At 44.9% G+C, this 110,633-nt stretch overlaps 1 protein-coding gene and 15 non-coding genes across 16 annotated transcripts; 12 read left to right on the top strand and 4 right to left on the bottom strand.

Moving 5' to 3' along the window:
- Nucleotides 1-25,796: 25,796 nt before the first annotated feature.
- LOC146173940 (acetylcholinesterase-1-like) lies at nucleotides 25,797-102,014 on the bottom strand. The gene is made up of 4 exons (XM_084585304.1): nucleotides 101,666-102,014; nucleotides 90,790-90,979; nucleotides 27,326-28,336; nucleotides 25,797-26,288 (listed from the first exon to the last, which is right to left on the bottom strand). The coding sequence occupies exons 1-4, from the start codon at nucleotides 102,012-102,014 to the stop codon at nucleotides 26,150-26,152; spliced, it is 1,689 nt and encodes a 562-aa protein (XP_084441430.1). The 3' UTR covers nucleotides 25,797-26,149.
- Nucleotides 33,496-33,569, bottom strand: TRNAS-GGA (transfer RNA serine (anticodon GGA)). The gene has a single exon. It is a non-coding gene; the product is annotated as a tRNA-Ser (tRNA).
- Nucleotides 33,781-33,854, bottom strand: TRNAS-GGA (transfer RNA serine (anticodon GGA)). The gene has a single exon. It is a non-coding gene; the product is annotated as a tRNA-Ser (tRNA).
- Nucleotides 34,066-34,139, bottom strand: TRNAS-GGA (transfer RNA serine (anticodon GGA)). Its single transcript has one exon. It is a non-coding gene; the product is annotated as a tRNA-Ser (tRNA).
- Nucleotides 34,629-34,702, top strand: TRNAS-GGA (transfer RNA serine (anticodon GGA)). The gene has a single exon. It is a non-coding gene; the product is annotated as a tRNA-Ser (tRNA).
- TRNAS-GGA (transfer RNA serine (anticodon GGA)) lies at nucleotides 35,199-35,272 on the top strand. The gene has a single exon. It is a non-coding gene; the product is annotated as a tRNA-Ser (tRNA).
- TRNAS-GGA (transfer RNA serine (anticodon GGA)) lies at nucleotides 35,484-35,557 on the top strand. Its single transcript has one exon. It is a non-coding gene; the product is annotated as a tRNA-Ser (tRNA).
- TRNAS-GGA (transfer RNA serine (anticodon GGA)) lies at nucleotides 35,769-35,842 on the top strand. Its single transcript has one exon. It is a non-coding gene; the product is annotated as a tRNA-Ser (tRNA).
- TRNAS-GGA (transfer RNA serine (anticodon GGA)) lies at nucleotides 36,054-36,127 on the top strand. Its single transcript has one exon. It is a non-coding gene; the product is annotated as a tRNA-Ser (tRNA).
- On the top strand, nucleotides 36,339-36,412 carry TRNAS-GGA (transfer RNA serine (anticodon GGA)). The gene has a single exon. It is a non-coding gene; the product is annotated as a tRNA-Ser (tRNA).
- Nucleotides 36,624-36,697, top strand: TRNAS-GGA (transfer RNA serine (anticodon GGA)). Its single transcript has one exon. It is a non-coding gene; the product is annotated as a tRNA-Ser (tRNA).
- TRNAS-GGA (transfer RNA serine (anticodon GGA)) lies at nucleotides 36,909-36,982 on the top strand. Its single transcript has one exon. It is a non-coding gene; the product is annotated as a tRNA-Ser (tRNA).
- Nucleotides 37,194-37,267, top strand: TRNAS-GGA (transfer RNA serine (anticodon GGA)). Its single transcript has one exon. It is a non-coding gene; the product is annotated as a tRNA-Ser (tRNA).
- TRNAS-GGA (transfer RNA serine (anticodon GGA)) lies at nucleotides 37,479-37,552 on the top strand. The gene has a single exon. It is a non-coding gene; the product is annotated as a tRNA-Ser (tRNA).
- TRNAS-GGA (transfer RNA serine (anticodon GGA)) lies at nucleotides 37,764-37,837 on the top strand. Its single transcript has one exon. It is a non-coding gene; the product is annotated as a tRNA-Ser (tRNA).
- On the top strand, nucleotides 38,049-38,122 carry TRNAS-GGA (transfer RNA serine (anticodon GGA)). The gene has a single exon. It is a non-coding gene; the product is annotated as a tRNA-Ser (tRNA).
- Nucleotides 102,015-110,633: the final 8,619 nt, after the last annotated feature.

The raw sequence follows: 110,633 nt of genomic DNA, 5'->3' as shown, positions 1-110,633 counted from the left end.
CACCGATCATCAGCTTCTTATTGCCAAGATTAAGCTTCGATTGAGGAAAACGCAGAAAACTAGAAGGCCTTTCAGGTATAATCTGGATCAAGTTCCATTAGAATATGCTGTGGAAGTGAGGAATCGATTTCAAGAATTAGATCTAGAAGACAAAGAGCCGGAAGAGATGTGGACTGATGTTCGTGATATAATACAAGAAGTTGCTACTAAGGTAGTTCCAAAGCAAAAGAAATGCAAAAAAGCAAACTGGTTATCTGAAGAGGCTTTGCAAATAAATAGCTGAGGAAAGGAGGATGGCAAAAGTTATGGGGGAAAGAGAAAGATACAAGGTTCTCAATGCGGATTTTCAGAAAATATCAAGGAGAGATAAGAATGCTTTCCTGAACATACAGTGCCAAGCAGTTGAGGACAACAGCCAATTAAGGAACACAAGAGCTCTGTAAAAGACAATCAAAGATATCAAAGGAAGCTTCTATGCTAAGCTGGGCCTGATAAAGGACAAACGAGGCAAGGACCTCACTGAAGCCGCAGAGATAAAGAAGAGGTGGCAGGAATACACAGAAGAACTGTACAAGAAGAACGCGAATGTGCAAAGCCCAACATAAGACGGTTGTGATCACTGACCTCGAGCCGGGCATCCTGAAGAGTGAAGTTGAATGGGCCTTAGCCAGCCTTGCTAAGAACAAAGCTAGCGGAATTGATGGCATTCCAGCTGAGTTGCTTCAAAACCTCAACCATGACGCTGTTAACATTCTGCACACATTATGTTAGAAGATTTGGACAACCCTGCAGTGGCCACAGGATTGGAGGAGGTCAGTTTACATCCCCATTCCAAAGAAGGGCAGTGCCAAAGATTGTTCCAACTACCGCACGATCGCGCCTATTTCTCATGCTAGCAAGGTGATGTTGAAAATCCTCCAAGGTAGGCAGCAGCAGTATGTGGATCGGGAGCTTCCGGACGTGCAAGCTGGGTTTCGCAAGGGGACCAAGTTGCCAACCTTGGCTGGATCATGGAGAAAGCAAGAGATTTCCAGAAACCCATCTACTTCTGATTTATTGAATATACGAAAGCGTTTGACTGCGTAGATCACAGCAGATTGTGGCAAGCTCTCCGAGAGATGGGAGTTCCAATTCACCTCATCTGTCTCCTCAGGAACCTGTATGAAGGGCAAGAGGCCACAGTCAGAACTGGGCATGGTCTTACTGATTGGTTTCCGATTGAGAAAGGAGTGAGGCAAGGCTGCATACTGTCGCCCTGCCTATTTAACCTAAATGCAGAGTGCATCATGAGGAAGGCCGGTCTGGACGAGTCTTCAGCTGGAGAGAAGATTGCTGGAAAACGTATCAACAACCTTAGATATGCGGATGATACCACTTTAATGGCAGAAAGTGAAGCGGAACTCAAAAAACTTCTGATGCGCGTACAAGAAGAGAGTGAGAAGTTTGGGCTTAAACTGAACGTTAAAAAGACAAAGGTCATGGCGTCTTGCGCTATCAAATCCTGGAGCATCAAGGGACAAGAAGTGGAAGCTGTGACAGATTTTCTCTTCTTGGGCTCCAAGATTACCTCGGAAGGAGACTGCAGCCATGAAATTAGGAGACGCCTGCTTCTGGGAAAGAGAGCAATGGTTAGCCTTGACCGCCTAGTAAAGAGCAGAGACATTAGTCTGTCAACCAAGATCTGTATAACTCGTGCTATGGTCTTTCCAGTTGTGATGTATGGATGCGATAGTTTGACTGTGAAAAAGGCTGACCGCCGAAGAATTGACGCGTTTGAATTGTGGTGCTGGCGAAGACTCTTGAGAGTTCCTTGGACTGCCAGAAGATCAAACAAGTCAATATTGTCGACCATAAACCCTGACTGCTCATTGGAGGGTCAAATTCTAAAGTTAAAGCTCAGCTACTTTGGTCATCTGATGAGAAGAGAGGAGTCGCTGGAGAAAGATTTGATGTTGTGAAAAGTTGAGGGTCGCCGGAGAAGGGGTAGGCAGCGAACGCGATGGTTAGATGGCATCCTCGAGGCACTGCAGATGAAGTTATGTGATGTTAGGAAGATAGTGAGAGACCGGAAATCGTGGCATGACATGGTCAATAGGGTCACGAAGAGTCGGACACGACTGAACGACTGAACTGAACTGATTGCATTGATCTCGTGTGCATAGCCTATGTCATCGGGCCATTAGCAACTAGCAGTATTTGTTAAAAATGTTTTGCACTACTGCATAAAAGCTTCGTAAACTATTCAGCGACTTGACGCGTGTACAGTTTGGAGAGAGCCACATGCGCAAGCAGTGTTGGGCATGTTGCCAAAATATTTTCATCATGGAAAATTAGCACAGTTTCATCTAAGGTTAAACTTAGTTTGATGCACGACAGACGTCTAATTCGAAAGCACGTAGAAGAGCCCAGCTCACTCGCCATCATGGCGCGATCTGCATCTGACGCGCCGTAATAATTACGCGGAACGCCTGTGAAAGTAACAATGTCGCGCAGTGTCTATACAGGCAACCATGGCCCGTAGCATTGCCAATCACATCGCCTCGTGGCAATACATGGGCTACACAGGTACCTTCGAATTACAATCTAGTCAACTGAAATTCGAGGTTTCTAATCATATACGTACTCAGCTTGCTCCCGCGACGCCACACGACAGTTTACAAACATTCGAAAGCTTCAGCATTCACTCGTGGTATTGCAACGGCGACGATGCTTCCATCGAGTTTCGCTTCTGTGCGCTCGCTTCTTTTGAGTTTGTACTAAGAGCAAGGGAGCAATGACAGGGGTTACCAAGACCACGCTAGAACGGCCGCAACACCAGCAAGTCTAACAGCCACATGATATTATACCGCGACTTGTTTTTCGGGTCATCGACACTGGGACGGCAGCCCTTCATGACCTTGACAGATTTCGGTGGCTTAACGGAAACTTTTAGATTAGCGAGGCGACGGAATGACGGCAGCTCTTGTATCTACTTTGTTCATATTATTTATACGCGAAGCGAATGACTCTACTAAACAGTTGAGCACTCCACCAGCGATAAAGGAATGCGAAATAACTGCATTTTATTCGACGGCAACCCCTTCTCCGCCACAGGACTATGATCGAGAACGCAGGGCTCGGGTTTTCAGCGATTTCCAGAGCCAATGGGCAAGTTTCAATGAATAAAAATGGTCATCAAGTGCCGTTTTGGCTATAGTGCTCTGAAGGAGACTATTGAATCAGTCAGGACGTGCATACAAATAATGGGAGGTGTCGATCTGACCCTGACTGCCGAGCAGGCGGCCAGCAAAAGTCCTAAACGTCAGTTGCGAATGGTTTGTTTATTGGGGTTTACCCCGCAGCGACTGAGGCCATGAGAGACGCCTTAGTGGAAGGCTTCGAAAATTTCGACCAACTGGGATTTTTAAACGTTCACTGATATCGTACAGCACGCGAGCGTAAAACTTTTCGCCTCCGGCACAGTAGTTGAACGCCCTAACCACTGCGCCTCCCCGTCGGGGCTATTTGCGAACGAAAACTTAAGTCGTTGCCGTAAATGCGAGCTGAGAGGGCACATACTTTTCACTAAAGCGATCTATATCAAATACTGATGACGTTTAAAAAAGCAGGAAAAATCAGCCAGCAGCCCCGGTCGTACGCGACGTCACCAACCCGACAGGAAAGTGTTTTTAAGGTAGGCGATTGCATCAGTTCTCCCTACTGTTTTGTCATACTGCCTAAACAGGCAATGTCACGAATTATTCGAGAGAGAAGACCTAATTTTAACAGTATAGCACAACCTTCGCTTCATGTGAGGTAAAGGAGCACTGGTTCTCTGTACATATCGATGTAAACAAACCTAAAGAGGTGCAATCATCGTCACTGGTGCATTCGTGTGCAAATGTCGCATTCACGCGGAAAACGCCAAACAGTGTAATATTATCTCCATGTACTCATTTAGCAACTACACTAACTCTTCGATAAAAAGCAACAGAAGAAAGCGAGCAACAGATATCGAAATACACAACCACAAAGCCGAAGTGGTGGCGATACCTCGTTGCTATAGTAGCCCGGCCCAGCTGTGGGCGGAAGCAAAGCCATGGCGACCTACTATTGGTAGGCGCTTGTAGTGTTCGCGTTTCGAAGGCGTTCCAAAATCTCGAATGTTTTCGCGGGTAGCTCACCGGACACAAATGACATTTCAATCGAACGCTTTCGAGACATGTCGTGTAGCAGCACAGGTTCGGAATTCGAGTCGAATGTCATTCTACTCGAAGGCATTCGAAACGCTCATGTAGCAGGGGTATAGGTCACTGTAGGTGCTACAAGAGTGACAGAATCATGTTATCCGATAATGACTCCTGTTGCAAAGCATGATGAAGGGCATTTTGTCAGCGTCCGGCGACACAGCTATTAAAGACGCTGGGTGCACGGCCCATCCTTACCTCCCTTTGTGCAGCCTCTTTTCGGCCCGGGTTATATCCATTAGTTGGCCTTTGACTACGGGTGAGCTTTTGCTGCTGGTTAGGCAATTGCACACACAAAGTCAAGCCACGAACGTTATGAAGGCCCTGTAGACTTTGTGAAACAGGTCACTGTTTGTGAGGTTTTGCTGCTTGGTTTGCAAATGTCACATACAAAGTCAAGCCACAAACGTTATGAAGGCCGAGATGTCCAATCTCACTAAAATTTAGAGTTTCAGCAGGCACTGATTAGAAGAATGCGGAAGAAGTAGCGTTACCACGGCGTTTTTGTATATGTTTACTGTTAAACGTTATGGTATTTTTATTTTCGATTTAATTTCTCCATATTTTAATTTACTGCCTTTATTTACTATACTTATGGCTATTTTATTTTTTAGCTTTCTGATTGTCATGGAATAATATTTGATTAGTATTCGTTATTATTTTCTATCCTCATTGATTATCATTTTTACCAACTCTACTAATGCGTTCGTTAGTAATTAGTTTGCAAGAAAGGAAAGGCGCTGTTTCAGTCGGGTAGATTCTACAGGCACGTTCCACCTCATGAAACAATTTATTTGCACTAAAATATCCCAGATGGAACTTCATAGGTGGTCTGTCAAGCAGCACCTCATTACAATTTCCGGACTTCCTTTGCCGCATCTGTTCATTCTTCAATCTCTATATTCTCACGCTGTCCTTGCATGTTTAGCCTTTCATGATCTGCAAGGCGAACACACCGAATATGTGTCGTGCTCCTGCTAGCCTTATAAGGTGGGTCGGTGGTGCTGGATCCAAAGGAGCAGCAGCCTAGAGACGATGTGAAGTTGTTTTCTCGCGATAAATGAGACACACTTGAGCGAAAAAGTTGGATATTTGGGCGTTAGCGGAGCATAAACCTCGGTGTGACGATCACTTTCGTCATTGCTGCTGGATACATGGTAAGTCATTGAATGCCGATGGACGTAGCCAAATACAGCCAAATGCATGCAGGAACTCAGTGCCAGCAAAGTCAATTCCTTGGTGAGGATGCGTGAATAAAGTAAAAGGGCTACTGGGTGCGGTGGTAAGAATCGAAACAACGTAAAACCTAAAAAAAAGTATGTCAAAACAATTTTCATGTCCAAAATGAATGCAGTTTAGATCTTTTTGGAATAACAGCGCGAAGGACGAGGACGAAGATCAGAAGGACACAAACACAGCGCTGTGTTTGTGTCCTTCTGATCTTCGTCCTCGTCCTTCGCGCTGTTATTCCAAAATATATTACTAACTAGACGGCACTTCAAAGCAAGTTTAGATCTCTTGCCTAAAATGACGTATCACACTAAACCACCATTAAACTACCATTTAAACTACTTTTGTACCCGCCGTGGTGATGCAGGGGTTGGGCTGTTCGAATTCCGGATCGAATTCCGACCTCTGCAGCCGCTTTTTGATGAAGGCAGCAAGCAAAGCGCCAATATGCTGTGCAATGACAGTACACGTTCAAGGTCGAATCATAAGTGATCGAAATTTCCAGAGCCCTGCATCATAACGTCTACAAAGCCTAAGTTGTTTAGAGACCTTAACCACTGACACGAAAAAACAACAACAAATCTTGAACTTCCTTTTAGTGATCTCGTGCTGCCATATTGTGCCCTCTGTATAGGTTACCTGTAAGTTTATAGTGAAACATTTTCTGCACGCGGGAAGCGTGTGGGACTGTCCCTGGCTTAGCGTTGCCGAGCTACATTATTCAAGTGTCTCCGCGGAACATCACTTATCTGTGAAGTTTCTGTATAGCTGTGCTTGTCAGGTTAAGAGGCTGTGAGCATACGTTGAAAAATTGTACTTCACAGTATTTGTAAGCGTGATCATGGCAAAGCGTGCCGCGCTAGACAATCAGCGCAGCCTAGTGGGCGCAAGCAGCGAATTTGCGTGTGAAATACGTGCGACTACAGCTGCTAGATGCGCGGAGCACTGCCTACCATCTCCCACTCGCTGTTTGCACGCACAACAGTCACAGATATTTGTTAAGTAGCATTCATAAGCGCGCCTTTCTTTAGCTTTCATCTGTTTTGTTGTAGATACATAACGCAGTTGATTGTCTTGCTAGACGAGCAAACAGACCACATTGATACTCGCGTATTCCTGCACGCGAACTTCCAACCGGCGCTCGCTAGGCGTCGCTAATTGTACAACGAGGCCTGCCCTGTCGTGTTCATGCTCACAAATGTTATTATTGCAGCTGCTTGTGTGTCTTCTCGGACGATGACGCAAGCTCTGTCAGCGCTGGGCCTTCCGGTCCCGTCCAACAAATGGCGACTCGACGTGCCGATACACACCTGCAGGAGTGTCGTCTCACAGCGTCGCTTTTGCACTGAGCTCTGATGATGTGATATTTCTCTCCATGTGACTCATGTGGTATTCTGTAAAGCTTTCCATACGCTGATTTTGCTGCGCGTAGTAGTCACTGCGTCGCGTCGAGTACCAACGTTGGCTCAATGTGCTTAAGCAGTAATCATCATCATTTACATATGGCAACTAATGGTTTACGTAGATATGTTAAAAACTAAAATGTGTCTTATTTTTTAGGCTATTACTGACTCATTTCAGCGTGTAATGAACAGCGAGCGAAACAAATAAATTGCAGACTGCAAGAGAAATTTTTAATTACGGGGAACCAAATATTATTGCAGTTGATGGTTGGTTTGTGGGGTTTAACGTCCCAAAGCGACTCAGGCTATGAGAAACGCATTTATTGCAGTTGAATTCCACTTGACACTTACATCAACATATTCTTTGTAGCACGGAGCCCTGTTTGAATGCCCCATCTAAGAACATATATATAGCTATAGGCTGTAACGCTCCTGTTTCAATTAAATCGCTCCCGTTTCTTTTGAGTGATCGCAGGTTACTTGTTCACAAGTGTCTGTCCCTTTTATAATCTCACGACACCTTTTTTTCGAGATGCTATGCTAAATTTATGCCTTCGCCGTCATTGCAAGAAGACGAGGGCAGACGAATGGAAGCTGGGGTTCTTCTCACAGTTCAAGATTTATAACGCCGTGACTCTTCTGTGTGTAACTATAAGATAAAAAAAAAAACGGCTGTTGGTGGGACACAGCTGATATTGCTATTCCTTTCTTTTTCTCTGTGATATCTCTCAAGGCATGTGATTAATTCTTCTCTTGACATTCGATTTCAAGTCACATTTATTTGGAGAGTTATAACGGCACAAGTAAACTACACCATGCGCTTGCATGACGCGTGACAAAAGCCAAAGCCAACAACGAACGAGGCGAAGCAATGCTAGGACGCGTTAGCTAATGTTTGACCGTGTTCAATTCCGTAACTTTTACGGTCACTTGCCAGTGCTTGCCAAGTTAACTCGGCCGAAATGATGCGGTGCACTCGCCGATTCGCCCGAGCAACGTCACCCTCTATCGTCGTCAGCGTTGCGCTTCGTCTACATTGAAAGCCAAGCTCAAATTTCTCGCGAAGTATACGTCACTGTCACATCAAATTAGTCACCATGTCGGATAACACGAGAACCTGGAGAGTACGATAAGCCACCAGCGGATAGCTACATTTGCAGGGGTATGCTGGTCTCTACAATGCAGCTTTATCGAGGCACATTAAAATTTGATTGGCTTCAAATTGACGTAACATATAATGTCACCGTTTTTCTTCAAAATATGTGGTAGCTTTTAACCATCTGTCATATTTTGTGGTGCTTTCTAGAACCACAAAATTATTTAGACAAATTTTCTTTGCATCCGTTTGTATGAGCCTCGCTGTCGCTTTTCATTGCCATACATTACGCGGTGTTTTAAATATAATCCCACTATCTTTTGAGATTTATTAATTTCACAATGTGTTCTACTATATTCATAGTTGCTCTGCACTGAATGACAACATCATAGGTGTAGAGCGAAATTAGAAATCTGCTTTGAAAATTCACGGTTCCATGTATTATTATTGTCGTTAAGCCTTCATTTAAACTCTAGTCGGCCCAGCATGAGGACAGCAATGCCATTGCACATTACTTAAGTTCAAGATCGGTATTTGCATGTACCACATCAAATGTAGTACTAGAACAAATGCGTCCAGCATATTTATTGAGGCGAAGAATATTAGTTTAGCAAAAGCTACAGTGGGCTGTTTTCAAGCCGTCAGCATAGCACCGTGGCACTGCGGCACAGTGCCACGTGACCGTTGCCTAGCAAATGTCACACGGTGCTTGATTACGGAATGTATGCAACTGTTTCCCCTGCTTTCTTCAAAACGCGTCACGGCAAAAAACTTGACTATTGAATTAGAAAATATGTCGGGGACTGCACTTGGTGAACGAAAATGAGACTTTTATGTCCAGAACAGGGCGAATACGAGCTGCTAGGTAAATGCTGAAAACCAAATAAAAAAGAAAAAACAAAACAATGCTACGGAAGATGGCACAAGAGAAGAACATTAACAAGTGCTGAGTAGCAACCCTATAATTATATACTACCTGTGGAGCAGCATATATAAAATAAATGTCGAAGAGCAAAGGCACGAAAGGCACTTAAAAGAGCCCGATGAAAGAAATTAATTCCATTCCGTTTACATGTGGTATTGAATTAAGTAGATGAAGTATTCCTAACGTGTCAATACTGACATGATGGACCAAAAGAAATTGGAACTTCTGCCCCGAAGGTTTAGTCAGGTGCTCTTCCTTTTGTTTCAGAGGCATAGACATCATTTCCCCTGTCCCTACTTGTTACGTTTCCTCCTGTACACTTCTCTTGCCGATATCTAAGTTAATTGTTTGCTTTAATACCGTTCTGCGTCCTTAAACCTATTTATTCTCTGCCTGTTTCTTTTTATTCCACACTTCTTAATTTCTTCTTTTCCCCACACCTTCCTTGATCTTGGCAACCTACAAGAACATTTTAAGCTACTGGTTACGCTGACTCTATACTTGCCTTTTTTTAATTTACTTTCATATTGGGGCCTGTCTGCCAATTCTTCAGACTTGTAATTTGTGCCTTTTTGTTTTGTTTGTTTAACGGGCTTCTCTTACATTTTTCCTACCTGTGGGTCTGCCTCTCTCCTTTTATTTTCACTCGGTTTTCTGCCTGATATTTACATTCATTTATTTACAATCTTTTATGTGTTGAGAGTTTACATTACATGTACATCGCTCTGGATGGATCCATTATTCATCCATGACCTTCACTTAATTCACTAAGAAAGTGGCCAGTATTGTAAAAATTTGGATGTTAAAGCCCGACATTAACCACGGTCGCTCTAAATCTTCCCAAGAAGTCTATTACAGAGCGCAGAAATCAGAGGTAATGTCCGGGCTTCGATTCACAAGATTTTTCAATAACAGCAGCTTTTGCTGCTACCATGCTCAACCCACCCTATTCCCTTTGTGTACCTACACGAACTTGTTTGCGATTCTTGCTCCTAATCACGCATGGGGAGAGCAATTCAGTCGCGTCTATTTGTGGTACTATTCACTTTATTTTATAACTTTATTTCTCATAATAAAAACGAGGGTATCAATAAACACGAAGTTCGTATTTGGCTTACAGACTAAAAATCGTTCCTTAGTAGCCGCTGCTTGTGTCTGTCGCGTAATTTATCTTGGGCTTAATATGTCACTTGAATTAACATATTTATGGATTTTGCCTTCAAACTACATAATATATAAACGGGGAAGTACAATTCACAACAACAAAAACATACCACGAACCATAATTTACAGAAAAAAACAGAACATTAGACGTAAATATAGTATATTTACAACTTTCATGCAACGTAAAAGATTTGATGAACACAAATATCAGATGTTGGAGAAAAACAGCATATGAAATTACTGGACTGTGCTTAAGTCTCCTTATGAGTGAAAATGGCAAACGCCACTATGAATGACGGTTTTCACTTACTACCTCACCATTCCCATCTCCCCTATCCTCATCATCACAATCACAACTATCATCATTATCAACTAATGCGCAGACATGGTCATTGCTCTTATCACCGTGCTAGACAGAGAATTACGATCTGTTTCCCACCACCCTGGCATGGAGTGCCATAACAGTTCAGGATCAAAAGTTGAATTACATCGAATGAAACCCCAGCCGCATTATCTATGCTTAAATATCGAGCGCCATGCGAGGCAGGCTATTACTTCGACAGGGATGCAAGTCTTGCTCCAATTTGTTTTTCAGAGAGAGTATTAACTGATTCATTGCCATACAAAAACCAGCTGCAGAACCTTCCGACCGGCTCTCGAGGGTAGTGCCTTTGTATTCGTCGCGGAACATTTATAGTCACAAAGCCAGCCTAATACCACGGTCACACGGGCTGTTTCAGTGTCCATATACTCGATAGAGACCGAACTACACGTGGGTCGCCCATTGCAACATCACGGTTTTTCAAATAACATTTGCCTCCATCGACATTCGCTCAATGAAGTTCGTTAAAGACCATTGGAATGCCAAGGAACATGTACAGCAGCACTTCACTCACCACAAAATGAAAAACAACACAGAAGCCTAAAAGAAACAAAACTCATTCTGGAATAAATCTTTAGGCGAGACTAACACGTTCAGCACTAGTTTTCCGGGAGTCAAGATTATGTAAACAATGTAAACGGCCGAGATTTAAACAAATTGACGAGCTCATCTAAGGCACTACGGCTTTCCGCTGGGTTTCGCTGATGTTCGCCTTTGAGAGCGCTTTGCGACAATGTAGATCAAGAGATGTCCCACAAGTGCTTGTAGCAATAGCAACGCGAACGCTGCAAAGACGACCGCAAAGCTGTGGCAGCACAGCCTGCATAAAATCTGTGCGGCAATTCGAATGGTTAGCACGTCATCGTTCCGTCTTTGTTTTTGTATGAAGCCTGTGGACTATGCCGAGCTGTGAGGTAACAGACAACTCTTTTCCGAACTAATTTTGAGATTTAAATAGCACTAAGTGATATATCCGTCCAGTTTGATCCTGCAGAGCTTCATATTTAGTCGATCTTGCTACCTGTAACGCCACCTGTCTGATGGCACGCTCACTAATCAATTGGCAAGGCTGTATCGCATGCAAGCGCGATTCATGACGTGGCGACGTAAAAAACTGTTTTCTAACAATGGAGTAATTTCGTTTTGATATCCACTCTAGCGCAGCAATATAGCTAGGAAGAAAAAGCGAACAGCTTTCTCAGAAACTGCGTAGTTAAATAAAACTTCGTCCTTCGTAAAATTTGTAAAATCTATTTTCTTTAACTACGAACTTTCCGAGAAAGCTGTACAACTTCCCTCTGTATCCGTATATCAGCGCTTGGATGGATCTCAACGACTAATTATTCCTTTATTCCAGATCTAGTCGATCTTGGGGCATTGCCCAATATTCGATCAAAAACCGGTTTTGAGCGGTCGTGGCGGATCAAGCGACGAGAGCGATGCAGTTCCAAAGTTGAAAATGTTTCGCTTTGTCGCTGTCGCTCGCCACTGAGTTCGCTCAATCGCGAAAAGCAAGGCACCCGTGTGCTGTGAGATGTCAGTGCACGTTAAAGAACCGCAGGTGGTTGAAATTTCCGGAGTCCTCCCCTACGGCGTCTCTCATAGCCCGAGTCGCTTTGAGACGTTAAACCCCACAATTCAACTCAACTCAACTCTGAGTTCGCTCAATCATTTGCATGTGAACCGGCCTTTATAAAACTTTGCAGTGTTGCAGTAGTGCATTTCGACGACTATTGAAAATTTGGATGTTCATTGACTTAATGGGCATTCATATTTCGCATATGAGTGATGTATAAAGCTGGCTGATCATGATATCCCTATATGTAATCATCATGTGCTTTTCGAGTTCTGAATGGGGCTTCTTTTTTGAAACATTCTGCGCCAAAGCCAGGCAATAAAGAAGAAAAAAGCCCAGCGAATAGAGTGGTCTTCTCGCTCTGCTGGGGATCGTACGGAAAATTTTTCGATTACCGTGTGAGACAGATTTTTTTCCTAAGTATCTGTTGATGTGGACATTTCGTGCAGATATTTCTGCCGACACCACCCATGAACCATGATAGTCATTCGCCTTAATAAATAAGGTAATGAACACACTCCATGCGCTTAATTGTCGTTTTCAAAACCCATTTAACTGAATTTGATCATTGACGCTAGTTAATCGAGTAACAAAGAAATTTAATAATTTACAATTTCTTAGAAAAAATACGGTTATGCAAATTTTACTGTAAAACAATCGGGGGCAAAAATATTGCTTTAGTGGCAACGGTGCAGAGAAATGAAAGCCGCTGGTTGAACCCATCTTGAGCAAAGTTCAGAATTTTTGCAGAACTTCTTGTGGAACGGACAAGTGTGAATTAGTTTTATGCGGGAGTCTGTTAGGGTGGCATTCAAGAGCTAATGATCGGGCTGCAAATGGCTAAACATTTAAAAGTTAATTACAAATTATTTACAAACACGTCGTAAAAACATGTAAAAAGTGTCTGAAAGAATTAATGGTAGAAAGGGATGTTTTGGCTGTACTCTCTTAGCTTCTGAAAAAGGTAACTAATGTCTAAGTTCGGGAACTATGAGCCAAAAAGACAACAAGCGTCAAGTTTTTTGAGAATCGTTGCAAAACGTAAGCGCCACTTGCATTCATCTGAGACAAAATAGTAGCTGAATTTCTTTGGTCATACGAGGCAACGTTTGATATCAGAATGTTTTCTTAGCTTCAAGCTATTAACAAGTCCAATCGCGAGAAAGATAACTCACCCACAAGTGGGAAATATATCCACGAACTTCCAAGCAGAGGCAATGCTGGAATCTTCGGAATTTCATTAAATGGTTTCGGAACCGCTGCGTACCCTGCTATGAACCGTTCGCCAGTGAACGAGGCGAGTCTCTCGGTGCGTAATACGTTCAGCATGCGTTGCATATTCCGGCGCTTGACTTCGCAGCTGCAGAGTGAGAGCAACGGTGTTGTTTTAGCGACGCTCGGCGTCGTTCGGTACGGGGGATTATTGCGAAGTGCGCAAACGCTACTTTTGAAACGAGCCTGAGCTGGCGAGCAGAGGCCGCTCTATCAGGAAACAGACAGTAATAATCATGGTGTTCTTGTTTCTTGCTTTACGCTACACCTGCAGAGGGATCAAGGGCCTCCTTTATAGCCATGTTTGTGAACCCTTCCTGATTCATATGCTTTTTTACCGTAAATAACAATTCTATTTGCGCCACACGCGAAAAGTTAATGAAATAAATCATGGCAAAGCGTTTTCAAGCTATTAGTATCTATTTGGTGTAATATTCAATGATCACTGACGAGATTTTTATTGAATTATATTTAATAAATATATAATGAATATATATATATATATATATATATATATATATATATATATATATATATATATTTCGTTTTAACTGGCAGCAGTACCCTAACATGCCTTTATGTGGTAACGTAAAGGGCCTGCCGAGCATATCCAAATTATCGCTGCAACGTCCTCAGGGATAGACTGCCAGCGTTTGAGGTAGGCCGAGAAGCGTCCGCTTTTACATGTGGCCTTTCTTTATTTTGTGTTTCTTTTATTGAATGGTCTGTGTACAAAATCATGTGCAGTAAGGGAACTGTACAGTGTGAGCGGTCCACTACTCTTACTACTAGAGAAGAACATGGATTTATAGACTAAAGCTATACTGCTAGAATAAGGAACGCAGGTGAGCGCTATCTTGTTAACAATGGCTCTGCTCACAAGTGAATGTAATCTCACTAAAATGCCAACATGAAATATATCCGCCAAATGCTCTGGTAAATGGCACTTATTCTGAGGCGGTCATTTTGAGGCGCTTATGGGATATAAATGTAAGCTTGTTATCTTAGCAGCATTGCGAGCAGTCATCGCGACCTAACAGCTAAAGCTAGGTCTGTAGCATAAGAGCAAGCTCAAAATAAAATGCCCTAATCACCACAGCCACTAAAAAAGGCTAATTCTGGATCGGTCACTTGACGCACATGTTATAATGAACAAATTCGTTCTGTTCATTAACTTTCTTCAGATAACGAATTTGGTATCTAAAGTGAAATTTTACGAAAGCAACATTAACTGGGGATGAATGCGCTTGATAGAAAAAGAAGGTGTTCAAGCACGCTCAATTTCAGTGATCCCTTTTTAGGGAGTGTTGGTTTGTAGAGTTTAGCTTTGCAAGCTATTTCTATTTCTATTCAAGTGTCCATACACATATGTCAATAGAGAGAATGACTATATATATATATATATATACATATATATATGATACTGCAAACATTTTTTACGCTGTTATTCTGTAGACATGTTTAAATTGTTTCTTTGCAGTTCTCAAAGCAGTCTCTACAGACTTCTGTCAATAGCGTTAAAGACTATCTGTATATATATATATATATATGGGACCACAAACTTTTCTTACCCTATTATTCTGCAGACCGTAACTACATGAAATCAGCACTTAGATTGATTATACAATGCCTCTAGAAGAGAAATGAAGCAGACTGTCGAAATTATTCGGTAGATATGTTTAAGTTGTTTATACCAAAATGCAAGAAGACCAAAGAATGGAAGTTAAGTCTTATGCTTATATAGAAAGACTATACTCCAATTTTACAATGGCAACAACCCAACGCGACGCATGCAACGGAGTACGCTGTAAAGGAAGACTAGAAAGTTTGACCAGCTGGGGCTCTATACCCAGTACTCAGATGACATATTTCACGGAGGCCTAGTTTTTCGCATCCATCAAAAGGCGATCACAGCGGGCATAATTAAACCCAAATCCTTGGGTATAGCGTCGACCACGTCAATACTGAGCCAGGGCGTTAAAGCTTGGTGTTTTGTATTGACGAACAGAGTTCATTCATACTAGTGAAAATCGAGCTCGTTTATTGAAGTGATGTGATAAATCAATGAATTTTCCTTCGGGCGTGACGTGTTTGACGGTCAAAAAGAGAGCCTAAATGCACCGCTTTGATTTTGATGTTGGCGTCCACATTCTCAAGCGCTTCAAAGCTGTCGCTCTGAACTGGTTAGCGTTAGAACTTGAACTCACACGGTCCAGTAGTCGTGTGCAACAATTATTTTTATTCTCGGCAGAACCAACTGGAGATAGTGAAGAGAAAGTATTCAAAACACAGCGTGATATATTAACAGTAAAATAATAAAAGGTGACCAGTGGCGGTGATGGCGTAACCGTCTAAAACGGAGGAAAGCCAAGCTGGTCTGTTTAAGTCGACGCGCATATCAATCCCGCTCGAAGTGGCAAGGTAGGCAGTATTTGGTTTTCGATTGCTGGCGACCAACAGACGGCCGCCACAGTGTGTTCGTTTCATTAGGCGCTCAAACGCTACTGCATTACAAGGTATTTATAATGATACTGCATTAAAAGGTGTTTAATATGCTAATGTGATATATCATAGCAATTTTCATTCAGTTGTGTAGTCTAACAGCAGAGAACACATGGCATGACCAGTAGAAATCGTACAGTATGAGCTATTGGTCAGGAATCAATTTTGTTTTGCTCCCTCTAATGGATTTTGAAGGGCATGTACACCAGCATCTTATACTAATAGCTCATCAAAAAATGTTTCATTGGTTGAGAAGCGTAGAAAAGAAAGAAATTCAGTGACGCCATAAAAATATCATTTTCCTTGCTTTAGGTGCGTTAGAATAAATTCTCTTTGAGTGGCGAAATTTGATTTTGCATACTGTTCAAAATACGTGAGGATCAGGCAGACTAAAATATGCTGAAGAGAGCTGGGGGTGGATGAAACACAGTAAAATGTAATGCATGTGCTGGACACCGGGAACAATAACTGAGCAGAAGCACGAACCAGTAACGGATGTTAAGTGAAGTACAACTCGTAAATAAACCGTAATTAGAAAGCTGGTTAAAAATATCAAAGGACACAATAAGGCGCTTTCAACATTGTGTTTGCTTCCCAGTACATCAAGACTACTAAGGAAAGTAGATAAATAACTTGACACGCAAGAGCACGCATATCATTATGTAGCAAATATTTGCAAAAACATGAAACGCTGGGTCGGATATATATGTGGACAAAACAGGAACACCTGCATGACGTAGCAGCAGGTGTATTGTGTTATTATTCCAAACAATACACTCACTCGCTCTATTTCTGTGGACAACAATGTTAACGCACTTTTTAAAGCGCCGTGTCTAAACTCTGGTACAGTGAATAATTAGAGCAACATAGCAATGGGAGCGACCAGAACAATGTAGCATGCTGTCTCACCAAAAATTAATCATTTAATTATTTCTTTATTTACGCTTCCTGGCATACCAGATCAACCTGAGCTATAAGCGGGACAGACAGCTTGACAAAGACCTAGAAGACACAAAATCACAGCATCACAACATAATTTTTGTTGTACGATGCAAATAAAACTCCAATGTTAGTGATACAACCGTCACTTCTGACAGGCAAGACATACATACATGTCTCTGCTAACTTGGACCAAGGTTTTTAAAAATACGGTTTGCCCTAGCACAGAGAAACAAATTTAGAGGTGTTACGTCGCCTATGCTAACCTACAGTATTTTTTCTTTACAAACAGGCAAATAATTAGTAAACACTAATTAGCTATTTTTCTATTTATTGTCTTGAGAGAAAAAGTGTCAAAGCAAAAGGTGTAGATCTCCGCGAAAAAAGGGATATCTACGACATTTCCATCACGCTACGAATTACGCCGCCCTATTTATTGGCCTTCAAGAAATGCTGTCACGTGAACAGCTGTTATTTAAAATCATTCGCCTTGTGCGTACAACTAGCTTCACCGTAAAACGACCGCCCACGGTCGTTTTCGGCTGGCAAAATACCACATAACGTAAACGCTAGTTGGACAGAAACAACGTAGCTACCTGTTTTTTAAGAAGACCTATAACTTTTGCATTGACATTTTTTCTCTTAAGACAATAATTACGCGATTAGCTCAATAATACTAAGAATAGCTGAGAGGCACTCTGAACACAGTGTTGCTTGTATGTGCCTGGTGGGCAGAACAGGCCCCTGACAACTTAAATGTGTATAAATCACAAAAAGGAGCGCGTACTTAACATTCCATTTTCTTTAGAGCTACTCGAGACAATGTACGCTCGTTTAGAGTTTTTTTTTCATGTCCTTTCAATGCTAAACATGGCTTGGCGTCATGTACATTTCATCTGGCGACATTCAGTCAGTTACAGTCAAGCAGCAATAAGGAGAAAAGTTCGAATGCTCGTTCTGTTCATTGGGCTACGATAACCTCGAGGACAACGTTCAGGACGCTAGCGGCATTTTGCGGTTTTCATCCCTCCATTGAAGAGCCCTCTTTGCTTCCTCAACTCAAGAATGCGTTCAAGTGAGCCATCTAATTTTGAGTCCTCCTCTACAGCTCATTGGCTGAAGAGGCACTTGAAACTGCAACGAGCTGTTTCTGCACTTCTAGTGAAGCGAATTAGCTCTGAATATATTTGAAGTATGTTTACCTACATTGAATGAAGTGCAAATACATATCATCTTGCTGAATTATTTTTAATTACTCTCCTGGGTCAACGTGTGACCTTTTTGGAATTTTCATGTATTGTTTCAATATTACAGTCACTTTGGCACTGTCATGTGCGCAGCCTTTGCAGTGGAGCAGCTAGGCAGCAGCGAATGTTCGTTCCTTGACTGCGACTTTACCGCTACGGATTAGGCGTTCCTACAACCGCCGACATTGGCCTACGACGAATTTGTGGTGAGTTGTGCAGTGAAGCAAGGATTCTGTTCAAGGTCGACGTAAGAATGCATGAAAGTAGTGTTGTGCCTACCTCAAGACAGACACCCCAAGGAAGGCTGCGCTAAGGGTTTCTTAATAAGGCAACTTTAAAGATTTACCGAATGGATGCTAACCGCTCTTTAGGCATTCTCACATAGTGAAAGGACGCTTTACTTTGGTCATCTGATGAGAAGAGATTAGTCGCTGGAGAAAGATTTGATGTTGGGAAAGGTTGAGGGTCGCCGGAGAAGGGGTAGGCAGCGAACGCGATGGTTAGATGGCATTCTCGAGGCATTGCAGATGAAGCTATGTGATGTTAGGAAGATAGTGAGAGACCGGAAAGCGTGGCGTGACATGGTTCATAGGGTCACGAAGAGTCGGACACGACTGAACGCCTGAACTGAACTGAACTGAAAGGACGCTTTAAACGTCACCGCAAGCTTGGGAGACGCCAGACACGGCGAAGGCAGTTTGATCACTTGTCCAAAGAAGCTTGCCTGAGTGTAAAAGATGAATATAACAAAGCATGAAAGTAGCGTCGCACCTAACTTAAGCAAAGAACGCTGAAATACACGCCGTATATGGTAAGGCGTGCTTAAACGCTTTCGTAAGTTCGCGAGCTCCTTTTAAGGCATCCTTAGGGAGGCAAGAATTGTTAGAAAAATTTTCCTTTCTAATGGACACGTATACAAATCAATTAAAGAGAACTGCCCTTCTTTAAGAGACATTTGACAGCATCTTAGTAACTCTATGAAGTTCTTCAATAGTGCCGCAATTCTCAATTTCTAGAGGGCAATAAGAAAGGATTTTAGATATGCAATTGAAATGACTCAAATTTAAACAACCATAATCACTGCGCTAGCACATCATCCGCGCCAATAGCAAATAAAGTGCTCATGATTTAAGATGCGTTCAGTATCATGGTTTTAAATTTCGCGCGAATTCTTGTACGGGTTCACATGGCACCGTTATTTATTTGCATGTACGTACCTCATCTACTTTGCTTGTCGGCAGCTGTATTTTCTGTACTTTTTTCGTGGCTGTTTCTTCTGTTTGCGTTTTGTTGCGAATATGCTTCTACGTAAGTATTAAATTTTTAAACATTGTAAGAGTGCGTCCTCAATCCGTAGCATTTTCTTTTAGGCAGGCAGCAGGTTATTTTTGTATATGAGAGAAAGAAAACACACATTTATGCTACAGCTGCGGGTATTTTAAAGAGAAAGCAGTGCTACCATGCGTTTCGTTGGGTTATCACCCATCGCTAAGCCCTTACTCGCCATGACCCGCTTTCTCTCTCGGCTTGCTCAGCCTACACCGGCTGCAGCTGCAAGCACTCTCGTTCATCGCGTTGAGCCCCTACTGTCGTATCACTCAGCATAGCGCTGTTCTGCCTGTTATTTTTTTTCACCCCGCCGGGGTGATTCAATCATGCTAATGGGCCTCCACAGTATATGGCGTTTACGTATGGCAGGATATCACTGTGATCCTGATGCGCGTCCTGCAGAATTTGTTTTCCGTGAGACTCTCCATTGGTTTATCGAGATTGTGAAGTTTGTCGATGATAATACAGAGTGGTTGCCAAAGGTAGAAGCTTTGATGGATATAAAGGAATTTTATAACGACGAAGCCAGCCCCTGGCAGGCTTATTTTATCAATGTCTTGTGTGTGTTGGTGTTGTCTTGCAAAATTCAGGCAATAAAGAAAAAAAAAGCTGGGGTGGCGCAGTGTTTACGGCGCTCGGCTACTGTTCCCAAGGACGCGGGATCGAATCCCGGACTCGGTGGCCGCTTTTCGATGAAGCTGAAATGTAAGGCGCAAATGTGCTGTGTGATGTCGGTGCATGTTAAAGAACCTCAGGTGGTCGAAATCTCCGGTGTCCTCCACTACGGCGTCTCTCATAGCCTTAGTTGCTTTGGGACTTTAAACCCCACCAACCAAACCAACTTTTTTTTTTTAATTTGCGCTATTTCACCCTGTTGCTTCATTTCCTCTGCTGCTCCGCGCATACAAAATAAAACTGAACCAGAGAACCGCTGTTTCGACATCAGCACACCACGTTGCGCGTTATTAGAGCTCATGCCAGCGTAAAATGTTCAGGTCCAGATAACTTCGGCAGAAAGGTCCGCGCAACAAGGTCGGCATCTCGTTATTGAAAAGAGGTCTGATATAATCTAAACATGTGGCAATATCACAACCAGAACCTTTTTCGTGCCACTTTTCCTGCAATGTGGATGCGAATCAAAGTTCCCGACTACACTACGGAGCTGAATGCTCTTCAAAAAATAATCTTGTCCCGTTCAGTATAATATACCCCTACTTAAGATGTGGTCAGAGATAACAGCGGTGGTGTTTGTTCATGTTCACAGTTATACAAAATACTCGTTATCTTCTGAGCTGTCATTTCATTTCAAACCTTCCGGTTGTGTTTGCGCCTTCTCCAGCAATGAATCCCATTTAGCCTATATGTGTGAGAGGAGTGGTCTCCCACCATTGTCCTCAAAATCTTAATCTCGGTCCAAACTTTCGAGCGCTCTCTTGAAGTTTTCCCAAGAGGTCATTTCGAGTTTGCATATTTAAACATTCAAACTGCACACGCAGGTTCATCCTCAAACACTCAGTTCATTCCGTACATCATGCAGTTTTTCTTGCTCGTGCAGGCTGCACTCACATGTCCAAGCTTCCAACAGTTTAGAGACAATCCAGCGTAGGGTGAATAAAAGTTCACTGAAGGTTTCAAAATACCACTTTAACATATACTTGTGAATTAGTGCCTTAAAATAAAAATTTCATACAGTTCGATTGACCGAACCGGTGAATGTCACTAATGCGAGAAGAGAAAGACGGGAGGTTCACCAAGTACATACCATTTATCTCGTTGTTTACATCACAAATCACTCTCGCAATAGTGTTGAGGTTATGAGTAAAGTACGAGTACACAAGTTTGTCCGAGGTCTTACACGACTTTCAATTTTTCCAAAATGACCCGGTCGGAGACATGACTGGAGAGGATAACGCTTCTCTCATTTATACGCGTTTAAATGCTTCGTCCTGTCCCGCAACCAGCCGTTTAAGAACAGGAGTGAGAGTCTACGTGTCGATGGTATTGATATTCTTCTCATCTTCCAAAGGCATGTACAGTATATTGTAAATGAACGGTTGCGTACTCGCCTGGACCTCATTAACAGACTTCATGCTCGAAATGAACAGGTCAGGCTACTTCATACTCACACTGCACACGCCATTGCTACGTCATCGAGCGCTTCCTTTTTCAGGCCCTGAATAACCGTCGCTCTGCAGACAGCGGCGCGCTCCATGTCATTACGTCGGGAAAGCAAGATGTCTCCGGTAGCTTCAGGGCAACATCCTAGCTAGCAGTGTGTTGATTTGATGGGTCCACACTACTACCCACGGTAGGAAACCGAGGCGACGGGCCACCATCTATCGTCGAGGCGACGAGGCCACCGAAAAGACGGCAGAAACCATAAATATAAAGAAATACGCGGCAACCCGAAACCTGCCGTTTGCAGAGCTGTACTTCTACAAAACCCTCGTTTAACACGTGGTACGGGTGAGTCTTCGTGGTCTACGGGAAGCGTTGTCTCACTCCAGAATCAAGGATCCCGTAAGCTAGAATTCTGATATTAGCTTCCTGTTTCAAGAGAGAAGCCCGAGTGTCCGGCTTCTGGCATGTCATGTGGTCTTGCCACATCACACATTCCGTTTCACAATCCATTCGCGGCCATTTAACCTACCACCTATCTCCTTCCAAAGGAATGCTGGTGATTTACTTAAACGATGGCAAGTGCACACTTTGCATTCTTCAGTCGTCTCGTTAAGTAAATGGGTTAAAATATCAGCATCAGTAGAACTAGCCTCGCTTAAATTACTGTCAGACAATAGCCTCTTTCGTGCACCTTCAGTAAACCCGTTCCGGCTCAATCTGAGGCCAGACGTTATAGCCTCAATGCTCCTATTTTTGCCTCTGACTTAACTTTCGCTTAAATAACTAAAATAGGCTCGCTTCTCTCTGAGATGCCAGCCATTACTTATAGCGACCAACAATTATCTAACATTCGCATAGCATGAAAAGCTCAACGATACAAGTTTAATAATGCACAAAAACAAGACGGAGCATGCACACGTTTTTCTGGCGTTTGTGTAATTGGTAGAGATTTGGAGGCAGGTGCCAGTCAGGGAAGCCGTTTTCTCGTTATGGATTATAGTAAGCTTTTATCCAAAATAATATACTGCCTGCGAGACGCATTGCGCCTATTCTACTTCAATGATTATCATGCAGTTATAATCTAACCAAACACTTTAGTCCATTAATCCATTCGTATCATGCACATCAGGTAGCTATCTTCTTTAAGGCGAAAGCATTACTTGCTTAAGGGTGCCATGTGCATAGTGTGAGATCAGAATTCAGAATCAGAAGTCCACACTGACATTTTAAGAAACTTCTGCCGTTTCAATCGAGAATGCAACCATTATCCTTCTGATCCCAGACAAGCGCGCAGACCACTACTCCACGCCGGACACGTGAAACACACGCAATACCACATGCATAGGGAGCCTGCTGCCTCCATGCCAACGTAGGGGCTCCACTGTTTCTCGTCGGAGGATATGAGAGGGGCTGTGCTGAAAACTCCAGCCTTTCTCTCCCTGGATGCTGAACCTCGCTGACTCGCAATGTGAGATGAACAAACACTGATTTTACACTAGCCCCAAGGATTTCTCCTTATCGATAGTGGTCTTAAGTGCTTCCTAGAAGTTTTTCAACTGCGTAAGGACCAACCTCTCATGTTCGGCGATTTCTGGCGGTCCATCGGCGACTCCAGATTCAAGATGCCAAGTGTATTACTATCGAGGACTTCAGTAACAAATTTCTCAGCCAGAGGGGGTGTTCTCCTTAGAATTATACCACCCTAGCCAAACAAGATGGCATCCACCCGATTTCACATTGTAACACCCAAGATGACGGCCACCCCATGGTTCACCCTAGGTAACGTGGTGCCACTCAAGATCGCAGCCACCACATGGCTCTCCTTGGTTATGTGGTAGCGGTGCCATCCAAGGTGGCACCACTACACGTTGCAGGTGCCGCCCTAGCACGCGAGCGGCCGCCAGGACAGCAGTTACTCCCTATACTGTCATTCCGTTATGCAGGATGTCGATATAACTTGATGGATTTAAAAAGTGGGAACGTAGTAGCTGCTTTAAACCAAAAGCACATTGTCATTTAGTGCTCCTCAGAAAAAAAGTTATGCTTTGCTCAATTAGCGAATTACCGATTACGAATTATACGAAATCTTATTAATGACTTTAGGGCCAAGTACGCTTCTTCATGTTGTAGAGCGGGTTGAGCTACAACCGTCCCAAGTTTTCTACTACCATAACTTTGTGATCATTTTTCCAGCGTTTACGAGAAGCCTGCGACATATGAATATAATGCCATGTGACTGGGATCTCGAGGTACCGCTTTGCAGCGCTGGTAAACGTGTTTTGAATTAACGAAGCGTGCATTATCACCGTCTTGAAATGAGCGGCTGATGAAGACCACTATCAGTATAGTCTCATAACTGCATCAGCATATTCTGCCGGAGCAAAGAAAGGCCAAGACATTATCGGCAATAAATCGATGGGCCGAGACATTACCAAGCCACCACATCGCCGAAAGACATGAAGAAAAGCGCTCAAGTCACCTAATTGAAGGCCGGCTCGGTTTGTTATTTGTATCATGTAGCACCTCGTAAAATGGGCTGGGTATGCGATGATAACCCTTCTCTTTCAGGCGCTTATTCCTGCCACCTACCTCAAGGTACCCCTCTTCATGCTGACCTCCTCGCAATTTAGGGAGCCTTGTCAGGAATGCCTTGCATCGGAACTGGTTCAATATCTATCCTTACTGATTCATATGAAGCTTACAAGGAAATCACTACTCCGGGTTCACAAGATGCAAGAGCTACGGCCATACAGGGCCTCCTTAAACGCCACCAACTCGCGATCAGAACTGTCGCTATTCACTGACCCCAGGTCACACGGACGAATCAGGAGGCAATGCGGCGCCACACGCCGCTGCTGCCTTGGCAGGTTGGATGTCCACATTTACTTCCCCACCCCCCTTGCTTCATCCTTACTCGACCTTGGGCGGCAACTCACCCCTTCTCTCGCCCTTATGCACTATACTCGGTCCAGTCTTCGTAGCCTCAGTCAGCATCGCATGCAGGTGGCCCCACCAGACCCACCTTTTACGAGAAAAACCCACCTCACCCGAAGTCAATAAGTCTTTTTGAATAAGCTCATTAACCATGCGGCTTACACGCCACGTACTATGGCCCGCTGGCGTCAGCATACAGAGAAAATGATTACGTGCCCCCACTGTACGACTCTAACTTGCGGCGGCATATCTCATCTACTCTGGGATTGCCCTGCTTTTTCTACTGGACGCTCCGAGATCAAACCCTACCGCCTGAACTACCGTTCCCTTCTAGAAACTGATACTAACACGCAGATGATATTTGCCAAGTATGGCTCGCTTAGTGGCCTGGTTAGAGCAATGTGATTTTAGTGACGACCTAAACAATGAAGATTCTATTTACTCCCCTTTATCCCCATCCATGGCCATGCGCCTTTCCATTCAATAAAGGACATTCAATCAATCAATCAATCAATCAATGAGCGGCAGCCGCTCACTTGGACACGGTGAACACGTACGTTTCGTTCGTACGGTTATTTTTGGTGGCGCTGAAGTAGTATAACGCACGGGCGTAGTCATGTGACATTTCTGTTTAATTTCGCGCGATTCCTTCAAATTTAACAAAAATTTAAACGTCATAGATATGTTGGTAGAAAGTATTGAATAGGTTGTTTCCAACCTCTTCCACAACTTGACGATACCCAGTAGGTCCCAAAGGGAATAATAAATAATGTGCGCATTTTATTTAGTAAATAACAAATTGAGCCGAACGTAAAGCCACTCTGAGGAGCGCTACATGACGGATAATGATATGCCGCATGTTCACGACACTTAGCTGCCCCAATTTGTTAGTCCTTCGTTGAAGTTATGTGAAACAGCATGTATATATGCCAGGTGGAAGGGTACCAAGACTGGGCCACTTTCAGCGACTATTACTGTCAATGCCGTGGCACTACCGTTTGGTGCAGAGGGTTCAAAGTGAAGGTTGACGATTCGATATGTAAGGAGCACATAATTACTAGTCGATTTAAGACCCAGCGTGTGTGAAGGAAAGGCAACTACGACCTTTTTTTCCTCGATACCTAATGAGGGTAACTTTCGAAGCGGCGTGGCGGCTAAAGTAGTGATCGCCGAGGGACGTCACTTCGTCTTAGAGGAACGCCACTTCGTTGCATTGAGGAAAGGAAAGCAACACGTGAAACGAGCGCGTCGTGACATGCACGGCAATGGACGCATTCCGCATTCAAACATTACAGCTTGCGCTATTGTATTTCAACGCCAATCGGCTATGGCTGCATCTTTGAAATAAGCTTTATTTTTGTATTAGTAGGTAATTCACAACACAAAAGAATTCATAACACAAGTCAATCAGGGCATTGTTACGAACAGTAATTCATTTTAATGCTTCCGCTATTGCATTTCAATGGCTATCGGCTATGGCTACATTTTTATATAACCTTTATTTTTGTATTGGTAGGTAATTCGCAACATAAAAGAATAATACAAGTCAATCATTGTATAGTGATAAACAGTGGTTCAATAAAATGCTTACGCTGTTGCATTTCAGCGCCTATTGGCTATGGCTGTATTTTCTGTATATGCTTTATTTTTTATTAATCCAGTGTAATTCGCAACACAACAGAATTCGTAACATAAGTCAATAAATCAGTCATTATTACCAGTTACTCATAATAATGGTCCTGAAACCATGAGAAACTCGAGACTGTATCGTTCACTGCCTAGTTGACAAGGAATTCCATATGTTTAGTAGAAGCCAAGCTTTTTTAGTTCTTTGCATCGAGCCTCCAGATTCATGCTCGCAGCAGTGTAGGTGTTTCTACTAATGTCGACGACTGACAGAGACTCCGGGAAAAGCGAAGACCATGCAGGTCGAGCAGGTGATCTGAAAAATGGGAGCAATGTAATATATTCGATAGACGTGCAGAAACGTCATTTCGCTTACAAGCTTACAATGACGGTGGGGTTCACCGAGTGACACATTCCACATTTTACTCACTACGTAGTGCCGCGTCTAATAAAATTCAGATTTGTAGAGAACGAGACAAATGGAACGCAGAAAGGTTTAGGCTTAATTCACAATACTACTGATTATATGATTTATTTATTTTTTCTTGATACTGCAATCCCAGTGTTGGGATTTTAGCAGGGTGGGGAATACAAACTAAGCAGTTTAACAAAACAGGCAAAAATAAACAATAATTACACTGCAAGTTGAAGCTCTTCTGCACAATTAGGAATAAAACCAAACATATACAACATAGCAGTGAAATAACAAATTCAATAAAAAGAAACTTGGTGATATGTTGCGAGAACAACGTCAGCGATGGCTGCAGCACTTCATTGTTAGGGAGGTTACTCCAACCGGAAATAGTTCGTGGATGAAATGAGTAAATAAAGCAGTTATTTCGAACGCGAAAAGGAGTTAAAATTAGCTGGTGTCGTTGTCGGGTAGCGTATCTGGACGAAAAAACAAGCAAATCGGTAAGTTGTGATCTGTAGTGTCTGTTAATTATTTGGTACAGAAATGTAAGTCTTGCACAGCGATTTCTCTCAGTTATTGTCGGAAGGCCAGCTTGAATTGCAATGCTCTATGAAATGTATTTATTCACTTGCACAACAATTACGTTTATAAGTCGGTGAATACATCGTTCTTTAGTCAGGAACTACCTGCTCTAGATTGAAATCACTCCCGCTTGCGGCAGATGAAAAAATCGTTTTCTGCATTACATTGTATTATACTTTCTAGTGAGTGCAATATTAATATCACTGCAAGTTTTGTAATAGAATATTACAATGCGTGTGTAAAAGCAGGTGTTCAAGCTGGTCAAGCTGCACAATTTACCGGCGCCGGCTGGCATACTCACTACATCATTAAGAAAGTTAAAGAGGCGAGCTATAACCTCCCAACAATCTGCTCACCTGCCTTTCGCGAAGTTGCTCCATAAATCAATGACTGTCCAGCTGAATGGAATGTCCCTTGCACATCCTTTGCGAGGTTCAAACGGTTGACCGAACACCAAAGGTAACTCGTCGCCGTGGGACATACCAAACCAAGGCCTTCTTTTGTTGCACGCCGATACATAATCAATTTCGTAAAGGAACACGCTATTATTGCGACTCCTATTAGAAGCTACGGAACCGGCCATTTTTAAAACAGTCTCGTAAGTAGGGCAAATAATAGCTTCTTCTCCCCTTAGTTTCGCCAGCGCTTGCCTTAATGGTTCGTAGTCATAGTCTCCTATTTTCCCCATATATATTTGCTGAAACTTGTTTAGGTCAGGGAGAGACATATCCTTGTAGATGACTCCAAGGAAGTAAATCATTTCAGCCTTATTTATTTTTCTGGCAGGAAGAGTTTGAGAGAAAGTGTCTCTAAATTCTTCGTAAAGAAGTATGCTTCCCTCATTAGCCACATGTCCGATCATGACATCTTTGTCTCCTGGAAACGTTGCTTCGCTTGGTTCCAAAGTCAGAAACTCATCTCCGAAAATTGGTTCAAACTTTCCTTTGCCTTCCCGAATGAATATTTGCTCAGCTGCAGTGATTAAGCTGGCATTTACATTTCGGAGGCATGACACGGAGACTGAAGACGTGTTGATGTCGCTGCTGTTGCTGCCACAACCAAACATTTGCGCAAAATCATCTGTGTAGCGAAGCATCAAGGAGCGCTCTTTCGCCGCGCCTTTTTTTGTTGGGGGCCCGCTCTGTATGATGGCTCGCTGAAACAAATTTTGGCTTTCCGGCGATAAGAGGTGAAAACCTGTGATTATGCCACCTGCGTCCCAGCCAAATAACGTCACTTTCCCTGGATCGCCGCCGAAGCTTGCGATGTTCTCCTGTATCCATTGTAGTGCCATCCTTGAATCGAAGAGACCCTGGTTGCCGGGAGCATCTTCTGTGCCGTCGTAGAGGAAACCGTATGATTGTAGCCTGAATATTAGGACAAAGCATAAATGCACTTTTACTATAAATTCATAGGTGGTAATTTCAAACCGGAAATGCTTCATAAAATGCACATGTGAACACCTAAGAGGACATTAGAGTTTTGGTTCATATTGGAAGTAAGATAAAAGTTTTAGGTTAATATATCACATCTGCAAAGCAGATTCAGAAGTTTACTCAATAAATGTTTGCGCTATACGTTTACGTAACAATATGGTGATAAATATTTACAATTTTCTAAATGCACCATAACTTGTTTCAGCAGCCATGGATTCATGAATTATGAGTCTTCGTAGTGATCTCTATTCACTTCCTACCTACGATACAAGCAGGGTTTGTCCTCGGCCTTCATCTTAGAACTGCCAGCAAGACTGCCATCTCTATGATAAGGAGATAACGCATCATCCGTGTTGAATGGTTAACGGCGATCGTTAAAAATGTACTTTTCAAAGCAGTAACACTGTAGTAAAAGATATTTTAGTACTATAAACAGTAGCTCAGTTAGGCTGCAGTGTACATTGCCTATTTTTCACTTCAAGCTGGCGCTATCTCAATATGAAGCCCCCCGCTACAACGTCGTAACTCTAAAACTGACCGCATAATTTCAGCGGATTTCCTTCACTCAGCGTCTACACCGAGAATTTTTTTTCTGGCATGCTCTAATGATTCACGTGACTTTCTTGTGATCCATTTTTTGTCCTAAATAGATGCCCCTCTTTTTTTCCAAAAATAAACCTATAATTTAAAGTGGGTTGTGATCGACCGCCTTTTTAACGACGCTGCAGCATCTCTTGGTGCTGGCGTGAGAGCAAAGATACATGCAAACTATAGATTGTAACTGAGTAATTTTTATCTTAAATATTCGGTAATTGCGAGTCAATATTTTTAGTGGTAATGGCTGCTACTGAGTACTTTTGGTAAGTAACCGTGCTACTAAATAGTATTAGGCACTGAGAACATTGTAGTAGTGAAAGTTAGGGTGGCTGCCTAATATTGCTTATTACTGGACTTCATTTTAATTAGCTGTTGCTGCAATATAAAGTGGGACTTATCTGTTATACATGGTATGGCACAATTTACATAACGTCTTTAAACCTTAGCACTGAACAATCATTCATAGTTTCCATAACCAAGCGCGCCTAGCATGACACCGAAAGGACAATGGTCCGATCCCCCTTCACCGCTATGGTTTTATCAAGAAGAGCGTTATCTTGTTTAAGTGACTTTGTAATGTTCTGTCGCAGAAATTGCAAACCCTGTTATGGACGCCACTGTCTGAAATAGTCCTGACATAGATTGCGCAAACTTGTTCTTATTTCTTGGTCTTTGATATCACAATCCTCGCCGACGTCTCAGCGTTCACCTGTGCCACCTACCCAGAGCAACAGGCCAGCTCGGCTACAAAGCACACTGATTGTCCTACAGATTGATGACGTGAAAACATGATTTAAAATTGGCAGAGTGATAATTAATCGGGGGGTGTATGACATCACAAGACCATATGCACCTCTTGATCAAACAAGGGTTCTCGTAACCGATGAAGTCTCTCGGAATCAATTTGGATGTGAAGTACAATGTTATCGCATAATAAGTAACTCATATCTTGATATTATTAGCCTCAAAAATACTGAGGGTATTTCTATCTATAGAATTATCAGGTGGAAGAATATGCAACAAATCTCTAATCTATGTCCACCTAATCTTTGTAGATACTCGTAATGCACACAAGAGAACCTCCAAGAATCATATAATACTTCGGTGCAACTTTCGATCATTACTTTTGTTCCCATATTAATTTTATGAGTGTGGTATGAATTGCTCACAAAGGTAACATTTTGTTAAGGACATTTTTGAAACGTGTTCTGGCACCCTTTAAGGTACATACTGTCCGTGCTCTTCAGTGAAGAAATGGTCACAAAGGGTAGCAATGTTCCTGCAACTCCAACTATGATAAAAATAGTAACCACCTGTAGGGAATGTTGACGACTACTACCCCTCCAACAACAGCTAAGGCGCCGCCACTGATTATCCCGATATCTCTTTCGATTTCGTAGGCTCCGCCAGGAAGATAAGCCATGACTGCAAGTCGTGATTTTGCGTCCACCGTCGGTGTCCATATATTGAGGTAAAGACAGTCTTCACTTTTTTGCTCATCTGAAACAAGACCGGAGGCTCAATTCATAATCATGTTCAAGCAAAAACACTGGAGGGAGTACAATGAAAGCAAATTGCTTGAACGCGAAAGGAAAAACAGAATCCGCCCAAGGCTTCCTCTGGTTGAAAGCTGTGTCCCTCCAAGTCACTTATATTGGGTGATGCTGTAAATCTAGCCGGGTTAAAAAATCTGACATAGCCTGCCTACGCTAAACCCTCCCTTAAAACGGTCTATGGTCTCTTGACGGAAAGCGCCGTGCTCGTGCAAACAGATTTATACTAGCCAATGAAATGATAACTGCTGTGTCCTTGTAGGAGAGGTTCTATCCCTTTCTTCTTGATTGGCATTGCTCCCGGGGGATGATGACAAAGACTAAGAAGTTAGCAAATCAAAAGTATGTAGTCACATATCACGTGTACAGTGAAAGTGGACAAAATATTTAGAGCTCGAATGACGTGGACACCGCCTGAGTTCTCTATGTCAGAAGATCATGACAAAAACCCCTCAATTCTCGACAAGGTCTCTCCTTAATCAGTCGGCTTGTCGCCGATCGCGGAGCTCCTTTTTGGGCAGGCCTTTTTCTGACGCAGCTGTACCCTGTACACGCATATATAGGCGGTGCCTCCCTTCTTCCAGCTGATCACATGCGATCCAATAGTGCACGAAGCAAGGAAAGTGTACTAAATAGTAAGCGACGCTGATCTCACTAGGGCCGATAAAATACAATTGAAGAAAAAGAAAAACTAATCCTGTGTCTACGCTAGAACACGTGGCCCGGTAAAACACAGGATTAAAAAAATGAAACTAAACCGCGTGCCCGCACAGCCTTCAGCTGATTCAACGCAACAGCACTACAGAAAACACAAACGAAGTCGGATGTCAGCGTCTACCCTCGGCACCTCATCGCAGCGCGGGACAACTGATGCAGAAGTACACACACAAAAACAGAACGACCCCCCTAGCTCCGTTTCTCACGAACGCCGTTGCCCGACCGATAGAGTGGTGCTTTGGCAAGAGTGAAACCATATTCACAACGTCATTTAGACCCTGTCAGCTCAGGCTAACAGGCAAAGGTTTATAGCTTCCTTGCAAAGCGCACTACCCAGGGGATGGCACCAATGCAACTGTAAGCCAGGTGTATGAATTACTTTAAAAAAAGGAGGATAGCGCGGTGCTTACGCTACAAACAATGGGATCCCTGTTTCCGAGCTTTGTTGCGCATTTTGTGGTGCCTTTTTCCGCGCTCTGCACCTTGGAAGTCGTATCATCGACCGGCGGCTATTAATGTACCGTTTTTGTCGAGGGGGTGGGAGGAGTGCACATGCACGAGACCAATCTCGCGAAGTCTGTTTAACCTACGAAAACACACGCTGACAGGACCGACTTCACGGTTCTATCGCGATCATTTGAGGTCTCAACAGCGGGACAAAGGCCACATGTGGTTCCTAGTCCGACGAAAATGTCTACGTCGCCTCCTACCTGATGGTATAAAGCTCGGTGACTCTAGACTTCTGAAACGTTAACGATGTAATATGCTTGTATTTGCATATGAGAGGTAACGTACAGAAAATTAGTAAGCGCTCAGACGACAAGATATGCATCCCGTTAATCGCAACAATAACAACAACAGTCCGGGTGCGTGTTTGTCGGCGTTTAATTTTTTCTTGTGCTCAACGTTTTCCGGTAAATCGTGGTTTTTGAAGGGTCGTGCATTTTCTTTTCCTTCTTCTTACAGTCGCAGCAGCAACAGTATCCGGAGGGATAGGAGTGAGGTGGTGAAGGGTGGGTGGCTGTTCCTCGTCCTACGGTGCTGGGACTGGTAGGTCAACGCCGATTTCGGCGAGGCCACCTCCGTTAACTCGAGCGGACAGATGAGAAAATAAAGAAGAAAGAAAAAGAAAAGGGAGAGAAAGACGCGAGACGAAACAGCCGTCGTCCACCACCTGAGCGGTGGCGGGTGCAAGGGCGGCCTCCAACAGAAATAACATGGGTGGCTGGCTTGCCTTGATCCAAGCGGCGTTTACCTACCAGTCCCAGCCCCGTATGGTGAGTAACAGCCGCCCTTCATCCCCTTAATTACCAGGAAACGCTTTTATATGCAACTATAGGGATCATACATTTACCAACAGGAAACGTCTTTACCAAGTCCTCATTTACGTGCATTTTGTTTTAGCAATGGGCTCGGTAGCTCGGTAGGCATAGCCGAGCAATGTGCTCGGCTATGCCTATTTTATGTAAGAAGTAGTTTGTATATGACACATTCAAGCGGATTTGCTGTATACAGTTACGGTGGCATCTGTTCAAATTATGAGGAATTCGAATAACGCAAGTGGGATCTATTCGGTGTAGAGGTCGGTATTGATGGTTCGGGTCACACCACAGAGAGTGTTGCAATCGCCATGATTCAGTGGCTACAAGTCTTGCTGCATCTCTTCGTGAGAATGGAATTGATATTGTCCTTGAGGAATCGTCTGGTATTACTTCTGCAGTGGCGTCGACGTAGTCCTTACCCGCGATGCCGCAGTGAGCAGGTAACCACTTTAGCACAACGCTGTGACTCAGGTGATAGGCCTCAGTGTGCAGCTTGTTTATTTATGTCAATGACGAGCTCTTCCTGAATTTTCGATAATTTAAGCAATTTTAGTTCATCGCGACAATCAATGAATATAACCCATGCTGCAGGAAAATATATCTAATAGCTTCTCAGATCGGTTAACTCAGTAGCCGTAGCTGAAGTGCTTACGTGACTGACTGTTGTCGAATTGTGGTATGTATTGATGGTATCCACACGCCGATGGATGAAAAAATAGCTGAATCAGAGCCATCAGTATAGATGTGGCAATGTTGACTGTAGCGCGCACAGATGGGTTAAAGGGCGAAGTATTTAATTGCGAGTCCTGGAGTGTAGGCTTTTTTTTTGATGCCAGGTATAGTTGTCCAAATTTGCCATGAAACAAACCTTCTCAGAAACTTCGTAGTTAAAGAAAAATTCGTCCTGATCCGGGAATCGAACCCGGCACCACCGCCTTTCCGGGGCAGTCGCTCTACCGACTGAGCTAACCAGGACGGTCAGCAGATCAGATGGTAGGGCGAGAGCGAATTGATCTATAACTCGAAGTGGGAATGGTGTTGGTCAAATATTTAGGGGAATCCCCCAAGGTGGAGTAGGTTTGTAATAAGGGAGTAATTACTCATTGCATCCACCCAAGCGCAGCCATACGGCTACAAAGGAAAGCTATACAGCCTTCTCAGAAACTTCGTAGTTAAAGAAAAATTCGTCCTGATCCGGGAATCGAACCCGGCACCACCGCCTTTCCGGGGCAGTCGCTCTACCGACTGAGCTAACCAGGACGGTCAGCAGATCAGATGGTAGGGCGAGAGCGAATTGATCTATAACTCGAAGTGGGAATGGTGTTGGTCAAATATTTAGGGGAATCCCCCAAGGTGGAGTAGGTTTGTAATAAGGGAGTAATTACTCATTGCATCCACCCAAGCGCAGCATTACGGCTACAAAGGAAAGCTATACAGCCTTCTCAGAAACTTCGTAGTTAAAGAAAAATTCGTCCTGATCCGGGAATCGAACCCGGCACCACCGCCTTTCCGGGGCAGTCGCTCTACCGACTGAGCTAACCAGGACGGTCAGCAGATCAGATGGTAGGGCGAGAGCGAATTGATCTATAACTCGAAGTGGGAATGGTGTTGGTCAAATATTTAGGGGAATCCCCCAAGGTGGAGTAGGTTTGTAATAAGGGAGTAATTACTCATTGCATCCACCCAAGCGCAGCCATACGGCTACAAAGGAAAGCTATACAGCCTTCTCAGAAACTTCGTAGTTAAAGAAAAATTCGTCCTGATCCGGTAGAGCGACTGCCCCGGAAAGGCGGTGGTGCCGGGTTCGATTCCCGGATCAGGACGAATTTTTCTTTAACTACGAAGTTTCTGAGAAGGCTGTATAGCTTTCCTTTGTAGCCGTATGGCTGCGCTTGGGTGGATGCAATGAGTAATTACTCCCTTATTACAAACCTACTCCACCTTGGGGGATTCCCCTAAATATTTGACCAACACCATTCCCACTTCGAGTTATAGATCAATTCGCTCTCGCCCTACCATCTGATCTGCTGACCGTCCTGGTTAGCTCAGTCGGTAGAGCGACTGCCCCGGAAAGGCGGTGGTGCCGGGTTCGATTCCCGGATCAGGACGAATTTTTCTTTAACTACGAAGTTTCTGAGAAGGCTGTATAGCTTTCCTTTGTAGCCGTATGGCTGCGCTTGGGTGGATGCAATGAGTAATTACTCCCTTATTACAAACCTACTCCACCTTGGGGGATTCCCCTAAATATTTGACCAACACCATTCCCACTTCGAGTTATAGATCAATTCGCTCTCGCCCTACCATCTGATCTGCTGACCGTCCTGGTTAGCTCAGTCGGTAGAGCGACTGCCCCGGAAAGGCGGTGGTGCCGGGTTCGATTCCCGGATCAGAACGAATTTTTCTTTAACTACGAAGTTTCTGAGAAGGCTGTATAGCTTTCCTTTGTAGCCGTATGGCTGCGCTTGGGTGGATGCAATGAGTAATTACTCCCTTATTACAAACCTACTCCACCTTGGGGGATTCCCCTAAATATTTGACCAATACCATTCCCACTTCGAGTTATAGATCAATTCGCTCTCGCCCTACCATCTGATCTGCTGACCGTCCTGGTTAGCTCAGTCGGTAGAGCGACTGCCCCGGAAAGGCGGTGGTGCCGGGTTCGATTCCCGGATCAGGACGAATTTTTCTTTAACTACGAAGTTTCTGAGAAGGCTGTATTGCTTTCCTTTGTAGCCGTATGGCTGCGCTTGGGTGGATGCAATGAGTAATTACTCCCTTATTACAAACCTACTCCACCTTGGGGGATTCCCCTAAATATTTGACCAACACCATTCCCACTTCGAGTTATAGATCAATTCGCTCTCGCCCTACCATCTGATCTGCTGACCGTCCTGGTTAGCTCAGTCGGTAGAGCGACTGCCCCGGAAAGGCGGTGGTGCCGGGTTCGATTCCCGGATCAGGACGAATTTTTCTTTAACTACGAAGTTTCTGAGAAGGCTGTATAGCTTTCCTTTGTAGCCGTATGGCTGCGCTTGGGTGGATGCAATGAGTAATTACTCCCTTATTACAAACCTACTCCACCTTGGGGGATTCCCCTAAATATTTGACCAACACCATTCCCACTTCGAGTTATAGATCAATTCGCTCTCGCCCTACCATCTGATCTGCTGACCGTCCTGGTTAGCTCAGTCGGTAGAGCGACTGCCCCGGAAAGGCGGTGGTGCCGGGTTCGATTCCCGGATCAGGACGAATTTTTCTTTAACTACGAAGTTTCTGAGAAGGCTGTATAGCTTTCCTTTGTAGCCGTATGGCTGCGCTTGGGTGGATGCAATGAGTAATTACTCCCTTATTACAAACCTACTCCACCTTGGGGGATTCCCCTAAATATTTGACCAACACCATTCCCACTTCGAGTTATAGATCAATTCGCTCTCGCCCTACCATCTGATCTGCTGACCGTCCTGGTTAGCTCAGTCGGTAGAGCGACTGCCCCGGAAAGGCGGTGGTGCCGGGTTCGATTCCCGGATCAGGACGAATTTTTCTTTAACTACGAAGTTTCTGAGAAGGCTGTATAGCTTTCCTTTGTAGCCGTATGGCTGCGCTTGGGTGGATGCAATAAGTAATTACTCCCTTATTACAAACCTACTCCACCTTGGGGGATTCCCCTAAATATTTGACCAACACCATTCCCACTTCGAGTTATAGATCAATTCGCTCTCGCCCTACCATCTGATCTGCTGACCGTCCTGGTTAGCTCAGTCGGTAGAGCGACTGCCCCGGAAAGGCGGTGGTGCCGGGTTCGATTCCCGGATCAGGACGAATTTTTCTTTAACTACGAAGTTTCTGAGAAGGCTGTATAGCTTTCCTTTGTAGCCGTATGGCTGCGCTTGGGTGGATGCAATGAGTAATTACTCCCTTATTACAAACCTACTCCACCTTGGGGGATTCCCCTAAATATTTGACCAACACCATTCCCACTTCGAGTTATAGATCAATTCGCTCTCGCCCTACCATCTGATCTGCTGACCGTCCTGGTTAGCTCAGTCGGTAGAGCGACTGCCCCGGAAAGGCGGTGGTGCCGGGTTCGATTCCCGGATCAGGACGAATTTTTCTTTAACTACGAAGTTTCTGAGAAGGCTGTATAGCTTTCCTTTGTAGCCGTATGGCTGCGCTTGGGTGGATGCAATGAGTAATTACTCCCTTATTACAAACCTACTCCACCTTGGGGGATTCCCCTAAATATTTGACCAACACCATTCCCACTTCGAGTTATAGATCAATTCGCTCTCGCCCTACCATCTGATCTGCTGACCGTCCTGGTTAGCTCAGTCGGTAGAGCGACTGCCCCGGAAAGGCGGTGGTGCCGGGTTCGATTCCCGGATCAGGACGAATTTTTCTTTAACTACGAAGTTTCTGAGAAGGCTGTATTGCTTTCCTTTGTAGCCGTATGGCTGCGCTTGGGTGGATGCAATGAGTAATTACTCCCTTATTACAAACCTACTCCACCTTGGGGGATTCCCCTAAATATTTGACCAACACCATTCCCACTTCGAGTTATAGATCAATTCGCTCTCGCCCTACCATCTGATCTGCTGACCGTCCTGGTTAGCTCAGTCGGTAGAGCGACTGCCCCGGAAAGGCGGTGGTGCCGGGTTCGATTCCCGGATCAGGACGAATTTTTCTTTAACTACGAAGTTTCTGAGAAGGCTGTATAGCTTTCCTTTGTAGCCGTATGGCTGCGCTTGGGTGGATGCAATGAGTAATTACTCCCTTATTACAAACCTACTCCACCTTGGGGGATTCCCCTAAATATTTGACCAACACCATTCCCACTTCGAGTTATAGATCAATTCGCTCTCGCCCTACCATCTGATCTGCTGACCGTCCTGGTTAGCTCAGTCGGTAGAGCGACTGCCCCGGAAAGGCGGTGGTGCCGGGTTCGATTCCCGGATCAGGACGAATTTTTCTTTAACTACGAAGTTTCTGAGAAGGCTGTATAGCTTTCCTTTGTAGCCGTATGGCTGCGCTTGGGTGGATGCAATGAGTAATTACTCCCTTATTACAAACCTACTCCACCTTGGGGGATTCCCCTAAATATTTGACCAACACCATTCCCACTTCGAGTTATAGATCAATTCGCTCTCGCCCTACCATCTGATCTGCTGACCGTCCTGGTTAGCTCAGTCGGTAGAGCGACTGCCCCGGAAAGGCGGTGGTGCCGGGTTCGATTCCCGGATCAGGACGAATTTTTCTTTAACTACGAAGTTTCTGAGAAGGCTGTATAGCTTTCCTTTGTAGCCGTATGGCTGCGCTTGGGTGGATGCAATGAGTAATTACTCCCTTATTACAAACCTACTCCACCTTGGGGGATTCCCCTAAATATTTGACCAACACCATTCCCACTTCGAGTTATAGATCAATTCGCTCTCGCCCTACCATCTGATCTGCTGACCGTCCTGGTTAGCTCAGTCGGTAGAGCGACTGCCCCGGAAAGGCGGTGGTGCCGGGTTCGATTCCCGGATCAGGACGAATTTTTCTTTAACTACGAAGTTTCTGAGAAGGCTGTATAGCTTTCCTTTGTAGCCGTATAGCTGCGCTTGGGTGGATGCAATGAGTAATTACTCCCTTATTACAAACCTACTCCACCTTGGGGGATTCCCCTAAATATTTGACCAACACCATTCCCACTTCGGGTTATAGATCAATTCGCTCTCGCCCTACCATCTGATCTGCTGACCGTCCTGGTTAGCTCAGTCGGTAGAGCGACTGCCCCGGAAAGGTGGTGGTGCCGGGCTCGATTCCCGGATCAGGACGAATTTTTCTTTAACTACGAAGTTTCTGAGAAGGCTGTACAGCTTTCCTTTGTAGCCGTATGGCTGCGCTTGGGTGGATGCAATGAGTAATTACTCCCTTATTACAAACCTACTCCACCTTGGGGGATTCCCCTAAATATTTGACCAACCGAAACAAACCTCCATGGCGAAAAGGATGACGGTATTGCGCATTGATATTGCACAGGCAGTATATGGGAGAGTGCTGTCATAATTTCCTCTAGAAATGGGTGGGTAGGTACACGTGCAATATGCAGTTGGGCACGAAGCATCTCCTGCAGTATCAGCACGGTTACAGAGAGATGTCTGCTCTCCGTCAGAGTACCCACTGTGCAGGGGTTCTTTAGAAAACTAAGGCACACTCTCAAAGCGTTGGCCTGCATGACTTCAAGTAGTTTTATTCTTGCCTACGAGAGGCCTTGAAGAAAAGGTAGGCTATATCGCAGAAGGCCACCACAATTTACTCATTAAAGTCATATTAAGGAATCGGTAGAGCAGCCCCTTCTGGGTTTTGAGAGCATGCACAATATAGACACGTATGAGGAGAGTTTAATCTTAAGTTGTTGAGCGCGTGTGACCATAAAAGAGACTTATCAGAGGTCACACCTAGAAATTTTTCATGGCTGACGTACGGTATGGAAGTGCCAGCAACTTTCAGTACGTAACGGGAGAGATCACGTCGTGAAAATGAAATTGCTGTGCACCTTTCTGGAGATATGACAAGACCTCACTTGTTTAAGAGCGATGCAATGCCCCTATTGCTTTTTTTAGTTGAGCATGCATAATGCGCCTGTTTCTTCCGGAGCACCATATGCAGATGTGATCTGCGTAGAGGGAGATTTTAACAGTAGGTAGCAAGAAACAGTCCAAACCAAGAAGAGATATATTTAAGAGGGTTGGACTTTAAATCCCTCCCTGAGAAACGCCACGAGACACATGTCAGTGCTCGTTAAAGAACCCCAGGTGGTCAAAATGTCCGGCGTCCCCCACTACGGCGTCTCTCATAGCCTGAGTCGCTTTAGGAGATTAAACCTTACAAACCAAACCAAACTTTCCGTAGTCCTTAGACATTCCGCTGGCCCGTCACGCTCGCTGGCCACCCCGCGCTCGCTTTCCGCCGGGCAAAAATGCCCCGAGGCTTGCTTCAGATGCCCTTATCTACACTCGTCTTTTCGCCGCTAACATGCCGCCCTCCAGCTTGCTCATGCACTCTCGCGCTGCCCGCTCAAACACCAATACAAATAGAAAAAACCGCGCATGGTTTAAAACACTTAAACGTACTGTGGAGCCCCACACTAGAAGCTCTGTAAAAAGGAACCCCCTTGTTCGGATATGGTAAAGCCAAAGTTAGTGCGGAAACGCGAGTTAGAAATGGCAAATTATGAAGAAATGAAGAAGCAGGAACTTATTCGGGAGCAGGAAGAAAAAGGGCTTTCGCATCACTGCACCTTAAGGGATTCAGATGCACCTCTCAAATTTTTAGATGACTTTGCATGTGGGATGGGATGGCACCGTTGATACGCTTGAGAAGGTAGCGGACGCTACTAGCGGCAGAACAACTACCCGGAGCAATATGCGGCTAATCCGGCAAAGGCCACTAATCCGAGAAAAATTATCTTCCTTGTGGAGTAGCAGCAATGCAACGCTATGCATATCAACACTACGACTCTTGAGCAGATACAGCGCCGCCAGGAAGCCGAGAACGTAGAGGTGATGTGCACAAACCAGCGAACCAGCATGTAGCTCGCCGTTGAACGAGGTTTTATTGCTATGCGACTTTCGCGCAATTTAAGAAAAACAACACAAAGCTAAGCGACAGCAAAGAAAAACGGGGATTATAGCTTGAGTAGGATAGTATGTTTTCACAAGCTTGATGTCGTAAGTAAAACCTCATGTCTTCGTTTTGATCTTCAGGATTGTATACACCATGAGTTTATAAATGCGGAGGAGATCTACTTCAACGTCCAATGTGCAACGCATGAGAGCCCTATATGGGCGCAGCCAACAGGGTAAGAGCAACCCCAAGATTAATCCTTGTAAGGTATACCTCCTCCAATAGCGTTAGGCTTTGATCACAGGGATGAGTTCACGAGACAAACAAGTAAAGCGCACTTTTTCTTGAAGATGACTTACGATAGCCATTACTTACTGTATTGAACAAGCTTGTAATTATGTCGATATTTCTTACCTTCGTCCCCACGGTGAATAACACAGTGAATAGCTCTTAATCGAGGTCAATAAACAGCTAAAAAGAGCGAAATCGGGGTTTAACCAATAGGAGGTTTGTTCTGCCCAAAACCTTTGCGTTACATCACCTCTCATCGAATCGATTCTTAAACAATTTGCATGAAAAATGTAACTTTTTAAGCATGCCAGAAGATCAGGAAAAAATTCGCCAGTACAGACAAATGTCAATGATAAATTAGCTTGCTTATCAAATCATGCAAGCAAGAAGCTCTACACGACGTCACGAAACGAACTCCGTACAACATTTGTTACTATATAATTTAGCCAAACAATCGCTATATGTGCCTTGTTTTGAAATGTTGCGTTTTCATGAAGCTAGAGGAAAGCAAAATCAATAAGAAAGAAAGTAAAAGGACAAATCTATGCTAAAGCATTGAACATTATGGGTACGATCAAGCCACGCCTTAAAAATATGACTCCAAGATCCTTTACCATCAGATTTTTATACCGCGAGCACTTTTATATTTTACAGCGTAAGATATTTTGCTACGAGCCTGCAAAGTCATTCATGTACTCTTCGCCACAGGTGCTACACGCGATCGCTCCATTGGCTCGTCCGCAGCCAAAGCGTCAGGGATGTCAGCCTCGCAACTACATCACCAGCTGTGCAGTGCGCTCATCCTCCGCCTCGCCGCCGGTTCAAAGCGGTTTAAAGCCTTGAAATGACAGCTGCTTAGAGATAGCGTCATACTGAAACGAACAATCCTACTCATGTAGCCCAGCTCAAGCCCTAGAACGCTTACGCTCGTTACCTGAGTTCAGCCGGGTTGGGCCCCACAATTTTTTTTTGTTTTAGTTGATATTTAGAGAAAGGAAGGCGCAGTATTTGACTTCTCAGTGGCGTACACGCTTGTCAGAGGCGAACATGTCATCGGTTCGCATCCCTAATGCAATATTAGACTCAAACATCACTAGACGGTTGATGCTAAATTGGGCACAAAATAGGGAGGCACTAAACATAAAACAGCGCAAAGTCTGGTTTCGTCTAAATTTGATACGAAATCCCATGTTGGATTTTTTCATGTTTTTATCTCAATATCAGTAACGGCGAAGGCGAAGGCGACGTCAATGACGAGAGCATTTTCTCCGAATAGTCTCTATGCTACTCGTGTAATACGTGTCGCTAGGTTGGTAAAGGTTACCTTTTGCTAAAACGGGGCTTAAGCTAAATAAATGAGAGCAAAAGTAACATAGATGACCCGTCGCGCCGGGTAAGGATATTTCCTTAATGGCCTTTAGTTAAAAGTGTTAACTGCTCGCACGTTGGGACTGACTCTCCAGCTTCACATTCAGTGCTATTAGACAGGGACGTATGCGTTGCCATAGATATTGCACAAAGCGAGGCACTGTGCTGCTTACCAGGAAAAATGTCAGGTGCCCCTTATCCATCAACAATAAGTTCCAAAAGCAATGACGCATGTGCAGCAGGAAAAGCGAGTAATTCTAACAGTCTTATCCACCGTTGGTTTAGGGCTGAATTGCTCTGTAGTGCCCTTTAAATAAAGAACCTTAACTACTTCCGTAACGTATAAAATAGAAATAGTGTAATGATTGCTAAGCTTTGTTTGGTAATATTATAATGGAAATGTATGGAAATCAATATTGTTCATTGGTAATACTTCAAATTGTGAGCAATGCTTTACCTTTTTTCGTCAGATCATCGATAACTTTCTTCTAAAAAAAAATAAATTTTTTGACGCCCAGTATTCGCGCCTCCATACATATACGAAACGAGCTTTCTGGCAGCCGGAAATGTTCGAAAGTGTTGCGGTTTCATTTTGACGGTCTTAAGGCACCGTTCTCGCATCAAAATCATGGTGTCATTTATTAAGCCAAGCAAGCCCCCTACCGAATAGCCTTACATTTATGCCCTTGTTAGGCTGACACTGCTATTTGAAATTTTCATTCCAGTGAAAATCTGCAATAGTCTCGCATTTTAAGTGTTTTGTTAAGGTGTGAATAGCCAGCAAACTACCGCTCATCCGTTCTCCTCCCGTCTCTGTGCTACGCAGTTCCTTAGACATGGAGACGTAGCGCGGCGGTTGAATAAGAAAAAGGAGTGTCTCTTGATACGGCAGCTTAAAAAGGTGTACAACACCTGCGAATTTACACCATTCACATGATGTCATCACAGAAGCGAATTGTAGGAGGCGCGAAAGTGCGCCCATAGCCAAACTGTTTACTAAATAGTTGCGGCCAGTCCGCCTTCTTTCATTGACCATTTATCGTTCAACTCTGCAGGATAAAGAAACCTCGGCTTTCCAGTGACGACGGCGTTCAAGCATGGAACCCATAAAATTTGCGGGAAACGCGGTCGAAACAAAGACTACAAAAAAGACGTTAGATATGTGTGTCACGGAAGAGACCGAAATATTCATGACAAGGGCTTAGCCAGGCAGTCATGTGCGCACGACCAAAATTCGGTTGCTACTTTAGAGGTCTGAGTAACTAATTACATCCAAATTTCTCGAAATGCTGTACAAAGAAACTAAGCGCAACTCTATTTTTCTGAGGCCCTTCCTCCAATGTCCTTTCAAGCATAAACAATATTCTGCGGAAATGCCAATCCATGCTAACGCATACTGAATGCCTGAAGCAAATATACCCAGAGGCACCAAGGTAACATACAAACGTATTTGTGATGATGGTGATTGTGGCGAGTGTGCGGGTGGCTCGAAAGGAAGTGAAGTGTGGCCGCGTGCGGGGCGTGCCAGTGCGCGTGAGTTTGTTCCGACAAGCGAACGGGTCGGACGTTCCTGGGCGTCGCTGGCGGCGGAGTTCATCGTCCTGGGCCTGGCGTACAAGGCCGGCTCGCCAGCACCTGCCGGGCACCTGGTCCAGGGTCTGGTACTGCCCAGCTCCATCGTGCCTGGCCGCCACACTTGTGCTGCCGCACTGGTGCCGCACTTTGCAGTACCCGGGCGTGACGCGGTACCCCGCGGTACACCGCAGTACCCCGGACTGTGAAGCAGACGCCGGACACAGACGCCGGAGCGTGACCTGCCGCGCTACCGAGTCCTCGGGCGACTGGCGTGAACGGAGCACCGGCGGACTCGCCTGCACCGGCATCTAGTCCACGAGCGGAAAACCAGAAGTAGGACGGTTTTGTGTTGGGACATATCCTATTAGGATAAGCTAGGCTGTATGCATGTCTGTTGCCAGTTACGTTAATTGGTCAAGAAAAGAAAAGCGTCCGTGTGTCTGTGAACCTGCTCTGCTACCTGCCCAGAGCTCCTGAACGGACCTGGGCCCATATATAACATCACAATTTGGCGAGCCTGCCAGGATCCTAGAAATTAGTAGATTCAAGGAACTAATCATTCAGAGAGAGGGCAGAGAGTCGAGGACGGGTTCACACGCATCGCGACGTTTGAGCAAAGATGGACCTAGAGCGTCTAGCCGCGTTGGGCGCTCAGCTGGGTTTCTCAGGCTCCGAGCTGAGAGACTGGATAGATAAGGAACGCGCGGAGCAAAGGGCCGAACGTGCTGCTGAAAGAGAGCAAAGTCGCATAGCCGCGGAGAGAGAGAAAGAAATCTTGGAATTGAAACTCAGACTCCAAGAAGGAGCGAGGAGCAACACGACAGATGATATCGAGCCCATAGTGTCAGCGCCACAAGTACAGCTTTTCAACCCTCAAAAACTGCTACCCCTATTTGACGAGCGACGAGATGACCTGCATGCCTATTTGCAACGGTTTGAGCGTGTGGCAGTGGGACAGGACTGGCCTCAAGATAAATGGGCGATGGCCGTAAGTATGTGCCTAACTGGGGAAGCCTTGACCGTGATCGGCAGGATGTCAGCTGCAGATTCATTAGATTATCAAAAGGTCAAAAAGGCTCTTCTGCAGCGCTTTAAATTCACGGCTCAAGGTTACCATCAGAAATTTCGAAAAGCTCGATCAGAAGATGGCGAGACGGGAAGGCAGTTAGCCGCCAGGCTTTCGGGTTACTTCGACCATTGGATCGAAATGGCGAGTGTTCCCAAGACATTTGAAGACCTGCGCGATCATGTGATCGGTGAACAGTTCCTGCGGTGTTGCCACCCGAAACTCGTTGTGTTTCTGAAAGAACGGGAGTGCAAGACACTCGACATCATGGCAGACGCAACCGATCGATACTTGGAAGCTCAGAACTATTCGAACATCGGTAAAGTCCCTGACGAAGAGAAACCTCATACCAAGAGTTCCGTCAGCCTGCCGAATAAACCCCAGTTGCGGTGTATGTTATGCAATCGTCCAGGACATCGGGCTTCCGATTGCCGCACGTCCACTAGACCGGTGCTCAAGTGCAACTCGTGTGGAAAGGTCGGACACAAGGCCGAAAACTGCAGGAATCGACACCAAGAGGAAGAACAGAGTGCCGCATGCTCTGCAATTCAGGCTCCCAAACGTGCTGATCATCTTGACTGGCATACGGCCCGGAGCCCATCCGACTCTAGCAGTTGGGCGCAGGTCAGTAAAGACGCACCTCAGAATTCAACAGGAAGAATGCCCATTGTAGAAGGGTTTGTGATGGGGAAACAAGTGTGCGTGCTTCGAGACACTGGTAGTAATGTCGTTATTGTCCGCCGGGGTTTGGTCCCAAAGAACTGCTTCGCAGGGCAGACCGAGAGGATAGTACTTGTCAATGGTACGGTAACCCAGTTACCGGTGGCAAGAGTACCAGTGGACACGCCATATTTCAAAGGCGAGGTGACCGCGCTTTGCATGAAGCGGCCCTTGTATGATCTCGTGCTTGGGAATATACCAGGTGTCAGGGCCCCAGATGATCCCAATCACGACTGGATGACCTCAAGCAGCCTAGAGCTTCATACCTCGCAAGATTCCCGAGAACAGGAGCGACCTGTGAATTTTAGACGATGTGTTGCAGCCTTGGCCAAGACAACAGAAAAGAAAACACCGCTGTGCGTGCCACCCATTCTTCTGTGTGACATGACAAAGGACCAGTTAGCAGAAGAGCAGCAGAAAGATGCATCCTTAAAACGGCTCTTCCTTAAGGTAGATAAGGAATTCCGATCAGGTAAAGGTAATTCGTACCATTTTTGTGAAGAAGAGGATATTCTTTATCGATATTACTGTATGACATCGGGAAGGATCTTCAAGCAGGCTGTTTTTCCACAAAAACTCCGGCAATCAGTCTTACAAATAGCACATGAAAGTATTATGGCCGGACATCAAGGGATCAGACGTACTACTGATCGTATACTTCAGGACTTTTATTGGCCTGACATACATGGAGATGTTAAACGATTCGTTAAGTCATGTGATAAGTGTCAGAGAACAACACCGAAAGGCAAAGTTGGCATTGCCCCTTTAGGCAACATGCCACTGATTACCACTCCTTTCGAACGAGTGGCCGTCGATCTCATAGGACCTTTCTCACCTACGTCTGATAAAGGAAACCGATATGTGCTCACCTTGATTGACTTTGCAACACGGTACACAGACGCCGTCGCCCTTCCAGCTATTGATGCTGTGCATGTTGCTGAAGCGCTCGTTGAGATGTTTTCCCGCATTGGCATACCGAAAGAAATGGTGACCGATCAAGGAGCCACGTTCACCTCAGAGCTCATGAGTGAAGTTGGTCGTCTTCTTTCCATCAAGCTTCTGAAGACATCACCTAACCATGCCATGGCAAATGGTCTTGTGGAGAAGTTCAATGGAACATTGAAAACTATGCTGAAGAGGATGTGCTAAGAAAAACCTAGGTCTTGGGATCGGTATCTGGCACCGTTACTGTTTGCATACCGAGAAGTTCCACAAGCAATCCTTGGGTTTTCTCCTTTTGAGTTGATTTACGGCCGTCATGTGCGAGGACCACTAACAGTACTGAAGGAGCTCTGGACCAATCAGCATATCGATGGAGATACTCGGTCAACGTACACCTACCTCGTCGAGCTCAGAAACCGTTTGGAGGATACGTGCCAGATTGCTCACGAACAACTAGCACGAGCACGTCAGAAACAGAAACTGTATTATAACCGGAAAAGTCGGCCCAGAAAACTGTTACCAGGTGACAAGGTTCTGATTTTGTTACCGACTGAATCCAATAAGCTGCTCATGCAGTGGAAAGGTCCATACGATGTGATAGACCGTAGAAACGATGTGGACTACATCGTGGACCTAGGACATAAAAGGAAAATTTTCCACATTAACATGTTGAAGAAGTACGAAGAACGAAACCCTCCGACTATTCATCCAGTCTCAGCAGCTGCTGAACTCGACTCCACCTCACTGGACATAGAGACACCTGAAGAGGACTCAGTAGAACTACCTTCTGTGAGCTTGCATCGAACGCAGTGCGCAACGGACGTCAAGTTGGCGTCAAGTCTCTCGGAAGTGCAAGCTGAAGAAGTGCGTGGCTTGCTCCAAGAATTCGAGGGGATTTTCTCAGACTTGCCGGGAAAGACCACATTCACAGAGTGCGCTCTCAGATTGACATCTAATGAACCCATACATATTCCGCAGTACCCTATTCCATTTTCTCTACGTGAAAGTGTAGAGAAAGAGGTGCAGGAAATGTTGAGGATGGGGATCATTGAGAAATCGAAATCCCCCTATCATGCTCCAATAGTAGTCGTAAAGAAACCTGACCAGACACTTAGACTCTGCATCGATTTTCGGGAGCTGAACAAAGTATTAATTTCGGACAGCGAGCCAATACCACGCATTGAGGAAGTTCTTACTCTTGTCGGCACGAAGACTTGCTTTTCCAAGTTTGACTTCACAAAAGGGTACTGGCAAGTGCCAATGGCCTACAACAGTCGTGAGAAAACAGCGTTTTCTAGCATGTCAGGACTGTACCATTTTCTATACATGCCGTTTGGAATCAAAACTGCCCCTGCGGTGTTCGCGCGACTCATGAGGACTGTGCTGGGCGATGTGAAGAACGTTTACCACTACTTCGATGATGTTGTCATCGCCACTGACACATGGCAGGAACATATGGAAACGCTGAAAACAGTATTCGCGAGGATCAAGCGGGCACACTTGACCATAAAACCGAGCAAGTGTGAAATAGGAGAACCGTCTATCTGTTTCTTAGGTCACCGTATTGGAAACGGCAGGGTAGAACCCCTCCTAAAGACCTTAGACAAGATATTAGGGGCGAAACGGCCGACAACAAAGAAAGTTATGCAGTCGTTTCTTGGATTGACTGGTTATTACCGGAAGTTTATTCCCCATTATGCCGAAATCACCAAGCCCTTGACAGATCTCATCAGGAAAGGACAGCCTAATGCCATTTCTTGGCAACCAGTGCATGAACATGCGTTCACAGTCCTGAAAGCAAAACTCAGTGAGACTCCTATTTTACAGGCTCCTGATCTCTCGAAAACCTTCGTGCTTCGTGCAGACGCATCCACCATAAGTCTCGGGGCAGTACTCTTGCAAACGGGCAACAATAGTATTTTACATCCAGTTGCCTACGCTAGTCGCAATCTGCTGCCCCGAGAAACACGCTATTCAACGATTGAGCGAGAATGTCTAGCTCTTGTCTGGGCAGTGCAGAAGTTTCATATTTATGTGTATGGCAAACATTTCACCATCCAATCTGATCACCAGCCGCTCCAGTACCTGCAATCCGCGAAGCATATGAACAATCGAGTGTTGCGGTGGAGTTTATTCCTCCAGGAATACAACTTCAGCATAGACTACATAAAAGGGAGCGATAACGTTGGTGCCGATTACATGAGCCGTGTGTGAAAGGTGTAGTAGTGTGTTTTGCTGACTGGAACGGGATTTAGGAAAAAAAAAAACCGAACTCGTGTGTTGCATTGTGGATTGTGAATGGTGTGTGGATTGTGACGAATTTTTGTGTGTTTCTGCTTTGTGGTTATTGTTGTAGTTTGTGCATTTATTTCCCGCCACGTCTCCCCCCTCCCGGCGCCAGAACAGTTGCAAGAAACTGTCTTGGAACGGGGGGAGGTTGTGATGATGGTGATTGTGGCGAGTGCGCGGGTGGCTCGAAAGGAAGTGAAGTGTGGCCGCGTGCGGGGCGTGCCAGTGCGCGTGAGTTTGTTCCGACAAGCGAACGGGTCGGACGTTCCTGGGCGTCGCTGGCGGCGGAGTTCATCGTCCTGGGCCTGGCGTACAAGGCCGGCTCGCCAGCACCTGCCGGGCACCTGGTCCGGGGTCTGGTACTGCCCAGCTCCATCGTGCCTCGCCGCCACACTTGTGCTGCCGCACTGGTGCCGCACTTTGCAGTACCCGGGCGTGACGCGGTACCCCGCGGTACACCGCAGTACCCCGGACTGTGAAGCAGACGCCGGACACAGACGCCGGAGCGTGACCTGCCGCGCTACCGAGTCCTCGGGCGACTGGCGTGAACGGAGCACCGGCGGACTCGCCTGCACCGGCATCTAGTCCACGAGCGGAAAACCAGAAGTAGGACGGTTTTGTGTTGGGACATATCCTATTAGGATAAGCTAGGCTGTATGCATGTCTGTTGCCAGTTACGTTAATTGGTCAAGAAAAGAAAAGCGTCCGTGTGTCTGTGAACCTGCTCTGCTACCTGCCCAGAGCTCCTGAACGGACCTGGGCCCATATATAACATCACAGTATTCTAGATACAAACGTATACATATATTCTAGCACATTCTAAGCCCGACAACAAGCATCCAACACATCCACATCCTTGCGCCCCACCCAGACGTAAGACGTGCCATATTACACGAAACGACACAGTGGTTAAAACTACTGAAAGCGATTTCACTTTTCACATAAAATCATGCTTTATTTGCACATATTGAAACTTTATCGACCTTCTGAATGCTCCTTCTGTCATAAACGATTCTTTGGAGAGACAGGGCTACCAATTAACATAAGGCTTAATGGTCATCTAGCAGACACAACAAAGACTTCCGGAAGCACATTCGCAGTATTTCAAACAGAACGATCATAAATGCGAAGAAATTTAAATTATATATTCTCCAGTCAGGATTTAAATCTTCAAGGGACAGAAAATATAGAGAGGCATTTCTTTTTCATAAATTTAGAACTTTGAAATAAGCAGGAATACATATATCGAAATGAACATTAGAATCCCTTAAATATGTTTCATCTGCACCATAACTAGTCTGGAAAACAATACCATATAGCGTTAGTTGTACAGTTTATTCACAGCACGTGTACTCTATGCACTCTCCACAGCAGCATAAGGTGTGTGTGTGTTTTCAAACGCGTTAATTTCTATCACGTCCTAATTTGGTTGGCCCTTCGACCCTTTTTTTGCAGGAGGCTGTATGTGCAGTTCACTGACCTGTTATTATTCTGTTGTAGCGAGAGCTACCTTAGTTATTTCTCGCCATTTCACCGGGCCTTTACATGCCTGTCTTAAGAGGGACGAAAGAAGAAAACAAAGAGTACAAGACAAAAAAGAAGACGAAGACCATTAGCAGTCTTTTACAGCCCAATGAGAATGGTCAGCGATGAGAGGCAAGGGGTGCTCATACGAGAAGTTATTCCCCTATGGCATAAATAAAGCTGAAACCATAGAGAAAACTGCATTGTGCAAAAGCGATGTGTTTACTAAGAAGTCGAAGCTAAGCTTAACCATGCAGATTGCTCTCGCGTAACTCCAGGTTTAACCACACGCTAAAACACAGCTAATTGTTTTGTCCTTCTTCCCTGCTTGCGGAGCGCATTAGAGAAATGTTCCCTTGCCGATATATTCTTTATCAAGACCCTTTGGAGTGCCTGCCCTCTTTCAAAGGTGTGTCTGAACCGAACACGCTTTAGGTGCTGACTCATCATTCACCCCACATTGTAGTTTTTCCAAGTGCTGCCGCTTCTTATTTTCTTTTTCAGGCCACAGGATCAGTGGTTTGGAGCTGAGAAATAAATGCCGAAGGAGCACTTTTTCACTCGATTTACTCTCTTATATTCCACGCTCTCCCTCCGCCTTCCTACCTTCTCTTCTTCGGAACCAAAAACATATTTAAATCACAACCAGTTGTGATCGTGCGGCCTAGACAAAGACAAGTCCACTTGTCGAAACGTTAATCGGCTCCATTTGCGAACTAAGCCCCCTTCTACTCTCGTTCAGTTCTCTTTCATACCGCGCAGCCATCACATTTCTCTTGTTCTACCCTGCATTTGTAAAAACGTAACTTGCGCGCTGCACCGAGACTCGCAACCTTTAGCAGTCCACTCCAGTAGGCTTTTGGTAGGTATTTAAATTCGCTAAAGAACAGCATGTACTATGCTGTCTCTGACTCCGGCTGCTGCGTTGGCTGAACTCCTAATAATGATTACGCTCAATAGAGGGAAGGCAGCGACGTCAGAGGAGGTTCTGCTGTGAACGCAGTTAAGGAGCTATACTTTTGTGCCTTTCTCAGACCTTTCTTCTTGATTTTTATATTTTTCAATTTAGCAGACTCTGAAAATTTCATCCTCAATAAGCATAGGCCAATTACTGCAATGTCGCACTAGACACCATGGCATTTGAGTGAATGATATCCTTTGCTATTCTGTTTGATGCGAAAGCAATCGTACGCTCAATATCCCCAGCATCGGAACCGCACGAGAGCCTTACTGGCTCTGAGTCTCACCAAAACATTTCAGAATGTACAACATAACTCAATCCTTGACGCCCTCTCCAGCCTAGGCGTAGGAGAACTCACCCACTCATATATCCCAGCTCTTCTCTGCGATCGCACTGCGGAACTCAAACCCGGTCCTGTAGAATCCCATACCTTTTCTCTAGGTAATCGCGATACACCCCAAGTGTCGCTTCTCTTCTCCTTACTATTTGACATCACCCTCTTCCCAATGGCCCGCAAACTAACCAAAATACCCAAGCTCTCCCACAACCTCTTTGCGGATGACAGAACCCTTGGACAACCACGGGAAATGTGGGAAACATAGGAGACACTCTTCAAGCAAGAGAAGACGTAGTGGCAGCGCACGCAGACTGCATCGGCCCTCGCCATACCAAGAAAACAAAATACCTCCATAGACATCACCGTAGATATTCCCAGTAGCCGATGTCAGCAAACTTCGCGTTCAGGGAATATTCGTGCAAAACAATGGAATCACCACCAAAACTATCCTCACACTGACTATCACCAATCAAACTATCTGACTTACCAAACGAATAGCGAGCAAGCACAGAGACATGCGGCCGATCTCCGGTGCCTTGTACAAGCATTCGTCTTGATCCGAATGGTTTATTCCCTCACATATCTCTATCTTACAAAGGAAGAAACGGAAGAAGTGGACGCACTCACTGGTCGAACACAAAACCGCACTTCACCTGCCGAAACCTACTCCTACCACAACATTGATGTACACAACACAATCCAAGTACTAGTGGAAGCTCATCGCACCGCTCAAATCAACAGACATTCCTCCACAGGGCCGGGTAAGTTAATGCTCGCCTCGCTAAAACTCGAACCAATTAGCTCACCCTCCAATAACAGCTGCCTAGATCCCCAACACAGGACAACCTTACCATACAACCGCTATCTAATAGTATGCACCCGGCTCACGACAAGACACGACTAGAAGCTCGAGCCAAGGCGTTACACAAAGCGCACGTGAATGACACTGAAGCGGCCTTCGTAGACGTGTCCAAATACAATCATCCCACTGCATATGCCATTATTGTACTTTCGTATAATTTCCATCCCACAGTTTCCGGATATGTCAAAGCAAAAACATCGTCAGAGGCCTAAGAGGCAGCCATAGCACTAGTCATCTTCTCTTCCAATACCGCACTCATTTTTAGCGATTCTAAACCGGCGATCCAATATTTCGCAAAAGGGCAAATACACCCAGTCGCCCATCAAATCTTAACATCTGGCACAGCAGCCCCCGACGCATCCACATCGTCTGGTTATCAGTCCATGCTGGCAACCCGTCAAATGAAGCAGCCCACTCAACTGCTCGAGCGCACATCAGCCGAGTGGGGCATACCGAAGACTGGAGAAGGACGCGGGACAGATTTCTCACCCATAATAATATAACTCTTCACTATCGAGAACAACGACTCTTCTATTCCCCACCTTATTCTCTCTCTCAACACCACATCAAATAATCTGGCGATAGCTACAAGCCAAAATCTTTCCCTCCCCAGCTTGGCTCGCATTGGTACACACGGGCCGGCACGACCCTACATGCGCTATATGGCGCACGTAGAGCCGCCTTCGATCACATATTTTTATATGCAACAATTTCCAGCCACCACCCCATTGGCGCCTCACGGAACAAAGGGGTTGAGAGATCGCGGTTTCCAACTCAGACCAAGCCATGCAGCTGATGCTGTTTGACAGGGCTGAAGCGGTCGTTGCCAGGCGCGACCTGACAGACACCAGCCGGGATCAGTAATTACCTTAATCCTTGTAATATACCCTGGTTCCCTCAATAAATGTTTTAACCCAACCACATTGACTGTCCTGTTGCTTGCACATAAAAAAACGTTTTGGACCCCGCCGGGGTGGTGGAGTGGTAAAACGCCCGGCTACTAAGCCGGAGTACCCAGTTTCAATAGCCCGTGCTCCCGCCGATGATACGTGTACATACATTTCGTTATGCCCCACGAAAGATGCCTGTCGCCGGCCATCATTAAAGCACTCGTTCTGGCTAAAAACGACGACGGCACGCGTGCAGTCTGCACGCTTGTCTGGCAGTATCCATGCAGAGTCTTTGCATGTCAACTCCGCGAAGAGACCGGCCGCCGTTGTTCAAACCGCAGAAGACGATACCAAAGCTACAGACACGGAGCACTTATAGAAAGCCGTACTCATCAGGAGTGCTTGCTAATTTGCGCTCAATGGAACAGCGATATGAAGGGAAGTGCTTCTGTGGGGATTCCGCCAATGCGGACAGCAGCCTGCCCACCTGCAGGAGGCATGCGCTCTCGAACGACCCGCTCGTTCGGGCTGCTGTCACACACAATTCGGAGAGCTCAAGAAACTGCAGAAGCGATGGCTGAGGAATACATGAGACAAGGTGGAAAGCTATGCAATCGAACACGCGGAGGGAAAGGCAGAGACGGATGAATGCGTAGCCGATGTCCCGGAAAACAGGAGCGGCAGCCGGAAGTCAGCGAACCAAGCGTTAGCCGATGACGTTTCAAGGACGGGGCGGAGTTCCCGAGCTGTTTTCTTTGTTTTTTTCTGGTGTCTCCAAGTGTTGAGATGAGAGGGGGGGGGGGGGGGGGAGAGGCACCATTAGTAATCGGCGATATCTCCGGTGTTAACAAAAGCTAGCTGAAAAATTCTTGCGATGAATTAACTTGTGAGGAAGCGCCTATGTCTCGACGATTTGTCTTCACATCATTTTAGGCATTTCGTAGTCCCTTTAACAAATAAGCAACAATTGCGAGTTTTTTCGCTCGTTACATTCAATTTTTAGGAGGGTTGCACATCCACCAGTTGACGCGGCGCCTTCCACATTGCGCCCAATATATAGGTTAAAAAAAGCGCATCTGGTGCATAGGCTTGGAAATTATGTATCAGGTACATATTGTTTAAAAGTGCCACTTACCCTAAGTTCGACCGAGTAAAACCAAAAATACCGATGCTTTCGCAAGAGACCCCCTTGAACAATGATATGTTCTGCCAAATTCCCCTTTATCGCTGGGAATGGTGCCTGCACGCGTCTCTTAATTCTGAAGGAGATCATTGTAGCGCAGGTGATGTGGAAAACCCATAACTCAAAGCAATGAAATTATGCACCATTTGATGTGTGTTGTACAAATCTTTGTACACGTTTGTCATTACATCCTTCTTTCTGCGTCGTTAAAGGTACATATCAAGCACCTTTGCAGAAAGCCATGTCCAAAAATCGAATATTTTGTGTTTTCGTCTCTTATTCATACTTCTGATGCGCCCATTTTGCCAAACAAGTAGGTTGAACGCGATGTACTTACCGTAGGGCACCCAAAATAGGTCTCTTGGATAGTACACGTCGTCTTGCATGCACAAAGGTGGCGTCTTTGTTGCAACAAGTGTTTTGTCACCCCAGGGCTTCACAGGCTGCGGTTTCTTATACCGCAGCTGACCAATGGGTGGCTGGGCGAAAGGAATCCCGGTGAAAGAGTAAACTTCCATTGCTTGTGCGACGGTGATCCTCGAACCACGTATTTTACCCACAGGTGCATTCACTACTGGAGCATTTCGAGCCCCTCCAAAGATGCCTGAGAGAATATTCGATGCTGTGGAAATTTCGAAGAACAGCCATGTGCAGAGAAATATCATACATAGCCTCTGCACAGAGATGTTGCACATTTTGACTCTGCCTTAGCTCGATGTCAACTGTGGTTAACAAAGATATGATGATAGCTCAGCTGAAACTCTATATCCCCAAACACAGCTCGTACCTGCAGCTGCAGCGGACGTGGAGATTGCTCGGAATGCATTCGCATTAAAAAAAAGATACGCACGTGCAATAATCCCTCTGTCAGCGTTGTGTCCACTTGTCCCGGAATGTAGCACGATTGATCCACTTGCATTTTCGCATGATAGCTTTCGCCTATGTCGGCAAATGCGACTGAAGCCTTGAGTCCCTGTGCTTTGTCGAAGGCTGAGCTGTTGCTCCTGTCATGTTATTTTAGACATCTATTCAGCCTGCATCCGAATACCGTGAAGGATACCGGACAGTTTTCTCCCTTGCTTTCACATCCTGCAGTGGCCTAATGTTTTTTTTTTGTTTTGCTGCACTCAATTTCGCTTTAACAACGCTAGCCTGATTTTAATAAACGATTTCGTATGCATACACCCGCTATAGATTCTATCAAAACACCCCCTTCGGTTGCATTGCACTGCGTAGCGAACCGCAGCACTCGGCAGACGGGTTACAGTGAACAGGGCATCATTATCCCTTAGAATCCTTATCCTTATCCTTAGAGTCAAGTACAGTGAACGTGATTTCCTGGAACGGTTCGGCCTTTGGTATGCGGCGCTAGGGTCAGTTCATGACACGTGCTTGGGGTTTTAGTTATGTTAACGCCAGCGAAACGCCATCGGATATATGCGCAGCGAGTCTTTATGGTTCGGCCCTTAGCCCATTCTTTTGTCGTTAAAAATTTTTTAACATTTCACAGCAGTCATTTCGGATATGTACTTTAAAGGCGTATTTTTTTGCATTTCAAGCAGTTGATTTTGGAATAAATTAGCAGCGTAGGGGTACTTTGTCCACGACGAACAACGGTGCCAATAGTAACACAGTAGTATGCGGGGTATCCCAGAAACTCGTTTAGAAAATATTAAAAGAAACTAATTTCCTAAAAGCAATAATCCAACTGCTACATACCGGTAGATGTAGCCAACCATGGTTTACTGAAGAGAATATTCTATCCTGATTACATCCTGGCTAGACATAACTAATTATCTTCGGAGGTAATTTAGTCACTTGATTACGGGGAATATCGAGTTCTCCCGTGGGCAAGGCGATGCATATACCCGTTGTTTTTGTGCATACAGTTGAAAATTAGTTTAAATAATGCGAACGAAGTACTGCTGAAACAACACGTTATCTGATAACGGGTTGCAACGACTGCCGCAGCAAAGTCTTACTGCCGGTTTTACTGCGTGCCGCGTATTATTCACGGTCTTGTTCTCCATCACCCTTAAAGGAGGGTCATTCGGTTTGCAGCGGCTACTCTTCCTCTGGAGCCGACGGCGAACGAAAATAATGTACATGACTTGGAATGATAGCACACTGAGATCTAACCGCCACACTCATTCTAAGGAACCGTCAGCGTTTCCGCCAAGCTTGCTGTGCGCTCCTTTGCTTGTGTGTGAAAATAGCTACCGATCTTTTATGCCAGGTAGGGTCTCGGAAAATGGATTTTTTATTGAGGTAATCCTAATATCATGGCATTCTTATGGCTTCCAACCCCCTATTGCCTCTATGAAACCAGCTCATACTTAATATGTAAATAAGTTTTCTGTAATAATAAAGTATAATTTAGTCTTTACTGTAAGTCAGTCTAGATGCCTCAGTATTTGTCTCTAAAAATGTTAACATTTCATAGTGCTCGCTCAAACATTTGATATAAAAGAAAGAACTACGCATTTAATGTAACTGCAACGGTAGGCAAGATAGTATGTGATCTCATATTGCGTAACTGTCCCATTTCGATGGTGATGTATCTTATCCTCAGCAGACTAGTTAGATGATTCATTCGAAAGGCATACAAGTCGACCTCGAAGGTTATTATCTGGCCTCTTGATTGACGCTTGGTAAGGGGCATTGGAGACAAAACGTAGGTGTGGGTGACAAGATATTGAAACGAGATATGAAAATATTGTTATGCAACAAAATTAGCTGGCATCACTTTCGCAAGTCGATGCAAGGTGTCGCTCAAGAAATTGGGAGAAATTCCAGAGCGTTTTTCGACTCTAGTGGTAGCGCCTATCAGGCAGTCATCCAGTGGGAAGCCTCATGCCGTTTGAACAGCCTCAAAAACGTAGTTGACGTTTTCCCTTTGCGCGCATATCTGGATACACCACTAGTAGAAGTTGCACAGTCTCAGGAATAGCGAAAACGCACTGTTCTTGAGTAGTCCACTCAAATGAAAGAACTGCACCTGAAAGAAACCTGTCATATCCAGAGAAAGTCATATCCGGGCCTACCTCTAAGGGGACATGTTGAGCATGGCTGGGCGCAGATTTTATGACACTCCTCGAAACGTTTGTGTGTCGAGCATCGGTGCTCTAGCCTGCAATTTAAAGGATTCATTAAATCGCTGACTAGTTGCCGATAAAAATCACTAACAGATGTCAGAAGTAAGAGGTCCGTAGAATAGGCCGCGTAAGAAACTTTAAACGATTTGTAGCACAGGATTTTAATGGGTGAGAACACATCATCTTGACGTCGTTACCCCCAAATGTGTTTATTCGCTTGCCGAACCGCCACACGATTACAGGCGATCAATGTAGACTTATAACCTAAAAGAAATCAGACAGTGCACCTAATTTTAAAGCCTATCGCAATTGGGGCTGTCAATCTCTGTGCTGACTTAAACCTATCTGTCAGTGTACAATTACTTCATAGTTCTAATATACCGAGCGTATGTACACCAGAACAAGTTGCTTTGGTAGCATTGGATGGGTATCTTCAACATTCCGGGAAACTCTGATCCTACTGAAAGCTGCCTCGCCACCCTTTGTGTCTAGAGGAAAAAGACTTACACAGACTTCTAGTGTACCGAGCAAAATGGCGGACAAGTGAACTCCCGTTTCTTCAAAATGTCACTTCATTGAGTGCCATGTGACAGCTCATTGCTGGTGGATTCATACACTGTGGGACAGTGCTCTATGTCAGCTTCTCTATGGTTTTAACATCTCTCTTTGATTTTTAATTCAAAATACAAACAAGACTGTTATATTAGAGCAAGTACGCGATCTTTGCAAAAAGTACGCGATCTTTGTAATAAACAAGCATTGCGCTGTTCATGGGATCCTATCCGCCTCTTTCATACTTACAGTTCTTACGGAACGAAGGTAGTAACCAAATAGGGACAGCGCTATTGGCTGCTACAGCTGGCTGTTGTATTGCAATACGAATCAAGCGAAGTAGCTTGGAGTAAGAGCATTCTGCTGCATCTTTCTTGTGTCATTTGCTGCATTATATGCACTAAGAAGTAAGCAGGTCACACGCGGATCCTTCTGTAGATGCTTACGGATCCTCACTATAGCTAGATTTGCGGGGTGGAGAAGATTTTGCGATGCATTTCATCATCATGGTCATGCAGTCAGACTATACCCACAAAAGGGTGAAGGCCTCTCCATGTTACTCCAATTAACGCTTTTGCCTTATAAGGATGTCTCCCACATAATAAGGGAGCAGCCAAGTGCCATGCAGGGGCTTCGCCCCTACTGTTCGTTCAATGGCAAAAAAATGTCTTTACCACCACCACAAAAACCAATTAACGCTGTTCTGTGCTAACTGTACTCATTCTTTAACTATAATTTTTTAATTAATTCTATATAATTCTATAATTAATTCTTTAACTATAAACGTCTAGAAGACAAAATCAGTTCTTTTTCGCCCTAAAAATAAGCCAGTTAATTCCAATATTGTCCTTCTACTAGGTCTTTCGGTCATAGAGTTGGTACCAGTTATAAAGGCGTTAGGTGTTCTTTTTCAAGAGAATATGCAGTGGAGCGCGCAAGCTGACCTTGTTCACTCCAAACTTTCGCGAACAGTAGGTATTCTTGCACGCTTTCGTTATTTTTTGCCAAAGCACATTGAATTGCTCTTATACAATTCCCTTTTCATGTCCACGCTATCGTATGGTTATTTGGTATGGGGAACAATGGCCTACACAAACCTGTCCAAAATCTATCGACTGCAGAAAAAAGCTGTAAGAATAATTTCTAATGAACCTTATGACGCACACACAGAACCTATATTTCATGACCTTAGATTAGAACCATTACCGAACCTGTTCAACGCAGTTCTGCTAAAACGTTATCATACTTATCGCATAAATAGTGACGCTTTCCTTGAAACACTTGCAACGCTGACTCCAGTTGAAAAACGTATGGCACACGAAGCAGTGAGGTTTGGAAGATTCCCCATACCCGTACCAACTATGGCCGCCAAATATTGATGTACATGCTACAACAAGCTCTTAATTCCTCTGTTAACAAGTCCAGCTAATCTATACAACAGTATATGTCCTCAAATCAAAATATTGTTAACACATGCAGTTCTGTACCACCCAATATTAGTCCTATCCTCTAAATGTACTTTGTAATATATAAAGCCGTCGTTATGTTTATAATGGCTTTTTCTTGTTTGTTGCGTTTTGGCCGCTGCTGTATTGCACTGTAAGCGGGGTGCTAGCCTTTGTCAAGCCATCGCAGGCTTTTTGCTAGCACCCTGCAGCATCATGAATACTGTATAATCAGTGTTGATGCTAAATAAAATTATTTGCATTTGTATTTGTATTGACCCCTTCGACCTTCTTAACCTCATAGGCCCACCTAACTTTCTTGCGCTCCTCCTTCTCTTGCCTTCGCTTAGAATCCAATTTCTTACCCTTAGCGCCGCCAGGCTATAGAGTTTATTCACGTGACGTCATTGTAGCTTCACTGGCAACCAAGGCACGCACAACGCAACGCTGGAGAGGGGGAAAGAAAGAGCGAGAGAGAGGACCTACGGCCAATTATGACACGGCGTAAGTGAAATCTGAGGTCTGGTTCTCACGTGTCCGACAAATGAACGACGCGTAGCGGGGAGGATGCCGGTAGAACGGCGGCGACGCGTCGGAAACATTCTTTCGTTTGCTTTTAGTTTCGAACCACCCAACGTTATGGCGTCTCGGCAGTACAGGGTTGCCACAACTGCCGCCGGCTAAACCTGGTAGTGAACAGGGTCTTACTCTCGTCGCAATAGATGATAGCTATGTAGATCACAGAACAGAGACCGTCAATGTTCAGTACGGTTGTCAAGTATTTGAAAGTTTTCCTGAGAACGCAACCGAGAAAATAAACGCCCGGAAAGTAAATAAAGTGTTGGATAGTTTAACAAAGAACCATTTATTACTCTTCCACCAAAATGTATTTGCTGGTGCACTTGCCACAGTACAATTTGTACCCGAGGCACTGATGCAAGGCCACTACCACATTACACACTAAACTAGTCCCTATAAACATGCTAGCAAGCAAATTCGATTCCATGATAAGAAGAATCTGCCTGCTTTTGTGGGTAACAAAGGGCAATAAATATTGAAAATAAAACGAACGCCGAAACTGCTGTTTCCTAAAATGATCCTCATCATCACTCTGATAACACTTAATGTAGGGCAAATTCCTTTCCATTAGCCCTGTCATGTCGCATTTGCGTATAACTAATCCTCTACTAATCGGTGACTTTAATGCCATGGTAGGCAAAAAGCAAGCTGGAGACAAGGCAGTGGCGGACTGGGGCATTGGTTCTAGGAATACGAGGGAGGAGTTATAGTTGAGTTTGTAGAGCACAATAACTTAAGAATCATGAATACCTTCTTGAGCAAACGGAAGAACCGGAAGTGGACATAGAAAAGCCATAATGCGGAGACGAAACAATCGGCTGTTGTTGAGCTCTGGTGAAACCTGGTTGTGTTGCGAAAGCAACAGCTGCTAGGCTGCGCTAATGATCGTCTTTGTGGTAGCTTGGTTGTCCTTCGGCGTATCGACGTAGACATAGAAAGTATATATCTTGTGTAGGTTGTTTATTGATCCCAAAGAATGCGCTCTTGTGGTCAATAAAGTAGTGTGAGTTGGTGTCTACTTTTTTAAATTTTGTCCAAGCCAACACTCCTGTTTGGTAAGCTTAGGCTCTGCAGAAGAGGACTCACACTGGGAACTTGAACAGCTTGCTCTGGAGTCGTTACACTCAGAAGTAGAAGCGGAACGCTTAGCTGCATACCTCTCACGGCATTTCAGTTGGTTGGTTGGTTGCACAGATTTTATTTGTATCGGAAATCGGCGTCCTCTTCCCCGCCCCGGCACGCGTGCTGCGGAAGACGGGAAGTCGTGCGCCCGCGGACTAGAGGATGGCAGGAAGCCCTTGGCTTGTGGCGGCCTCTTCCGTCAGATGAATGGTGCGGGGCTGGATCGCGGGGTCCGCGCTTCGCATCAGGGTATCCCAGGCTTCTCTACTTGTAATATTTTGTCCTATCCCTGAAAATTGTGGGCACTCCCAAACTATGTGATCAAGGGTCCCTCTCGCCCCACATTTTTTGCATATATTATTGTCTCTAAGGTCTGGTAGCTTCTCTATTATTTAGGCTAACAGCTAGCGGGGTACCAGTCTACGTCCCAATGTATAATGGTTGATGATTTTCCCATAATTTTGCAGACGCTCGTCGTATGCTCAGTGTTCGGGGGGCTCGACGGCTACCCAAAAGTAGAGAGCTCGGGCCAGCTCGTGAGCCGTCTCGTTACCAGGGACGGCAGCGTGAGCGGGTGTCCAAATTAACAGAATTTTCCTATTCAGGGTTCTTTGGGTGAGGATTTTGGCTGCCTCCGGCGATATCCTCCCTTTTCCGAACTTTTGAATGGCAGGTTTGCTGTCGCTAATTATGATCTTGGCTTCCGTTCCTACGCAAGCTAGCGCTATCGCAACTTCATCCGCAGTCTCTGTTGCGGCCTCTGATGGCTGTCGCGGATACCGGTGCCCCTCGACTATCGACTACCGAGGCTACCCCCGTACCTATTCTGCGACTTGCCGCATCAGCATATACTTCTTTCGCTCCATGTTCTTGAACCGTTGCTCTAGAGCTTCGGCTCGTTTGGCCCTTCTTTGACATTAAATTCTGATTGCATGTTTCTCGGGTGAGGGGGGACTACCAAGACGTTTTTGCTTTCCCTACTGATTGTGACGTTTTTTTTTTGTTTGAACTCCTCTGTGTGGGTTAAGGCGTGCTCTTGAAAGGATCACCCTACCCGCCTCGTTCGTGTTTAGTCTCTCTAATTGGGAGAATCGCACTGCCTTTGACAATTCTGCCCACGTGTTATGCACCCCGAGTTCGAGCAGTCGTTCACTCGAGGCACCCATGGGAAGACCTAGCACCTTCTTAACGCATCTTCGGATCAGGCAGTCTAATTTCTCTTTTTCTCCGGCCTTGATGCCCAGGTAAGGCGTGGCGTACCTGATTCTGCTTATTACGTACACTTGGATTAGTTTTAGTAAACGTCTCTCCTGGGGCCCCTTCCTTTAGTGGCGACCCTGCTCAAGTGCCCGAGGGTTTGCATCGCGCAACTTTCTAATTTCTTCAGGACCTCTTCGTTATGGCCGAGAGATTGGATGACCACCCCTAGAATCCTGATCTGATCTACTTTTTGCACTGGTTTGCCCTATACCTGAATGTGAAACTCCCCACTATTCTTGCATTGGATGTACTTTTGGGTTATATATGAACTCCGATTTTTGTGGGGAACACGAAAGTCCCCTTAAGCCAAACTACTCAACGTTATGTGGCCAGCTGCCTCCAGTCCCAGCTTTTCAAGCACCCAACCTGCTCTCCGCCGCGTCATCTTTAGCCTATAATGCCGCCACAAACCTAATTAGAACAGGCGGGAATTTACCTTCTAGGACCGTTTCCCCGTTCCACCAAAGGGAACCGCTTGGTCATCGTGTGCGTAGATTACCTTACGCGGTACTATTAAACTGCTGCCACACCATCCGCCACTGCTCCTGATGTACCGGCCTTCCTCCTATTGTCCACCATTCCTCGACATGAGCCTCCGCGTGTGCTAATAAGTGACCGGGGGCGATAGTTTACGGCAGACGTTGTAGAAGAACTTCGTCTTTGCTCATGCCATTTTCGCCATTCAACGCCTTACCACCCACAAACGGCCTTACCGAACGCACCAATGTTATTATTAATATTATTACATTATTATTATTAATATTACTATTATTAACTCTTTCAAAATTAGACTTGTCTGATTTACACTAATACCGCACAGCTTTCCCATTATTCTGTGAATTGCGTGCTGTTGGACAGGGTTAATGATGAAATTGATGACCTTGGTGTACTTTGTTACCACACCCTCAGCTTCTCTGCTCATATTAAACGCATTGCTCAGCGGGCTATACGCGCCCTCGGATTTGTCTGCAGACTTTCGAGAGAGTTCCGTACTCCACTTCAGTTCTTAAAGCTGTATCTGTCGATATGCTTGCCACTTGGAGTAGGCGTCTGTTGTTTGGAATGGCACTTGCAAATCGAACTGGGACAAGGTTGGAAGAGTGCAGCAAAACATTTTACGGATATTTCGATATCGCTTTCCTTGCCCAACTTCCTCCTCTCGCTCCACCAGGAGCACCTCACTGAATATTTCTTCTCTTAACTGCCGTCGTGTCAGAGTAGATATAATTTTTCTGTACAAGCTCCTTTATCGCCACATCGTGTGCCCTAAGCTCTTAGAGTAGAACCTGCTGCGCGTTCCGCGAAACAGCATGAGGGAATTCCGACCGTTTCATTTTTCTCCGTTTCTTCATTCCCATTCTTCTCTGGACAGAATGCAGAGGTTGTTTAACTTTTTGTCTTCACCTTTACATCTTCTGAAACTCGCTCTCTTCATTTACATTCGATGTTTGTTGCTTTGTATTATAAACAGTACTTTATTACATATAACTCCTCTTTCTAGCCTAAATATTGTATTTATTCACTTCTTGCTTCCTTTCCTGTTAAGTGCTGTTCATATCTTTAATGCTTTTTATCCGTTTGTTATTTATTTTGTTACTTTGAACTTTATATTATAATATTACTGTCCCGCATTCAATTCAATTTCTTTATTGTATTTCCGTGTATTTTTAGACTGTGTTTTAGGTACCACACACTTGTTGCTCCTGGATTGGTTGTTTAGTTTATGTATATTTTTATATTACTTTAGCCAATGTCCTATTTACCCTTTATGCTGAGTGCATTATGAGGAAGGCTGGTCCTGACGAGTCTTCAGCTGGAGTGAAGATTGCTGGAAAACGTTTCAGCAACCTAAGATATGCCGACGATACCACTTTAATGGCAGAAAGTGAAGTGGAACTCAAGAGACTTCTGATGCGCGTAGGAGAAGAGAGTGAGAAGTTTGGGCTTAAAGTGAACATTAAAAAGACAAAGATCATGGCGTCTTGCCCTATCAAGTCCTGGAGCATCAAGGGGCAAGAAGTGGAAGCTGTGACAGATTTTCTCTTCTTGGGCTCCAGGATTACCCCGGAAGGAGACTGTAGCCATGAAATTATGATACGCCTGATTCTGGGAAAGAGAGCAATGGTTAGCCTTGACCGCCTTGTAAAGAGCAGAGACATTAGTCTGCCAACCAAGATATGGATAATTCGTGCTATGGTTTTTCCAGTTGTGATGTATGGATGCGAGAGTTGGACTGTGAAATAGGCTGACCGCCGAAGAATTGACGCGTTTGAATTGTGGTGCTGGCGGAGACTCTTGAGAGTTCCTTGGACTGCCAAAAGATCAAATCAGTCCATATTGTCGACCATAAACCCTGACTGCTCATTGGAGGGTCAAATTGGAAAGTTAAAGATCAGCTACTTGGGTCATCTGATGAGAAGAGAGGAGTTTCTGGAGAAATGTTTGATGTTGGGAAAGGTTGAGGGTCACCAGAGAAGGGTTAGGCAGAGAACGCTATGGTTAGATGGCATCCTCGAGGCGCTGGAGATGAAGTTATGTGATGTTAGGAAGATAGTGAGAGACCGGTAAGCGTGTCTTGATATGGTCCATAGGGTCACAAAGAGTCGGACATGACTGAACACCTCAAATGAACTGAACTGATAGTCAATGACAGTTATTTGTGTTTTTTTCTGTGTCTATAATTTTTTACGTGATGTGGTCTTCAATTCTCACACCGTGTACACAAGACATGCTACACACTTATTTCTTTCTTTCCGTGACTTTTTGTGTCTCAATTTCATTTCATGTGTTATTTCTTCCTTTTTTTGTGTCCTATCTGTGTGTGTAAAACTTGTGCGTGCATTTTTTTATTTGTGCTGCAGTACGAAGACTATATGTTTGTTCCTGTGCGCGCAGAATAAAGATTGATTGATTGATTGATCGATTGATTGGTTGAGTTTTATTATAGACTGCAGATCATACTTATTCCTTTGTAGAGACCCGCTCGGGACTTGGATATTCTGAATCAGAACGCCGCGCACCGCATCGACCCACACCCCTTCGAATCTGAATTTAAATCACTCCTAATTATAACATTATTCCTATCCCTTATGTAATACCCCAGAGTAACTGTTTGAAAACTGTTGCCGGGTTTTCTAATTGTCAGCCTATTTATAGTAAATCTCACGATTAGATCACTAGATGCAGTTACTTTTCCGGTGAAAGGATGGTCCGAGGTTAGTCCGCCGGTTCAGGATTATTTTACTTTTGCAAAATGAAATTTCAGGCAAGTCGAGTAGCATTCCTCTTTATCCTTATCGAGCCCTTTGGACGAAAGCTAATTATTGAGCATTCACTTAATATATAGGCCGCGTGTCACTTCTGTATCACTGTTGACCTACAGTGCATACCTTAGCTGTTAATGTTTTTTCAACGCTACCCATTCTCTACTGCATACCATACCTTCATATCGGTTGCTCGAGGGTTACGCTGTTTCAATCAACGCCTTTCGCGCACATGCAGGTTAACCCCATTTCTTATTTCCATGTTGCACCGATCATTTCTGTTTTTTCAGGTAACAAAAAATTTGATTTGGAGTGCCACTAATGTGAAGCATAATCAAATAAATGTTTATCCCAAAAATGAAAACTTTTTCTTTTGCCCTGTCAGTAAATTTTACTGTTTAAAAATCTAAGCTCTTAGCCTTTGCTTAATGTCATCTGTTAACATTTTTGTATCCCGACTGTTACGTCTGCAGCTGAAGTTCAAATTTTTTATTTTTCTAAGGACACCAGGAATGTCAGCACTTGTCGGGAAACAAAAATTCCTCACCAAGGTTTGAGATATATTTGCTATCTTACACTAAACGTAATGCTACCCTGTCTGAATGTTGGCTGTAGCGGCCACTAAGCTTTCATTGCACGTGTCTGCTGTCGCACAACTGCGCTCGCACCTGGAGCACGTGTTCTAAAATTCTTCCTCCTCGCTTGCACACTTACCTGACTACATCTACATCTCCACACTGCCGGACGCTCCGGCACACTTTTAATGCAGACGTGAAACGAGATTTTCCTAGGCGGAAACAATTATTATGACTTCTCAGCTGGGATAGCAAATAGGACGACGAATAACGACAACAAAAAGAGACAACACGTGTGCTTCCAATGCGGGGCGATGTCCTAAGATGGGTGTAGTGAACATGTTAAACGTGTGAGGGAAGAAATCTGGTTCAGTCTGGATTTTAAAACACAACCTGGGTCAAAACTGGATAAATAAAGAAGACAACGTTCTACCTGCTGCTTACAAATTCTTGTTTTAGGTGTGAAGATTGCGTATAATTTCGACTTATCAAATCTGAGATAGGCCGCCGCTTTGGAAGGTGCGATGAGAACAAAGAAAGACAATGCAATTCAACGAAAGCTTCATTATCCAGATAAGTAGGGCCCTTCAAAGACCGTCCTGAATAAAAATTGCTTTATCTAAGCTGTTTCCATTGTGCTGCGCAGATTTGCCTTCATATATGTAAACAATCAACTAGCCCACATCACAACTATATATCAGTTCAAATCTTAGCTGGCGCAAATTCCTCTTTCTTGTAGCCTTTCGCTAACCAGTGGTGCATTATTGCCAAGGCTTCGGAAAAACACCAATGCGCAATCTACTGTGCAACATGTACGCCTTGCTATAAAAAAACAAGGAACTTTGTTGGCGATTGGCATGTACAATAGGTACATGCCGATCACCAACAAAGTTCCTTGTTTTTTTTTTTATTTCCTTCTGCCGTCTCAGTCATGCCTTCAATATGATCAACCTGCGATAGCCTACTGGGAAAAACAAATGTAGTTATGTATAAGCGCTGTCGTAAGGAAGAGACAGCTGAGGCAAAATTGATTAGGATGAAAGTAGAACACGTACCGTCGGCATGAAAGGCGACCGTAACTTCTCCAAGAGAAGAAAAGTTTTAATACGGTTTTTTAGAAATTCTAGGAGGCAGTTGAGAAAGATTAGGAGCAATAAGGCGAGTCTTCTATGTTTTTCATTTTACTTATTATTTTTATTTTTGTTTTTAAATTTTTACTTCCTACATATCATATCTTTTTCCTTATTAGTTCAATATTATTTTATTAGAACAATTGTATTCATCATTGGCTTGTTATGTGGCTACTGGATTGACTTTTGGACTTGTGAATTGAGCGGCGAAACTTTTGGATTTGCCTAGGGATTTTGGTTATTGATTAGCCCATCTCTAGATACTTTTTTCTAATTTAGGCATTGATGGCTTGCAATACAGCTACTGAATTGGATTCTGGACTTCTTGAACAATTTGCGAACTTTCTGTGTTGGCTTATGACTTGCGGCTATTGATTACGAAATGTTTATCACTTCACGTGGGCACTTACTGAGTCAACTAATATAAGCAGCACGAATAATCAAGGCGATTGTAGGGGCACGGTAGCTATGCGTTGAAGTGGGCATGGTCAGTACCACATAGTTCCAAAATATCGCAGCAAATGTCGGCTTTAGTGACTACTATTAAGTTTACAATAAATCTGTCTCGTTTGCCGCATTCTTCTTGACGCCACCCATGAGAAAAGAACGGCTTTCGCCTTAAAGTTAAGCTTGTAGCATCACCGGCGATCGGAGCTGGTTGCAGCCGATCAGAGTTGATGGGACTTCCGGTGTTGTCACCGGCTTCCCGGCAGAAAGTACTCAAAAAAGGTAAACTGGCTTCCTGCACATGCTATCCGCCGCCGGTAAACAGAGGCCAGCGCCGCTTTCCGAAACACAACCACTGCTTTTCAATCCTGGCGGCACCTCTGGCAGTGCTGTTCGGTCTCTTCTGACAAAACTAGTGCTCTGAATCTAAAACCAGCACCCATATTTCGGGGAAAAATATCGCGGCAACAAAATTGAAAGGGTGTTTTTGTTTCTCACTAATGCTTTTAGAAATGCTTTTTGTTGATGCAGATGTCGCTTTCCGTGTAGTATTAGATGTATTGGTATGTGGCTTAGTAAAAGGCTAATTGCTTTAGCAGTTCGTAAAGAGCTGCCATATAGCTGTAGAGAAGAGCTGTAATCACTTTGACAGAAGCACTGTAATGAAAAAAATGGAAACATTTGCTAAAGGTTCGAATCCATGAGAATCCACACACTGATGCAACTAAGATAAGTAGTACCAATAGATAATTAATGCGATTATGGGAGCGCGGTTGTTCTCTACTAAAGTGTGCGTGGTCAAGACCAGCAAGGTTTGCACACAAGGAATAAAATTTGGCAGGCAGTTTCGTGAAAATTGTAACACTGTTTTGGTCCAAACATGGAGGATGACAATTGTCGTAATCTATATAGGCGTTCATCCAAACAATTCATCGCTTAAACCTTGGACGTAACGGGGCACGCTAAATCGCAAGGTCCCAGCTACAGCTTGCTGCCACCTGGCGGTGTGTGCTGCCATCCTTTGTCCTCCGTAACGCGAATAGGGTGGTGAATACAAAAGGAGGAATCCGAAACCGAGTCTGCCATCTCATATCACAAACGCCTGTAGACCCATATATTCAGTCGACTGTGGCCAACTGTTTAACAATGTTTTTTTTTTAGTTTGTTGGCTTTTGCGGAATAAATGCGAAGGACCTATCACCTGTAGGCCATCGCATGAAGGACTCTTGTTCCCGTACGAAATTAGCACATTTCCGCAATGCTCTTAATTTTTCCGTGTAAAGACAACAAACTTAGTTGTGATTTAGGTCTGGTTCTCCCTAGATGAGCAGCGAAAGCAACAGCGGCAGCTTTTTTTGACTGCTACATTATTCCCCTATCACGCCCTATCAGTGTAAGGTGCTACATTACTGGGGACACTTAAGCTCATCCTTTAAGGCCATGGCGCGAGAACGTCGCGGCAGATATATAAAAGCATAATTCAGCCAAACCGTATGGATATTCCGGTGTGTCGTAGGGGTAACGAGAATGCAAACGATTCTGGCAGGCTGAGTCTGATATCACCCTCCCATATGCAAGGAACGACCCGAGTCGACAGCTTCTGGCCGTGGCATGGGGGTAACGTGAATTCAAATGTTATGGCAGGCTGATGTTTTATGAGCACACCGTAGCTGAGCCTCTTCACGTCGTAGCTGCCGCAACGTAAGGTCTTGAAAACCTACCGCAGTGTAACTTTCGCTAGAAAGGAAAACACTACTGGCGTTCGGCGTTTTCAAGCCACATGCGACGGACGGAGAAAGCGAGACCTGCTCGCTGCAAATCATTGGGAAAAACAGCCTTGGCAGCAGCACCTCAATCTGGACAAAGAGCTATGCTCCCGTGTACTATGCGATGTGAGCGAAAATCACAGATTACCAGGCTGTTAAGTTTTCGCAGCAATTCCCTACGGTGTCCCTCATAGTCTGAGTCGTGTTGAGACGTTTTAACGTTCCAAACCCAAAAGACCAATCATTTGTGTAAGAGCGCACCTCAAACATGCGAGACTTTTATCCCTCAGAACACCAATGCTGCGTACCCTAAGCTACAGCCAAGATCGAAAATCTTCTCGACTTGCTGATGCAACCTCGGCAGGTAATTGCTGCGGATTTGACATGTCTACCATTAGAACACCACACAACAGCTGTTAAGAAGGCGCGTGCTAAGGTAGAGGTAAGTCTCGTTGTAAGGGTTTTTTGTTCGGTGGATAACATGTGGGAAATATGAGTTCCATCAAAATGACGCGATAGCTTTAAAACAAACATCAGAAACAATCCAGTGGTGTTCTACGTACTGCGCCGTTTGCTATAAGGGTCGCTGCTCAGTCGCCGAAGTGTTTGACATTACCCAGTGCAGATTTTTCAAAATGCGTGGTCATAAAATTTCAATTTTTTTATTCTCTTAAATGCAACGAGCACTATACCCAAGTTATTTTTGTACAATGCATACTCGGTCAAACGGATGGAAACTGTCGTGAGAATTTTCATCGGTATATCAGTAACTGAACAACTGCATTATTTAACTTTTTATTTATTTCGGCTTACGTGCATGTTATATTAAATTCTTTGATGACTATCTTATTTGAGGACACAATATGAATAATGCGCCTTCGTCCTTGGAAATGCGTGTCTAAATTTTCAACCAAATCCATCTAATTACACATACGAGCCCGTGGTAAACAAAATAATACTCCTCCCTGGTTTTACGTAGCTGTTACGTATAGCGCCCCCTCTTACAAGTGAACGGAGAGTCATCAATAATTAGCGTTTTTTTCTGGGCCAGAGTTTATTGTTTTATTGGCCAGCGAAATCGGGGCATCACCGTTACGCCGGAGTGGTGAGCAGGTTCTTCCTTCAGCCCGTTGGATATCTGACCAAGAATGAAAGGTCACTATATTTGGCTGTAACAGCACATTCTACGCTAGCAAAGCACTATACGCAGCAACACCGCACAACAACAGAGGAGCTGCATGCAGATAGTCGCGATCTCGCATGCGTAAGTGTTCGGACTCGGCTCCGGATTTCAGACATACATATTACAGCACGAATGTTCTACGAAAAAAGACTACTTAAATGCCACTCTTTCTAAGCTTTCAATATTTACTTGCGTGGCAGCTGGAGCGAGTAAAACATTTGTATTGCATTTAGGCGGTTACTGATAATAAATTAATATATTCCCCAAATCCTGCATCCCCCTAGCCGTATACCCCCCCGCACAAAAACACCTTTCTGAAGTGCTCTCTGTATCTGTTTTAAAAACACAGAAAGACTAACTTATATTACTGTTTATTGTCTGAAACGACATGAAAACGTACAGTGCACAAAAGGTACCCTGGGTATCTACACAACCATAGCCGGCAGCGTTTTTGTAAGACATTATGCGCCTTCATAAGCATTGAGAATGACAGGGACCGTATAGTGCGCGCTCTACTTTGAAATCACTACGGCAACGAGCCAGATACGTGGTTCGTGCTAATTGTATCATTTTAGTATTCGATGTAAGATATTTGTCAGAAATTGAAACAGGATTTATGGCTGGAGGAGCAGGAGCAGAACAATTTTTAGCTGGTTGCATTTGTTTCGGTGTTCAATTCCAATAATACGTAAGTTGAACTGAAGTATCTGTCAAATTGAAATGTGAAATGCTTTACGACTGTGTAATTGTCTTTGACAATATCGGTAATGTATGCACGTTTTTTTAGGGCAAAAAGCCCTTCCAGGCACATGGTGAAAATTTGCATGCATCATATTCCAAGGCAACCTAATTTATTTAAATATAAGCTAAATTAACATGTTTGAAATCTCAAGATATGGACATAATAATTACATACGTACTCATAACTTCAAACAAAAAACACCGTCTTCGTAAATCACATCCCCGCCTAATGCACAGTGGCTACATCTGACGTATCTTCAGAATACTGAAATAATATCAATTGGTATTCCTCTGCACCTACCACTCAGAGGACGTATAATACCAAGAACACAAACAGAATGACTTTCGGAACACATGAGGGAAAGGTAATGGTGTTTTTTCTCCATTGTGTGCAAGGCAGAACTTTCGCTGATTTGGATGATTCCTTCAGACTTATCCAGTCATGGAGTATGAGCTCCAGCTTTCTCATGAAAGAAAGAATCACGTCAGATGGATCATGCGTGAGAATCGGAGTTCCTTGGCTTGCATGCTCATTTTAGTATGTCATACTTTTTATACAGCCTATGCTAGTTCCGTAACTAGCTACGAACTCGTTCGTACATCATAAATTGTCTCCTCCATTGAAGGGTTAATGTTTTTCATCTGCTATGGCACGGACGGTAAACGGCAAGAACATATGTCTGCATTTCAAGTTGATCCATCGAGCATTCTAATTACCGCGGATGACAAAAGAGCGAACATTGGTTTGGCTGCTGCATTCTTTGTCTCGTTTGCAGAGAATATATTTTCGATCATGCTTAGGAATCGAACGCCTGCGCACTTCTACAATCATTGCCTGCGCCTTGCATTGTTGTTGTAGCCTTGACATTTCCTTCTGGAAAAATTCTTCAATCTGCGGCAGTGATGACCTACACCTCATCATCGCCCGAGTCTATCAGATTTACCAGTGGCCCCTTCTGAGAGCCCTCTGTTATCCCCCAGCTCGGACTACTGGGCAATAGGTACTGAGTCAATTACTTGATTCTCTCTTGCCTAGATGATTCGACACGGACAGTCCGGAGGCACTCAAAGCTTTCTAACATGAAAACATCTCGTTAGTATTCCGCGCGCACTGAATAAGCATTCATGCAATCAAAACTAAATAATCTTACCGTTTGGGGCATTCCTGGTAACGTGGCTAAATTTGACAATGGGCAGACCCATCAGCTTGTCAGAAAAAATTTGCTGCTACGCGCTATTGACCTATTATCCAACCCAACCGATGGCATTGAGTCGATATCCAGCAAGAAAGTTGTTAGTCTATACAACATGGGCTTCAGGTAACAATAGGCTTAGTCGCCGCATCTCTTTCTAAGATCAGACATGCTCTCGTACCCTTCAGAAAGGAATTGGAGTTACTTTAGCCCAACCTGGGAATTAATTTAACCAAGGAACGTTTGATATAGGAACAGGTGTGGCTGCTCGGAGCACAATCGTCATTCTATGTGCATCAGAGCGAACTGGGCGCTGACACACACACACACACACACACACACACACACACACACACACACACACACACACACACACACACACACACACACACACACACACACACACACACACACACACACACACACACACACACACACACACACACACACACACACACACACACACACACACACACACACACATATATATATATATATATATATATATATATATATATATCACACCAGATATATATATATCATTCCAGATATATATATATCTGGAATGATAATACCGCTTGAAGAATGCGCGTTCAGGCAGACAAAGGCACAGGGAAAACTTTTATTATAAGCGCACTGATATCCAACAAGCCCGGTAACAGCGGACTCGGGCGCAGCTGACTGACTGCGCCGCAAGCCAGTGGGCCTCGCTCGCAAAATATGTGTCCGGATTACACAAACAAAACAAGCATGCACCAACGTATGTGCAGGTCATGTGCTGGATAGTGTTGACAAAGAGATGATCACGTGTTTGCTTGATGAATCGCGGCCGTCGCGGCCGCTCACGTAACAAGTTATGCGGCGCCGTGCGAATACGTGCGCTGACAATGGGCGCCGGCACTCCTATCCATGCCTGCGCGCGTTGAGGCGGGTATATGTCTGATGGTCGTCCTCGCACTGGAGAGAATTTGGAGAAATAGTGAACCGGGGGGCTTAGTAATATTCTTTCTTTAGAGCTAGAATTACGATAACAAGCATTTGTGCAATGAAATACACACTGCTTATAAACATTTGTTTTTTTTTTTTCATAAAGCATTTAGTACTAATTCCTGTAGCCGGTAAATAGTAGTAAAGACTCGGGTCCTCATTATGCATCCTGTGAGATCTATGGTTACAGCTCGCGACCACACGTGTCCCTGCTTCTCATATAGACGCTTATTTAGAAACATTTTTTCACCCTTTTAGTCAATTTCTTTTCTTCCTAACAACGATCAGCACTAATGAATTATTGCCACAATTACAGGAATAGGGAACTATAACCGGTTGCTGTTTCACATGATCTTAGATGATTTTAGTGATCAGATTCACTGATGTATTCGCGAAAATCAACTTTGCCTAGCAGCCTCATGTAAGGTTTTGTAGATGAACACGCGCATTTTATCAAACATCAAAACTCCTGGAACTTGAACAATATATGCAGATTGCAGTGTTATGAAACCTAAATTATTCAACTCATAAACTTTAATTACTGAAAGCCTACTTCAAATTATTTTTATGTAGATCATGCAGTGTTTCTATCAATATATGAAACAATTTTATTTGTCAAATACAAACTCTGCCTAGAGATTCTTCAAATATGTGAACTGCGCAAGAGTGTGGTAAAGAAAGGAACCCATTTTCGAGAAGAAATATGAACACTGATGTCGACTTTATTTTTATCAGCATGGAGCCATGAAGCCATTCCTTCTTGTATGTGTTGTAAGCATCCTTTTTTGTAGCGAATCATAAAACAAAAACATTTACAAACTGCGCAAATAAAACGCAGAGCCACTTGCCGACGTAATTGAGGCTTTCCGCACTGGAATTTTTGTCTTCTCGTTCACTTTAATAAAACATTGATTGAAAATTACCTTTTCAGGCTGTGACAGCTTGCGCCAATTAAGTGCAGTTTTCCTCTGTTTCCTGGCTTGAGCTGACACCCTAGCGAGCTTGATTTGGCAACGTTGAAGTCGTTACTCCAAGCGATGCATGTGGGCCTTCCATTTCTTTAGCTGCGGCAAGCTGTATACAGCTACCTTCGTTTGACATGCAGCCTCTACGCGTGCGCTTATGTTCCCATACCAACTCGCCCAGGCTTCTATTTTGGCTTATGTTCATCTCAGTGCCTGCGTCAAAGAAAAAAAAGCGAATGTTTCACTCACAGATTTCCGATGTGCCGGACATGCAATCAGCTGGAAAGCAACAAGGCAAACGGCTTGCCCACCTTAACCTTCTGCGCTAAGTTCCGCTGCATCTAGAGCAGTCGGTGCAGCGTCGGAGCGCTCCAGATCAGGTAAGGGTTCGCGGCGCCGCTTGGTTCCCTTAGTCTGTCTATGCAAGTGAGCTCTGTACTGTTTCGGATTTCATAAATACAAAGCAATTCTTTGAAAACCCTCGGTACGGCGTCCGCCGAGAGTTTTGGGACATCGCGCTGCGAGGTCACAACGACGCCATCAACAAACCAATCATCTGCAAGCGAAATATCACTCGCATAGAAGTCCTTTTCATACACACTCACATGCGGGAGCCAAACCCCACCCAGACGTTTCGTGATGTGGGGTGGCGCTCTTCCACTTTTCACGCAGGTTGCTGTCACTGGGCACGCAGAACTTGGACACCTTGTCTTCCTATCCCCTGTACCCGGAGCCACATCCAGGCACGCAGGAACTGCGGGGAATTCTTCCCGGCTTTCAGGCACACACAAGGCATACTTTGTGAGACACAGAACAGGAAGGAACCTGAAACTGCGAGCGTACGCGCCACGCTATTTCGCGCAGACAGCTGCGACCCCCGTCATTTGTGCCTCCTTGACGCCCCAGACCCCCAGACTACACGCTGCGCAGCACTGCGCTCGCCGCTGGCGGCTCACAAAGCTCACCCATGTTTGGATGGCGAAGCTTAATGACCAGTGTAGTATCGAAGGATTCTTGTTCTAGCAATGAAACCCTCTACAGCAGATCCACTCAACTGTCCTTCCTATTCAGAGAGACCGATCCACTGTCTCTATCTAAGAGTACCCTTCAAATACGCTCTAGCCCTTTCCACCAGAATAAATGTCTTGCGTTCTTCGTGTCATGCCCATTTGCCAGCCACATCATGTACTACAGAAACCATTTTTTCTGAAGAAGCCTTGTTTTTATTCGTCCAGCGCAGTTTTCCAAGCAAGAACATTTTCTTGAAAGTATATTCTTAAATCATGCACGCGCAGGATTTTATTAGTAAATTCCCAAATCCACGAGCAACTCGACATAATGCAGTGAAATGTTTTATTTAAAAACTGTGACATAAATCTAATAGAGGCTGAGATTTTTCAGGAAATCGCATCGATCGTCATTCCTGATACGTGGAACATCAGAGCTTTTGCTTGCAATGTTAAGGATTTGCATGCACTCCGCGTTGGCCATTCAATCCCATTAGGTCCAGTAGGCACATTGAAAATAGCAGGAAAGTTAACACTTATCCGAGATGTAAAAACGCCTATATCTGCAATTACCAGTTACGTATTACACACTGCAGTCCACAGAAAGGCCTGTATATTTTAAGCCAGCTCTTCTCAATGTGGAAAAGCAAAACTAAGGGACACGCTTAAGCTTCGCCTTCAAGGGCAGATCGCGACAGTGTTATTCGCTGCTGCCTATGATACCCATTGCAGATGCCCTGTCAGGCCCGTAGAATTTGCTCCTCGCTTCATCGTTCTTTCCTTAATTTCTGCTTCTACCCTTTCAAAGATACTAGTTAGACCAGGAGGGATGGGGGACAGTTGAACTACACCTTTAAGAGTAATGAAGCAGCATAGGCTACTAGCCCACTTATAAAGTCCCGCTTTAACCAGGTCATAATATCATGCCAGTGTAACAGAGATGCGATGTGAATAAAAGGGTGAACGAAAGACAGGTTGATTCTGATGTCACCCTCCGACGCGAGTCCCGAGTCTGGCAACTCCTGCCATAACGTAATGTCAGGCAGCCCTAAGTCCATTGGCGGCAGTATAAGGTGCCAACTACCGCCTGACAACGCCAGCCCCGCGGTTTTTCGTTAACGCCGCTAGCACCGTCGCCGACGCTGGATTTTCGGTGAACGGGGCCTTTAACGTTGTCCAGTTCAACTTGTAAGCTACTGCGTCTTTAGAAAGAGCGCCCGATATAGATATAAATCCGCGCTTTACCGAGCTGTACGAAATTGCCGGCATGGTTTAGAGGGATAGAATATCTTCCTCGGGATTCGATTGCCCGTATTATCTTATCTCAAACGCGAATCCCCTTTTGGAAGCTCCTGTCAACGCAGCAACCTCATAGCTGTCTCTTCAAATCATAGAACTTGTCGATCAATCAATGCCTGGCTGTATCAGATGTCTAGTAGTACTGAGAAAGGGATGACTGCGATTATCACTATTCAACATCGATAACGCCGATGCCGTATTTCCTGTAGAATGAGGTCTTTAATGCTACCGGACTGAAATGCATTATTTTGGCGTCATCTCTGTACAGCTCGTTTGTTCGCAAAGCCGTCGGCATATGGTCGGCAACGCATGCCGGAAATATTCGAAGGCTGCTGAAGAAAAGTTACCTTGTGGTAGTTTTCGTTCTAATGATTTATTATTGGCAAATACGTGATAGGCGACGACTTGATAATGAAATCGTTGAAACTCATCGATGAAATCAAGAAAAGAATACAATGATTAATTAGAAAAAAGGGGGTTCAAGGGGGTCAGAGTGATCAGAATAAAACGAAAATGCTTGATGGTGACAGTTAAGAAATATTAGAGCTTGGAATTTATAAATTCAGAGCCCATCACTGCGATGTAACTCATAGCCTGTGTCAATTAGGCAACTTTAACAGCATAAGTGAAACAAAATATTTGAACATATAATTAATTGATATAATTGTAAAATGTGAATAATGCGTTCTAATGTGGCAAATTTCTCGGCATAGATAGCCAATACTCTGTTTTATTTAGATTAGAAAAATATTAAAAAATGTGAAATGCCAGTGCGACATGCCTTTAGGCGGAGCTTAAGAATCTCATAATTTCTATCGTTAATGTATTGTTTAAAATAATTTACTCATTTTGAGCCACAACATCTATGTTTTTTGGGAAAGAATTGTCATGCTGTGATAACTGCTAGTATAGTATATGCAAAAGCGTTTTCGATGTAACGGAATACTATTATTTTCTTTTCCAGTTCAACTTCCTTTATTCTATTTATAGACAGCGACTGAGGGGAAAGTAAAAAAAAAAAGCTGCACTCGCGGCTTGGCAGAACTCACATCTCCAGTAGCTGAGCCACATGGCAAGAGCAGGCAACACCAAAAATGAAAACAAAGAAAACACACATTAAGATTTACATACATTGCCATCATAATATTTCACCAGTATATTCTCTGTACAATAACATCCAAAGGCAAATGATGGCAGATTGATCGTGTAATGTGGTCACTGAATTTAGTTACGGTCGGATTCTTTTGCAGCATCATATTTCTGATACAGATATATAAATCGAGGGAACGAATGCCTCACTGAAAGTGTATGTATTCAGGAATGACGCTGATGATTCTAAAGGGTAGTTTGAACCACTAAAATTCGATGAGAAGAAAGCTTTTATTGCGCGATAGGCCGTAGCCCTTCACTACGGCACCCCTTTCTTTTTCTCCTTCCACCTTCCAGTTACCCACCGGGTCAAGAGGGTAACTGAAATAAATAAATAAATGTGGTCAGGTGTCCGCGGAAAAGCGGGACATTACAGTACCTTTTCATTCCTCTAACCGATTTGAAACGCCGCTGATTCCTATTTTACTGCGTCTTCTGTATGCTGTCTGCAGCAGCGTTCGAGGTGGCGCCAAAGGAAAGATGCAGCACGAACTCCTGGATCGGACTCTAGGCGGCGTCAGATTCATCAGAACCGAATACTGGGCGACTTGGTAAACGTTCAACAATATGTGCAGCGCTAAAACCGAAGACAGAGAGACGAAACACGCAAGAAACAACATTATGAACAGCGCTTGTTTGTTTGTGTGTTTCTTCCCCTGTCTTCGTTCTTCGCGCTGTACCTAATATCAGATTCGTATATGAACTAAAACGCTCATGACCAGACACGACGTCATGACCGAATGTAAAGTCATGATGTTCACATTCGCTTATTACGTCACGATATTGCCGATGACATCACATTGTGGTGAGGTGATAGTCAAAGTGATCTCTGTCATTATAATCATTACTATCACTACCACTAACTGCCACTATCCTTATTGGACACTATCTACCACAAATTGAAGTTCACTGACAGCTTAAAGGTAAACAGCGGCGGTGGTCTCCAGGGCAACCGCAATGGCATGACGCTAGACAAGGAGGTTAAGATGCGTTTCTCAGTTCCCGGTGAGACTACGTCAGGATGATGGACAGCTATAGCGTGACGGACGTGTATGACAAAGTCGCGGGCGACGGTATGAGCCAATTATTAAGGCTAAATATTGCATACAATATTAATAAGTAAATATAACGTAATATATGGATACAATATTCCATACAATAATATTGTATACGAGTTACATTTCAGTACTTATAGTGGTTTGTATCATGGAGAACAATATTTTCCCGCAGATTAGCAAGGTCAATTAAATATGTAGTGCCATTCTATAGCTGAGGTTTATATACTTGACACACATAAAGCATACCTTCTCTTGCTGCTCTAAAATTTTTGCAGTATTAGATTCTTTTGATTATCAGTTTTCGCCGTGCTATCCCAGGCCAGATGATAATATGTAACATCACATTCAAGAAGGGCCATAGCAGGGCACAAGAATATTCCGAGTACCTAACATACACATTAGCCTTCCAAGTATACTGAGAGCAAGACCCAGATCCCCCTATATCTGATCGAGGCGATAATGCAATAATCTAGTCTCACAAACGTGAACGGCATGTGTTTTACAGAATAGTTCCTTCTATTGTAGTCCCACCCAAGATAAAATAAGCTGGGGCATACCATTTGATATGGCTGTAAAAAGGTCTCCTTCATTTCGCCTGGGCTAATTAGTTATTAACAATTTTTTTCAGACAAGGAGTTCAGTTTACCTAACACGCTGATGGCCTTTTTGAGTAATCATTCGCACTGGTGCCTGACAGAAGTATAAATATCCTGTAAGCATAAATAACACGTTATATTTCGAATCAGTCTGCACTAAGGCATTATTTTATACTTTGAATAACAAGGGGCCAGGAATACTTCGTTAAGCTATAATACTTGCTTTCATTTTAATTTAGTGATGGGTATCTATAAAAATATAATATTATCGATAGGTAAAAGAACTAATAACCACAGATAACGCTTTGTCCAGAACAATGTCTGCAGAAAGTTTCAGAAAGAGAATGTAATTATTAATTCTGTGAACTGGCTAGGAAAAAGCTGTGTATATTAGTATGGTTATTTGTTTAAATTCTACGTAATTCGGGATTATTTTCTTTACTTTCAGAAAGACCTGTTCTGTATAGTTCAGTTCAGTTCAGTCGTTCAGTCGTGTCCGACTCTTCGTGACCCTATGGACCATGTCACGCCACGCTTTCCGGTCTCTCACTATCTTTCTAACATCACATAACTTCATCTGCAGTGCCTCGAGGATGCCATCTAACCATCGCGTTCGCTGCCTACCCCTTCTCCGGCGACCCTCAACCTTTCCCAACATCAAATCTTTCTCCAGCGACTCCTCTCTTCTCATCACATGACCAAAGTAGCTGAGCTTTAACTTTAGAATTTGTCCCTCCAATGAGCAGTCAGGGTTTATGGTCGACAATATCGACTGATTTGATCTTCTGGCAGTCCAAGGAGCTCTCAAGAGTCTTCGCCAGCACTACAGTTCAAACGCGTCAATTCTTCGGCGGTCAGCCTTTTTCACAGTCCAACTCTCGCATCCATACATCACAACTGGAAAGACCATAGCACAAGTTATACGGATCTTGGTTGGCAGACTAATATCTCTGCTCTTCACTAGGTGGTCAAGGCTAACCATTGCTCTCTTTCCCAGAAGCAGGCGTCTCCTAATTTCATGGCTGCAGTCTCCTTCCGAGGTAATCTTGAAGCCCAAGAAGAGAAAATCTGTCACAGCTTCCACTTCTTGTCCATGGATGCTCCAAAACTTGATAGGGCAAGATGCCATGATCTCTGTCTTTTTAATGTTCAGTTTGAGCCCAAACGTCTCCATCTCTTCTTGTACGTGCATCAGAAGTCTAAATCCAAAATACTTATTTCTTATCTCGTTGTAATTGTAGAGATGACTTAAAAATCAGAACTGAAATAGTTTTCCGAGCCCTCAGAATAAATAGAAAATTAATAAAATGGCTGCTACCTGCCGAGTTTTATTTTTAGAGCCACCATTTTAGAGGACAATTTCTGTTGCCTTTTTTATGTCTGGGGGGAAAATGCCTGCAGATAAAGAGAAGCTATAACTTAAATTACTGCAACAAGCTCCACGGCGTACATGAGAGCTTTCATTTTCAGTACAAAAGCGCACAAGCATTCAAAGTTAATAATGGTTATGTATTTATATTGCCACTTGGCGTTCCTGATGTTCTTAAGTGGCGCCTGGAAAAAAAAGGATGTTGAAGTCGGCTCGGGTGCTGTATGTGCAAATCTGCCTGCGCGTGCAGCTTCGCCTTGTCGTTTAGAAACGTCTAGCCCTGTTGTCAGTGACATATTTTGGTGGAGTTGCGGGGTGTCTATCCCAGTATTTGTCCCGCACTTCTCTGCACGCCCAGGATTTAGGTGCTGCGCCAATCGACACTCCTGTGCACCATGATAGCCGGAGGAACCAAGGCCTACCTTTTGAGCACGGGCCGTTGGCATTCACCCCCGCAGCCGGAACTCGGCCTGCCATGCAAGCTCGAGCTTACTATTCTCTACAAAACCCATGACTGCCTAAGACTTTCCACAATACTCAGATTGAACACGTCGAAGACTGTCTCGCCCAGTTAGAACAGGCCGCATCATTTAATCAGTGAGAGCACGCTGCGAAGCTTAGAAACGTCTCCTTCAGCCTTGAAGATGGCGCTCGTACTTGGTACGAGAACCTTGAAGACGCCCTAACATCGTGGCGAGAGTTCTGCTGATGCGTCCTGGAGAACTACACCAGCGTCGATCGCCGAGAACGAGCGGAACGGGCTTTACACTCACTCATGCAGATTCCGAATGGTACTGTTACCATGACCAGGCTCTCCCGACGGTATGACCCGGCCATGCCCCGAGAGAAAATAGTGCGCCATTTCGTGCGCGGCGTTAAAGAGCAACTGTTCTCTGCCCTCGTGCGCAATTCGCCGAGTATGGTAGCCGAGTTTCTTACGGAAGCAATCACGATGGAAAGAATGCTCCAATAGCGGTCAACGACCTACGACAGGCCGATGCTCGCCGCTTCGCTCATGAAATACCGTTCGGGCTTCGAGGCTTCCCCGGATGTTTTTTTCTTCGCGAGAACATCCGCTCCCTTTTGCGCGAAGAGCTCCAGGCATTTGTCGGTGCTCCCTAGCCAACGGTCGGTTCTGTCGCTAGTATCGTCCGAAAAGTGCTTCAGCAAGCGTTCCGGCCTTCGGTATCGTCTGCTGACTCTCCATCCTTTTACCGCCTGCTACTGTCGGCTAAAGCATGCGGACATCTTGCGACGCCCTCCGCCTGATTTCACACCATTACTCCTGCCCGGTCAAGGCTCATTGTATTCAGTACACCCTAAGCCATACATCCACAACCGGCGACCACCCCAGCAAAAGGCAGACTCTGGCGTGCCCCAACCCGCGGCGCCTGTGTTTCCATTGCAGGGAACCAAATTATCTGTATTTCAGTGCACATATCAACAAATGGGACTGAATGGATTTCTCATTGGAATGCGTCGCACTCCATTAGGCCAAACGACCCCAGGATATTGACGGCTACGTAGCCCAGCATCGCATGTCGCTAACTTTCTAGCAACAGTAACGCTCTCCATCTCCACCCCAACCATCGCCGCAGCCTAGCTTCCCCTGGATGGCGCAGTGACGTTTGCCGAATCTGAGTCGGCAAAACTAAAGACAGCGACCTCGGGGGGCGAGGCAGCTTCAAATCGACGAGCCGAAGACACCCCGACAACGCGACTTGTGAGCGACCGCAAATTGATGACCCTGATGGCAGTTCGTACAAGTGGATATTGATTCTCGCTGGGTATACCCGTGGTCCTCGACGGCTATAAGGTTAGCGCATTAGTGGACACTGGGGCTGATTTTTCGATTTTAGGCGGAAAGCTAGCGACGTTCCTCGCCTAAGTAATGACGCCAAGGTCTGGAACGCATGTCATAGCTCCGAATGGCCAGTGCACGGCGAGAGTCCAAATTCGCAACTCCATGTCTGTTGACAACTGTCGGGTAATACCTGACTGCTCCCGCGACTGTATCCTTGGTGTAAAATTTCTCCGTTATAATGGGCCATTATCGATTTCCGGAAGCGTACCGAGACATTTGCGACAGAGAAAGCTGAGGAGACTAACACCGAGGACCGCCCCACCCGCGCCCCTCTTCGAATTTCCGCTTAGAGCGTTTCTATTCCGCTACGCACCAGTGGTTTTGTGACTAATAACTGCGACGAACTACGTGATGCGACGGCCGTCCCTGAGGGAAAGCAGTCCCTATTGCTCACCCACGGCATCACTTCGGCGCGGAGTGTCATTCACGTTCTTAACGGCCGATATAAACTCCAGGCTACTAACTTCAGGATCGAACCCCGCCATATTTGTTGTGCTACTGCAATTGCATTCGCGACTCCATAGCGCACGGTTCTGAATGTTTTACGTTCGAAGCAGTGGAAAATCTGCGTCCTTCCCTTGACCGTCATGATATTAGTACAGATCTCTCGGAAATACAGCGGCGCGAAATACGCTCTCCTCATAGAATACAGCGCTTGTTTCGCAACCTCATCGAAAATTCGGTAAACGTCTCTCGTGAAGCACCGCATGGTTACGACTGACGATGCCCGCCCAATACGCCAGCAGTCGTCCCGCGTCTCTACGCCAGAACGTGAAGCGATTCAAACAGAGATTCAGGAGATGTTTGTGAGGGTATCATCCAACTTTCTAACAGCCCTTGGTCGTTCCCTGTCGTGCTGGTAAAGAAAAAGGATGGGGCCCTCCTGTTATCTATTGATTATGAAAATTGAACATTACTAAAAAAGATGTCTACCCGCTGCCCCGTATCGACGGCTCCTTCGACAGACTACGTCGCGCCCAGCTCTTCTCGATTTACTTGAAGAACGGTTACTGGCACATTGAGGTCGATGAGCGGGACTTCAAAAAAACGGCTTTTGTGACCCCAGACGGACTATATGAGTTTAGCCTATGTTCAGCTCCTGCTACTTTTCAGCGCATGATGGTCACAGTGCTGGCTGGCTTCAAATGCCAAATTTGTTAGTTCACCGCGATTACGTCCTCGTGTTCGATGAAACCTTTGTCGAACACCTACGCCTGCGCACAGTGTTAGACGCCCTTCGGTCTGCTGACTTAAAAGACAAGCAAGTGAAATGCCACTTCGGCTAAAAAGAGTTGAACTTTATCTGTCATCTCTTGAGCGCCGCTGGCGTGAAACCAAACCCCGACAAAACTTCTGCTGTCGCCACATTTCCCGTTCCTGCCACCAAGAGAAGTATAAAATGCTTCCTGGTTCTCTGCGCGTACTACCGCTGCTTCATCGCCGATTGTGCCAACGTTGCCGCACTCCTGACTAGCCTCGCGTGCGATGATACACAGACGTAATGACTCGACTGCGAGCTGACCCGGAGATTCGACCCGTCATTGATCACCTGGAGGGTCGCGCTTCTGATATCCCTAGCCAATTTGCTCGGAACTTGTCTGCTGTTTGTCTCCGGAATGGCGTTCTTTTCAAGAAAAACTCCAGCACTGTTGACCGAGCGTACCTCCTCGTAGTGCCGGCCAAGTCCGTGCCGACATCTTTTTTGCTTGACATCATCAGTCCACCTCTGGCCCCTTGAGCTTTGCACGCACACTCGACCGAGTTCGTCAGGCCTATTATTTGCGCAAACTTTGTGACGCCGTTCATCGCTACATCAGGGGTTGCCGCGAGTGTTAACGTCAAAAGGTACCGCCTCTCAAGCTTGAGGGTTTGCTCCAACTTATTGGACCTCCCCGGACGCCGTTTGACCAAATCGGCATCTACCTTCCGAGCCCATTTCCGTTGACATCGATCGGTAACAAGTGGATTATAGTCGCGACTGACAATTTCAAACCGTATGCGGAACCAAGGCTGTGCAGCGGGGCACGTCAATTGAGATTGCATAGTTTTTTATGCATCAAATCTTGTTGCGCCACGGCGCACCGTCCCAAGTCATCACTGATCGAAGCACGGCGTTTGGAGCACAACGTATGCGCAGCATATTTGAGTTCAGTCACACAAGACATCGCAAAACCACTGCCTATCACCCACAGACGAATGGCCTCCTGGAGAGACAAAAAATAATCGTCGACATGATTGCAATGTACATAGACTCGCAGCACAAAACCTAGAACGAGATTCTCCCGTACGTGATATATTCTTACAACACTGCCATCCAGGAGACGACGCATTTTGCGGGATCTGCTCTACGTATGCGACGTTCAGACGATGTTGAATGCCATGCTTCCGTGCTGCACTGATGATCGTCCGCTCATGTCAGACGCCAAACAGTTTGCTCAGCGCACCGAGGAAGCACGTCAACTTGCCCGCATTCACATTCAACAACAGCGGGGCAGGGGGCGCGTCGCTACAACCTCCAGCATTGACACGTCACACACCAACCAGGAGAAAAGAAGCCGACAGTCGGCGAGGCCAAGGAAAGCGTTGGGGATGGCACATTTGTCTTTTTTTTAATGTTTACTTGGATATTCTCAGAAATTAGTAATGTAATCTGTTTAGGGGAAAGATAATTAAACACAAAGTAGAAGAAAAAACAACGTGCCGATGGTGGGAACCGAACCCACGACCTCCGAATATCGCGTCCGGTGCTCTTCCAACTGAGCTACATCGACCGCTGTCCCCCCTGCTACTTGCTTGGGAATTTATGTTGTCTGTATACGAACCTTGAGAGTGTTCACCAGCGCCACCCTCAGCCATAGCGGCGGACGTGGAACGCCCTTTGTTACCGCCAGCGTCACGTAGAACGTGATCAAGAGCGAGGGCGAAAGCTGTGCTAGTACCCTCTTACGCTACCTATGGCTTCAAGACTGCCAGAACTGGTGAACACTCTCAAGGTTCGTATACAGACAACATAAATTCCCAAGCAAGTAGCAGGGGGGACAGCGGTCGATGTAGCTCAGTTGGAAGAGCACCGGACGCGATATTCGGAGGTCGTGGGTTCGGTTCCCACCATCGGCACGTTGTTTTTTCTTCTACTTTGTGTTTAATTATCTTTCCCCTAAACAGATTACATTACTAATTTCTGTGAATATCCAAGTAAACATTAAAAAAAAGACAAAAGTGCCATCCCCAACGCTTTCCTTGGCCTCGCCGACTGTCGGCTTCTTTCCTTCATGTATTATAACGAGCCCCCTCATTTCCCCTTAATTGATCTGCTTGTAGCTTACGGGGGTCTCGGTTCTGCCAGTCTTGAAGCCATAGGTAGCGTAAGAGGGTACTAGCACAGCTTTCGCCCTCGCTCTTGATCACGTTCTACGTGACGCTGGCGGTAACAAAGGGCGTTCCACGTCCGCCGCTATGGCTGAGGGTGGCGCTGGTGAACACTCTCAAGGTTCGTGTACAGACAACATAAATTCCCAAGCCAGTAGCAGTGGGGACAGCGGTCGATGTAGCTCAGTTGGAAGAGCACCGGACGCGATATTCGGAGGTCGTGGGTTCGGTTCCCACCATCGGCACGTTGTTTTTTCTTCTAATTTGTGTTTAATTATCTTTCCCCTAAACAGATTACATTACTAATTTCTGTGAATATCCAAGTAAACACTAAAAAAAAGACAAAAGTGCCATCCCCAACGCTTTCCTTGGCCTCGCCGACTGTCGGCTTCTTTCCTTCATGTATTATAACGAGCCCCCTCATTTCCACCAACCAGGAGAGAAAGTTTAGGTGTGGGACACCAGTGCGCCAGCTCGGCTTGTCTGAAAAACTGATGTGGCGTTACTTTGGACCTTACGAAGTTCTATGCCGTGTCACGAAAGTGACATACGAAGTCTTTCCAGCGGGTACTATGCAGCACTCGCGTCGGCAACCACGCTATGAGGTGGTGCACTTCGCCCGCATGAAGCCGTATTTCACGCGGGCGGTATTGTGCAGTGTGCTATGCACTTGCTTCTTCGTCACGTAGGGCACCTTACCCCGCCTCCGTTATCTATTCCGTTTCTGTTGCGATCGTTTTGCTTTCGCTTGCATCGCCCATCGTTAGCGCTCAGTCTCTGCTCTCGTTTTTATCAAGGGTAGTAATGCCACCTGGTGTTTCTGATGTTCTTGCGTCGCGCCTATAAGGAAAGGACGCTGAAGGCGGCCTGCGTGCTGTGTGCGGAACTATGCCTACTCTTATACCTTCGCCCAGACGTTTTGATACATCGAGCCCTTTTGTCCGTGACAATATATTCTAAAAATCTCTTTTTATTCATAGCATGTTAGAAAATACTGTTGCTTCTAATGTTAGTAAAGTAACCGAATGCGCTATTGTGGCGTTCACTATAAATAAATATAGTGAGAAATATATTGAAAGCTTTTCGAAGTGCGGCTCCAGTGTGAAGAATGTCATTAATTGCGATTTTATCGCCTTTAATTGTCGAGTTAAGGTTTAGAACTTGATTTATTTACCGTATCCAAATTTTATTTTCTTTGATCCAACGACCGAACAATTCCGGTGATATTCATTTCTCTTTTCCCTTAATTTTCAATTAGACTTGTTTCGTAAGTCCTAAACGTTGCCCATGATCCTAGACTATGGCGCTATAAGAATTTATCATAAATAGAGGGCACGTTTTCTGGCAATCTTTCCAAAGTAGAAAAGGAATAATTCGGGATTCGCGAACTGGTGTTCGAGTTTTACATCTATGTATGGAACCCCTTACGATATACACAATAGAATGTCTCCAGAAAACAAATACTTCTCCGATCATCTGTTGTAAGAGCAAAAATATTTCCCTGCTAACGTTCATTATTTTATGTAGATATATTTACCGTCACTGAGCTGACCCATTGCATTTTTACACTTCACAGCAATTTCAGCTGCGTGTCTGTTAACCCTTACATAATGTGTAAACGGGCAGGTGATCAGTAATAACATAATTACAAAGCAAAACAAACGAAGGTGGAGGCGAAATCCGCGGGCGCTAACCAATGTCTCGGATATTGCCCATATGAAGATAAGTCCTCTTTTTGAAACGCTCGTTATAGCGTAGTGATGTTTTTCTTCATATCGTTTTTCATTTGCGTTGTTTTTTTGCAAGATTTACTTCATCATTGCCTTTTATGGGCCTAATTTCATTTTTGGAATGAGAAAGACAATATCCTGAGCGCGATTTAATCCCTGCTCGTAGGTAACTGCTTAATGCGGTTATCAAATCGATGCGTGCACTGTACACAAGTTTTCAGGGCTTTGAGCAAACTACAAAAGTGTGAGGAGAAATTGCGCCTCTCCTAATTTCTCACCTGCCTTTCGCGAAGCTGGTCCATAAGTCCATGACTGTCCGGCTGAAAGGAATGTCCATTGCACATCCACCGCTAAGGTCAAACGGTCTTCCGAACAAGAAAGGTAAATCGTGTCCATGGGACATACCAAACCAAGGCCTTCTTTGGCTGCAAGCCGACACGTAATCCATCTGGTAAACGTATACGTTATTTCCACCTTCCGTTGAAGCCGCGGCATCGGCCAGTCTTCTCGCAGTGTCGTACGTAGGGCAAATAACAGAATCATCTCCCTTCATATCTACCAGCGCTTGTCTTAATTGCTTGTAGTCATAGTCTCCAATCTTCCCCATATATATCTGCTGAAGCCTGATTAGGTCGGTTAGAGGCAAAGCCTTGTAGAGTGTTCCCAGGAAGTGGATCATTTCGGCCTTATTTATTTTTCTAGGAGGAAGAATTTGTGAGAATGTGTCTCTAAAGGTTTGATACAGCATCACGCTTCCTTCATTAACCAAGTATCCGATTATAACATCCTTGTCTCCCGGAAACATAGCTGTGCTTGGATCCACTGGCAGAAATTCGTCCCCGAAAATTGGTTCAAACTTACCATTGCCTTTGTAAACGAATGTTTGCTCTGCAGCCGAGATTAAGCTTGCGTTCACATTTCGCAGGCATGACACAGGCACTATTGGCTTGCTGCTGTCGCTTCCATCATGGCTGCAACCAAAGATTTGCGCAAATTTTTTGGTGTGGCCTAACATCAACGAGCGCTCTTTCACTGGGCCTTTTTTTGTAGCTGGTCCGCTCTGCATGATGGCTCGCCTGAACAAATGCTTGCTTCCTGGTGATAATAGGTGATACCCTGTGGCAACGCCACCTATGCTAAATCCAAATAGCGTCACTTCCGCTGCGTCCCCGCCGAACTCTGCGATATTGTCCTGTATCCACTGTAGTGTAAGCCTTGTCTCGTGGAGACCTTGGTTACCGGGAGCGTCTTCAGTTCCATCATACAGGAAACCGTACGATTGCAGCCTAAAGGTAGACCAAAGCATAAATTTAGAATTACTATTAATTCAGCTGTGATAATTTGAAATCTCAAATGTCCCATTAGTTTGCACATTTTGCACAATAAAAGTTAATGGAACAGAAAAAGGATTTATCTCGGGAGTCACTAAGGAATTTACCTTCCCACTGCCGGAATTGTGACAACAAAAAGAAATGCATTCCCCTATTTCAGAAAACAACTGTCTTGAATAAGATAATAACTAATTGACGCGCGAAATTGATGAAGCCGCCTTCATCTCAGGGCGTAGGGAAGATGGCATCAGCACACCTTCCATCTCACTATTGAAAAACTAAATCACCTTCTTTTCTAGTTTTAATTGACTCGACCTGGATTTTAGAGGCACCCTTCACATGTAGCTCTTTTTTGTTCTACCCGTGTTAATTGTTGGCATTCATCCCTCGAAGCGCTAATACTTTCACCGTATTCTCGCCCTCCCATTTTCTAGCATAAGTGCGCCCCCCCACCCTGTTATTCCATTCTTTGCATTTATCAAGCTTGATCCCTAAACCCTGGTTTTCATTCTTTCTTTTGTCATTCTGGGACCCTCAAAACCCTTTTTCATCCTTTTTTCTACTTGCCATTTGTGTTGTACGTTAAGGAATCCATTATGTACAGTTGTTTTATCGATGATGCCTCTCTTATCTTTTGATGCTCCGGACAACGTGTGATCGCGCGCTCGTTCACTACTCTCAGCTTAGATTGAATATTACCCCGGGGGCCGTTTACCTGGCGTGTGTATATAAAGGCGGGTTTGACTGACTTCAAATAAAGTTAAAAGCTCGGTTCTCTGCCTCATCTTCATCTATTTTCCTGATTGTGTGCACGCGGCTGATACAAATGGCTCGCTACCAACTAGACCGGCCAACAATGTTTCTCATGCTATTAATATCCTGTAACATTCAGAAGTTGTACACCCCGCCGAACAGTAAGAGTACGGCCGTACCACGGTCCAAAACCCAGTTTGGAACTAAAGAACAAAATCCTTTGATTGGGCGAGAGGCTGCTGACATCACGTGATCACGTGACCTCAAAGCCGACAGAACAGAGGTCACAGGATCTGGGCGTCTATTGCTGATTACGCCATTTACGCAGCCGACGTAGTATGTCACTGGGTTTTGGCCAGACTGCGGACTATGACTATCGTTCTAAGCATTAATAGCTTCAAAACTACACAGTCATAGTTAGAGAAGAGAGAGTTAAAGGAGCCGTAGAATGGTGCTGATGCACTTGAAAATAGAAAATAAATTTATATTAAGATTTAATAATGCTCTTTGTACTTCAAAAATTACATGGTTGAATAGCTTCACGATAAAAGACAACATGACGACCTTATAAGCTTCCTAATTACACTACTTTTGCTTAACCAAACTGGTGCAAGTTCTTCTGGAGTGTGACAATTCCTGCCGCTATTTCGTGAACCATGTTTTTCAACCCTTTCCACAATGAAATTATCTGGTTTCGTTTTCATAACGCAAAGAAGCAATATTCGATCAAATAAAATTCTGTATAAACGGCCACCTGTAGGCAATGGTGGCCACCACCACGCCTCCAAATGCTGCCAAAATGGCACCGTCGTGCAAGGCCATGGCAGCGGATCCAACGTGGTATCCTCCGCCATGGAGCCAAGCCATAACTGGAAGCCGTGCAGTTGCGCCCAGCGTCGGTGTCCATACGTTGAGATAGAGACAGTCTTCGTTTTTCTGTTGGCCTAAAACAGGAATTGCGCTACATATAGATTCAGTTACTAATATAAATTTTGAGAGGAACACCTTTCTCTGTTATTAGGTTTAACCACACTGAAAAAATTTCTGTGGCTGGCTTAGCTCGGCTAAGCTCGGTTATGCAAGGGAAAGCTTTCTTATTATTAGTTACGCCATGTTGCTAAGCCAGGTTATGCTCATATTTATACCTAGTTTACAGAGTACAAGCTCCGTTAGGCACGGTAAGTAACGGTTTTGCTGTGGTTTGAATCCTATATTGATATCTGCGAACGTCACCGAAACGCAGCAGAAGCACTGTTTTCTGCACCCGACTCCTACTTCGCTGTCTGCGAACTTCAACAGCCGGGTCTCGACGGCACAATAGCGTAGAGAGCGATTTGAAAGAGAGGTTGGATTGCGCGCCAGATGGGTAGGGTGACGCTGGAGGGAAACGACACGCAGTGGATGCGATGGCTGTGGGCACTGTGTCAGGCAATGTTGTATATTCGTTGCGATATGTATATCTTATGCGTACTGTATACCTACGAAAAATTTTCCGAGATCACTACAGAACCTACATTGGAGAAATACGTAAGCCTGAGCGTTGCTGTCTTGTCCGCGAGATGTGTCAGCTGGATTCCGCGAGTAACAGGTACTGCGCCTTTTCTTTCCTGTAAAGAAATTATAGAACGCCGGTGAAATTTCATGCGGTAAATGAGACGCTTGCTGTGTTCGATAAGGAGTGCGCGATGTAACATATGCAGCAGCAACGCTGAGGCTTTCGCCTTTCTTGGGTGCAGAATCTGCAGTTGGCTGATTACCTCTCTTTACTGAGTTTCTAATCATTCCCATCTATTTGTGTACGCCAATGATGCCCTTTTCCGCTCATTCAAGTTAAATCATTTCAAATTTCCTGATGAGTATCGCGCGACCCCCTTTGGATAGCGACATTACCCCTCCCGGCAATTTCGAGGTGTGATTTACTTACTTGGGTCTCATTATTTACCTGAGTCATCCACATCAAACATATTGAAACTTGCACATCTTTCCTTGACGCTCTATCGAATGATTGCATTATGTTTCTGATATCCCAGCTAGTTCGTTTTTTACAGCACCGACAAGGTCTTGCCCACAAGAAACCCACCTAAATAGCCACACAATGTTTCCACACATAAAAATTGCTAGATGTGCGAAGTATAAGAAGAGAAGCAGCGGCATCAGAAGAAGAGGACCCCGCGGGCTCCATGCGCCGCACGGGCGAAGAAGCCTGAGAATATATTCCCGGCTCCGATGGCCAAACGAGCATTGCAAAGTTTTTCCTTTGAAGGATATGACTGGTTTTCCAGGCTTCTCGTTTTGGCATAAATTTTTCTCCCCTGCAAATTTATTTCGACAATGCGGTTACTACTAACCAAACTGAAGAAAACAAGCAGCGTCAGTCTGTTTCTTTTATAGGATCCAGAGATCAGATATATGAGCTTATAGCCAGAAACACCAAGCACGTACTTCCAACAATTTTGTATAGGCAACTGTATTAGAAATGTCGCATTGACAAAGACCCTGAATTGCGAAAGCAGTCTTCAGATCCATGCAATATGTCCATTAAGATGAAATACTATTTTCCGAGGCAAAGAAAGATGGCTTCCGTTTCATGGGTTAGGAAAAAAGAAAAATCTGCATACCTATATAGTAGTCATGAATTTAACGAAATTGTAAGCTGCTCCGCTCCTTACATAAATATTTTTCTAGTGTTGAGTTCATCAATTGATCCTATTTGTATACCTTCATTCCCCCCTTTTTTGTAGTATATAGCACTGCTGGCATTTTTGTGGGGCTATAAATAAACTGTCAATCATATGGATTGGCTCTTCGGCTTTTAGTATCACTACGAATATTGCACTACATCCTGCCTACTTGTGAACATGAATTAAGCACTAGAGCAATAATTAAGACACGCTTGAGCCACTTGGAAAAATACCAGCGTGCATGAACCCACTATTTGATCATAGAGCCCTAGTAAGCTTTGATAGTTATGATCTGGTCTCATAATTCATGATTGGAGTGTTGTTAAAGTGATACACATATTCAGGTGAGATGATTGTTCTTATTAGCTTATTTATCAACCAATCTCATTAATCAATACTCTCTGCCAACTTTCTCAACATGTCATATATAGTCAAACATTTAGGTCTCTGGAAAACAGCGATATTATTTTCGAACAGCAGCCCAGTTTTCTCAAAGGCTTCTATTGTGACACACAATGGCCATATTCGTACATGATTACCATTCATCCATCTATGCTGGCGGTCAAATTGATGGCGTTCTTCTAGATTTCTCGAAACAATTTTATCGTGTCCTTTATTACAGGTTTCTGCTCAGACTTACTCAGTTGAATATTAAAGTGATTTCAGACTGCCTCAAAGCTTTTCTTGAGTTTACCTACATTAACCATAAATCCACTTACTCTAAAGTCACTTCTGGGGCATCACGAAGGAGAGGTTCCTGGTTCACTCCCCTTTTTAATACACTTTTCAAATTATTGAAATACGTTCTGTGTCGTGTCTAGTTAGGCTATTTGCTGGTGACACTGTGATATGCTATAATTTTGTTACTATCACTCACCATGATGGTTTGAAAGCTGACCTAGATGCAGTAAATAACCGCGTGGTGCCCATCTAGGCATAGGACTTTTTTCTTAATTTTAAAATTAGGCTTATGTCTTTCAATCCCATCTATCACATTCCCACAGGTAATTTTCTAAATACGTTTTTGTCAAACTAGTAGCTACTTATATCAGTACCCCAAAGTCCACCTGCAATCAGACTTCATCATCCTCATCAGCCGGACCTTACCCACATCTAGGCGAACGCTTTCTCCATATATTCAAATTATTCCGGTCTTGTACAAGCTGGATCCACTTGAACACTGCAAATTTCTTAACCTCATCAGCTCAGCTAACTTCTGTCCCCGCCCCCACCCCCCTGCTACGCTTTTTCCCCCTGCGAATCGCATTTGTTACTCTTAGCAACCATCGATTATCCCTTTTTCACACTACGTGCCCTGCCTATGCCCATTTCTTCTTGATTTCCAATGGAATGTTATTAACTTTAGTTATTTCGCTTACGCCCACTTAACGCTTCCAATCGCTTTACGTTACACCTATCATTTTCTGTTCGGTAGCTCTCTGCATTGTTGTGAAGTTAAGTAGAACCCTTTTTGCTAGCCTCCAAGTTTTAGCCCTATAGGTGAGTACAGTTCAGAAGCAACAATTATATACTGTCCTCTTGAACAATACCGGTAAGCTGCTAGCCTTAATCTTCGACATCTGCCTAAGGTATTCTCCTCCTAATTTTACTCTTTTAATTATTTCCGTTTTATGCTCCCTATCTGCGGTTATTACTTGTCCTAAGTTAGACATATTCGCCAACCACTTCCATTGCTTCGCTACCTATTTTAAACTGCTGTTCCTTCCCGAGGCTGTTGAAAATTACCTCAATATTCTTAATATTGATTTTAAAGCCTTCTTTACTACTTTTCCTGTCTAGGTTATCATTCATTCTTTGCGGTTCGTCCCGTGAGTTACTCAGCAAGGTAATCTCACCCGCGAACGCAGATTACGGTCGTATTCTCCAACAAACCTTATCCCAAACTGATCACATTCCAATTCTCTGAATAGTTCCTCTAAGCAAGCTTTGAATAGTACTTGGAAGATCGTACCTGCTTGTCTAGCACAGTTCCTTCTGGGAATTGTATTGCTGTTTTATGCTGAAATATGATTGCTGTGCAGCCAGTTTAAATATCTGCCAGTACATACCGCTCATCTACAACTTTGTTTAGCAAAACCTGCATGAATGCCGAGGTTTCGACTGAGCCAAAGGCTCTTTCGTAATCAATGAATGCTATATAAATGGGCTTGTTATATTCCAAGAAATTTTCTATCATCTAACTGATAGTATGGATGTGATTAATAGTAGACTATACTTTCCACAATCCTGCTTGATCGTTTGGTTGATGGAAGTCTAAGGTTTCCCTGATTCTGTTGCATAAATACTGTTACGTGAAGACTCAATCTATTTACAGTATATTTACAAGATTGCAACTGGCATAGCAGCGAACAGCACCACAGCAAAACAGTCCCACTTCTTCGTCATCTACCTTGCCGCGAGGAAAGGGGGGGGGGAAAATAGTTCTTTTTTGTCTTCGCGTAACGGACCTCCGGTGGTGTAAGCGCCGTCCCGGCGCTAAAATGTCGAAGAAGGGATGATTTGGTATAGCTTATGCCGCGAAACAAGTACAATATCAGTAGCGGGGCGAGACAAAAAGGATGCAGACACAAGAGGAGCAAGTTCTTACGTCACATCGGTTACTTGGCGCACCACACGATAAGGGCCACTGTAGGAGGACAAACGTTTCTCCGAGAGGCCACCGCGGTGAGCAGGAGACCATAGTAGAACTAAGGACCCAAAGTCATAAGATACTTGTCGATATCGCATATCGTAGGCAGACTTCTGGGCGAGGAGACGACGACGGACTACTTGGTGCGTTTCAGTGGCTTGAGCAATGGCGTTTCGTGCGTAGGTGGTTATGGGGAGGCCAGCAGGGAGGTACAGCGTGATGGTAAGGCGGGGTTTCTGCCAAAGAGCAGGAAGATGGGCGAATAACCCATCGTGTCCTGCTTGGAAGAATTATGGGCAAAGGTCACATATGACAGCGCGAGGTCCCAGTCGTGATGATCATGCGACACATACATAGATAGCATATCAGTGAGTGTCCGGTTGAAACGCTGGGTAAGGTCGTTGGTGTGGGGATGGTAAGCGGTCGCGAGCTTATGCTTCGTAGAACATGAACGGAGGATGTCTGATAAATGGGCCAAGAAGGTCCAGCCCAACACGATAAAATGGTTCCAGGGGCACGTCAATAGGTTGCAGAAGACCAGCTGGTAGCGTCGATGGTTTTTTTCCTACGCTGACAAGTGTCACAGGCTGCTATGTAGCCCCGGATACTGCGGTATAGTCCAGGCCAAAAAAACGATGCCGTACCCGGCGGCCGGGACTGACGGCGGTGTGGGGAGGGTGATCAGTTGAGGCGGGAAGGCTCAGGTTCAACAGCCGTGCTTGAATGGTCTTAACGAGGTGAGAAGGGAAGAGAGCGGTCATTGTAGATAGAAGAAGGTGGAAGGTGGGATTTTTGTGGCCGGAACCATCAATTTCGGCAATAACGGGCGATATGGCCGACGCGGGAACAAGCAACATCTTGGTTGAGGTGCGGCCGTTCATCCCGGCGTCAGCCTCCGGACGACGGAACTCCGTAGCGGCCGCCTGATTTCCTACCCAACGATGCCCCAGGATACCGCACCCAGCACCTCCACCACAATGTTAGGTAAAGACTCAATCTATTTTCAGTATATTTACAAGATTTCAACTGGCATAACAGCGAGCAGCACCACAGCAAAACAGTCCCACTTCTTCGTCATCTATCTTCCCTCTAGGCAAGGGGGAGGGGGGAACATTTCTTCTTCGCCTTCGCGTAACAATACTTCGTCCTTAACGAATGGTAAGATCTTTGATCTGTAATATTCAAGTCCTTTGCATCCTTTTTTTCTATTGACTAAGGACGTGATTTCGGTACCGTAGATGTCATCAGCTATTGCGTGTACGCAGTAGCCAGTTTATCTAGTACAATATTGCCCACATCATTCAACAAATCTTTATTTACTTGAATCTTCCCAGCTAATTTCCCGCTTTCATTGCCTCCTAAACCTTTCTTAACTTCGTCCATCGTTAGTGAGCAGTGACTTCGCTACTATGATAAACAAAAAACTCGATTTAGCCGGCGAACTAAGCTTCCGGGATGTTTGGAACTTTCCTAGGATCGTGTAAGCAGCCATTGAATGCTTCGGTCCAGAATTATCACTGCAGCAACAAGGGTCTATTATTTAAAATATTATAGCTACATCAAAGTACAAGTGGATGTGATATGTCATCATCATCATCATCAGCCTGATTATACCCACTGCAGGGCGAAGGCCTCTCCCATATCTCTCCACTTAACCCGGTTCTGTGCTAGCTGCATCCACTTGACCCCTGCGAACTTCTTAATCTCATCCGCCCACCTAACTTTCTGCCGCCCCCTGCTACGCTTTCCTTCCCTTGGAATCCAGTTTGTTACCCTCAGCGACCATCGGTTATCCTCTCTTCGCACTACATGTCCTGCCCATGTCCATTTCTTCTTCTTAATTTCCACTAGAATGTCGTTAACTTGAGTTATTTCTCTGACCCACTCTGCACGCTTTCTATCTCTTAATGTTACCCCTACCATTTTTCGTTCCATAGCCCTCTGGGTTGTCCTCAACTTAAGTAGAACTCTCTTGGTTAGCCTCCACGTTTCAGCCCCATAGGTGAGTACAGGCAAGATGCAACAGTTGTATACTTTCCTCTTGAGCGATGCCGGTAAGCTGCTAGTCATAATCTGCGAGTGCTTGCCAAATGCGCTCCATCCCAATCTTATTCTTCTTCTTATTTCCTTTTCATGGTCCGGATCTGCGGTTACTACCTGTCCTAAGTAGATATATTCGCCTACTACTTCCAGTATTTCGCTACCTAATGTAAACTCCTGTTCCTTCCCGAGGCTGTTGAACATTACCTTAGTCTTCTGCATATTGATTTTCAAGCCTACCTTTCTACTTTTCCTGTCTAGGTCATCAATCATTATTTGCAGTTCATCTCCCGAGTTGCTTAGCAAGGCAATGTCATCAGCAAATCGCAGATTACTGAGGTATTCTCCATCTAGCCTTATCCCTAACTGCTCCCATTCCAAGTATCTGAATACTTCCTCTAAACAAGCTGTGAATAGTACTGGGGAGATTGTGTCTCCTTGCCTAACACCTTTCTTTATGGGAATTTTGTTACTTTCTTTATGCAGAACTATGGTTGCTGTGCAGCCACTATATATATCTTCCAGCACTTTCACGTACGGCTCGTCTACCCCTGATTTCGCAATGCCTGCATCACCGCCGAGGTTTCAACTGAGTCAAATGCTTTTTCGTAATCAATGAATGCTATGTATAAGGGCTGGTTATATTCCGCGCATTTTTCTATCACCTGATTGATGGTATGGATATGATCGATAGTAGAGTACCGTTTCCGAAACCCTGCTTGATCCTTTGCTTGATTGCAGTCTAAGGTTGTCCTGATTCTATTAGCGATTACCTTAGTAAATACCTTATACGTAACAGACAGTAAGCTGATTGGTCTGTAATTTTTAAGGTCCTTAGAGTCCCCTTTCTTGTGAATGAGGATAATTTTTGCATTCTTCCATGCTTCCGGTACCGTCGATGACACCAGGCACTGCGTATACAGGGTGGCCAGTTCTTCTAGCACGATATCCCCCCCGTCCTTCAGCAAATCAGTAGTTATCTGATCCTCTCCAGCTGATTTCCCCCTTTTCATAGTTTCTAGTGCTTTCTTGACCTCGTCTTTCGTCACTGGTGGAACGTCTGACTGTTTTTCCCTGACGCCAATCTCATTACGGTCCTGACTACTTTGGCTACTGTAGAGATCTGTATAGAACTCCTCGGCTACTTTGACTATCTTGTCCATATTAGTGATGACGTTGCCCGCCTTGTCCCTTATCGCATACATCTGGTTTTTGCCTATGCCCAATTTCTTCTTTACCGCTTTAAGGCTTCCCCCGTTCTTTACAGCATGCTCAATTTTCTCCATGTTATACTTCCTTATATCGGCCACCTTGCGCTTATTGATTAGCTTTGATATCTCGGCCAATTCGATCTGGTCTGTTGGATTGGAAGCTTTCATACTCTGCCGTTTCTTAATCAAATCTTTCGTCTCCTTAGACAGCTTACCGGTATCCTCTCTAACTATCCTACCGCCTACTTCTACCGCGCACTCAGTAATGATATCTCTGAAATTATTGTTCCTTGCCTCTAGGGTAATGTCGCCATCCTCAGTTAGAGCTGAATACCTATTCTGTAGCGAGATCCTGAACTCTTCTGCCCTCCCCCTCACCGCTAATTCGTTGATGGGTCTCTTTCTTACTAATCTATTGCGTTCCTTCTTCAGATTTAGGCTAATTCGGGACCTCACCATCCTGTGGTCACTACATCGAACTTTCCCGATTACCTCTGTATCCTGCACAATGGCGGGGGTTGAACACATTATGAAGTCGATTTCATTTTTAGTCTCTCCGTTAGGACTTTTCCATGTCCACTTTCGGTTCTTCCGTTTGCTGAAGAAGGTATTCATGATTCGTAAGTTATTGCGCTCTGCAAACTCAACTAGTAACTCCTCCCTGCTATTCCTAGAACCAATGCCATAGTCACCTACTGCCTTGCCTCCTGCCTGTTTTTTCCCTACGGTGCAGCGGTGGCGTAGCGGTAGAACATCCGCCTCGCATGCAAGAGGACCGGGGTTCAAATCCCGGTGCCGCGCAATTCTCCACCGGATGACAAAAAAAAAAAAAAATCCGCGTGTCGATGGAATTGCATATACAGGTTTGGGGTGCGACCTGATGCCGGTGAACACCTCCGGCAACGCACTCCCTCACCAGAACAGGAGTTGGCCACCCTGGTGCAGTAATTGGCCACAACCTCCTATGATAAGCTCCATAAAACCTCGGCCCTCAGTCACCAGCGGCTGCGGAACAACTGACCACGGCGGCGGTCAGACCTGTGACGCAGCAGGGGGTGCTAAGAAAGCCTGGCTCCGCTGGACAGGCCGCCATTGGAAACTGACCCTGGCAACGTTTAATGCTAGAACCCTAGCTAGTGAAGCTAGTTTAGCAGTGCTGTTAGAGGAACTAGAGGGCATGAAATGGGATGTCATAGGGCTTAGTGAGGTTAGGAGGCCGAATGAGGCATATACTGTACTGAAGGATGGGCATGTACTGTGTTATCGAGGTTTACCAGAGAGGCGACAACTAGGAGTAGGTTTCCTTGTCAATAAGTATATAGCGGGTAATATAGATGAATTCTATAGTATTAATGAGAGGGTTGCAGGCATCGTAATTAGGCTTAATAAGCGGTATAAACTGAAGGTTTTACAGGCCTATGCACCTACATGTAGTTATGATGACCAGGCAGTTGAAAGCTTCTATGAAGATGTAGAATCGGCAATGCGAAAAGTAAAGACGCAGTATATTGTACTAATGGGCGACTTCAATGTGATATGTATCAAAGACTAAATGTGTGGCTTGCAATGTGCCCTAATGCCGCGATAACCACCTCTGACCCTAATTAGCCTCCATAAATTCAACATTTCAAGCATACACATGTCGAACGCTCCCCAGGCTGAGCTGCCAAGATAATGGGCTGGGGCATGTGGACGTCTTGTGTTGTGCCCCCCTCCCCTACGTACGAGCTTCCCTTCCATCTTTCTTCTTTACTTCTTGCTTATTATCCTCTGTCTCAAGTGATGCTCAAATACGTGTCGTAAATAAAGCAAGAATGGTTGCTTATCATTTGTTTGCGTTTCTGAAAATAATCCACTTCATCTCAGCTTACACAAGCGAGCCCATTTTCTTACATTCATCTCCACATGTCAAAGCGAAGCTCGCCAAGTGGTGATCCGGCCTCTAAAAAACACAGATTTCGTGCGCACCCGTGAAAGAAATATAAGTAATGCCTCTTCATAAATATGAACTGCATGAAACTCAATGCACCGAATGCTCAGACGCCTTCTTTTTTGTAATTCTGCATTTGATGTCACGTGGTGTATAAAAAAACGTAAAAAGCGAACTCGCTTTTAATGCACACGCCCTTCAAATTCTAGGTAGGTAAATGCTTTCAAAAGGGGAAAATTAACTACGCAAATTTATCTATTTCAATGCATATTCACCCATCTCTATATGATACATATTGTTCGTTTCGATGAACAATCCACCTGCACGCAGTGCAGCTTATTATATCTAATAGTTTTAAAACACAAACCCGGAAATGAATGAAATATATAGCACGTCAACGCAGAGAAAGCACGAAAGACCGCGACCATGACAGAAATAGGACTGTGCTGTGAGCGAATGAAAAAATGGTGTTTGGAAACTTTCAGAAACTTCTCTGTTGTTGCCGCCACACTCGCTTCGAGTGCGCAATGGCTAAGTTTGACAAGTTAAGTTTAGATTTAAAACGTGTTTCAGACACTTTAAGATTTTAAACTGCATGCTCCGTTTTCTCAGCAGTTTTTTTTTACAATTGGGCAGTTGTAATTTTGTGAGTGCTGAGATTTGTTATTTCAATTTCGTTCTAAACAACGCAGTGTGAAACGTTTTCTCTGCAGAGCAGTTCAAGTGATGGCAAGATGAATAATATTAGTTTGAAGACAAGGGTTATGCATTGTGGCGATTTCATTGTCTTGATACTCTTTGCTAATCATCGCTGGCTGCGGTGCCCACATTCGTCTCTTCCGGTCAAGAAGAGACAGTGGTGCATCGACAATATCATAAACATAGAAATGAACGCAAGCAAATAATATACAAGTGGCAAGCTACGGTACCAATGTACCCGTTCGCTTAATTTCTTATGGTCACCTTCATCGACTTGTAGCACTAAAGATACTCATTATTCACAGTGGTGACCCTTATCTTCGCAGTCAAAAAACAAGAATTATTTCGGATATGTTTTTTCCTAATCATAGTGTGGCGTTTTGCAAAGAGAACCACGATGAAGGACAAGAGCGACTCACCGTAAGGTACCCACAGCAAATTTCTTGCATAGAACGTGTCGCCTTGCATGCAAGAAGGCGGTGTATTGGTAGCATCATATGTGTCGTCACCCCAAGGTTCCACAGGTTGTGGCTTCTTGTACCGGAGCTCGCCTATGGGTGGCTGGGCGAAAGGAATACCCGTGAAAGCATAGACTTCAACGCCTGGTGCGATGTTGCGAATGGTACCACGTATTTTTCCCTGAGGTGGACTCACTACAGGAGCATCTGCGATAACTCCAGCGACGCTCGGTATAATTTTTGAGTGTCCGGATATTTCTAACAGGATGCAAGTCAAAATAAACACCGTACTTTGCTGCTGCCCTAACATGGCAAAGTTTTGATCACGCCACAGCTACGCGCATCTGCGATAAAACGTACGGTATTGACAGCTCAGGATAAATGGTTTCCTACAGTATTCCTTATGTCTGTAGCTGCAGTCGAGGTACTGACCACTGAGAATGCGTGAGTGGTATCAAGTGCAACACTTGCACGTATAATGACCCCCCGGTGCACAGTTGTCCGGAACATTGGCACCAATTATCGAGTGCGTAGCTTTCTTTAGTTCAAAAGCTGTGGAGCGTTGACTTCTGCATTTGAAACCATGGGACCGAGTGTGTTGGTGGAGGCGGACTACAGCTGTTTTGGTGTTATTGCGAGCTACGGTTCAAGCGTGGCTAAATGCTGAATGCCCTGTTGATCAAAACATATGTCCTTATTTGCGCTGAGGGTAAAACATCAGGGACAATTTCTGGGGTGACCTTTTATTCGATTCTATGCCGAGTGTTTAAAACGTAGCAGATATGAAACTCCTAGCTTGGCAAAAGATTCGAGCATAATGTCCTGGTATCACAAAACAAGTCCAAGCCTAAAACAAAAAAAAAATTAATTAGCATGCATGTTTCACCCCACGAGATTCCAACACAAAACCGCAATGCAGACATAACTATCTGCTGCCAATGTCGATAGAGGATAGCTTGTGCGCTCGTTCCAAAGGTGCACATAGATAGATTTATTGAAAAGAAATGCAGAGTGGTTGGCCAGAATGGGTAAAATCTGGCCTGCTACTCTGTACTGCGGAAGGAGAAGGGAGAAGAAAGAGGGTCATGATGACTAACGATGTGGGAGAAGGCAAATGAAAATGATACAGGCATGGCTGCTTGCTTTACAAGCGCGCATGAAGTCCGGTGGTGTACAAAAAAAAACGGCAAAGAGCCCGCACCGCCTGACACCCTTCCCCTTGTCCTGCCAAGCGCCCAGCAGCAATTCCTCCGACAGAGGCCCCTTGCCCAAACGCTTCAAGGAAGTAACTAGCACATATATTTCACACTCATACACTGGGCACACCTGGTGCACAGTGTCGGAGATGCCACAAGGTGAGTATTCCAGGGAGTCCACCTGTCCAAATCAATGTACGTATCTGCATCTTAAAGCCACGTTTAAACGAAGTTTATGTAGCAAGCATGCATGATGGCGCGGAACATAAAATGTCGATTTTCGATCGAGCCTTCTTAGACGAGTACGTATGTCGGGCGTTTGGTGCAGCATCTCCAAAGAACTTCATGGCACAAAAGATTGTGCACTCTACGAGAACGACACTGAAAAGAAGGTCAGCGCTGAAGACGAGATGCGAGCGGGGGTAGGTTTGTTAAAATAAATCTAATTTTCGAGCTGTCTTCGCCGTCGTTAATAATATTAATTGATTCAGAGGAAAGGAAAGGGGCAGTATCTGTCAGCCCCGCCGGGGTGGTGCATTGGCATTGGTAAGACGCCCGACTACAGTGCCGGAGTTCCTCCCGGGTTCGAACCCAACCACGGCGGCTGCGTTTCGATGGACGCGAAACGAAGTGGCGTCCGTGTGCTGTGCGATGTCAGCGCACGTTAAAGATCCTCAGGTGGTCGAAATTACTCCATAGCCCTCCACACGGCTCTCATTTCTCTATTTCCACTTTCACTTCCACCTTCCTCCCTTCCCTTACGGCCCGGTTCAGGTGTCCACAGCGCAAGTGTGACAGATACTGTGTCTTTCCCTTCCTGTGATCCAATTAAAAAAATCTGTCACACTTGTTCTATGGACGCCTGACCCGCGCCGTAAGCGAAAAGAGAAAAGTGGGAGCGAACATGGAAATAGTGGAAGCGGTACCGTAATGAAGGATTCCGGAGTAATTTCAACCACCTGGTAATTCTTAACGTGCACTGACATCTCGCAGACTCCTGCCTGGGCTGTCGAGCAGTGCGGACGTGCATCGCATTGGCTCCTGCCTCGGAGCCAACGTTTTGCGGAAGCCTTCGGCTCTTGGATCTGCCACCTATTGGAACATCTCCGAGGGACCACGGGACACCCGTAGATACCAATTCTTGGCATGTCAATGTCCAGCTTCCATATTTTTCGTACGTTATACCTGGACTAAGTGACGGAGGGAGCTAGGAGTACGTAAGCCGTGCTCGGCCCCGCGCCGATGGGCACCGTGAGCAAGCCCGAGACCTGCGTAACCCTGAAGATGCCCCGTCGAAAGGGAAAGCATAACCCCAGCGTAGGTAAAAAACTGTCCTCCGTCTTCAAGATAACACCAGATGCTTGAACAGAAGCGCTAACAGACGCGTCGACGCAGCTAGGCATAAGCCGGGTCAGGCCGATGGGAAGTCGAAGTCCAACACTACAACCAAAAAGAAGCTTGGATCGTCCGCCACCAAAACGTGAGTACCGTTCCCGATATTACCCATGGATGACAACAAAATCGTGTTCCGACCGAGAAATTGGGACGTGAGCAGCGTCGCCGCACGTACCCTCATGCGTTCCATATGAGAGGCAGTGAACGTGACGCCCTGGGAGGCACAAGATGTGGACGCTACATGTGTGAACATCTTGAACAAGACGGTCACTGTGAGAGCACCGAACGTCCAGGGTATCAGCGTACGCCGGTATGAGTCCTCAAGCTTGAAGGGCATGACAAGCAAGTGGCGTCGTACGTCGCGACGCCGGACGACTCGGTTAGAGGAGTAATCGACCCAGCGTACGATGGATCCTCACCTGATGAGATCCGAGATGGCTTCATGGGGAGAAACAATGACAACTTTATCGACGGAAGACGACTAGGTAAGTCAAGAACCCTCCAGATTACTTTCAAAGGGAACAGGATTCCAAGATAAGTCTACTACCGGAGCACAGTATTTTTCAAGTTACAATGCAGAGAGCAAGGGTAAAAATATTGCAACGTCGTTCACAGGGCTGACGCCTGCCACCAACCAAAGACTAACGTATGTCGCCGCTGCGGTAATGACCACCCGGCCCCTCCAGTAGAAAAGCCTTTAACATGCATTCCAGACTGCATATTGTGCCATGGGGCACATCATACTCGGAGCCTCAGCTGCAAACATGGTCTTGTGGTCCCGAAACAAGGGAACAAGCACAACGACAATGCAGGGCGACGCCATGCGGAAATTAATCAAGGGACAGAAAGAGGTCCTTGGTTTGGTTTGGTTTGTGGGGTTTAACTTCCCAAAGCGACTCAGGCTATGAGAGATGGCGTAATGGAGGACTGCAGAAATTTCGACCAACTTGGGTTCTTTAACGTGCACTGGCCATGCGGGTCTAGCCTAACATTTATTAGCGTTCTTTGCAATACGTCCCAAAAATATACTCCTTCCCAACAGTGTAAGAAAACATGGTCTATGATTTCTGGCTTCCTGCATATTAAACAGTGTGATCTCCAGGTGGGTTGGTTTGGTTTGTGGGGTTTAACGTCCCAAAGCAACTCAGGCTATGAGAGACGCCGTAGTGGAGGACTCCGGAAATTTCGACCACTTGGGGTTCTTTAACGTGCACTGACATCGCACAGCACACGGGCACCTTGCTTTTCGCCTCCATCGAAAAGTGGCCGTCGAGGCCAGGATTCAATCCCGCGTACTTGGGAACAGTACTCGACCGCTGTAACCACTGCGCCACCCTGGCGGGGTCCAGACGAGACGCGAGAGCAAGCCGCGAAACCGATCCAACCCCTTCCCGCCATTACCGAACGAGGGAGGGGGCAGGAGCAACAGCAAAGAAAGAAGCTCGAGTTGCAGAAGCGGAAACAAGCTCGATAATAAGGTAAGGTGGCCGAATGCGGCCTTGCATACTAACAATGCTCAAGAGAAGGAAATACAGAAGCAGATACAGGCAGGCGATGATAAAATTGCCAAAGTAGAAAAGCAGACGGCGGAGCTCCGCTAATTAATACTAGGGCACTAGAACACCAAAAAGTCCAGCCACTGGTGCCGCCGGCCAGAATAGCAGCGATGGAAACGGACGCTAGAGCCCCGATGAGAACGCCACCTCCCCGAGCAGAGAGGAGAACAGTGAACGAGTAGCAGAAGCCTCAGAAACTTAAATTCCTCAGCACACGGGAGCCCCGAACAAACTCAGGACTGATGTAAATGCATTCGCAGAAAGGTTGGACACCGTGGAGATTAAAGAAGACACTGCCTCGGCTAGGGTGGAGACAATCACGAATAGCGTAGGTGCCTTAACCAACGAATTCAGGGTGTTCGAAAAATAGATAACTATGTCGTCCCAATAAATGATGGAAAAACTAAGTGCAAAGGAGGTGCGCCTTCCTCCGTTGCCAGGTAAGCAGCCAATACACAGAATTGCTATGCATCATCATGCAGCAAAACAAGATGTGGCAGTGGAACTTCGCACGCTTCCGCCGTAACAGGGGGAACTTGCAGCTCCACATACAAATGGTCTGCAAGAAGCATGTGGTGCCATAAAACTGCTGGGCTACAAAGCGTTCCTACCACCGGGAAACGACGCCAGTACCATCACGGGCGCGTTCACTGCAACGCTGGTGCAGCTTAGTGTCCCTGCTATATGCACAATATTGACAGCTCCAAGGAAGACTACATTCTGCTCTAGATAGTGCCAAAATGTCGAGATGACAAAAATCTCTTTATTCTAAACCTATACAGCCCACCGAGAGATAGAGGAATGGGTATTCCGGAGCTACTGGTCAGAAGCCTGAGGTTGGCAGCCAAAGCGCAGCTACTAGTTTTCAGATACTTCAATGCCCCGCATCCGGAATGGGGATACGTTAAAGCCAGCCAAAATGAAACATAGTATGGCAAGTGATACAAAACGCGGGTCTTTTCATATTAAACAACCCACAGATTGCACGAGGTACGGCAATAGCATCAGCGTCGACACGTCCCCGGACGTCATCCTTGCTAGGGTATAATAGGAGCCAAATGGCTACACACAGGTCACAAACTAGGTAGTGACCAGGATATTTTAGCCACCACCTCTCAACCGGCTAAGCACAAAACAATAATTAGGAAGACGCATATCCCGTATTGGGATAAATTCAGGAACCTAAGAGAGCAAACAGCCGAAACAGAAGTCGCGAATCTCAATCATTGGATCGAGTCGCTTAAGCAGGATATTAGGCAAACCACATCGGCGGTGCCGATAGAAGAGGAGGGCCGAATCTCCGAATCACGACTCCATATGTGGGAAGCCCACCTAAGCCTGCAAAAGAGACTGAGGGAGCACAAACACGTAAGACCGCTACGGAAACGTACAGCGACACAAGAAAGACAGATGAAGCCTACACACTGGAGCTTCAAGAAAAGCAGTGGGGTCAGATATGCAACCGCATGAATGGACAACTAGGATGTAAAAAAACGTGGTTAATGCTCAGACACCTACCCGACCCGCATACACAAAATTGGCACAGTAAAATATCAGCTCGCTAGGCTGACCCATAAATACGAGGGCACCACGGAAGAGTTCTTGCTAGAACTGCAGGATCGATATTTCAGAAAGACCTCTTGCGCTCAACTGCCAGACTACTGAGGACTACCAAATTCGGAGCTAGATTCAGAAATCACGGAGGTAGAGGTTCGCTTCGCAATGGGAGAGCTCCGTACCACGTCTGCGGCAGACCCGGACGGGTCACAAACAAATGTTTAAGGAACTTAGAGGCAAAATGAGTAGAGGCAATCACTGGGCTCACGTATAAGTACTGGAACGTGGGCGAAATCCCTCAAGGTTGAGGGCATGCAATGATAACTCTTTACCGAAACCAGGCAAGAAAATAGACATAGCCAAACTGCGCCCATTCTCGCTCACCTCTTGCGTAGGCAAGCTCATGGAGCATGTGATTCTAAACAGACTGCAGGAGTACGCAGAGGACAACTAGAGCTTGCCGACAACTATGTAGGCTTCAGTGCTAATTTATCCACGCAGAATGTCATGCTTCAGTTCAAAGCAGACATCATAGACACTGGTAAAGGCACGGGCACAAAAGCAGTGATAGAGATATACCTCACCAAGGCCTTCAATAACGTGGCACACGAAGCCATTCTCGACAACCTCTCAGACATTAATCCGTGAGAAAGCACTTTCCGATGCATTTGCTCATTGCTCTGCCATAGGACCGCGATAATTATAATAGACGAAATAAAGTCATTGCATTTTCGGCCTAAGGGTAGACTGACGCCGAGGGATCCGGTACTGTCAACATTTATCTTCAATCTCTAACTCATAAAGCTTCCAACCAGACTAAAAGCCATTCCTTGGCTGAGACATACATTCTACGCAGATGACATCACACTCTGGACCACCAAGGGGAACGACGGTCAGATAGACGAAACGTTACAACGCGCGGTAGACGCTATCGAAGAGCTCGCAGGTAATTCACGCCTAACATGCTCCCATACAAAATCATAACTAATCGTCATCAAACCCAAACGTAGGGGTCCCAGTTCCAGGAGCCAAGCGCCCCCAACCCCACTTGACGTGTGCCTTCCAATAAAGGAGGTGCTGTCAATAAAGATCTTGGGGCTTTATCTACAAGCTAACAGGAAAAGGAAAGAAACCCTGCAAGAGCTGAAAACATCAGTTAGTATGCCAATCAGGCTAATTAGAAGAATATCTAACCGTAGCAGAGGAGTCAAAGAAAAAGAGCTCTGTAGCATAGTGTAGGCATTTGTCCTGAGCAGGATGGTGTATGCAATAAAAGCCGATGGAGGATATAGAAAATTGGAGGATGCATGATCAATGAGAGAGCCCGACTCAGGTGAAGTGCAAAGAGTTGGAAGGTTGAGTAATGATTCAGTTTCATACCCCTCAAAACAGCTAAAATACTGGCCACTGTGAGCATTAAGGTCTAGTAAATTTATTTTTAAATCACCCAAGCTTACTCATAACTGACATCCTACTGCCGCGTGCATTACTCCTTCCACTCTGGCCGACTTGCTAGGGTCCGAGACTGATGAAACCATAGAATCAGTGGAAAGCGACGACTACGCCTTCCTATCGCAAAACTTGGACGTCCGTCGCGGTCAAGCACAGACCCGAGTCAAGTAATGGCACTATCCACACGGAAAGCCGACCAGACAGATGTTAATATGCCTACAATTCTGCTAGACACGACCACAGAAAGCTTGTAGCTCTATCCTTTGCCTCGCTGCAAAAGTGGACGGAATCTAAAATGCAGTTGAAGACTCGGTGCCCAAGATAAAAAAACACAATAACTCAAAGTTTGAGTTACAGAGCTGGAAAGCAACTCTGCTGGGTCTGTGTTGACCGCGAGGAAGTCAAGTTTTGACGATCTGGAATGGCGTAGTCGTCGTTTCAACCTGGAATTTTATGGTGCTATTCAGAGGGAACATGAAGACCTGTTGGCTAAGATTAATGAACTGGGTGCAGAGGTTTCTCTTGAATCACTACTGCAAGAGGATGTCATGACCATGCATAGGCTGCCCGCGAAAAAGGAGAGACCTCCCATAATTCTTGTACGATTTTCTCATTAGGAGCTGAGGGATAAATAGTTCGCCGAAAGGAGCGGCTTCTGCGATGGTCATGCTCTGTATTTGTCAAAAAGAGCATGACCAAGTATTCGCGAGACCTCCTTAGGATTGTGAAAGAGTAACCGAAACGATTCGGCTTCAAATTTGCTTGGCATGTCAATAGCAATATATTGGTTAGAAGGAAGGGAAGGGACTCCGCCTTTGTCATTCGGTAGAGAGCGACCTTGCTCTGTCAGTACAATAACTCGCGGTTAAATGAAAACTAAAAAAAGAGTATCACGAATTACTACTTCCACATAAAGTAAACGTTTGCCTCGACCTAAATAATTTCTCTGCCTTGCATATTAATGTCCGATTTCTACGTAACATGTTTGATGACTTCTCATATTTCGTCGACAGTCTGCAGCACAATTTTGATGCCATTTTGCTTACTGAAACGTGGGCCGTATGCAATGCTGACTTTGTGAAACTACCCGGATATGATCCTTGTTTCTTGAATCGCCCTTTATAGTGGATGGAGTGTTGCTATTTACGTAAAGAACAGTGGCCTTCATAGCGAAGTATTACCCGAGTTCTCTATAAAGACCTCTGACTGTGAAAGGTTCGCGCTGAAAACTGGGGACAAAATGGTTTCTGTTGTTTAAAGGCCGCCGTCGTGTGACTCAGATAAGTTCTTAACACATCTCGACACATTTCTTGATTTTGCCTCTGAAGTTCAGTACTCTACTATTATTGGTGGGGACTTCAAGATCAATACACTTGAACCTTCTAGTACAAATCGCTAGTTGAATTACAAACTTGCTTCTAATGGTTTTACAAATCTTATCACTACACCCACAAGGATAACACCAATGGCATTCAGTACAATTGTCCTTTTTATAGTAGACATTGTCTCAAAATAACAGCTTGAGGGGCTAGTTGAGGCTGCATAATACGTGTGTTGCGTTTCTTCGCATGTGTTTGTGTTTTTTTGCGCCACATTTCTGGGTATTAGACATTGTCTCTCCCGTTATTTCTGCTGGTATTTTTGCTTGTGACCTTAATGACCACTGTGATATTTTTTTTTGTCCATGCCTACATGGCCGCCCACAAAGTTACGCACAACCGAATAGTTTTGCTTATCAATGTATAAATGATGTAACGCTAGCTCGATTTCGCG

This window comes from Amblyomma maculatum, chromosome 11, assembly GCF_055883805.1.
Source record: "Amblyomma maculatum isolate TAMU_Amacu chromosome 11, ASM5588380v1, whole genome shotgun sequence".
Taxonomy (NCBI): Eukaryota; Metazoa; Arthropoda; class Arachnida; order Ixodida; family Ixodidae; genus Amblyomma; species Amblyomma maculatum.
This window is presented reverse-complemented; position numbering and strand designations above follow the sequence as displayed.

Bases quoted from the DNA above. Each gene is read 5' to 3' on its own strand.
- LOC146173940 (XM_084585304.1), bottom strand. From the start codon at position 102,014: ATGTTAGGGCAGCAGCAAAGTACGGTGTTTATTTTGACTTGCATCCTG. The intron at 90,980-101,665 runs GTGAGTCGCTCT...TTCCTGTTTTAG, and splicing joins TTTGCTGTGGGTACCTTACG to GCCAACAGAAAAACGAAGAC. The intron at 28,337-90,789 runs GTGGCCGTTTAT...CCTAATATTCAG, and splicing joins GTGGCCACCATTGCCTACAG to GCTACAATCATACGGTTTCC.